The following is a 144179-nucleotide window of genomic DNA, read 5'->3' on the forward strand; positions in this document are numbered from 1 at the left end:
ACACGTGCTTCTCCTGGTATGGTATGTAGTCCACACCCTTCACTTGCCATATCTTGTGGCTGCACTGCATTCTGGTTTCTTAAGGCTAATGTTATTGGAAAAGTAGACCTTTCTCACGCCACCCTTCACCAGCAAGGAAAGCACAGGTGTAACAATTAAACCTTAATGAGGGACTACTTTGTCAGGAGGCCATGCCATTATTAGTCTAATTAGCTACACCTGCGTTTGCCAAGCTAAGCCGTCCGCTGTGAGAAAGGTATACTTGTACTCTACTTCCACGAAGGATGCTGGAATACAACTGGAAGCTGATGAAAAATGGTGAGTGCTGAAATGTTCAGAAAGGCTCTGACATTTAGCTACAATGCTAGAGATTGTATGAACCTGTACATGTAAAAGCCTATGTACATCCTAAGAGTGATTTGCTTTGATTTTTGTGATGATAACACAAATCCTGCGGTAGCAAGTCATTCAATTTAGCCATCCATAGAAAAGGTGGAAAGGTAGGACATTTTAAGAGTAATCTGACATGATTTTAGTAATGATAACACCAGTGACACACCTTATCGGACATCCAAGCTGGCTCGCCAGCATAGACTCTTGCCCCAGTTCAATAGCCCTGGGGAACAGTTACATCAGGTCCTGTGTATTAATGAAAATGAAAGAGATTAGTGGCTTCTGTGCGAAATGATGAGTCACTGTGTCACAGTCTATACATACACACAGGCCCATTCAGGTACTTGCAGGGTATGGTTACGTCACCAACAATGTCTCTTGATGTCTGTTACCATTGCAAATGAAGGCTTTCTTATTGTTTTACCTTCTGCCGGCTGTTGAGACAGATTGTGTAACACTGCAGGTGTGTGTGCGTCTAATGTTTGAGGTTGTGTGAATGAATAAGTGAGGTAATATGCACCAGAAAGGCTAAAAAATTGAGATCAGAGCTGGAAGCTAAATCTACAGTAAGCCTTGTGTTGATGAGATCAGGATGAACTGCACACACTGTTATCTGTCCTGCAGCTAAATCAATCTCATCTAGGTCATTCACTGCCAGCTGACTGCCACGGAGTGTGTGTGTGGTGCGTGCAGCTTGGGCCAGTTGGGACTATGGTTGTCACTGTCCTAAAATAAGATTCTGTGGCCTTAAAACAGGTGGGACATCAATACCATTGCCATTGTCAGTTGTTCATATGTATTGTTTTTGATTTTAAAATATTTTTTTAGTTTTAATTTTGTTGGCGTTGACAGTAACAATCATTCACACCTATCCCTGCATCACATACACAATCCTCTACGTTTACTATACTGAGAGATGCAGGTGGTTAAATAGGTTTCTTGGTTTTTCTGTGAGCATCAGTTCAAATGACTCAAATTCATATAGTTGATGGGTTTTGTTCCAAAAATACCTTAAATGTATCTTGGAAAACTTTATGAGATGAAATTCATCCAACAATCGCAGATGATGATCTTCCAAAATCCCTCAGAAAGCAAAAGTCTTAAGATGAATCAGAACTCAGCAACTGTGCTTGCTTTCAATGCCAGTACTCAGGCTGTTAGCGAAAAGAGTCTGTGTTTTTTTTTTTTTTTTTTCTTCCAAATATTGATATTTCTTTTTGGAAATGAGCACGTCATTTTTAAATCTTGAGTCGTTCCTTGTGTTGATCTGTCGACTGTAGAAAATATTGATGCAGGAAATGAGGTTTGTTCTGTTGATATATACCATGAGACAATATAAACTGATCAGCTATCAGAGACATTGTCTCAACTGGACTGTTTTATGACTTTATGGCATCAATGTGCAACTCTGTCTCCCAGACAGATTATATTTAAAGGACAGATTTACAAATTCCCTCTTTGTGTTAGTCTCCCTCCTCTGTGGCTCAGCACAAAAAAAAATATACAAATATGCAAAAATAATCATGGCACTTTCAGTATGTATTTATGAGAATATTGGCAATATGGTTCTAAAATTGAAAACTTGAAATGCATAGTTGTTCTTATTATACTACGTTTTAGTCTGCATGGTGCAGACCATGTGCAGTTAGTGTCCTTGTACACAAAGCCATATACACCCTCTGATGACAAGATTTATGCGATTAGACTCAGGAAAAGATTGTGGTTTGGGTTAAAACTGGTACATCTCTAAGGCTAGAGGACTTTCATCATCATAGTTACAATAACAAACACGACTTTTATATTGTAGAATGGTCATGGATAAAAGAAACAGTGTCACACAGGGAATAAACATGGTCTCCAGTGTGAAGGTCCTACGTTTGGCAACCTATCCATCCACCCCAATGTCATACTAATGTAGATTGTTTCGCACTATATACAGTGTCACTTAACTTCTTTCTTTGCTCCTGTTATAAATACAGCGGCAGCTAGAGGTCACCTATCAATAAAACGTAACTAAGAGTCATACAAGTTGCTTGCACAGTTGACCAATAGGGTTGTTCAGTATCACTGTAGGCTATTGTCATAGAGAATTTCATCCATATCACCTACCTTTATTTGAAGGCAAAATAAATACACTTCATATTAAACCACCAGAGGCATTCACAAAAATGGATGATCTTCAGATTAGTACTTGAAGTTTTATCTTGACCCTTAGTATGGCACAGGACATTGATAGGGTAAAAAAAATATTACACTATACAGATCCTGTTTAATATTTAATGGGCAAAAACACCCATCAGCTTTGTGAACACTTGATATTTCAAAGTCACATTTTAGTCGCATTTGATAAACTCATTAAACTGTACTTTGGTAGACAATGTCAGAGCTTAGGGAGATAAGTGAGCTTTTACGGTTCAGGCTCTCAAAGTAATTTTTACCTTAAATGTCAAGGAAAAGTAAGCAAGTTAAAGATGTCCTCTCTCTCTCTCTCTCTCTCGCTCTCTCTCTCTCTCTCTCTCTCTCTCTCTCTCTCTCTCTCTCTCTCTCTCTCTCAGCGACTCTCGTGCGCTCAGAAGAAAAGGAGGAAGCGGAGTGAGAGCAGCGCAGCGGCAGCCGGTCTACTCAGCGGCAGGACAAGATCAACCCTAACAAACTACCAAAAACTTAACCATCAGCTGATCGCAACGCAACAAGTTTTCACAGCTCTACTTGGAACAACAACACGACAAACAGCTGCTGTCACCTCTTGAGCACCAACACCTGCCGTTGGTTAGTTAAAGTAAAGACAGCTGCACAGATAGTCGGAGAATGGCAGACTCGGCGGCGGCCAACAGCGACGGGGAGGACGGACCCCGTCAGCCCATGCGCGGCTTCGCGCGCCAGGGAGCCCTCCGCCAGAAGAACGTGCACGAGGTGAAGGACCACAAATTCATCGCACGCTTCTTCAAGCAGCCCACCTTCTGCAGCCACTGCACCGACTTCATCTGGTGAGGAGCGGGCACAGGGGTGGATGGAGGGCTTCACAGGGGGGCAGGTTGTTTTAAAACATGCATTTATTTCAGTTTGTGTGTTTTTATCAATGCTATTTTAGAACAAGACAAATAAATGAGAGTATATGGTATATACTGTTATAATATAAAAAAAAAATTAAAAGCCTCTCTAGACACAAGTGGGAGGGCAAAGAGATGAAGTATTAAAGGAAGAAGAAAAGGGCAGGACAAGTTTCCCTCCAGTAGTTTGGTTCATAATCTAATGAACCGCATGAATGACAAATGCAAAGTGAGAGAGAGAGAGAGAGAGAGAGATGAAAAAGACAAAATGGCTGTAGACTCCAGTGTTTAATAGTATTACATCATTATGTTAAAGCAGAAACAAAAAAAAAGTGGGAGGGCTGCACTGGTTGCACAGTTTTCTCAAAAATAAACATTGATTTCAGCCTTATTCTTGTACTTGTTGATACTATATGTGTAAGGTAGGGCAGAAGGGAAGACAAAGATATGTGGGCAGCACCGGTAGAAAAAAAAAAAAGGAATTGCCGCAGATCATTGTTTGATGGTATTAAGTAGGCAGAGGAACTGAGAAAAGCTGAAGAAAAATAATAATGTTCTCCAAAAACAATGCCATGAATTGCAGCCAGAAGGAATGACCTGAGTGGGAACAAAAAACTTTTCACCTGGGTCAAAGACCGATACAGCTGCTGACACAACTTCAGCAGTCCTCCTCCTGCTCCTTCTCCTCCTCCCTTTCTCCACCGTTTTCTCCTCTCAATCACCTGTGCTGACATGTCATCATGCAGCCCACCGGGGCTTACTAGACAGTGATACAACCCTGCATTCGGGTTATTAAATGAGTTTCCGTCTCTAGGTTGGCCTAATTTGTCCCGTTTATTATTATCTGTACTTCGCACTATTCCCAATACAACCATTCTAAGTCCTGTGATGGGCTTTTTAATTTGTGAATGGCTAAATTATTTGACCTAGAAGAGTGTGTGTGTGTGTGTGTGTGTGTGTGTGTGTGTGTGTGTGTGTGTGTGTGTGTGTGTGTGTGTGTGTTCATGGTAATCTAATGGGATGACCTATCTGTCTGTCTGTCTGTCTATCTATCAATCTATCTGTCTAGCTATCTATCTATCTATCTATCTATCTATCTATCTGGGTCAATAAGCATAACGAAAAAGAACAATGAGAGCACTAAGTGATTTCACAGCCCGAGAGATAATCTATTTGTAGCCACAATATGAAAATGAGCAGGGCTGAGTGTGTGTGTGTGCGTGCGTGCGTGCGTGTGCATGTGTGCGTGTGTGCGCGCACATCTGTAGGCATTCCAGCACTCTCCATACCTTTCACTAGGTGTGGCTGACCTTCTTGCCCTGGGGCAACTACAGCTCTGTGAGTATGAGTGTGTGAGTTTGTGGACCTAAGTTGACCTCAGTACATGCAGTGTACTGTTCATGCAAAAATCGAATGTCCTCGCTGCTTGCATACCTCAGTGGGTGTGTGTGTGTGCGCTTAATTTGTACTCTTTAGATGGAAAGTGCTAAACAAAAATGGCAGAGTATTTGACTTTAGCCTCCATTTGCATGGAGGTAAAAGTCTTGAGGCAAGGAGAGGCGGTTTCAGAATTCTCTTTTCCAATTTTTCCTCTGTATGTGTCTGTGTGTACACACATCTGTGCCTGTACAATGTTTAACCTGTTTTCTGTGTATGTTCTTTCCACAGGGGTTTTGGGAAGCAGGGATTCCAGTGTCAGGGTAGGTGGATTAAATACACACACGCACACAGGCACACACTATTTGGTGGTGCTCCATTGCCCAATGATTGGACGTTAACTTTGTTGCCCCCACTTTCTTTCATTGTTTTCTGTTTCTTTTCCACTCTATTTATTTTTCTCATTTCAGTGTTCTCATTTCCCACTTTCCATTTCTCTGATTTTGAGGTTCAGATGGCAAGATCAGTGTTATACTTCATCTCCCTAATTCAGTCTTTTTTCTCTTCTCCTCACCTTTGTCATTCACTTCCACTACCTCCTTTTCTTTCTTTATTTCTAACCCCTTTTATCTTTCTTCCTTTCATCTTCTCTACTTTTCTTCAGAGTGCTCAAGTGAATGCTGAGCCTCTGAACTGTTGCTCCTGAGTTTTTAAAAAATAAGGACACGTTATTGTTTATTCAGTGTTATCCAACTGTGCAATTCACTCAAAGCATAGCAGTTTAAAATAGTTCTCTCTACATGTTGAAGTTGTTGGGTTAAAAAAAAAAACAGCTGTGGATTTTGTGTTTCTTATAAATAGAATAACCCAGTGCAATTGTTTCAGCTTTCTTTAAGGATGAGTGGGAAACATTGTAGTGCAAGACAGGCAAGTCTAGAAGTGGAGGCAGGACTTTGGTGCTTGATTCATAAAGTGAAGTACACTGTAGGTGTAGGTTTACTTATGGGTAGTAGGAAGGTGACCAAGGCTCAGGAAGTAAATAAATATCCTATTTGTTATATCTGCACATTGTCTGTGCATTGTCTGAGCATGAAACACTCCCAGCTGTATCATAAAAAATGTAAAAAATGTATTTTTTCTAAAAATAAATCAAACAGCTAGTAAGACAGGTCTTTTCTAGACATTTTTAATTGTCATAGTAGGAAAAACACAGGTGTTACTGAAAACATAAACAATGTCTCTGTCCTGTTTAAGTGTCCCAAAAAGTCATGCAAATGTGTGATAGTAAACCAGGACTCAAACACTGAAGCAGCTAAGTGGAATTCAGCCATGATTAATGTATCACAGTATGTGATTTTCGTACTGTGACATGTTTTAGTGTCTGCTGTGAATAAGGCCTGATTTATACATAACAAGTAAGAGAAAAGTGAGCAAGAATTACTCTGTCACAAACTCAAAATTCAACTGCCTGGACACCAAAGTTAGGGGTTAAAGCTTGTCTACTTTCAATCTGTTCATCAACAACGATATTTTGTTCATTTCCTGTAACAATGAAGTGCAGTAAGACATCTGATTTTGTGGTTCTCGCTGGTGTTATCACAGAAAAACTGATGAAACTCATCAGGAGTGTAGTTTTAGAGACACCATACTTACTGAGAAAAACTTGTTCTCCCAGAAACTATGTAAAACTGTCTAAACCAAAGGCCATAACATAACCCCACAGCATTATGTGATTTTCAAAAGACTTTCTTTCAGTGTTTCTGTGTTGTATAACCTTGAGATGGCCATTTTAAATAAATTCAGAGTTAGGCTGGGAAAAGATTCAGACCCAGTTTGCTACTTTGCTTTTTTCTCTCTTCTCCCTCCATCCCTTTCTCCCTCCCCGTGCTGTATTTCGTCTGTCATCTCCATACAGTAGAGACAGATTCAGCATCTGCTTTGCAAGGGGAAGTGGCAGAAACTATCTGGGGTCTGAACATATCTAGCTGACAAAAATGGGGGGGCTTTGAGACTTTGTGCTTTACTTTTCAATTTGCTTGAAGTCTATGTTTTTTTTTCACTTGTATTAACAGCCAACTAGATGTGTCCAAGGATTTTCACGTCTCCTAGCAACAGTGAAACATTCAGATGCAACTGTCTATATGCTGAAGGATGGAAGAAAAGCTGTTCAATACAGCAGCGGGTTAGCTGGTAATTAGCCTATGTGGATATGTAATGGATCAATAGTGTCCTTTAGGGGATGCATCTGCTGCACCATAGGGACCCTGATGCCTCTGGAGAGGCAGGGGTGTGTTGCAGGTGAAGGGGGCACCTATATACTCTGATGCTGGGGCTGGAAGAGGCCACTGGGGGGAGTACAAAAAGAGAGTGTTTTTCATCTAAAATCTCAGATCTAATGCCAGCTGGTTCCCAAAATAACTTGATATGAGCCTTTTGGGCTTGTATGTCTGTGAACGAGTAACTTAGGACTTACCTTCATCCGTCAGGTGCGTGTGTGTGTGTGTGTGTGTTGATGTGCTTGTCCTGAGATGCTCTTCAACCCATTTGTCCGTCTGGAGCAGGGTATCACTTCCCTAGAGCTCAGGGAGAAAGGGAATTCCCAAACAAGGTCACACACACACACACACACACACACACACACACACACACACACACACACACACACACACACACACACACACACACACACACACACACACACACACACATACTCCTGGAGTGCAGCGAGAGATCAGTGTTTGAGTGTGCTTTGCTTCTTGGCTTTGCAAGGTTGTGTTTGTTTGACAGGATAGTTCTCACAGAACTAAATGGAGGGTGTTTGTGTGTATGCAGCAGGATTTACTCTGCTGTATGATGATTCATGGGTTTATGACAATGCAGTTTTTCTGAGTAAAGAGAGTTTAAATAATAAAAATGGGCTTTTTATTTTGCACTCTGCTGTATGAATCATCCATACACAATGTGAGAGAAATGGTGTTTCTGGTCAGCATGTTTGCATTCCATCAGTGAAAGGTCAAACCATCAGTATGACCTGGCAGGCTGTGTATCCTACACCTCTTCTGTCTTTGGTGAGTTTATCAGCATATCTGAGTGGACAAATCAGTGCCATAACTGCCATACACAGTCTCTATGGATTGACTGTACCCTCATTACTTGATGCAATGTTGCCCCCCCCCCCCTGTCATGTTCACTGGCCACACTGTTGTGATTTGATTTTTTTTTTTTTTTTTTTTTTTTACTTTCACTTCTCCTTACCTGATGCTTCTAGTATCATAGATCTATAGCTCTGACCTTTGACCTCTAAATTTTGATTGCTTAAACTGTTGATGGTCCAGAAGAGGACAATTATTTTAGCATTCTGTCACACTTCAGCTCACTAGTTATGCAAACTAAATGCCTACACTGTAAATGTATTGTACTTGAGCTATTCTGACACAAATGTTGGTGCAAGTTCCCACAAGTTGGTTGACATTGTAATGATGTCGATTTCATGACTATAGTTCCTTAAAATAATTGCTTGTTTATAGCTGCTTTTGGCCTGAACGGTTGTGTATAGGTTCAACAAAACCAAGCTTCACTTGCAGCTTTTCAGATTGTGACATTTTTCTGCTTTGTTTGCGTTCTGCCTTGTCATGAGTGAAAAAAGGAAGTTAGATGTAGCTCTGGCAATCAAATTAGATTAGCTTTTTGGAAACAAAGTGCAGAGAAATAAAAAACAAATTGAAACTTAATGTTGGTGTTGCTTTGTTTTAAACCTCAAAAACTAACATTACATTTCAGACTATATAGTTCACTTAGAGACGTTTTTCTAGATACAGCAGGTAGCAAGACGACGCTTGGAGCTGGTTTGAGAACTCAGCACCCCCGAACATCTGCCTGTAACAGGTTTCAGAGAGCAGCACAGGCAACAAGAAGGATGTGGTGTAGACAGTGTTGTCAGTGTTTCAAACATGATCAGATGTTTTTTTTTTAGTGATAGTCAGCAGATGTGATCACACCTACCATACCTTCAATGTTTTCTCACTGATGGGAAAAAGGAAGATATACTTTACATGATGAATGCAAAAGGAAGAGAAAACCATCCATTTGAATGTAGAGTCTGTTACTTCAAATGCAAACCTTGAGGCTGGCTGGGTTTTGCATATTGTGTAACTGTGTACAGTATTGCTAGTTGGACCTGCTCATTGCCTAAGTGTTGTTGCTGTAAACAATAAACTGTAATGCCTCAGTGGCATTCTGCTGTCTAGTTTTCCATACACTAGAAACAGTGTAGGGCTCTAAGGGCGGTAGCAGCTTGTATTATGTAATGTTGTGTTTCTAAGAAGTGTGTGTGTATGTGTGAGTTTTGAACATATTTCATGCATCTTTATGTGTGCACGCACGCACGCACGCACGTGATCCATGCTCCATTTAATGACCTGATGAGTGCTTATTTCCTTAATGGCTGCTTGTGCAGAACTGTGTGTGCTCTACTGCTTCCATGTGATTGGTTTTGTGTGTGTGTTTATGCACGTGTTCCTAAATGAGTGTGTTAATAATGAGTTGGGTTTCAGCGTGTAACAGGCTGTTGAGTGTCCTCCACTGTCTCCTCACAGACTTAATGGACAAATTATCCCTTTAGAGAGCTTGAAAGGGATGGAGGGCACACTGAGTGGCAGGAAGCGTAAGAAACGTCGCAAATGGAGGAATAAGGAGGGCAAGTGGGAGAATCTGTTTGGAGAAAAGATGGAAAAGAAGGATGGTGAGATGAGAGATGAGGAGGCAGAGGAAGACAGAAAAGTGGGGGTGGAATTCATTGAGGAAAGACAAAAGGGGGAGAAAGTGAGTGGGAAGGACGTAGGAAGGAGAGGAGGATTACGTGCGATTTCCTTAAAAGTTCCAATGAAAGTGGCTCATGGCAAGTACAGAGAAAAACAGAAGGATGAAAGACATGTTACATGTCTTTGGGAGCAACAACAAAAAAGTGCTGTTTACTCTGCAGTCTTGTAATGTAATATGAAACATATAGAGAACATACTGTACAGTGAGAGAGAAGAGGGAGGAGGCTCGGCTTCAAAAAGAAGAACGGGTGTGGACTGCAGAAGGGTACATTAGGGCAGAAATAGAGGAGATGCATGTTACTAGAAGTTCTCCATAATGTATTCAGCCCATCATTCTGTTCAGCATCCTAAATCTAATCCTTTTATAGTGTATATGAGCCATTGTGCTCACTGTAACATGCTGCGCTGTTGCCGATGATCCCAACAAGACAAATCAGGGTGCTTTTTTTTTTTTTTTTTTATGCGCTCTGTATGATTTAAAAGAATTTGATCATGTTGTGGATCAAGAGGATTGCACAAAAATCGAGTGGTCTGTTCAGTTACATTCTGTATATTCTGAAAACTAGAATAAATTAAACAAGGCAGATGGTTGAAAATGAGTGAGCAAGGTATGCAGGAATGACACTCCAGCAGAGAGGTGGTGGGTGAGATTTTTCTACCAGGCAGAGGAGATAATGGACAGGGAAGAAGAGGTAGAAAAGAGGCGAGAGATAGAGGGAGAGATAAAATGGTGTAGGCACGGAGTGTTGATTCCATCTAAAACAAGCCATAAAGGTGTTGTTTGCTGCAGCTATTAGCACTGTTCCAAAGGAAAAATATGTGTATTTATAAAAAGCACTATTCAATCTTCCCTTTGACTGATGGCGTCTTTTGTGTTCAGGTTTAATCGGTCTCGGTCCGTCTCTCACTTTCACCTGCAAGCATCAAGTTGCAGTTGGGCACGGTGCCCACAGTTCCTCTGGATTCATATAATACGTTTTCTGCCTTTTCATGAGAGTATTCAGGTTCAAATGAGTTAGTGAACATTTGCAAACACTGGTGTCTGTTGGCGGTGCCGAACGCAGCTCAGGTGCTTCTGCAACCCCAACCTGCGTGGGTGGGAGGTCTCCGGATCCAAAACCTGCCTCCTACACGCACAAACACACACATGCACGCATGTATGCACGCGCGCACACACACACAGATCACTCAAATGAATGCACACACAGAGTTGATGTTGAGGTGTATCATTGAGATCCTGAAGCAAAGAAAAATGGTAAAAACATTTCTGACTGTCATCCAGTCTTTTGTTTTTCCACCTCCTCTGTTCTTTGTTTCCCCGATTTCTTTTGACCTACCACTCTCTCCTTTCTATCCTACGCTCTCTTCCTTTTCTGATCTTCTCTCTCTTCCCTTGTTGTCCATCTTCCCATTCTGTCTCCTTCTCCTTACCCTTCTTCCTTCACTGTCTCCCCATATTTTGTTCAACTTTTTCTCTCCCTCCTTGTGCCTCTTGGTTCCCCCTTTCTCCTCCTTCAACCATCCTTCCAGATTCCCTCTTCTCCCACCATCTCTCTCTCTGTCTCCCCCTCTTTCTCTCTAGTGGCTGTGTGTTGGAAACTGTGGGCTTTGATGCTTTTATAAATAGCCTAAGTGTTCCACAGAGAGTACCACCAAATGGGATGGATGGATGGATAGATGGACGGGGGGGGGGGGGGGGGGGTGGAGTGGGGGATGTAAGACGAGGGAGGGCTGAGTGTGTAGGTGTGAAGGGAGAACATTGGAAAGCACCAGAAAAAAAGCAAGGATTAAAAAGTGACAGAGGTGTTTATTGAGATAACAGACAGCATTGATCGGAGAACAAAGACATGAAACTGTGGGGCTCTGTGGTCCTGTAGCTAGTATGAAATAAATGCATACTACTGCATCAGAGGTCTACCATTTGTTGTTTGATTACAGTTTGATTTCCTTCTTTTCTTTCTTTCTTTCTTTAGTCACCTTGGTCAGAAAATATATTGTTGAGAATTTTAAGGAGATTTCAATTCAGTTTCAATTCAGAAACAGTTTACTCAAGTTCATGATTTGGCATAATAGCCATCGTAAGTTGGCTAATACTCTCACATATCTCAGGTTTTCATGAGGATTTTATAGTGTGAGTTTGGGTGGCGCCCGTGTGTTATCTTATGTAATGGACCACAGTTATGTCGTCTTGTGCTAAACATTTTCATAGTGTCGTTTTCTTGTTAAATCATCAGAGATCTTTTGTCTATATCAGAGATATGGCTGGTCAGTGTAATTTACTCTGTCATAATGAAGGTTGATAAATTATGTAAAGTCATTCTATACATCCTGCAGTGAAAACCTGTCCTTAGATTGTCTGTTTCTATGTTGACCAGTGTTTGAGAAGAGTAATATATTTTTTTTCTTCTGAACAAAGGGAGGGCCTTGCTTCACACCACAAAAGATGAAAATGAATAGATATATTTTTGGATGTACTTTTCTGCATGCGAAAGAGGGAGCAGTTTGTTTCACGTCTACATCGGTTGTTGATTAAAAGAACACACCATAGGTGTGCTATGGTGGATTTAATTTTTGTCATAGTAATTTTTGCATTATTGTATTGTGCAATGTGAGACCCTGAGCTGTGTTTTAATTGTCATGCTGTTTTTGAGGCCTCTCCACAAAAAAACAAAACTGTAAATGCTAAATCTTTTCACTGTAACTTTAAACTAAATGAGTCTACAGTCATGCTAGCGGTTCCGTGAGGCTGTACTGAGGCACAGCAGCTCTTCACACTAATGTGGTCATAGCAACATGCTAATATACTGCTGCTGTGTTTTTCACCATTTTACTTTTGTATATTAGCCCCCTAATTAGCACCAATTACTAAGGCTGATTGCAATGTCATTATTTTTTTTTTCTTTTTTAGGTATTTGCTTATGAAACATACAGATACTTGACAAATTAAACTGATGGTTGAAGGGGAAAGGTCAGAGGATGAACGTTAATTTAGCAGCAAAGCCTTTGATGCTTTAAGTCAGTCTCCTGATGACTGTCAGTAAACCAAGTGGCCATGACCAAACAGCTTGTCAAAGACTTTCTTTTCAGAATTTTCATGAATTCCTCGTTATATAACACCACTGTGTAGTCTTTCATGCCAGCTACTGTGGTGCATATAACAACACTGATAGTGAGCCTCAGTCAGCTTATTGATAGATCCAAAAATATTGCAGCATTATAGTGTATTGATTTTTCCCTCAGTCCCCTGGTGCTTTTCAGACACAACAAACTTGCTTCCTAAACACCCTGTGCTCATGGCACACAACGGCATAGAATGAATCACATGTTTAAGGTGAGAAGGCTCACTGTGATTACTACTAGTGGAGAAAATGCTGCTGTGTAAGTTTTATTAAAATGAGTTTTGAATTTTGTTTTACTGCTGTACCCATGTGAAGCTCCAGATTAGAGCATTAGCTGATTTTGTACAGCATTCATGTAAATGCGATGCAAGTGCAGCAGCCCACATTTAATTCATTAGTACATTATGACGTTAAACAGTTAAAATAATCAGATAAACAAAAGAATCTAATTCATGCATTAATACAGCCATCAGGGAGGTAATGCTCAAATACAAAGGAATATGAATGCAAGATTAAACAGGTTGCTCTTTAGTTTTTATCTGATTTTCAGTTTTCGGTAAACATGCATGTAAACTGAGGCTCTCTTTTGGCTTTGTTTATAGTAATAGTTTTTTTTCTGACAGTCATTCTACAGTAACACCCAGTGTGTTTCCTCCCCCAACTGCTTCCTCTTCTCAGTTTAATGTGGAGGGTGTTAAAGAGCTGGTGTGTGTGTGTGTGTGTACATCTGTCAGTGTGTGAACATATTTGAGTGTGTCTAATATGCTCTTCTTTCTTGCATATGTGTCTATGCATTGTTTAGTGTGCTTAAACAGACAGAAAAGCAGCTGACCTGAAAGCAGGAGTTCTCACAGTTTCTCTTTATCACTATCAGTGGTGGCTATCTGATGCATCTGTTTGTTGTTCCACAGGTGTGTATGTGTATGTGTGACAAAGTCTAATTTTACTTGTCACTGAGGGCCAGCTCCTTTTGCTCTGATCTACTTTCACACATCCGAAGACTCTTCACTGTCAGTGTGTTCGTTTGTGTGTGTGTGTGTGTGTGTGTGTGTGTGTGTGTGTGTGTGTGTGTGTATGTGCGCATTCTAGTACTCACTTTCAGTTACAGATTGACAGACAATCTCCTTCAGGGCTTGGTTGTCCTCGCTGCTGACATTTGCGGCAGTAGTACACCCGTTGCCACGGTGACACATTGGAGACATATTGGGACCGATCAGACAGCCAATGTGGGTCAAGCTTGTTTGACATCACAGCCTGCACACACACACACACACCCACACACAAACAGAAGAAGATTGGACACCAGCTCCCACTAACTAAATTTAGGTTCTTCCTCCTCAGATTAACACAATAAAATTGTTTTGTTTGAAGCATAGACTATGTTACATGTCCTGTGGAAATTTGAGAACAAGACTAAGAGTCCACATTTTAGCTCAGCATGTTAGCATGCAAACATTAGCATATAGAACAAAGTACAGTTGAGGCTGGTATTAATGTCATTAGTTTTGCAGGTATTTGGTAATAAACCAAATTGTTGACTCAAGTTGAAATACTGACCTGATGATGGTGCTAGAAAAGAAAAGTCAAAGAATCACTAAAATTATTTCATTTCATCCCCATGAATGTGTGATTTAAGTTCACTCAAAACCACATATGTTGACCTCATGGTGGTGCAAGAGGAAAAGTCAGGGAATCATCGTCTGGTGGCAACAACTACCTCTCTAAAACTTTGTGTCGATCGATCTGGAAGATGTTCTTCTTCTTATTATAAGTCTTGTTAGTAGTATTACAATGTGGAATCTACACTGTACTATGTTCTCTGTCCTCTCTCACCAGTGTTGATGTGTCATATACATCAGTCTTTATTGGTTTCTCTTATTGTTTTTCGGTAAACCCCCTGACTGTAACAAGGTAGTTTTAGTTGCCTAAATTTACTGTAACTAGACCCCAATCAGAGGCAAGGCAGATTAGAAAACAGTCATCTGAGTTGTTTTTGGAACAGTCATATATAGCTCAGTTTGAAAAGCACTTGTAAAAGACCTATTTAGTCGTTTAGGTAACCAGGCTGTAACTGACTAATGACTGGAAGCGGTACTCTCCTGCTCTATAGTGCACCGCTGTTTGACAGATAAAGGTAACTCCTCTGTAGCAATGTTAAGATTATGATATTACACAATGTCAGCTCATTAAACCATAATCTTATTGGCTGTTGACATTTTTGCATCGTTGTAACACATTAATAGGTGCTAACTCATTCTGAATCTGTGCCAGTCCCAGAGAGAGCCATCGGCTTCACTTAACACTGTCAATAGCTGCTTCCCTACAGCACGGAAGGGACATGGTTCATTGCGCCTGTGGCTGGTAGATTGGTGGCCTCTACCAGCTACTCTGGCAGGTTATGAAAGTAGGCAGGTATGAAAGTTTGTGACACAGCACTGAAGCTACTATTCCATTTCTTTCTTTTGACATAAAGTATATTACCAATGTCACTGAGAGTTGTATCAGTACTCCTTTGCCACCAAGACACGTTCCTGGCTTTTATATTCCACTGGTCAAATAAAGTCATTCTTATTATAATTCATCGTCTGATCAAATCGCCTGGGCTGGCCTCAGTGTTTGACCCTGTCATGTAGCTAATGCGAAGCAAGGAGCAAAATCAGTGTTAATGATATTCAGCACTTACTATAAATTGCTTTGACCTTTTGCAGTTTTTGTGCTCAACAGACGAGTTTTAATCGAAGCTGGGTGGAAACTGGGCATCCATTTACCAAGGGTCTTTACCTAGTAAATGGATGCATATGACTGTCAAAACCAAACTATATGTACAGTGCTTTAAATTTGTTGTGAGTGCAGTGTGCATTATGTGTGTCTGCATGTGTAGATAATATACGGAACTACGGGGCAACCAGGTGTTGTAGTTTCAGTTTCTTTTTTGTGTGCCATTACCTAAGAGAAAAAGTGCTGAAGTAAAGGAACCAGATTTGTGTAAATCTAGTCTCAGTAAAGCCAAAGGTGTGTTTCTAACTTTGTTCCACCCACATTACTCTCACCGCAATAACATTATGTGCCCCCTCTACTCGTTCTTTCTTTAATTATTCACTTTCACAGCAATCGTCTCCTACATGATCACTGTCACAAGACCTTTGCACCGCTCTGTATTTGTTGTTTGTAATGAAGGGGATCTACGAATTGAACCTTATCCGTTGCACTCAGGGCAAATTGGTGTTGATGATGAGATGAGCTAAATGTCTAAAATGTGAATCATGGTGTGTAGGTGGGATGGCCCACCTGGATTACTAACTGCTGGGGCAGCGATGCTGCTGTGGGTTTGAAAGTGTTCTTTGAAAAAGGCTGCTATCGTATGATGAGTTTCGTTCCAAACCGAGTACAAAACTATGATATAATTTCTAGGGCAGGAGGTCAGTTTGTGCATGGGCAAAATTTCAGAGACTAAATATTGTGTAACAGTGGTGTTGGATCCGAAATCATTATTCCTCAAAATGGATATCTAGTCACAGTGTGGAGTTTCACACATGGTTGTTAAGGTGCTGTGCTCCCTCTTTACATGGGCATCTAGTGGATCTGCTTTTTATGAAAAAAAAACAACAAAAAAAACAAATAAAAAAAACAATGAAAAGAAACAGTCGTCGTCGTCCAGGTTTTGATAACATTCTAGAAACGTGTATGGTTGTTTATAATGTTTTTCAATCAACGACACACCTAGAAGTGAACACCATTTATTTTTGCACACTTCTACACTTAACACTTAAGAGATTAAGTTTATGGCAATAATAACTCAATCCAAATTTGGACTTTCTGTCTGTGGTGCGTTCATCTGTGTAGTGTGTGTCTGTCGCACATCTTCTTATCCCAGTGGCTAAATCTAAATCTGACTAATCATGGTTTTCAAAGTTGCTCCATTTCTGTGTATTTGTCTATAGTGTGTTTGTGTGTGTGTGTGTGTGTGTGTGTGTGTGTGTGTGTGTGTGTGTGTGTGTGTGTGTGTGTGTGTGTGTGTTGTCTGATGTAGACAAGCTAACTATGTCACTGTTGCTCCTGAGATCCTTTAACCCATTCGTCTAAAGATGGTAACCTAGCAACAGGGACACGAGCTTACAGGAGTGCAGTGATCCCAGACCTCTTTTTCTGTCTCTTCTTCCATCTTTTTGACTCTCTCTTTATTTGACTTTTCCCTTTTGTCTTGTTTCCCCTGAACATCTTTTGCTTTTTCTCATCTGTTTTTCCATCTGTCCCTTCCTTCCCTCTTTCTCTCTCTCTACCACTTTGACTCCTGCAGTCTGAGTTTCTACACAATCACTCCCCATTAGTTTCCTCTTATTTTTTCCTGTCCATCTCTTTGTCAGTTTAGAAAAAGAATATTGATATATCTGCTGTTTCACTAAAGTGCAAGAGTGTGTGGCATCAACCTATGGTATGGTTTTTACATCATTTTCTTTCATAATTTGTTCTTACTAGTTGAACATATACACTCCACATATAAAGAGGATAACAGCAGCAAGGCAACACTGGTCTGTTGCCAAGCATTGAGTGAGTTGTGGTAGACTATGTCCTGCCTCACCCTCAAGCAATCACACACATAAACATAAGCTCTTGCGGTCTTTTTGAATGTTTTTATTCCTCAAGCTGTGGCTGGAGGCATAATATTTTATGGTTCCTCATCTTTTTCTCCACACTGTCCAGTCCCAACCTGATCACCTAGTTGGCCTTCCTTAACAGCTTGTTGAGACTGCTATCCCCCAAGACTTGATGCCACCACCTTAGCACACTGCTGATGTTTTGCGCTGAAAATCAGGTTAATGATCACTGGAATCATAATTGCCAGTATAATTAGAACTTCAATTTCGCCAAAAATACACGCCTTTTGCATTTGCTGTTACCATGGCTACCATGAATTGAGACACAACACTTTGATATCACTGATGACATTGGCGTGATGGGTAATACATAGCAGCAGTAACCTGGGGGCGGGGCTTATGCAATTGATTCAGACCACTATCACGATAATTTAGACAAAATTATTTTGTTTGAAATGGCCCCACCAGAATACACTGTTTTGTCCAGGGCTGACTGGGAAAGGATCCAGTCTTTATCAAAACAGTCCGAGAACAAAATGTGCACCAGACAGGAAATGGTAGACAGAAATATTTGGCATCGGCTTTGAAAACCAAAGATCTTAACATGAAAAATCTGCTTGAAGAAAGAAAATGTCGTCTGAAGCAGAAAAAGGACATGAAAGAGGAATATCTGAATATGCTTGATGCAGAGGAGAAAGAACTGATGAAGCAGGAAAGTCAGCAAGTAGTTGACCAAACCAGCAGCAAGAGGTTTCTCCAGAATGGCTGCATCAGAAAATTCAACAGTGCAGAGAGAAGAAAGACAAACAGAGACATCAAGAGAAGGCAGAAAGAGACAGATTCAGGTACCTTGATGAACTTCACGCACAGGAGCTACAAAATCAGGCTCTCAAAGATGCTGAGTCGAAGAAAGGCTATCTGAAACGTCAACAGGAAGAAATCTTAAGTAAAAAGCTCCACAAAGAAATGGAGGCACAGAGCAAAGAGAAATTGACACCGAAAAGTTCAGAAAGTGCCACATGCACTGAATATAAGACAGTAGTTTTTAATCAAGCCCTTCAGTGTTTGGTTCAAGTCGCTCATGAAAAATAAGGTGTGTTAGAATTGGCGCCTACAATAGTCATTTTCAGCATGTCAGCATGTCATATCTATTTGATAGATATTTATTTTAATTAAATTATCAGATAGGACCCAGTAGGTTGTCTGTGCAAGCAGCTTTTTATGACCCATAGTTACAACCTCTAGTAGCCTTAGTAATTATGATTGAAGCAAAGGAAACAACACTGATTTTGCGTCCATTCTGAGCATCTTTCCAGGAGATAGAAGTCGCAGTATCAAATCAGACTTGTGGGATTGTTCCAATATTTTTCATAATGTAATGGATACTAGCATTTTTACAACTTGCATTTAGTTCATTATTTGGTATTCAAACCTGTTAGTCTCATCGGCTCTCTTGTTAATAGCTGCAGTTCTCCACTCTCACCCCTCTGTCCTCTCTCTCCCACTTTCTCTCCCTCGTCCTCTTCATACCACTTCTCTCTCTCCCTCTCTGAATTAATGAGTAAATTGGTAGATTAGATAAAACTGCATGTTGAGGATGATGACTGTACTCTTCAGCAAATTAGATACAGTGAACATTCACCTGCACATAATGTAGGCAATCAAACTTCATATTTCTTTAACGTATATATTTTTCCTACTCTCAGTTATTTTCTTGCTGTCTGGCCCAAAACAGCAGGTATTGTTTGCGGGGGAGTTAAGAGCGAGTTAGACAGAGAAAGTGGCTGTGAAGGGTGGAGGGCAGGAGAGAGGAGAAAAGCTGCTGTACAGTACAGGAGATTACAGGGTTATGTATGTGTCTGTGTGTTGGCCGGACATGTTCGACAGTTGCCTGTGCAGGTCATCTTGTGGAGGTAGATGTACTTCTACCATGAGAGGAAACTAAGAACCCTCCATACACTCTCTCTCTCTCTCTCTCTCTCTCTCTCTCTCTCTCTCTCTCTCTCTCTCTCACACAGACAGAAATATTAGAGAGGAGACAGCTGTTGTTGCTTCAAATATTCAATAAATCATTGTAAATTGAATACCTTTGTTTCTGTTATCTGTTGCTGGATGGACATCTCACCAACCCCTGGATGGTTTGCCGTGATGTGATATTTTGTACAGATATTCATGGTCCCTGGAGGATGAACCCTAATGGCTTTGGGGATTCCTTCACTTTTCTTGGCTGTGATGAGTTCAGGACAATGACCAAACAAAAGACATTCAGCCTCAGCCCTATTTTTGTGTTTTCTACTAATTATCAAACCTTTGCATGGTAACATGTTAAAAAAGTGAAAATAGTCCACATTATACCTGCTAAACATCAACATGTCAGCAATGTCACTGTGAGCAACTTAGCATCCTGATGACAGCATTTAGCTCACAACTGTGGCAAAGTGCAGCCTCACAGAGCTGCTAGCAGGGCTGTTATAGTTATATATAGTTGGTTTTTTATTAGTTTATTAGTTATCTTTACTATATCCTACTAAAGTTATCATTTGGGTATTGGCACTGTATTGATTAAATTAAATTAATCATGTTTATTTGAAGGTACCTAACCTGCACACTGCAATTGAGCAGCTCAACTGCAGATTGCATACACAGCTCCCAGGTCTGAAAGTTTTCTGCTGTATACAACAAAATTAAGCATGAGAGACAGAAAGAGACTACGATGGAGACAGAAAAGGATCTAGAGAAACAGGAAATGAAATTAAAAGTGACAGAGGAAAAAGACAGATGAATGAATCGGACAAAGAGTGGGATGGAAGGAAAAAGACAGAAAGAGAGACAGAAGGGACATGACAGACAGAAATCGAGAGAAGGAGACAGCGTGAATGAAAGACTGAGAAGGATACAGTGAATGAGAGAGGGAGATGGAGTGAATGAGAGAGAGGATAGGGATGGAGGTGTTAGCTGGACCACGTAAAATCATCTTGTGCCAGAATTTTTTCACGGTGCTGGCACAGAGCTGAAACTGAAATCAAACGAGTGTGAAGCCAGCCAGACTGTAGTGTCTCCTTAAAAGACTGAATTTTATTGTTTTTGTCACTCTGTTTTTTCTTTCTAATTGAATTTAAGATAGTACACCACTGAAAGAGATAACATACTGTGTCAGCTGTTATTCAGTAGGGATGAACACGTCTAACACTGTTAGAAAGTATCTTCTTATCACAAGTCTGCTGATATTTTAACTGTGATCAGCTGTCACCAGTCTCAGTCTCTTTAAGAGATTGTTCCTGGCTTGATGATGTTGCTTCTGTTCATGTGTCAATAAATCCTACTTTAACCTAAACACTTCTGTCAAAAGCGCATTAGGATTTGTAGTAATTGCACTGAGATCACTGTGCACTACTTTGGCAGATCTTACATTCTTTTCTATTGACCCTGTTTATTTTCTGAAAAAGTAAATCAGTTGGGGGGAAAAAAAAAATCCACTACCAACCATGAAAGAACATATTTGCATGTCAGCAGTGTCAGCTAATAGTCGAGTGCAAAAAGTACTGATGCAGTGTTGTCCAGAGAAGAGTGAAATTAAATGACTGTCTCTCTGCACTGTGCTCTGGGTGATTCTGAAATTAAAAACACAGCAAGGCCACTTAAAGAACAGATGGACTTGTTCGCAGTCACACACACACACACACACACACACACACACACACACACACACACACACACACACACACACTAAACAAACCTATGAATAGAATGGAAAAATGAAAAGAATCGTTCTATAACCTCAGGCGCTTTTCATAATAGCATGACAGATCTTTTGGAAACCTTGGCATCAAAGAACTACAATTTAAAAGGGTGCTTTTGTGAAGGTGTAATTGATTGTTTTGTTTTGTTTACACTGTTTGTTACTTGTCTTACGATCATCACCAACTGGAGGTCACAGTTAGCCTGCCAAGCGAAGTCCTCAGTGTTTATCCCGTGATAAACACACTGTAACAACAGGAAAAATGATAGATCTAGAGATGGAGGAAGAGAATAGAGAGGAAGAAAGAAAGGATGGATTGATAGAAGGGAGGAAGAGAGAAAGAGGAGGAGTGATATGGGTGTGCTGACTCACTCTGACCCTTCTCCCTGCTTCACCAGTGGCATCATGGGTATTTATACATTAGCGTAGGCTGTTCAGCCCCCTTATATAAGCCCTTACACACACACATTTTCACACACGTTTGTGCAGCTATCCTTGCACGGACATTACATTGACTTCCATTGATTGTGGACAGCCCAGCGCTAACCTTAACCAGGACCTCCAAAATTACCTTTCACTTCACTAGGGCTGGGATTTGGTCCTCATGAGGACTACTGGTCCTGACGAGGTCAGCGTTTAAACCAATAGTGTAATAGGTCCCAAAGAGGTAACAAAATGAGTGCGCACACACACATGCACACCCACGCAGAAGGGGAGGTGCTCAAGGTGAATGGTGTGTTTTGCTGAGATTATTGACTTTCTTCTTGCTTTTCTTTGTCGTTTTGCTCTTTTTGCATTCCTCCTGTTGCATCGACGTCGTCTTTGAATCGTCCACTCTGCTCATTGGGATGTTTTCTCTTCGCTCAGACAGTAGGAAGAGCAAGAAACAGAAACAGCAGCAGTAGTCTGGCCTTCCCAGACCTCTCTCCATGCTGTTGAAACACTGTGCCAGGTATGCCAGGCCATTGAAAGGGGAGATATCAGGTGGAGAAGCTTTGTAGTTATGTCAGGTAACCAAGAGCCAGTTCAACAGTCGATGTGAAAATCAGATTGTCATCTATTGCCTCAGTTAGCACACAGACAACCTATCCTGAGTGCACCATCCTGATTTTTCAACACGTTTTGTGTCCAAAGCCCATCTCATAGTGTGTTATCATTGTGGAAAAATCTAATGAGAACATAAAGAAGCCTCCAACATCATTTAGGTCCCATATTTGGAAGCTCTATGGCTTCTCATTGTGTGGTGATATTGTTCAAACCAAGCCAGATAAAGATATGAAAATAGTTGCATCAAACGTGTACATTATGCTTAATGGTGAAACATTAAAGTGCAAGTCTTTCTTCCTTCAGTAATTGCATTTCCATCCTCCTGTTTTAATGCACATTTTCATTTTGCACATTAAAATAAATATAGCGCAGTGAGGAAACATCACTTGTACCTTTCCTCAGATTAATGCATGAAAGAAACATGAATGTCGTTTTCTCATGTTTCCAACGTTGTTTTCCACCGTTTGAGGTTTGACTGATGCTATTTTAATCACGTCATGTTTTCTCCTCTTCTTCAATGGCAGCCAGCTGGAGAATTAGTTGCACCAGCTGTTTATATCAATACACACAACTCTTAAAATTCATTAGTACGAGCAGCCTCTGGTAATAACAAATGCTATGTTAATAGCTGTGAACGTGTGACTGTTTGGGATCCAATCACGGTGTTGATGCTAAAGTAAATCGCACTTGTTTTCAGATCTGGTTCGTCCAATCTTGAACAGATAAGTGTAACTCTGGTATTAGTTAGTCATTGTCCAGGCAACCACTGAGATGTGATTCAAATAGGACAGTCAGTCCGTTGGTCATTGTTTTTTTAGTTTCATGCAGACAATCCCTGGCCAGACATTTAGATTCTCACTCAGTTACAGCAGGTATTCAACCAGGGAACACTGTGTGTGTGTGTGTGTGTGTGTGTATGAAATACTATAGGTGATGTGCTGCTATGACTAACTAGAGAGCCATGTGTTGTAGCATTGAACCTTGCCGCTGAATCTGGGACAACACTTCACAGCATGTCACTGCGTCAGACACATGCACACACACATTGGCAGCTCATTAGAGGAAAAGGATGTGTACAACATCAGTGTTCTGCCAACATTTCATGAACAGAATATACTGGAACAAGGAGGAGATGAGACGAGAGGAGAGGCGAGCGGAAAATGGTGGTAGAAAAGAGTTGTAAGGAAAGGAGTTGAGGAAAGGAAAAGTAGGATTAGGAAATGAAAAGGAGGGGGCTGAACATCCTAAAGTTACACTTTGTATAGGAGTTAATTTTTATTTTAAAAAATGACATTTTGTCATTAGCAGTTCAGTGCTTTTTTTATTTTAAGGAAGCCATTTTATTTGGATAAAAGTTACATGTCCTTAGTATAAGATAAGAGACTGTTACTGTAATGTAAGAGATAGGCACTCCCACCTCCCCCACCTCTCCACACTGTATTGATATACAGTGAGCCTGATGGGAGGATGATATTGATTGACAACCAGCTGTTACATAATTAAGTCATGTGACTGTTTTGGAGAGATCAGGGCAACACAGGACACTTCAAAGAGTTACAGTTGACAAAAATAGGTTCTAATTAGTAGAATTACTGGACATTGATTTTCTAAATCACTGATTTTTGATACAGGAGCTTTAGTTTCACAGTGATACCATGTGACACTCATGATGAAATTTTATCATTACAGTATTGCAATAGCTGTTTAGATTTTCTTCTGTAATCTGGTGATTATTTTATTGATTAATGGTTTTTTTTTTATCAATAGAATTTCAGAAATTATTGAAAAATGCTCATTATAATTTCCTAGAACCTGGGAATGCTGCCCACATTCTGAGTTTTCTCAGTCCAAAACTAAAAACATTCAGTTTACTATCATGTTTTACAAAGATGTGCCAATTCCTCACATTCAAGAGGCATTTAGGTTTGAAAAAAAAAAGTGAGAAAATTATTTGATTATCTTAATAGCAGCCAGATAGCTACGAATCACATTGTATAAATGTGATTTTTGCCTTTCAGTTTCACTGTTATTGTACATATAAGGGTCTAAAATGTAAAGGAGAGACTCATGTGGACCACTGCACAATGTGCGTGTAGTGGCATGTCCTCTCCTGGGAAAAAGGCTCTTGAATAATATTGCTTTGGGGACAACATGCAGACATGTTAATGCTTGTCTAGCAGTAAAACAGCTCACAAACTTACAGAGGAATTGAAGTTTTACAGTTTGAGTGACCAGTAGAGTAGTTTTCAGCAGCAGACACACAATTCATACGAAATATGTTGTACAGGAAGGCTGATCATTGACAAATTCTTGTGTCAAACTTGTGTGTACGCTGCTGAAGGTAATAATAGTAGCTCCCTGTTGGCTGAGGAAGGATTCACAAGGTGCTAACTTCTGCCTGTAATGTAATTTAATACTCGGCTATTGTCACAGGTAGACTCCACAGGTACACTACATGGCTGCTTACCTCTGCTGTAACCTTAGCCCCAGTCACAGCTATGAAACAGGTGATGAGAGAGGGAGAGATAGAGACAAGAAAAGATAAAGATGGATGAGAAAGAAATGACAAAGAGAGAGAAAAACTGTAACAGTGCGTAGGATAGTATGTCTGTCAAACTGTTTGTGTGTGTGTGTGTGTGTTAGCCATTGATATTTAATGTATACAATAAATAATGAAGGCACATGGGCAGGGTGCCAGTTACACCAGACTCACACTGCGAGCAGTACGCAGAGGGCACCAAGAGGGCATGGGGGGTACAGAGGAGAAGGGGCAGGGCAGAGCTGGTGATGTATCCAGGCAGGGAACAATTCCCTGCCAAAGAAAGAGATAACAGAGATAACAACAAAACCAAAAGGACATCAGTTTAATGGTGATTGATGAAGAATTGGTGCATTTATCTTGGTTTCGCTCTGTGAAACAAAATGCAAAAATAATTGTTTTTTGAATATGGAATGTGTTCGTGACAGGCAGATGGTAATGGGGAGCAGGATGAAGGCTGCGGTTTGGATAAGGCTTCGGGAAAGATCTACCATGCCTTCCGGAGCTCGGCATGACCGCAGGGGAGAGAGTAAGAGAGACACAAAAAGAGGGAGGGAGGGGTGGGGCACAGAAAATGAGAAGAAACTGGCATGCAGAGCAGGAAGCGGTTTATAGACATATGACAGGAAGAGGAGTGTTTGAGGTGTGGTCCTGCTTCTCATCTTCAGCTAAATTAGCAATCATTTAAACGATGTGATGGTCAAACTTTGCCACGGTGCCACGGTGGACAGATTTCTAGGAAAAAAGCAGAAATAAACTGTAGCTTATGAAGAGAGCTGGACATTGCCTCTTCGTACATTATCGTCTACTCTTGTGCATTTAAAATGTATATGTACAACCACAACAACAGGCAGCACTACATTTCCAAAGGATCCTGTATTTGGGCTGACCCTGCCAGCTGCTGTAGCAGTAGTACATCTGTCTCTGTTTTTGGATATTTCCCTCATGTTGTTCTGACTTTGTAAGTTTAGATGTATGTCACCTGTCTTTTTGAATTGCCACCGTTGTAAATAGGTGTGCAGTGTCAGCTAAACAAATATATAAATGAAAATTGTGGTAATTATTGTGGTGGTGGGGCTCAGAGTGAATCAAAGTTGGGATTTTGGTTAAAGGGAGAAAAGGATGGCATGCTTCATTTCTGGCAAGGTATGTTTTTGTAAAAAGGTTTTGTTTGTTTTGGCCCAAAGGGTCATATCATTGGAGACTGTACAATTCTATTTTAATGACAGATCTGTGTGTGTGTGTGTGTACGCGCGTGTGTTTTGGTTAGGGATTTGGCAGTAGCAATACGCCAAAAGAGCAGCCCTGAAGCTATACGTGCACACGGCTCTCAAAATTTCTAACTCTACCTCTTTCCCTCCACCCTCACTCTGTGTATATCATTGGAATGAGTGGGTGGTCTGTGTGTGTGTGTGTGTGTGTGTGTGTGTGTGGGGTATCATCACAGTGAGTGGGTGGTGTGACCAAAGAGAGGATATTGCGTGGGAGTGAAGTACCATTGAGGTGCATGAGTTGTGTGTATGTTGGAGAGAAAGTCTGTATTAATTATAATCCCTCTGATCAGTGCTGGTTTGGCAATAGAATAGAATTAAGTAGAATATAATAGAATAGTTGGTCCACAAATATGTAGATGAGACAGTAATAGAGACCACTATTGTGGTAAAACATACTTTTTTTAATTTCTGATCTGTCACTGATCTCTGATATTAACAGTGCATCAGGCTAAAGTGCGGATTTTGATTGTGATTATGAAATTCCTTCATGTTAATGTGACCTTACTTCTTTTTCCATGAGTTAAGATATGTATTATTATGGACGATTATGGGTCGATTATTACATTTCCAAAGATCGATTTTTTTTTTCTTTTTCTTTTTTTTTTTTTTTTGTTGTTGTAATGCACTGCAGTGACTCTCCAGTTACTGGCTGTCATACACGATTTAACCGCAAGGCGGAGCTGTTGACTACCAGTCATAACTCAACACCCTGTTACAGAGTCAGCGAGCGAGCTTACTGCGCTAGCGAGGCCAGAGGCGTGTGGAATGGAGGAAGAAAAACCATGAACCGGCAGCCAGCCAATCCATCCAGCTCCATCTCGGCTAAAAGCGAGCGTGTGGATGCACTTTGGTTTTCATGGCATGAGTTCAAAACACGTCGACAGGACGTATCTTGTCAACAAACTTTGCCGCACTAAGTTAAAGCACTGTGGCAATACCAGCAACATGAGGGCTCCAGGTTCGAACCCCAGCCTGAGCTCTTCCACGCGGAGTTTGCATGTTCTCCCTGTACCTGCGTGAGTTTTCTCCGGGTACTCCGAGCTTCCTCCCACAATCCCAAAAACATGCACATTAGGTTAATTGGCTACTCTACATCGCCCCTAAGTGGGTGTGTGCGTGTATAGTTATCTGTCTTTGCGTGTCGGCCCTGCGATTGACTGGCGACCACTCCAGGATGTACCCCGCCTGTCGCCCGTAGTCAGCTGGGATAGGCTCCAGCTCCGCCGCGACCCTGACGGATCAAGCGGTATAGAAAACCGATGGATGGATGAATGGATGGATGGATGGATGGATGTGGGCTCACATGTCGCGCTTCCATCCAGAGGAGGCTGCTAAAGACAACCGCCTGAAGCCTCATTCCACCGAATCAACGCACTCTCCACAAGGTGACAACAAAATTAACCCTGGTGACAGACTACATCTAAAACGAGTTTAAAATAATAATAATAATTTGGAAGTTACATCTATACACAATACTGAAGCTTTGAGATGTTATTCAGTAATTCAGCAGCTGTTTTTTTTTAATGGTAAAATACGTTTATTTTGCTTTACTGTTGCCAAATGGAAACTCAATAATAGATTGGTGAGTCAGCAATGAATCAGGAAATTGGACTGATTAACCAAAGCAAATACTTAGTTCTCAGTAGGAAGCATCATTATTTATTAGTTAGCAGTTTAGAAGAGCCTAGATTGTACTCCCTAAACAGAATATATATATATAATATATGATCCAAAAGAAATTTGGCAACTGCAGACTGTCTGTACCGCCCCTTTGAGCCCTGTGAAGATGTCGATTACCACATATTGCTCAGCAAAAAAGAGCACAGAGTCTTTTGTACCAGTATATTTTTTCTAACCATGTTACCAAATTACATATTTTATTCTTGACAGCTGTCAGGGATCCATTTTAAAGAACTGAGACAGTGGTGGAAGAAGTAATCAGACCTTTTACTTAAGTGAAAGTAGTAGTACAGCAAATTCTCAGTCACAAGTAAAAACTCTGCATTCTTTCTAAATCAAAAGTAAAGTATCAGAAATAAAAGTTATCACGCTGTAGATTTAGCTTTAGTTTAGCTTACTATCCCATAAATTAAGTCGCCAAACAAATCAATTAAGCATTTTAGCTCTACTCTTCTTTAATGGTGTTGCAATATTGTCATGCAGGTTGTGGAGGGGTTCATTTTTTCTCTGCTTGTGTGTTACAGTAGAGCAAGATGACTCAAACATGCTTTCTTATTCTCAGCAGTCGCTCCATAACCTGTTTTGGCTGCTGCTATCGTCAAAATCGCTGCTGTTGGGTGCACTTACAGCACTTCTCTCTATCTCTCAATCAGAGATACATACTTTGTAAATATACTCAGGGGCACAGTCATAAGGACTGTGTATGTGTGTGTGAGACTGTGAGATATTTTTAGCCTCCTCTGTTCATCTTGCCTGTCAGTGGAGCTGACATTGATCAGGGTGGAGATGACAGGCTCGCTATGCATCGAAGCTTTCACATGGTTCTGCACCTCTGATTGTTACCAAACTGAAAAGTGGAGCCATGTTACGCGTTTCATCTCGTTTAGATTCTTTATTGTACAGGCTGTCTTTGATCTTTCAAGCGTGTTGCTGTGTGTATTTGTTGTTTTCAACTAATCTGTGCCGAGGGAAAAAAAACTAAGCAAAGCTGAACCTTTACTGTCATGAAAATGCTTTTTTTTTTTTTTTTTTTTTTTTTTAAATCTGTTGACAGCAAACTGTAAACATGGGAAATTCCGTTAATAATAAGTCCTTAAGTCATTTTGGTACATACTGCACCATAAATATGAGGTTACGTTTTACTTCACATTGTAGACATTTAGAAGGTGCTCTTATCCACAGTGGCTGACAATGAGTCAACGGAGCAGAAGTGACAATAAGAGTGTGTGGGTGTTAAGAGAGAAGCACAGCATCCCTCTGTACATCTACCACCCCTAAAGCTTTTCATAGGTTAAGTGCTGCGTGTAACGGCTCAGAGACGGCAAAAAAACTCAGCTCTCATCAAGCCTCAAAGTCATGTGTAATTTAGCTTGAACGTAACTTAAAAAATGTAAAATTGTACTTTTTGTGTATTTTAAAGCAAAGTCTACAAAGTCAGGTAGCAGTCCAGGGTGTACAGCAAGTCATCGTATGATGTGATCGTAGTCAATATCACTATATATAGTAATCACACTTCCACAAGCTCCAGATGTTAATTATTTTCACAATAGTCAGCTGTGGCCATGAGGAGGTTCACCTCTTATTTTGTGCAACTCATTCACCTCAGATAAAGTGCAGCTTGTCTTCATTATGATGAATACAGTCTGATTCCATTTAATAGTGTAAAAAACAAAATGACCTCTTATACATTTATACATACAGTATACTGAAAATAATCTGATTGAAAACTGAAACCAGCTGAGTCTGAGTCCTTCGCCGATGAATACCTCTGTATTTGTGTGCTCATTAAAGAAATAAATGCCTGAAATACAGTGAGTGCATGTGCTCAGAGGGCAAACACAAAGGATTAGAGATTTTCTGAGTTTCTTAGATTACCGAGCAACATGTTTTGTACACAGAGCTACTATATGTAAAGATTTTTACAAAGGCAAGTGTTGATTAAGTTGTCTCTCTCCTTTTCTCTGTCTCCACAGTGTGTTGTTTCGTGGTTCACAAACGTTGCCATGAGTTTGTCACTTTCTCCTGTCCAGGAGCTGATAAAGGACCTGCGTCAGATGTGAGTACAAATAAATAAATTATTTGAAATCCAGTGCTGTGTATGACAGTGAGAATGAATAGTGAAAGACACATGGAACCAGAGAGACACAGAAATTGCATAGACATTTCCAGCTCATGAGCCCCCATCACCTGTCACCACCAGTGATACGGCTGAGCAGCCTCCATCTTTTTCTCTCTTCTCGTTTTCCTTTCCTTGTCAAGACAGTTACACTCCACCATGACACACTCGCACGCAAGAATTTCTCAAGTATTTACATTTAATAGACTCAATACTGTAGAAGTTGCTTCACTATCATAAAACTGTTTTATTTATTTTTACAACACTGAATCACAGTGAATGTAATTCGTATATTCTTCGTTTCAAGTTCAGGTTTAATTGTGCAGTCTACAATTCTGCTTTTTACAAGCGTACCACAATAGAAGAGCAGCGACAAAGATCAATAAAATCAAAGATACAAAAAAAAGTGCCTGTAATCAGTATTTTCTGATCACGTCTACTTGAAAGAGGTCACTCGTAGATCAACCTGCAGAGAATCATCACTCGACTCTGCAGTTTCCCCACAGCTCTACAGAGCTTTGCGGCAACTTCCAGTTCATTGTTCTGGTTTACATTACTGTTTTGCTTCATTCTCACCTCTCACATCGGTGTCGTTTTCAGCCGCAGCTATTTTCAGCTGAAACTTTCTGATAAACTGATTGTACGCTACCTGCTCCTCACCAAACAGCTCAGTCTCTATAAAAAATTTAAATCAGTCTGAAACAGATTTTTTTCGGTTTCTCTTCATGAAGCAAACTATAAAATGTGACCTTGTATTGATCCACCCATTGGTCCTAAAGGAGCACTCATCTTTTTCTGACTGCTGCCCAAATTCACTCTTGCTTTTACTCTCGTTTGCTGTCTATTAGGTTTAATCCATTAGTTGACTTAAACTCTGTTCTGTTCTTATCTCCTCTTAAACAAAAACACCTGCTCGCTATGAAGACATGGGCAACATATAAACTCTGTGATTGCGTGTTCCAGTGCTTGACATAAGACATATCACAGTTTTCATCAGTGCACAGCAAATGAAACATTTCTGGATCTCCTATGCATTTATTTCTACAGATACTGTACACAGTATCGTTAAAGGTTGTGCTTGGTGGTGCCAGGTCTTATTTTATTAATTCTCTTTTAATGTTCTCTTCATCTTCGCATCTGCTCCTACAACAGGAAGTACCTTCAAGTGGTACTTTTATCGTTATCCATCCTCTCAGCGGGCTGAGAAGCAGATAGTGTATTTCCTCTGATTTATAGTCTTAAAATGTAACTCTATTCTCTAATCTATCCTTTCAAGTGGACCAAATTCTTCCTCTCAAGAGCGCTCTCAGGAGGCCACCTTCATCCCCTCAAAAACCCAGGGGTCCTTAAGTTTCCTACCTCCCTCTGGAGTGCCCTTTCACTTTGACTAGTACATTCAGTGAACCGCCTCCAGAGGAAAGGCTGATGTTTGCTGTTTGGCTTCCTGTGGTGTATTCTGTATAACTGGCAAGTCTGCAGTCTTTCCTCTCATCTTGCTAAATGTTAAAAATTCGAACTTAAATAATGTATTTAAATTTAATATTGGGCTGCAACTAGCAATTACTTTCATTATAGATCAATATACCAGTTAATTTCTCAATTAATTGATTAATTGCTTTGTTGTAATTTCCCACTGACCAATATGACGTCCTCAGATGTTAGAATAGAATTCAGATTAAAATGGTGAGGGTTTTCTGTTGATCAGCTAATTGACTGATCGTTGCAGCTCTGGTAATATTTCTTTTTTTTTGACTTTAGATAAAGACGCCATGTGCATTTTTCTTGTCGACCGTCTTAGTGTTACCTCAGGCTGAAAAATAAAGTTGCACTTGCAGATATTACAAGCTGACAACTCTCACTAGTACTTGCGGATATACCCGTGTCAGTGCCGCAGCATGATACCAGGTTCACTTTTTAAAACACTTCACACAGTCATCAGGACAGCAGTCAGAGCTCACCAAATATTGGATGTGGCCTTGATGCCTAACAAACGTGTTGAATGCATTTCCTTCTTTATTAATTATTGTATTGCACTCTTAACATTCTTGTTTGCTAGTTGTCTTCTGCCTTTGTTGACATATTGCTATGCTTTGTATATTCCTACCACCAACTGTTGATCAGCAGAACAAAGTGAAACCAGCAGCAGGAGTGTGCATGCATCACCCGCATGTTCACACGTGTGCATGGTACAAACAAAACAAGTGCCCATAAAAATCTCTAAAAATTAAAATATTGCTCCGTGGTGCCAATAGTGGTGGAAAACACCACCTTTAGTTGCTTTTAGCAGAGCAGAAGTCATCAAAGATGAATTAAGATTTGGTTGTTCCCGTCATGCTTCACAACATAATTTAGTTTCAAGGCTCTAAACTGATTTCTGTCCCTTTCCTTTCCTGCCCATTAGAAGTTTCAGAACTTTATGCTTAGTCAGAAATTGGCTGGTTTAGGCAGCTTTGTTGAGTTTTTTTTTTTTTTTTTTCCTTTTTGATTCTGGGCTTAAATAATTCCTTTCCCTACTTTAAAACGTCCTCAAAGGCCTTATGCTTGAGTTTTTGAAACTAGCGTACCAACCTGTTTCTTCATTAGTCACTTCAAATGTCATTCTATTTTCTCTGAAATCCCCCCACAAGCCCCCCTTCCTTGTCTATATTTCTATATTTGGCATACATTTAACTCTCCTCTCCCTGAATCTCTCTTCCACTGTCTCCCTCTCTACCAACCCTCCCTCTACATCTAACTCTGCTCTGTACATCCTCTATTTAAATGCCACTCCACCCAGGGGGCCCCTGCTCTTAATTACGGGGCCTCGCCACCCCCACCATGTCATTTCCTTAATGAGTTCGTGGCCTTACGACCTCGGCTCCTGCACAGCGGGAATGTAGGGTAGATCTGCTCCAAACTAGCTTCTCATTTAAATATAGGAGACAAGGAAGATAGGTGGCCTCATCTTATGATTAGAGAAGGAAGGAAGAAGGGAATGAGGCTCACAGATTTTTAACATCAAGATTTTCAGCTGGTCATATAATTCTTTGAATATTATGTAATTTGGTTAATTTATCTATGTATTCAAGATTGAATTAAAAGTATGGATTTGATCAGTTCTCAGCAGAAGTCATGAGATATCACAGATATTTACATATTTGTCTCATTGCAAGCTCAAGAAGAAATTTCTTGATTTGATCACGAGGGTGCTCAGACTTGGTCATGGAACATTATGGAACACCTGGATGAAGATAATTTTAATAACACTGTGAGATTTGTACAGCTTGACACGCTGCTCACACCCACGCACACCTGCACAGAAATGGCTTTTTGAACTTGAAACACTGGGAGCGGTACATTTTCAGCAGTTTGGTTATTTTCAGCTTGATCATGCAACATATTCAGGTGTCGTGGAAGGTTTTATCTGTCAGATAGTTTGTTCCAACAGTGAACGGTGAAGCATACCGTCATACTGTGTGAAGCTCATCTTTGCTAGGTTGCTAAAAAAATAAAAATAAAGCTGTGTTTTTCCTCTTACTTAAGATTATGGAAATCTTTCTAGTATTGTATTTTATCATGTTTCTAAGAGAAAACAACAGGAATATCCAGATTATAAAAGGCTGAGGCTTTAAATGATAGTAAGGGTAATGTTGTTGGGCTCTGGGAATTTGTGATTGGCAACTTTTATTGTTTCCTGACATTTTATAGACCAAACAGTGAATGTATTAAGACAATAACAAGCAGATTAGTTGATATTAAAAGTCATGTCAGTGCTTGAATAGGATTCATTTATGTCAGAGAAAAATGTTATTCCTTCCCTCAGTCCTTGAAACAACGACCCTGAGGAGCAGATTCTTTGTGCCTCACAAACATCAAGAAACAGCAAAGCAGAAGCTGTTTTTGAAGAGCAACAGGTAGATGAAGACGCAGTTTGCAGATCTGCAAGATTTATTCTGTATAATCAGTAAGATTGTCTCACTGTCTGTAGCAATCAGTCCACCACTCCCTTTTTACCTCCTGCCAGTTGCTCCGTCTCTCCTCCTCTTTCTGTCAGCCATGTACGTTTAAAAGGAGAAGTCAATTATAGATCTGGGTTAATAGAATGGGTTCCCTGTGGGAGAGGTCGAGGGATGAGATCCTCTAATGAAACCTACATTTCAGGCCCACAGCCCACTGATGGTATAGAATCCAGTGTGTGTCTGTGTGTATTGTGTGTTTGTGTGCATGTACAAGGATAGCAGTGCTCCAAACTAGTTTATCAAATAATGTTAAAAAAAAAAAAAACAACAACCAGGAAGACCTAGACTGATCCTGTAGTATTTATTTATATATTTTGTGCAAAGCAGTGTTGGGGGGTTTGAACAGCTTTCAGTCAGGGAAAGAAAAAGACATTTTATTACTAAAATGGAAGTGAATTATATATATATATATATATAGTAGAAATGTGATTTACTAATGAAATATCATTGAGCACCTTCAGTAGGTGCAGATTTTCTTCTGAAAAGGAAGAAATTGATGTGAGTTACACTGTAATGGATCATTTATTTGGCAAGGAAATTTCTGCATCAAAATGCATTTCATTTAGTAATCCAACTAAACTTGAAATTTATGTTTTTGGTGCAACTGGCAGAAACTGTGGGCTCACAGCAGCCTGTTAACCAATACATAACACAGATTTTTTTTTTTAAATGTGCGTAAAAATGTGCAACAGCAAACCTTTACTTTTACTGATTCAGAAATCTCACTGCATTAAGGAGTGTCTCTTTAACTGCGATAACAACAGGTGTAATAGTTCGTTTTGCTCATAAGGGCCAGAGCTATTGTTATTTCAGCAGCTTTCAGTAACAGTGTCCCAGTTGGACTGACAGAGTTGAGATATAACATAATAAAGTGTTCAGTGGACAGTCTAACACAAGGTTAACACACAAACTTACAGCTATGGACAAATCACGTTGTTCAGTTCAGTTCAGCTAAGCTGTATGTCTGTGGACTGTGAGAGGAAACTGAAGCACAGACACAGGAAGAACAGACCCAGTCAAGTTCAGTCCCAGTGACAGTGTGAACCACTGAGCCACTGCTACACCCGAGTTTGAGATATTCACCTTCTCACTTCCTCATTTTTAGGAAAATATTCTGAATGCACTTTAGTCGTTTCAGAGCTGATCTCCTTTTACACGGCAGGCAGGGATGTGACACCCCCAGCTCCTTTTCAAACTTGTTAATGGGATTTTAGGGTGGAGTTTGTATAGTCCTTTTTATTAGTATTTGGGAGCACAGCTTGGAGTGCCTGTGCCTCTAATCAACACATTTGATTCCAGTTCCTGCAGATTCAAAGAAAGTGGGAGAACATTTTAGCATCTTTTTATACCAAAGAGCTTTTTGAGTAATACGGGGCTCTGAACTTTTGAGCTCCAACCCATCAGGTGGTTATTTTCAAGCAAATGTAGTCAAAGCATTGACAGTTGAAAATTTCTTAAGTGTTTTCCCACTTTCAAAACCATCAATTTGTGATTTTTTGATACCCTAAATGATCTCATCAGAAAAGACAGATAATTGTTTTACTTGTACAAAATTTAGGACTGCAGCTGCTCCGCAATTTTCAAGATGCCATCATAAACAGATGTAATGGCTGGGCTACAGGTGTGTCACTCCATATCTTTTCTCTTATGTGGAGATCCTCTCTCTCTTTGCTGGCTGTAACGACTACAAAATGTGATTTCACACAGAACATGAATATGAGCAAGAGTCATACATCCTGATAGGATGATATATTTAACAGTATGTGTAACCAGATGGTTTAAAAAAAAAAGAAAACTGTGCCAAAACCACAAGATAACCTTTGATAGAGGAGGAGGGCTGACGAAGTGATGGAGAAATTGCGATTAGCATATGGAGGGAAGGAAGACAGAGAGGAACTACGTTCAGGGTGTGAAGATAAAGTCACCAGCCTAAGCCCTCTCTTCATTCCGCTCTTCCCTCTATTTTTATCACTCTTTCATTTTTCACTCCTCTTGTGATGCCATGACTCCTCTCTTTTTTCCAAAACGCGATTTCTTCTCCCTCAACCAACAAGAAATCCTTTAGTCTCTCACATGTAAACGCTCACACATTCCCATAGGACAAATTGCAAGCCTGAGGGGGATCAACACCACAATGGCACTGCATTTGTTGTGTTGATGTCAGGAAAAGCAGCTACTGCAGCCTCTGTTACATTACATTTGACTGTTTTTTTCTTTTTTTGTAAAAATCGAGTGTGCAGTCAGCTATCGAATCAGAGTAGGTGGAAAAACTTTTAAATATAATTTGATGTTTGCTCACTTTGGTGTCTAAGGAAATAAGGAAATAGCTTTTTTGATGAACATTAGTATGAGGAATATGACTAGTTTCAGCATCTATTATTCAGTCAGCTGAGGTGCTTTTCAGGAACACTTAAAGCTGTAGTTGTTAAAGGTTAAGTCAATGTCAGAATATACATGCTGTGTTTAAGGCTTTACAACATTCTTTAATCCTGGTAATTGTAGTGAAGGAGGACAAATACACTTAGTGTGTGGCTACTTGATTTAAGTTATTAGCCTGAAAACATTTGCCTGTGTTCAGATCAGTGCGGTTTGGATGTTTAACTTGATTTACGAGTGGCTCATTCAGATAACCATGTTTTTTGTTGTTGTTTTTTTTAGAGAGTTAGTTTTGTCAGGAAGTCAGTAAGTACACACTCAAGAATAGTGAGTGGACTGAAGACAAAATAAATAAAGGAGGAAAAAAAATTTGTTTTTGTGTCACTGACTGTGACTCAAGACCCTGCCTGTCTGCCTGTCACACGGCATCATGAATGACATGACGATATGTGTGTGGGGAGCTGACTGATGATGTTGGCAGGGAAAATAATGGACAGCAGAGTGTTAAACCAAAACAAAAGAAAAGCAGAGAGTGAGACAAAGCACAGCGTTGAGGAAACAGTCAAAACAGCGTCAGTCTTAGCACTGACTAATGGGCAGTCACTGCTCCGCCATCGAGTGTTAATGTTATGAGCAGGCTCTCGGTTTAGACACCCATTTACACAACATGTGCCATGCAATACACATTTGTCCAGGAGCACCACATCATACCATATCCTTTTAATAAGAGGGGTCTTGGTGAGTGAAGTTAAGCGAAACAAGAGGCTGAAACTGTCCCAAAAGTTGACAACATACAGGCAGCAGAAGAAAATGTCAAGTGTAAAAAAAAAACAAAAAACACCAGTGTAAATAAGAAATGTTTTGTAACAGTATGTAGCACCTTTCAGTAGCACACATCAGTTGTGCTACTCTGCTGCTAGATCACATACTGTATGTCAGAGTCAGTTTGGGTCACATGTCCCTGTTTCTATATCTTTATTGACCATTCTGTGTCAGCAGAGTGATTCATAGTCAGTGCATTGGCTTCAAAGCTGTTTTTTTGTAGATAGTTAATCTTTTATCTGGTTTGTTCTGTGTAACAACAGTTTTAGTCCTGGCAATGTCAGTCTGTTGCTTGAGCCACCACTTTGCTCCAGATGGGATGGACGGCCACGAAAATTTATGCAGACATTTCTGTCTGATGTCTTTGGTGAGCCCCTAACTTTTCCTCTAGCGCCACCATGAGGTTGACATTTTTGAATGAATTGTAATAACGTTTGTGAACCATTAACATTTAATTTAGTGGCTTTATCAGGTCAAAAATGAAATTAGTCCCCCCCATCTGTCCTGTCTTTGTTCTATAGCAGCAATATGACTTCAAGAAACAAGGTGATTTAGGTTTTTAGGGAGTTAATAAAATACTTTTAAGCAGTGATGATTAAAGGAATAAGATCTTTTTCTTTATTGTTATTATTACCTACTGGATACCTTTACTTCTTCAGGCCTTTGTAACACCTTTGCAGTATGGTAAAATTGATTTATAGATGTATTGGCATTGCACTATTTTTCTAGTTTTCTTTGATGAGCCGTCAACAGAAGACCACGTTCTGATTTCTAAAAGAGGAGGAGGCTGGAAAAGTAGTGAATTCTCTGTCCTCCTTTTTTCCTGCCTTTTTGTTTGTTTCTGATTGATCCCTCAGTTTTCAGGGTGAATGTATTTAATCATTAGTGTTTAGAAAGCTGGCGCCCTCTTTTATATCAGCCCTCACATCGCTCCTTGTCTGCTGTTGCTCATCACCGGAGCTTCAGCGGCACAATGTTCCCATGTTTTTCAGAGGAACAAAAAATAAATAAATAAGCAGGAGATGGTCTTGTCCTTGAGAAAGACGAGAACCAGCAGAGAAACAAACACACACACACAGATGCACACGCACAAATGCAAACACATACACAGTTGTGCAAAGAAACCCACACACCCATGCATAAGCAATTGCAGACGTGTGCACAATCGACCAGACTTAACAAGCACACACACACACACACACACACTTCTGAAGACACCTTGGGGAAGCTGGGTATAATTCAGGCAGTGGCAGCCTAAATTAAGCTTTATTTTCCAGGACAGGTGTGGAGCAGAGGAAGAAATCAATCAGCTCGTTTTTTCTGGCTCATGAGGTGGAACGACATGAAAACACACACACGTCGAGTATACTGTTTACACACACTTGACTGAATTGGTTTATATGAAAAATGTTTCCCTTGGCAGTGAACGCTTGTGTAGTCGATGCCATCAAAGCATCTTAGAGGAGATCCTGTAGAAATTCATTTTACAGTAAATAGCTGCACATTTGCTAACTGTGATGGATCCCCTTGGCAGAAACATTTTAACTCCTACACTGAAGTATCCCCACTTCACCACACAACCTGGATTCCTCTTAAGTGGTGTATTGGATGTTCTCACCATCCGTGGGTTCATGTTTCAGTGTGTGTGTGCGTGTGAGAGAGAGAGAGAGAGAGCGCAGTCTCTCAGTGGCCATCATTTACATGTCTACAGTTAATGTGTGTGTAAACCACAGCGCCTAGATGCAGGTGTGTATGCCCAGTGGGCCATGATTGCAGGTGTCACTCACACACACACACATGAATACATAACACAGTCACACATCAGACAGAAATAGCCAGTGTTTCTGCCCTAGTTGTCCCTTAGTTACAAATGTTTATGAAAGAGGAATTAGTGCTTGAGATTTCTTTTCTCAGTCAAAAGCACATGATGTCTAAATGAAGCAAATTTTGTTTTTTTTTAATAACTTACTTTTGCTGTAGCACATGCACGCACACGCACGCACACAGGTCACACATGTAGCTGCCATTTGTGACCTTGCTATGAACAAATAAATTCTGATGAAAATCTTTATCTGTTTATAGAGCAGATGTCCATGTATAGCCTCTCACCCGCACAGCCTTCCACGTGTTCAGTAGTATACACATAAATGAAGGCAGCACAGCACAGTAGCACTGAATTATAAATGCTTTACTGTCCTACAGAATGTGCACAGCAGTGGAATGTGGACGGTTAGAAAGAGATTGAGATGAATGTGTGGTGGTGAAAGATGAATATAAAAGAGATGGAAGCAGAGGAAAACATTTCCTATTTACATATTTTAAAAACATGAATTTATTCTCTCTCTCTCTCTCCCTTTTTTTTCGCTCTCTCTCTCGCTTCAGGACCCGAGGGCAAAGCACAAGTTTAAGATCCACACCTACTCCAGCCCGACCTTCTGTGACCACTGTGGCTCTCTGCTCTACGGCCTCATACACCAGGGCATGAGATGTGACCGTATGTTCTCTTTTGGATTAATCGTGTTGCTGTTAGCATATTGCATCATTTTATAGTCTTTTTATTGGCAAAAATATACTTTCTGTTACATCAGTATTTACAGCAACCCTCACATCAGTTGCAGCACATACACTTAGACCAATACAGAATTCTGCCAGTACTGCTTCATGTCTACAGTACAGTTTCTACTTTCAGTTAAATTAGTCATAACTGTATTACAACCGCACTAACATCCTTAAAAAGTCTTGGTATGTATACTATTTATGCCTTTATGTGTGCACCATCTTTGCTGGTGCACACTTCTATATAAAGAAATTCTCAGAGAATATACTCTGAGAATAAACAGCACCACAAACATATCTGTGTGTGTGTTTTCCAGACTGTATGATGAACATCCATAAGCGATGTGTGGCCAACGTGCCGAGCCTGTGTGGGACAGACCACACTGAGAGGAGAGGTCGCATCCAGATCTCCGCTGAGGTCAAGACTAATGTACTCACTGTTACCAGTAAGTAAAGCACAACACACACACACACACTTACACACTCATATGCACACACACCTACACGGTCATCAAATATAAATACATATGTCCACACTTTACTATAGAATACCAGTCATCTGTCTCCCTCTGCTGGTAGATCTACAGAGGTGATGCAACGTTGCAAACAGAGCTCAGGTGTGAGATGAGACTCAGGAATCATTGAGTGAAGTGAAGTTTGTATCATTACCAGGTTTGCGTTCATGCAAACTGATGTACAAAGCATTTCTACATTATTATTATCCAGGTGTGAAGAGAAAGAATGTACTTTATAGAAGCTAAATTGAAGAGATAACAAGTTAACATAAATACTGAATATGCTGCTTTGGGGCTTGGTTTATTCATATTGCAAAAAGTGTTTAATCCAGTGATGTTTACATTAAACTGAAGTCTAGTCCCAGTTTAAAACATTTGTGGTACAGACATCTTCACATGACGCTGTAAACTAATTTAACCTCAAAATCTTATGCAAAATGAAATACACATAGACTGCAAGGACCTTTTTGGCCTTTTCTTCTTTTGCATCAATTTTTGTTTCATTTTTTTCAGTGTAAGATGCATTTTTCCCTCTAAATGAGATTATTTCCATGGTTTTCTCAAGACTGAATGAGCAGGAGAGAAGAGAGGAGTCAGATTCATTTACATAGCGTGTCTCACACATTCACCCGCTGGAACATCTGTATTTTGCTGTTGGGTTGATAACTGAGAAGAGGCATCATTAGTCTCATTGTCACTAACATGCTAATCATTGTATGACTGACCTTATTTACAGTATTACCACTGTGCAGGTTTTTAGTTTTTACGAAGCAGGATTGCAGCTCAGAGTTTGTCCTCTTTTATTTGTTCAAATGAGTTTTGTTTTTACTCTAGAGCTCCACAACTTTCTGCAGACAAATTCCTCACATGCAGCTGTGATTAATTGTTGTATATTTGCAAATACCGTTTCTTAGCTGGACTTCATTCTCATGCTAGAAGCAAGCAGCAAATCGTGGATATTGTCTTCAGTTACCACCATGTTATTTTAGCTGTTGACCTCCTCCACTGAGATCTGGTGTATTGAGATACATAAGCAGTCTGTCTGCTTCTTCCATGATTTCTTCATGTTGACTGAAATGGGGAGATTTTTACTTTTATTCATAAGGACCCAACATTTACTGTTGCTGAGAGTTAGAATATGTCAGGAAACATCTTCATCTACGCTGTGGTCCTCTGCAGAAAAATGTACTATGAAACAACAAATTCACAGCTCCTCATCTGCTCCTGATGTTACAGATCTTAATGTTATAAGGTGGATTATTGTCATCAGTCCTCAGGATTGCTATGTTTGTATCTGGCAGCTTTTTAGGGCTCACAGGATTGAGGATGATTTAGCTGTATGAATATGAAGCAGGGTGTTGCTCAGACAGAGCCATATCAGTCAGAGTCCACTAGAATAACTTAATATTAACCATTAATACACCTATACTTTCACACTCCACAACTTCACACATCAAAATGTGTAACTGTGCACTTTTCTTCTTTAACTGTTCCATGTTCACATTCTCTTGTCAAAATCTGTCCTTAAATTCACACCATCACATGTAGTTAGGTTGGATAAAGTAACAATTAAGGCATTTAGCAATGTCTTTTATTTCATCATATATGAGAAAATGATTAGTAAGTTTTTTTCCAGTGAAATGAATCTGTACTGACAAAATGCCTCACCTGAGCAAGTCTCATTTCAAAGGAGATATGTTTACTCTGCCTTGACCTGCCTAATGTTTTAATAAATTGATAAATTGGGGGGGACCATTACCACCCTGTTGTACTCTTGTAGTGCCTTGTGTTACCTCCAGGTGGCAGCAGATAATTACGTTAATTTAACAATAACTTAAATTGTTGGTGCCTCTAAACTCAGCTACAGTTGCTGTAATACTCAAACTGAAAACATCCTAAAATCGTTTGGCAGAAGTCAGACATCACTGTAATCCAGTGTCATGTGGAAAAAAGCCTATTTGTGCTCTGGCACTAAATGAGATGAATTCACACATATACTTTTTGCCTTTGGTAGAATAACCTGCGGCATCTAGCACAAACTTCAACGGCTTGTTATCTAAAGTGCATACACAGTTAATCTTGTATCCCAAGTCTGACTGCATTTCGGTATGGGCGGGTGGATTTCCCAGTCTGAGCCTACATTAATCTGCTTCAGCTTCAGCTGTGCCTCAATTCATCCTTAAGTAGTAGTTGACTGGAAGATCCTGGATGGTCTGCATGATCCTTTCCAATCGCCTGTTTTTCTGCCACTCACATGCTCTAATGGGATGGCTACTTTGCTTATCCTCATTTACCTGGAATCTGACAGGTGGCAGGAAATGTTTGGTCGAATGACATTTGACTGTATCGTAAATCTAAAGATTATAAACCTGTCTGGGGAGTTTCCAAAGAGCGCAGAATCATTATACATTATACTGGTTAGTAAATTTATTTTGCTCATGGGCAAATTTAAATTTCTAAACATAACTGAATGGGAACTTTGGCTTTGACTAGATCAGTCTAGAAAGATCCAAACGATTTCTTGCTGTTAAGAAAAAAATAATAATTTCCGTACTGCTCTTAAATAAAGAAGTGTTTCATTCCTCTGGGATTGCACAGTAGACAGTAAATAGTCAGTATTACAGGGTCTGTTCATTAGTGTCTCCTCTAAATATTGCTTAAATAGTTCATAAACAAGGGATGTGAATATCATAAAAAGAGATTATATATACACCACCATGTGCCCGTGTCTACATGTTAAATTATTTTTTCTGTACAGTATTTCTTTGGGATTCATTCTCTTTTTTTTTTTTCTGTCTCTCTCCCCTGTTCTCTTTTCTCTCTTCCTGGTTCCCACGCTCGTAGACTGATCATTAGCAGGGATTTACTGTGGGAAATGATAAGAGAGCAGACTTATCACACACAACTGCTAGGACAGCAATAAGGGCTACACCTCACTGGTGCTGCACAACAGAACAAAATAAAATGCAATAGAATACATTTTAAAAAAGCTAAATTGTAGGAGCTGTCAAGAAAACCTATCAGCCTACTTATGATATACAGTACAGTTATACAGTATATAAAGTATACAGTTACTTATCTGCCTATTAGTCTTATGTGCATTAACATTATCAGCACAGAATTACATACCTATATTTGAAATAGGATCTTTTTTGTGCAGAAAATACATTGATGTTGTGTGACGCTCCTGTCCTCAGTCGCTTGTGATTAAAATCCTCCTCTCGTTTTCCTTGAGCTTGTGGTTTACAGTCAGTAAGAGGCACAGGTGGTGCGGTACTCGTTTGTGTCCACAGGGGTCAGTGTGCAGCCATCAGCCACTTCCTCCCTCGTTGCAGGGAGGAAGAAAAAAAAAAATGCACCACAGTGAACGAGTCGTAGAACCACTAGGAATTTATTGTACAGCTTAAAGTAGCAGGAGCTGGTGAAATGGCCACAACACTGAAAGATGCATTTGTGCTGTGGACCTCAGTTGTTTATTTAATCAAAGTAATTGACATGGGTGTAAAGTGACACTTTATTGATCACTTTTATGCCTGCCCTCGCCACCCTGGTGGGGAGATTAGAGCTCAGAGTCAGTGGCAAAACAGCAGCAATGGAGATAGAGGATCAGCATCAAGCTCAAGGACACCCCAGCAGGGAGAATGCAGTGGGACGTGGGATTGGGGGCTTTGAAAGGTGCCTCCCCTTCCTTTGGTACTGCATGCACTAATGCTGCATGAGTCATTTATGTAGTCAATGACTCTGGGTTTGTTGGTGCAAAAAGTTCCAAACGTATGTTGTCAAGCTTCTAAAAGAGCATTAAAGAAGAAAAAATAGCTGCATTAGTTTCAGAATCGTGGTGTCCTGTTTTGACACTTGACATATTCTGGATGGCTCCATTGGGAATTTGAACACTTACTGGTTTTCCTGTCAGCTCTGAAGACCTTTCCAGCTTTGGTTTTAGCTGTGCTTTATCACATTATCCACAGAGTTGAACAGCTTTGAGCCCAGGCTTCACATTGTTCCTCCAACCTGTTGAGATTATTGAGGCTCTTATTTACTCAAAATATCCATGTTTTATCCATGTGACAGGAAGTCCTCTCATCAGAATCACTGAAAGACTACTGAACAGGCATTAGACCTGGCCTCGGGTCATGCCAAAAGAACGAAGAGACGATGCTGCACCTGCGATTTCAAGTCAGTGTGTTAACCGAATGCAGAATGTCTCTTCAGTAGATTGGGATCACACTCAACTAGGAGTGTGATCAGCATCAATCAACAGTTCATTTTCTTTGGTGTGAACCACATAGGGGAAAGATGCTCTATTTCATTAGACAGACTTTTGACAGTTGACAACACAAACATCACATAAACATCTTACTTTTTATACTTAATAAATCTGTCATTTTTGGGGTTCAGAACAGATGTTGATGTTACAGGAGGGGATCTGGGCTTTTTTAATCGTCACCTTTTTTTAATGCAGTGTTAATTTGCATCATTCTCATCTGTCTCGATGAGCCAAACTGATATATGTATATGTGCTTGCCGTGACAGTCAATACCATTTCACCATCCCCGAGGGGAAATATCTGAAAAAGACTTCAGTAGTTTTGCAGTGCATATATGCAAGCAAGTAGAAGTTGGACAGAACATAAGAATCCTGCTTAGACTCCGAAGAGGCTGCTTCACATGGGAAAAGGTGCACCGGCAACACCCACGCCACGGTGCGCATACAGTATTCTGCTGTTACTGCACTCTTATCTCCATTCACCCTCCCTGTAGACTCAAATACATGCCTTATCTCTCTCTCTCTCTCTCTCTCTCTCTCTCTCTCTCTCTCTCTCTCTCTCTCTCTCTCTCACACACACATACACACACCTCTACACGCTGACCCATACATGCTCTTTTGAACTGAAGAATCTCCACACATGCATACACAGGCACGTGCGTCTAACACACCTGTGCATTCACATGCAGATCCATTCACTCACTGACACACAAACGTAAAAACACACACGCACACACACACACCCATTGCTATTTACTGTAATTGTCCTATGAGACCATTTGGCATTCTACCCTCTTTATGGCTCCCCTCAACCAGCATTTGATAGTCGCTTTAACAGGCATCATCTAATATTTATTGACCTGCTCCGCTGAGGGCTTAATGTTGGCCATTGGGTCTGTGCTGTGGTTGACTTCTTGGAGCTCAGTGTAGCATAGCACTTTAACCGCATGAAACCCTCGTTCCTCTGACATCTTGAAGTGTTCTTACAGTGCGAGCCCACTTGGAAGCACTCATTTCAGTCCTGGTTTGAAAGGATGTTGCATGTTCCACACAGCGCTAAGATCTGTGTGTCTTAATTGTTGTAACTGTAAAAGGGAAAAAAAGAAAAACCATTGTGGGCAGCAGAGACGGCCTGAAAAGTTTCACTCCACTTTCAGGTGCACCGTGGAGACAACACGAGACGGACCAGTTTCGGTATTGTGTCACACTTAAATGTGACATTTTTAATCTGCATAATTTGCCTCAGTCTAATCATGGCAGCCCATAATTTTGCAGTGCAGAACACGCTGTTTCCTCCCTTCTCTTCTTTTTCAAGCAGTCCTCTGTTATGTGTGAAATAAAGTCCAGTTACAGTCTCAACTAAAGCTACAATCCTACTGTTTCTTCATGTACTCTTTGCTGCCCAGACCAACACAGAAGTGTTACATCATTATTTTCATTACTTTGGCTGTTTGTTTGATTGAATAATGAGGTTGCATTTATTTCCATTTGGTTACTTTTGTGTGCAACAATAATATTTTGAAGTAAATCAACTAATGATTCTCTCTGTGCCTTCTCTTTGTGTATTACAATATGGATACCAGCAAAATGGTGTGGATTTATTGTTTCTTTTCCAAATGGACATTTTTAAATAGTGAACCATGATTTGGTTTGCTACCAGAAAGTCAGTTTGTCTCATAAAATATTCAGAATTTTTAAATGTTATTTTCACAGATTATTCTAAAAAAAAAAAAAAAAAAGGCTCTGCTGTCACACACAGAACCATTTCACATTTCAGTGTTGTTACTGATGCTTCTCCCTCTCTTTCCCTGCCTCCTCTCTTCTTTCTGTCTTCTCCATCTCCCTCCAGTCAAAGAGGCTAGGAATCTGGTTCCCATGGACCCCAACGGTCTCTCAGACCCCTACGTGAAGCTTAAACTGATTCCAGATCCTCGCAGCGAGAGTAAACAGAAGACCAAGACCATAAAGTGCTGCCTCAACCCCACCTGGAATGAGACCTTTAAATTGTAAGGCTCCATTGCACCTTGTTTGGTGGTTTCGTATTTCATTTATCTTTCTGTCTGTCTTTGCTTTTTCCCTTCTTCTCCTTCCTCCAGTCTTTCGCCATTTTATCTCCTTTTCTTCTCTTTCATCTCCCCCACTCACTCACTGCAGTGTTTTAAGAGCATCACATTATGCTCATCTTTCCAAGCATATGTAACCGCTGGCGCTCTTATAAAAACATCTGGCTCCTTATATTCATAAAACCTTGCTTTTGGGGTTGGTTTCTGCAGTTGGCTCCAATTACATTCTCAATAAGCCACATCACAGTTTGCATGGAAGAAGACAGATTTGCATTTTCAGGCATCTGGGTGCAGATGCTCAGTTTGAAAGCCATTTTTTGCACCTATCCAACAAATTGAAGTAATAAACTGCTCTAAACGTGTGATGAATGTAAGACACGGACTTGACTTCCAGACAGCTACCGCTATATTTCTTGTATTTGGGAAATGAGGTGAATCTGATTACCAGAGGAATATTACGAGGTGCCCTTCAGAGGCCACAAATTGTTATGCCAATGATAAATCCAAGACTGCTCTCTCACAGGGGCTTTAAACCTAAAAGGCGTTTATTAGGAGAAGGTTAAAGTGCTGGAAAAAAAACAAAAAAAAAAAAAAAAAACCTATGGCCATCATCCAACTGTTGATTGTCCTTGTTTTGCTCTCAGCCACCTGAAGGAGTATGATAAGGACCGCCGCCTGTCAGTGGAGGTGTGGGACTGGGACCTGACCAGCCGCAACGACTTCATGGGATCACTGTCCTTCGGCATCTCGGAGCTCCAGAAACAAGGAGTGGATGGATGGTGAGATTAAAGCAGGGGATGGAGGGATGAATGGAGGAGGGGATGGAGAGATGTGAGGCAGAGAAACAGCTCAGGTAGAGGAGGAGGGAGAGTGAAGGTGACCTTGTTCATTACTGCACTGTTGGAGAAATACTTTAGTTGGAGCTCCTCTTTTTTATTCTGGTGATACTCAGTGCCAAAGCATCTCTACCCCATCTCTTTATCTCTGCTTCTTTATCTCCCCACTACCCTCCCTCCCACTCTCTCCCTCTCTCTAGCTCAGTCTCTATCTCTCTCCATCTTCCTGTCTTCCTCTCTTTTTGCTGACGCTGCCCTGTCAGGGATTTTAATGAGATGCCAGCGTTTGAGGTGGAATGGCGGAGGTGGAGAGATGCCATTAAAAACCTGATTTTCAGAGCAGAGAGAACCTGTGCGAGTGTGTGTTTTTCCCCTGCTTCATCTACGTGCAGCTCCAAAGCCTCACACCTGCTGGCACCAGGAACCTGTGGGAGGAAACACAGCGAGAGTGACGTGAACATAAGAGCTGAGGTTTACAGCTGAAATTCTATATGTTTCTGTGGGAGGTAAAAGAGTTGAGCTTGTGACATCAGTCTCACTTTACTTTTGTCTATACGTTGCTACCTAGCTTTACAAAAAGAGGAGGGTTATTCATCTCAACATCCAGCAGACGCTGGAATTATTAGCTGAAAAAATACATTACCTGCCATCCTGGAGAGCAGTAAGTTTCCTCTCAGGAACACTCTCCACTCCTCTTTTCCTGTAATCCCAAGTGTAGAAGATGAAGTAAAGTATTCACATCTGTGATGTCTCACTGATTCAGGTTGATAAACTCCATTTCAGGTTGGTGGTTTGTCAGCAGCAGCCACATAATCCTGTTCCAAACAGCTTTTATTTCCTGACGGCACTGCCCACGTGTGTGGCGATGACATTTACACAGCGATGACCATTTAGCTCCAAATATGTAAACATGTCAAGTTGAATGAATGAGTTAGTTTTGCTGTGAGATATGAGGCTGTGGCATCAGTTGTAATAGGGCCAATATGGAAAATTACTGTCTGTTGATTTTGTGAAGTGATAAGCATCTCAGCAGGATTTTGGCCCATCTCTGTCAGGCTTTGCTAGATCACCGTGAAGGAGAGTGAATTACCAAACAATCAGCTGATCGTTCCTACAGACTTTAAATCGGATTGAACTACCTGTCGGCTGCCTCGGCTAATGGCAGCAGTCAAACTCTTAAATTTGTGTAAACTGAACTGAATATTCTCTCTTCAGGTTTAAGCTGCTCTCCCAGGAAGAAGGCGAGTACTTCAATGTCCCCGTCGCTCCGGAGGGGGAGGAGGGCAACGAGGAGCTACGGCAGAAATTTGAGGTGTGTGTGTAGTAGCTTTAGTCTGTTCGTGTTGTTTGATGCTGAAGTGTATGGAAATGTGTGCCTGCATATGTCTGAGTGTGTTGGTATGGTAGGCTTGTGAATGTGTGTGCGCACAGGGCATCTTTGTGTGTCTGAGTGAGAGCCTCTCTGGGAGAGCTGTTAGCAGTTGGCAGACACACTTAGAGTACCATCCGGTCTGGCACACTGCAGGTCCAGACGTGTGTGTGTCTCTGTGTGTGTGTATGTACGTGTGTGTGTGTGTGTGTGTGTGTGTGTGTTGTTGACCAGTAGGCCCACTCATTAACACATTTGGCAAAGGAGAGGATAACCCCGCTCTGTGGGGTTATCCTGTTTTTTTTTTCTTCTCCTTTCCTCTCCTCCTTCTGTCTTGCTGATACTAAGCCACAACTCATCAGAGACTCATTTTTCTGTGCTGATCACAGAGTTAAGTGGTAATGTTTCATGACTGTTTCACTTTTGTTTCCTCACCTGTCCCTGCTTTGGCTCCAGTTGTAGTTTAAGGACAGGTTTCAGTTTTAAATCAGTGAATCATAAACAGTTTCTTGCAAACAATCAGATAAGAACACTCATGTCTGTACTACAAAAATGGATTTAGCTTAGCTTAGCCTTAGGTCTGGAAACAGGGAGGAACATCTACCCTGGCACAAAATATGACATTTTTTTACATTCCACTTCATTTTTCACGTGGTTTAAACTTAAAATTTAATGCTAACTCATTAACTTTAGCTTCTTATTTACCATATACATGTGAGAGTGATATCAATAATAAAGACTCTCAGAAAGAAATGAAATAACCCTAGATCCCAAAATGCTTTTTATCACACATTCTGTGATTCTTAGAGAAGTGCTAGAGTATGTGATCATTTTCATTGTGGTCACATTCAGACTCTTAAGTAAACACACTTGTTTGGTTTGGACTGACTGCTGGCTTTATGGGGAGGTATTGTGGCCTTGTATCCTCAATTTCTCTCCTCTCTTCTTCCACCCTCTCCTCATTTTGCTCCCTCCTCTCTCCTTCAGTTATCTGTTTTGTCCTCTGTCACCTTCACTGCCCCCCTGTGTGTTTCTCTCTCTTTATCTCTTTTTCTTCCCCTCCATCTTCTCAAGGTCATGGTCCTCAGACGTTCACTGAGACACGTTCTCGGGGGGCTGGCTATTAAACAAACACACACACACACACACACACACACACACACACACACACACACACACACACACACACACACACACACACACACATACACACTTACACACACACACACACACACACACACACACTTACACACACACACACACACGTACACACTTACACACACTAGCAGGCGTGTAGGCAACCTCTGGGGTGAAGCTCAGAGAGAAAGAAAGACTCAGCGACAGGCAGAGAGAGATTTCACTTTGGTAACATGACCAGCATGCCTCCATGTCATCCTATCCAGAATCACACACACACATATACACACACGTACGAGACAGTCACCGTAATAAATAATGTATGTCATGGGTATACGCATGCACACACATTGGCAGTCTCACTCAAAATGTTATTCAGGGGAAGTTAACGAGCAGAAAGATAATGTCCTTCAACTGATTATTCTTACTTAGAGACAGACAGTGGTGGATTGTAACTACTATACACAAGTACTGTACTTCAATGCAGTTTTGAAGTACTTGTACTTTACTTAGTTTACACTTTTTCTTTATTTTTTCAGTCATACTTTCTTTCCCTTGATTATTTCCTCACCTTTTCTCTCAGTTACATTTTTTCACCCAGTGTTAGATATTGTAGGTGTCAGTAATTCACAATATCCCACACACATGATTAGAACTAGTCTTGCTGTGCACGTACATGGCTGCTACCTTGAAGCTGCTGGAGGCAGCTAAAGGTTTGCTAATGCAATGATTTATTAGAAAGGTGCACTTTCATCACCAGTTCAGTGTAGAAGCCACCAGTGTAAAAATCTTTTAGAGCTTTGAGAACATTTTATCAGATTTTTGATTCCATTCATCCTTTTTACAGTAATATTTTATAAAGTGCACAAAAATACTTGATTGTAGACAGAGACAGACAGAGTGAGCAGCATTAATCTCTGAAGGCTTTGAGAGTGATGCCTTCAGCACGGTCTGCTGCTCACAAATACCTCGACTGTTCCTCTGTGTGTGTGTGTGTGTGTGTGTGTGTGTGTCACAACAGATGGAGACAGATAGAGCCTTTTATCCGTAGATGAGTTGAAAACCGTATGGGTTGCATCACACGCACACAGCACACACAACACATGACAAACAGTGCAGGGAGCAGCAGAGTAGCTGGATGGCAGTGGAGAAATGACTGCAACTGCACAGAAGAAGTGCGGAGAGACTCAGTGTGGAGCAGAAGCTTAAAATCAGATGGGATAAGATAACATGCATTCATCCTGTTTATCCTGTTATCCTGTTTTTTGTTTGTTTTGTCTTTAAAACTCTTTTTTTATTGATTTTCAAAAATAACACAGCAGAGTACGTATTTCCAGCAGTATCAAAGGATAATAAGTGAGGAGGATAACGTGAGCATCATCAAACTGCAGGTTATAGCAGGTCAGAATAGGAACCTATGTTCATTTGGTTGCATATAAATCTGTGTCCTTACAGATATACATGCACATGCATATACAAGCACATACACACCGACTCATATAAAATTAATAAGAATTAAATAAATCATTTTAAAAACAAAAAATAACATAAAAGGGAACCAGAAGGGGAACTGCTGGTCATTCTCTTTCTCTGATTCTCCTGCCTCCTCTTTTTCAACCTCTCAGTAGAAATTTCTCCTTGGGAGGTAACTCTTTTAATGGCCCCACATCTTGGAGAAAAGGTCACATTTTCTCTTGAGTGCAAATCTGATCCTCTCCAGCCCCAGAGACATTAGCAGATCCCGAACCCAGTGTCTAAATGGTGGAGTGGCAGATGACTTCCAATTTACAGGAGTAACCTTTCTGGCAAGGAGTGTCGCTGGGGCCACTGCCCGTCTCTGGACACCTGTGAGGGGAAAATCAATTGGCAGAACACCCAGCAAAGTGGTGCAAGGAGAAAGTGAAATAGCGATGCCATATATATCCGAAAGACATTTCAGATCTTTCTTTTTTTTTTTTTTTTTTAATTGTCGCACAGCTTAACAAAGTGGAGAATAAGATTATATTATAAGTTTCCAGTGACAGGACAAGGTCAAGGCAGAGACAGATAAATTGAGGGAGAGTTAGAAATGAAATAGAGAGCAAATAGACGAGAGGGACGGGGAAGTGCTGATAGACACGAATAAATGGAGAGTCAGAGACACAGGCCAAAAAGGATGAAATAGAAATGAATTATTTTAGAGAAAGAGAGATGGCACCAAAAAAAAAACATACAGAGAGAGTGGGAGAGAGCGGTTGAAGGACAAAAACAAGGCGAGTGGTGACAGTTATGACTGAACAGAGTGGCAGACTGACAGGGAGGCCTTATTTGTTATGGAAAGTGTGAACTAGGGTGTGAAGTGCCTGTACAGAAGAAATGAAGGAAAATGAAAGAAAAAGCTAAAAACTTTCCCCTGTTAACATATTGGCCACTTCAACTGTTCTATAACAAAAAACTCTTCTCACATTCATTGATTTATCCATTTGTACAAACTGTTAAATGTGGCGTGCATCCTCTTTCTTATTTTGCTTCAGACTTGTGACCATGAGTGTGAAGTATATGATCCTCTGTAAAATCTCAACATTTCAGTCTAAAGTCAAGCTCCTTAAATCTGTTGGTCATCGTTAGCACTGTTGGCAGTGATCTCTGATAACCATGACCTGGTGTGAAAATTCTCCCTCCATCTTAAACGTAGCAGAAAGGCTCATTCTTTGCCTGGCGTGCTAAAGAGATAAACGTTTAACCGATTTTCCCTTCAAGGTCTTTTCCTTCGCATCTGCCAACATGCAAATCTGTGAAAGCTTGAGCTGTTTAAGTATTGAAACCACAAACTAAATTGTATCAATAGCAAATTAAATTTCCTGGCACCACATAAGTAAACTGCAGAGTTAGAGCAGTGCCTAACCATCTGTCTGTGATAATAGTCTTTATTTATGATAATTATTGTAATGTTTTCGAATTACTGAAATTTTGTATTGATATTAAAATATAGCATCTCTAAACAAAGTTGCTGGTTCCAATCCCAGAACCAATGGTACAAATATGAGTGGGTAAAGGTGGGTCAACAAATAATGTTGAAAGACTCACCAGCTGCCTCATTTTCTTTAGATGTGTTGGAGGCTTAGATGAATTAGAATTATATGCCAACTCAACCCTGTGTGCGTCCATTTACAGCCTGTAGTCTCTTTGAATGATTGAGGTTTTGTCTAATCTTGTCCCCTGCTGTCTCTTTCCTCCGTCTAGAGAGCTAAGATCGGTCCAGGCAAGAACACGGAAGGCAAGTCGGCCAATGCTGCGTCCCGCTTCGACTCCAATGGCAACCAAGATCGCATGAAGCTGTCTGACTTCAACTTTCTGATGGTGCTGGGAAAGGGCAGCTTCGGCAAGGTGAGGCCATTACGCTGATGTGTGTGTGTAGGTCTGTCTTGTCATATATGTGGGCAAGCAGCTGCGATGCTTGTGACATGTTGAATTAAAATCCATATCCACCTGGCAGCAGATAAAGGATGAATCATATCTGACTGACAGCAAAATATCTTCCATGAGAATTTAAAAGTTTGCACGTTAACGTTGGCTATACTGAGGAGGTTCTTATATAAATATTGTGAAAGCAAGTGTGTGCAACTTTACTGTAGCTGAACAGTAGCAAGTCTTTACAATTACAGGATAATGGTACATAATGAAGTGTGCTGTAACACAAGTAGAGAATAGTCCTAAAAATCAGCAAACTTGCTCAGAAATGTCAGTTAACAGCAGTGTGTATTGAAAGTAGTTGTACTGAACATAAGTGTACTGAACTGAACTAAGGTGTGTCTTGTTGCTTGTCAAGCCAACTTTTTCAGTTTTAAGTCTTTCAAAAGTGACATTGTCTCACTTTCAGATCTCAGCAGAAAAAAGCAGCAGCTGTGATGTAAATGTCCTCTGTTACTTTCTCTGCCTGACTCCACATCCTGCCCCCAACATTTATGGGTTTAGTTAATTCTAAATAAATGCAGGATGTGTAGCAGCCATGCACATGGGAGCACACAGTTCAATATCAGCGCTCTAGCTGCATGCTATGACGAATACCTCTGTGAACATTTGTGTGTGTGTTTGTTCTTTGGCTGAGCATTAGAGCTCTCTAATCTAACACACAAGGATCCACGCACACACAGAGAGAGCTTAGGGGAAAGCAAAGATGGACAGAAAGTCCTGGATAGAGACAGAAAGAATTACAGGAGGTGAGGCGCAGGTAGACAGAGATAGATGAAGGGAAAGAGACGAAGAGGATGACGTGACAAATGGAGAGAGTGATGAAAGGAGAGAGAGACAGAGATGTGAGAGGATGGTGGCAAGGTTGACATGAATGAATTGAGAGAGAGGTAAAAACGTCAGACTGAATGAAAAGCGAGAGAGGGTGAAAGGAGGGGGGGAACCTTGGCTTGGGAAGAGTGACGTGAATGAATGAAAATCAAGGCACGAAACAGAAAGAAAGAGAGAGACGTGGCAAGAGAGAGAGAACGAGGGAGGAAATTGGGTAAAGGATGGGCGGAGGGAGGGAGGGAGAGAGAGAGAGAGAGAGAGAAAGAAAGAAAGAGGAGGCAAGTGACAGAGAACGACAGAGAGAAAAAGAGAGAGACCATTGTCTGTGTACCAGACCTGTATGCCGGTTGCCTGTTTCCATGGTAACAGGCATTTAAAGCCACACTGATGCGTCAACGTGGAGAGACTGAGTCAAGGCTCGATCGTTACCGGAATACCAGACACACACACATACATGCAGATTCCTGAGACATGTTCAGATACACACGACTACATACCTCCATCAGAAACACAAAATGTAGACACACACACGTGCAGACATGTGCAGGCTCTCTTCATTTAGGCCTATACTATGTACACACACACACACGCCAGTAAATTCTGTGAATACTAGCTCAATTATAGCTGCTGTGTGTTTGAATACCAGCTGATTTAAGAAATAAAGAGACACACACACACACATAATATGTGCATAGCTGTTTGAGTATGTTTGAGACAGAGACAAACACACATGCACAAACAGGAGCTCACGTGATGTGTGTGTTATTTTAATGGGTCCTGAGTGTGCGTGGGAGTAAGGTACCTTCAGAGCTGCGCTTTCTGCCTCAGTGTCTGAGGACATCTGTATCACAAAGCTGCTGCTAACGTTCCACTGTAGACGTTCATACAGTGTGATGGTAACACGCAGACGTAAAAACACACACACACACAATGGTATCTCATGGGCAAACACAGGCAAGCACATGCTTTAGCCTGATTTGTACTGTCATGTCTCCATTCACCCATCACAAGCATGTAAGTGCTTCATGTACAGTCATCAGCACACATCTGTGCAGTTAGATTTCTGCTATAACCATACATGTCCATGTATGTAACTTTGCTCAAAGCACCACTCAGTTGTGAGTGTTACTGAGGCTACGGTTGATTTAGGAGTGGTATTAACAAAATATCAGGGGCTTACAAACCTCAGCCAGTCAAACATTGGTTCATTAAAAAAAAAACTTGTGTATGTTTTGGTTAACTTAAGCTACAGCAGCAGAAACAGTCCCACTGTGACCAACAGTGACAATCTCTGTTGGGTTGGACATGAAATACACACTGTCTCAGTGGAAATAATGGCTGCATGGGCTATATGATATATGACAGTTTAGAAGAATACTACAGAGCCCACCGTAATAAAACATAGTGCAGGATAATGCAGTGCAGCAGAGTGTGGTTTCATTTATTTTCCCTGGGTAAATTCACTGTGCAAGGTCAGCAGAGAAAACACACTGGCATCATTTACGACATATGACAGTTAATATCCTCGGGACTGCTGTTCTGTCAAATGACCCTGAACAACTTTCTTGGATAAAAGGGCCAACAGTGACACACACCACAACTCATTCTGTTGTAGAGCAGCCAGTTTATGAATGACACTGGGACCACAACGGCCTGATGCTGCCCCTTGACGAGATCATGTCGTGTAACTCTGAATGCCTAAACTTACACGCAAAACACAAAAGTAATTAATATAATAAGTAAGTAATTAATAAAACAACGTGCGCTCGTCTTCCTACATTTGTCACCATGGACAGTTGTTGCTGGTGTTATTTGCGTCTTTTGTGTGCGGAGGCGTTTTGATTTTTGATGTCTTCCCCCTCTTGTGCTCTTGGTCTTGTGCTTGCGGTTGCATAAAATGAGCTTCAGGCCAGATGGTGTCCTTCCTCTCTGTTTTAACTTTATAGAGTTTGTATTTACATAGAGTCACAGTGCCACCATATGGGGTGACTACACACACACACACACACACACACACACACACACTTTCTCACACAATTCCTTTTTTTTTTTAACTCTTTGGGACACCACCAGCATACATCCAGCTTCAATAGATATCAAAACTTTAATGGTGAATATTGCACTGCACATTCTTGAACTGTGGCTGCCCTCTGTGCAAACACACATTCACACCCTCGCACAGACACCCTCGCACAGACACCCACACACACACACACACACACACACACACACACAGGAATATAGCTTTTTGTCCATCTGTGCTGCTCTCCCTGTAGAATCCTGAACCCAATAACCCCTCTATATTAACATACCTGAATATTTATAAGAAATAAACAGCAAAGCTGCTAAGTTTCTGATCTCAGAGGGAAGGAAGTGGATATAAGGTCACTCTCACCGCTGTATTCTTGACGGGTTTGGAGAGAATAATGAGTGTGATATGTTTTCCCATTTACATCTTTTAGCCAACACTTATCTACGGCAGCTTATAACAGATAATGGTTCTGCTCGTTGCTCACAGATGCTTGACGGCAAATGTTGCAGTTTGCACACATACAGTCGTTCAGCTGACTGTGGAGATTAAGGCCTGTGGCATTTTGGTTAAACAGTGGTCTGTCTTGCTGTGCCAGAGGAATGATGCATTAAACACATCCATAAATCAATAAAACTCTACTGAACTTGGGCAGTTGAGCAGCTGCAAATTTTTTCCACTCACGAGGTTCACCCTGTGTTTTGAATGAACAAAGGAAACATAATAAAAGGCTTACATATGAAATGCGATTAGATGAAAGTTCCTTTGTTGAGGTCCCAGAACTCAATTAGCCTTGTGGAATCTACATCTACACACCATACTAGCTGTATAATGGAGAGCTCAGCTGTTTTTCCTCCACATTCTTCTTATTCATTTGCATCCTCATTTTAAGATTAAACGTTAACACTTTTATTAGTTTTAGAACGACAGGAAGAGGAAAGCTATGTGGTCAGGCGACAAGCTTCAGCAGAGCAGCCGAACATGTGGAAATGATCCTATGTCTGTGCTGATAATTCACATATGGAAATTGAAAATGAGACATCTTGCTCTATATCCGTCTGCAGCACTTTATAGAGACATTTATTAGCTGTCTGGCACTGTAACCGTTGTTCAACATGAGATGAGCTTTTTAAAATCCAAATTAAGTTGTCTAAATGTTCCCATTGTTCAGTGTTGCTTTAAAATCTATAAAGTTAACCTATTTTATTATATCTCATTGTATGCTGCCTTAGCTTCAAATGGTTTGAGTGTCATTTCTTGAGCAAACCATGCCTTTAGTTGCAAAAGTAGGTCGACATTTTTGGAAATTAGCTTATTGGTTTTCTTGCTGAAAGTTAGAAAAAGAGATTTATACTACTGTCATATCTGTACGTAGCAAAATCTCTACAGCTCACTAATGAACTGACTTTGTCTGATTTGTTTAGTCTGTCGTCACCTTGAGGTGCAACCTCCAGCATGTTACTGCTACGGGCCAAGAAATAGTTCGGCATATTTCTACAGTACACTTGGAATGGATTCAACAATGAGCTTTAGAGGTGCTGGTATGCAGGGATTGTTGCCTTTGAACATAGTCAGACTGTTTCCCCATTTCCAGTCTTTATACGAGGCTGAACTAAACATTTTCTAGCTATGGTCTTACATTGAACAGGTGTGACTGGATTTTGTTTTCTTATCCACATCAAGAAAGGAAATAATTGTATTTCCCCAAATGTTGAACTTTTGCTTTAAAGCTTTTTCATATATTTCCTTCACACACAGAGATTTCAGTCCAGAGAGTTGAACTTTTCTGACCTGGTCACAAGGCTGCTTCAACTTTCATGAGATGAGACTTGACCCACATTTAGCCTGCTATTTCCAGCAGCTGCTGGATTCTTCAGGAAAGAAGAGGAGACATGAAAGGGAAAGAAAAGTAGGGAGGAGAGAAATGTGGAAACCAAAGAGAAGAAATGGTGATGAAAAAGGAGAGGAGAACAGGATACGGTGAACAAGAGACCTGAGAGAGGAAACCGAGACAGAAACGTTTACTCCTCTGTTTGAGAGCAGCATGAGCCTGACCTTGGCTACAAGACATTTTAACGGCTGAGCGCGCACACACACACACACACACACACACACACACACATACACACACACACAAGCACAAGCCAAACTCTCATATACACAGCAATGCAGAGGCATCTTATAGTGGGTGCATTCTTGGCATCAATCAGCAGCCACAGATAACATATGAAACTACCGCCCATGCTCTGTGTTATTGTATGTTTCTAATTTTATTTTTTGGTGTATTGTGTTTGTGTGTATGTGTGTGTATTTCACAGGTGTGATTACAAGCACATATGTTCCCAGACTTTCACAATTAAATAGGATTCAAAAGGATTCTCAATGGCTGGACTGCTGCCAGTGTCTTTCTCAGTCCTTCCCTCTGTCCCTCCTCTCCTCCCGCCCTTCACTTCCTCCTTCAGTTTTTCTCCCTCTTTTCTAATCCCTCTCTCTTCACTCATCCAGCTTCCTTTATCTCCACCCTCCCCCCAACTGTGTGACCTAAAGATCCTGAAGAAGGAATGTGAAATAAACCCCTCTTGCTCCGTCTTTCTATTCTGACTTTTTCCTCATGTTAGTGAAGAGCAAAGAGAAGCCAAACAGAATAAAAATCTTACTGGGGCACAAGAAATTATTGCTCTGTCTGACTGGGTTTCTCTCCATCCACTGCCTCCCCCTCTCCTCTCTTCTTCCTCTCTAGAAAGACTAATTAAGGCCCTTATACACTGAACAATTACAGGCTGCCGGTGCTGAAATTTTGGGCTGTGTCAAAATTTTGACTGTGTCAGAAATTTAGGTCCAAATTTTCACAATACAACTGCTCCTACAATCCACATCTACAAACCAACCTTCTAAAGACACCGTAGAGCACCATTATAGAAACTGTAGGATCCAGCATTGTATGAGTCAGCATTTTTGAAGCTTGAACCATTCTTGGTACTAAATGTTAAGATGTGCTCTTATGTCACAAGGGTGCACCCGTTGCTTTGATTCTGTTTCCTTTTTTTTTATGTGTCTCTTTTGAGTCTTTTGAGAAGTCACATGTCTATTACCTTAAGAGAGATAGTCTGAGCTTTTTGTGTAAATAAAGTGACTTCTGATTGGATGGGACCCTCCTCTGTAATTATTAGTCAACATTTCTCTTTGGAGGTCCGCAACTTTGTGAATGCTAAATTGCTTCGAGAGCCCCTTTAAAAGAAAACAGTGCTTGTCTTTTGTCCTCTTATTTTTGTTGCATTTTCAAAACATGAGTGCATCACAAAGGGATGACGCAAGCTGATGACATGTCAGTTCACATTTATTTATTTACATCTCCGTGCTACGATTCACCGGGCATTCGTCTCTCAGGATTGATGCCGTGCCGTCTGACACAAAATGTGACCAAGATTTTATTAGACCTATCTCTCACAGAGTGACACGGAGTAAACTTGCTAGATAGCTGTTACCACACTATGTAAAGGAGCCTTTAATCGCCTGCCTTTTTCTTTCTGTTGCTCCTTGTTTCCCTCTCCTCAGGTGACATCTTGAAGAATGATGAATCAGTTTTTCACTGCCCCTCCCTCTTGTCCTTACTATCTTTATTTCTGCCTTGACTGTCTAACCTAAAACAGTCAGAGAAGCTTTTCTTTATCACTGTACTCCTTTATCCCTGCCCCTCGAAGTACCTCCCCTGTCTCCCCTGCTTTCCCTGCCTCCCCTATCTGTCTCCCACCCTCCCTTCCGTGCCCCCTCCCCAAGGTGATACTGGTTTAAAGTACATGAGAGAAGCTACGTGCCAAAAAGATTTTTGAATATTGATGAATTTTTCTTCCATGAATTTCCCATATATCCTCTCCCTCTCTTCCCCTCTCTCTCTCTCTCTCTCTAGGTGATGCTGGCAGAGCGTAAAGGGACAGAAGAGCTGTATGCTATAAAGATCCTGAAGAAGGACGTTGTGATCCAGGACGATGACGTGGAGTGCACCATGGTGGAGAAGAGAGTGTTAGCTCTGGCTGGAAAGCCCCCGTTCTTAACACAACTGCACTCCACCTTCCAGACCATGGTGGGTGGGCTGACATGTTCTCACAGCCTTCGTATAATATATTATCAAACATTTTCATATTTGAAAAAAAATACAGCAGTTATACTTTTTATGTACTGTAACTACTTAATTGTCTCTTGGCATTTTCTTTGTGGAGGTTTGGGTAATTTTTTTATTAAGCTGATAAAATTATTTTGGTTAAGTTATTTAGGCTTAGTAAGGTTCCACATGGCTGATTCTCATGTCCACTTAAATCAAAGGGGATTTAATGTGGCTTTTTGACATTGATCAGAACCAATGGCAAAGTGAAAACAGGTTCCAAAAAAATAATCCAACAGGTGAAAAAATTTTATAGGCACTCATGTAGGTGTCATATGAGAAAGTTATTAATTTCCTGTTAAAAATGGCTCATAGTGGGAGGAATGTGTATTTGTGTGTTTTCATGTACATAAGCACTGGCACATGTAGATTTTAGACCTGATATCACAAAATGAAGCAGGCAGAATCTACAGACAGCAACAGATCTCAGTTCAGTTTTCACTTTATTTTAGAATTTTATTAACTGTTGTTGCAGGTGACTGTGTGAACTCAACCGTGCAAAAAAACAAAAATGCACAAGCACAAACTAGAAATCTGTCAGTTTCACAATTTCTGCATTCCTTGCAAGATTACATGACCGTCTTCGTAGCCCCCCACCCACACACACACACACACTCGCTCACACACAAACACTCGCTCACATTATATTTGATCAGAAGTGAGCCACAGTGCGGTGTCCTGCTGAAGGGCACAGCGGCACTGCTGTGGAGTACCGTGGTCTTCACAGCAGCCACCCTGCCTGCTGTCACCAGCTCACAGCCAGAACACACAGACTGGATTCATATTTGATTCATGCTCATCTTCTGACATATAATCCATATGAAGATGAGTCAACAGAGGAGTAAATTTAGCTCACCAGTTTCATACACTGCGTGCGTGTCATTTACTTTCACGTTACATAAACACACGCAAACATTTTTGTTTTCATTGATCGGTAAACATTAGTTTGAGGTTGTGTTTAAAGGCTAGATAAATAAAGTTGACCTGACCTACACACACACACACACAAACTAGAAGTGAGTGTGTTAATCCTCTTCAGCACTAATTCTCTGACCAGAGGCTTTCGTTCATGTGGGACTTAGCAGGCAGCCATACACATAAAGGCAATTATAACATGCATGCATAGACACGTACTGTACATACTGTATATGATGTGTAGTGCGCACGCACAAATATATTTTATTCACGCATACAGTACAGTACACTGTAGACACACATGGAGCACATATTGCACACAAACAACTGCTCATAAGCATATCGAGCAATGTAGGCAGGCATACACTCACACACACACACAGACACACATTGAAAGTCCGTACACACACAGCTCCACAGTATTTTCTCCACACACATAAGAACACAGGGCCACAAACCAAATCCCTCCACACTCTCTCACACACTGCACCTTATTGGCAATTTCTACAGATAATGGAGAAGAACTGTCTCTTAAATTGATGTTGCTGTGTTCCCGCAGTTGAAGACTGATTGGACGCACTGATGACAACCCAATCACCTCTTTCTGACTGTCCTCTTCCTCTGTCTCTGTCTTTTACCCCCCCTCCCCACCTCCACCCCCCATTTTCACCTCCTATATCTGTTCTTTAATCTCTTCTCATTTGACCCATCACTCTCTACCTGCCTTTGAAAGATCCCTCTCTCGACAGTATCTCACACTCTTTTTCTCACTATTGTCATGTTTCTCTGTGACTTCTTGCCTGCTCATACGAACATGTGCTGTTCTGACTTTTCTTTCTCCTTCTGCCCTTCTGTCTCTCTGTAGGACCGTTTGTATTTCGTCATGGAGTACATAAACGGTGGAGATCTCATGTATCAGATCCAGCAGGTCGGCAAGTTCAAAGAGCCCCATGCTGTGTGAGTACACACACAAAGCAGCATTTGTACAAGGTGTTTCACAGTTTAGTAACTCTCTTTTTAATCATATTAAATAAGCCATCAGCAGTTTGACTGGCTCAGGTGATGGATGAACAATCTGAGTGGAGCCTGGGGACGAAATATGGTGTTTGCCCCCAATGCACGCAGGAAGTAATCCAGCAGCTCCTGAGAGTTGTGTCAGTGTATTGTAGAATAACTCCAAAACCACTGAGGTGGCCAGCGAGATCACTTATCTCAAGCCGAACCAGTGAGCTGACATATTTGACAAGTGGGCTGTTGGGAAAGTGAGAGCTGTGGGAGAGTTTGCCCTTCGTCTGCTTTTTAAGGATTTAGAGTTTCTTCCATCTGGCAGAAGGTTTAGACGGATGAAGGGCAAGTTGAACAGGGTGAGGAACTCTTTTATCTAAGGCCATTCACTTGTTCTACTGTGTTTGATTTATTTATCAGACAGTGTTCTGCTCTGTGGATGATGATGCCTTGGACAAATGTCTGAGTGTCTTTTGTATCGTGTTGTCCGGTGTATTTACGTTTTACATCTAAAGCCGTGTTGCAGCGACGCCCCTCTCCCCTCTGGACGTCATTCTGATCACAGATCAGATAAAACAAGCTCTGAACAGCCCCCGCATATTCCACACCGCTGTTCACACCTTCAGAATGCCTCTCGACATCTTTTACATGCACTCTACAAACAGAGACGGATTGTGCACGCTCATGCAAACGCACACACAGACGCAGTGGACTGCGTGGTCAATGTGTCCAGACTCCTCCTGTTGATCTTATCAGCTGCTCTCTGGCCTTGAAGAGACAGTGCTGACCTTTATGCTGACACACACACCCACATTCACACACAAATTATCCCTCTGTTTCCACCCCCTGTCCTTTCCCACAGCCTCTTTCTAATTACTCTTGTTTCTTTGTATGTGTGTGTGTGTTTGTGTTTGTATATGTGTACAGATTCTATGCTGCGGAGATAGCCATTGGTCTGTTCTTCCTACATCAAAAGGGCATCATCTACAGGTAAACTCCATTCCACACACACACACACTGAGTGTACAACACCAACACAGGTTTACACATTAAATCACATTTTTGGACAATGTGACTCACCATCAGTAACAACTGAAGATAAGCAGTCTTTGGCTGTTTATAATACCTAGTCGAGAATCCACCCCCACAAATGGTGCAGATCCCTCCAAACTAAAATCAGAATCACATCTGTCGTCAGCTTCGGTGTAACTGTCGCCCTACCACCTAAACCGAGTCAGGGAGACTGGAGAGAAGAAAACTACAGAATAAAAAAAACCTATATAGAAAACATGTTGCTGTTTTACTCCCCTGTAGAGACCTAAAGCTGGACAATGTGATGCTGGACTGTGAGGGCCACATTAAGATAGCAGACTTTGGCATGTGTAAAGAAAGTATGCATGATGGAGTCACCACCAAGACCTTCTGTGGAACACCAGACTACATAGCTCCTGAGGTAAAGTGGATCTGTGTGTGTGTGTGTGTGCCCCTGTTCATATATAATGTTCTGCTGAATCCTGCACTGACACTGTAACACAAACTGCAGTAGTGGAAAGTAACCAGATTCATTTATTCAAGTACTGTACTTAAGTACAAATTTGAGGAACTTCTACTTCTGGATTTTCTGTTTATTCTTCTCCTCCTTTCATAAGGCTTTTTTTTCTTTTACTCAGCTAAATTTATTTGACAGCTGGAGCTGCTAGTTATAAAATATGAGGCTCTGCTATTCATTAAACTACCAAAAGCATAGACAGTTAGAAACTGTTAGTCGGTTTATTGATTATTTTATTGACATAAAATGAATGACAACTATTATTATAATCAATTGTTATGTAAAAATGCCAGAAATTTTATGGTTTCAGCTTCTCGAAAGTGATGATTTGCTGCCTTTTCCTTGTAATTATTTTAATAATTGCTATTTATTATAAATAATTTAGAGGTTTCTTCGTATATTGGTAAGATTTACCTACTAAATGGATTTTGCTGACGTATTTAAGATTGTGCTTTAACAGGTGTTCCCATGCTCTGCCTTTTGCCTTCGCTCAGTGATTTAAGTGATAAGTAATGATTTTTTCTGAATTGAGTCTCTTATATTTCAGATCATAGCCTACCAACCTTACGGTAAATCTGTGGACTGGTGGGCCTTTGGAGTATTGCTGTATGAGATGCTGGCTGGACAGGTTGGTCTGTGTGTGGATGTGTGCGTGTGTGTGTGTGTGTGTGTGTGTGTGTGTGTGTGTGTGTGTGTGTGTGTGTGTGTGTGTGTGTGTGTGTGTGTGTGTGTGTGTGTGTGAGAGAGAGGGAGGGAGAGAGAGCCTATGTGGGTTTATTATCAGATAAGCTTTATAAACAATATTATTAAACTCAGATTAAAAAAGGAGATAAAACAACCTTTTGAAATGGCATGAATGTGTGAGTCAAGCTCCTCTCATCAGCATTTGTATTCATGACTGAATGTGAGGAAAAACAAACACTCATGATGGTAGCCTTTAAAATCTGACATTGTGTGTAATGAAAGGTTAGCTATTAAATTATATCCCTTAATGAGTTTTTTCTCTCTTGGCATTAATAATTGTAAAGAGTAGATGTGACATTTTCAAATCCTGGATATCTCATTTGGAGTGGATATTGTGAGTTTGTGAGTATTATGGGCCTGCAGTATTTTGATTCAAAGGAGTTCAGACAAAAAAAAAAAAAAAAAAAGCCTTTAATGATCCAGTTTAAATATCCTGTATTTGTCCTGTGCTGCCCTCTGCTTCTCCTCTCCTCCCCCCTCCTCCACTCCTCTCTAGCCTCCATTTGATGGTGAGGACGAGGATGAGTTATTTCAGTCCATCATGGAGCATCACGTCTCCTATCCCAAGTCGATGTCCAAGGAGGCCGTCGCTATCTGTAAAGGGGTGAGTGTACGCAGACACACTCAGACACACACACACACACGCTCTTCCTGTTTTGCCCCCCTTCTTCTCCTCTTCTCTCACTTACTCTCTTTCTCACACACACACACACAGAAAAGAGGGAACTGGGAGAGTATTAAATTTAAGGAAAGGAAGCAAGAATAAAGAAAAGGGAGGAGGTGAGCGGAAGAGAAGGAGGCAGAGAGGGACATCAAAATTATCTGCATAATTAAAAAGCCATTGTGAGGGAACATTTATTTGGAGTGAAACAACATTGTCCTGCTCCCTTCTCTCTGACTCTCTCTGTCATAGCGCTCTCCTCTCCTGTCCTCTCTCTGCAGTGTTCATTGTTAAGCCGCTGTTTCGCTTTTTTCCCCACTGTACATCCTCTCTATCAGACATGCACACACACACATTCTCCCTCTCTCTCTTGCTCTCTCTCAAGTGCACGTTCACACACACACACACACACACACACGCACACACTGCACTGCTCTAATAGCCTAAGCCTGTGCAATGTGCTCAGTTGGCTGTGGAAATTCCTCTTCAGAAAAAAAAAAGCGGCCAGTACCAAATGATGCCCTGACACTTCCAAACTGGGCCGGACTGGTGTGTGTGTGTGTGTGTGTGTGTGTGTGTGTGTGTGTGTGTGTGTGTGTGTGTGTGAGTGTGTGTGTGAGTGTGAGTGTGAGTGTGCTGATTACTACTATAAATGGAGAAGGATCTCTCTATCAAACCACCACCTCTCTGTCTCATCTCTTAACTCTACACTTCACTAGCCACGACAGACTATACACACACACACACACACAGGCCGAAGCATGGAAGGTTTAGATATACATTTAGTCCTTTTATACACAGCAGGTCATCTCTCTCTAGTGATTTCATCGGCATTCAGGACCTAACCGAGTTCTGCTTTAGTGCTGCGGAGTAGCACTCCTCCCCTTCACTGTATATCACACACGTACAAACGTGGAAAATACTTACAGAAACTAGACAGTTAATATGGTAGGGACAGTTTTTTTTTTTTAAGTGGGGGCGCTCTGCGTCTTTTTTTTCCCTTTTTTTCAATCATCTTTAAAGCTCCACCCTTACATAGAATTTACATTAACCTACAAACAACTTCACACACACACACACACACATAAACATATTAACATCAACATACAGTGGAAGCATGAATTAAGACGCACACATTCTCACATACATGCAGATGACTTTAGTCAGACTGTGCATCCTCGTACTAAATTTAAAGGCAAAGGCATTCATAGGCAAATTGATGACAAATATGTTCACTGTGATACACACACACACACATACACAGGCTGTGTTATGTATTAGTGATGATTACTCGGTTGTACTGCTACAACGGTGGATCTTCAGTGGAGCATGAAAGCTCGCCTTCGTCCACCCCCACAGCTCCCACTGTGCCCTGCCAGCACTGCTTGGGTTAACTCAATGCATGAATGTGTGTGTGCGTGTGTGTGTGCGTGTGTGTGTGTGTGTGTGTGTGTGTGTGTGTGTGTGTGTGTGAAGGCTACACTGAGCTTTCCTTTTTAAACACTACAAGATATTTCCATTTTGAAAAAAAAAAGACTGTGTAAAGTTAATTTTTAAGTTCTTTGCAACGAAGACAATGCAGCCTGTGAACATGGCGGCGTTGTGCCAAACTCAAGCTTAAATAGCCTGTTGTCCTTTGAAAATGATGGCGTTTGCTGTAATTCAGGTTTACAGATGTATTTTGTTGGAGTAGGTGTTTCTGTTTTAGTCAGGCTGCTGAAATAGAGACAGAGACACTGGTTCCCCTGCCCTGTTTTTTTCCAGCACGATTGTCAAATGTCACTGTAAAACTGATTTTAAACCAGAATTTAAAGTGCTTGAAAATATATATATATTTTCTGCATAATATCAAAGTAGCAAAGTAGCAAAGTAACATTACAATGAAAATAAAATAATGAGCCTTGGTGTTTGGGTCACTGAAAACTTTTTTTTCTGGCTTCAAGTTGAACTGTAGCTCCTGCAAAACTACATGATGTATATATACCTGTAATCTTTTTGCTGGTTATCTGTGTTTCAAGTTGAATATTTCCTTTAGGATGATTGGAATTAAAGAGTTTAACTCCTGTATACATGAGGTCAGAACTACAGTAGTGAGGTTCAGTGTGAGCACATGTGTGGAGAGGGAGTGATCAGAGACATTTCCACTCCCCTGCTTCCACCCTAACCAGCATCCATATTTCATAGCCAGCAATGGGACACGCACACACACACACGCACACGCACACACACACACATACACATACACAAGCTGCTACTATATTCTGTAGTGCTGTAGTGTTAGGTACAGGCCATCTTCTGCTTCACGACTCTACAGCACAGAGTAATTGTCCAGATATGTCCTCACACATGCAGTGATGTTCAGTATTGAGGTTTCATGATCATGAAACAGCCCGGCACACGTAGCTTGCCTGCACATGTGGAAACGCAGTTGCGAAAAAAAAAATCTGAAACAAGTTTTCCAGTAGAAAAACTCCACTAGACCAGTTTTGATGCACGGTGTTTGCAGCCTGCTGATACTGAGGGACTGAAACAAGTAGGCCATTCCATTTCAGTCTGGCTGCTTTGTGTTTGACTGAATGTTCGGCTTTACCTCTCTCAATGCTGCTTTGTTTTGTTAAATAAAGTGGCTTACAGGTGCTTTAAAAGTTGCTAAATCTAGAAACACTGATGGGGATGAGGAACTGTCCAGCACACTCATTTCACCAACGTGTTGTCAGTCAGTCAGAAACATTCACGCTTCTAGGCCACTCCACCCCCACAGGTCAGCAACAAGGAGGAAGACAGATGGACAGTCATCAGTGTAGACAGGAAAAGTGTGGTTAGAGACCGAGCGAGCACAAGAAATGCATACAAAGACAGAGAGAGAGATAGAGTGAGACACTATCAGAACTTCTGAGGAAACTGTTCCAAACAAACTGTTTTTATTTGACTAACTCTTAATTTTTTGTTTCTGTTAATCTAGGTATTTGTGTGTGTGTCTGTGTGTAGATGCCCATGCACTTATCTCTGAGCAGCTAGTGTGTTTGTATGTGCACATATGTGCATGTGTGTATGGGCAGTGTAAGGTTGACTGACCCGTGGAAAATGTTATTTTAGTTGTAATGTAATGAGTTATGACTGCTGCTCCTGAGGGAGGCACACCCCACCTACACACACAAACACACACACACTCACACTGACGTCAGTGGCCCTGATGCTGTTCTTAAGGTTCTGTGTGGACAGACATCATAAACGGTCCTTAATTACGCCTGTGGAAAAACTGCTGCGGTGAAAGAGAAAAAAATAACAACAGTTATTCATTTGTCTGCAGGCAGCGGCTTGGTGGCTTATATTTGGTCCCGAGGGAGAGGCATCTAACATGATAGATAGTAGAACGGATGGATGGGTAAAAGGAAGCGAAGAAAAAAAATGGAGGTGAAGCAGTAATAATAATACTAGTAATGATGTTTAGTGATAAACAGAGATAAATGAAAGGGGGAATCATGGATGGAAACGCTGAGAGAAAGAGACGGGGATAAATGAGATGAAATTTTAATGATTCCAGAGGGGAAGTATGGGGCATCGCAGCAGCACACTGTTGAGTGTAGCTCAGATACAGACCTGTCTTGTAGTTCAGGATTATTCCTACTGCTTTGTTTATGAAAATGGTACAAGTCAAGACACAACACATCATTAAAGTGTAAAATAATTAAAGGCATTTAGCCTGCTGTCAGTGAGCAAATCATTAGCATCCTGAAATATTCTTGCAAGCGAGTGAATCATGAAACCCTGTGTGTTTAATGTTGTGTTAAAATTTAGTGGAGCGGAGCTCGTACCTGGTCACGGGTCGCTACTTGTGAACATATATCCTGGATAGATGCTCATATATGTCCTTGTGGCAAAGGAGCTAAGAAAGAAATGACTAAGCAGCTCATTTTACTTTTCAGCCTCACTAGCAGCACGGCACTTGCAACAACTATTTGCATGGACAGTCACTAGGTTTTGTGCAGACGTTAATGACGGAGGTTGGAAAGAATAGGAGATGGCAAAGAAAGGAAAAAGAGAAAGAGGTTGTGATGGAAATAGAAAAAAATAGTGTTTGCAACAGCTGCATACATACATACAAACAAACATGAAGAGCAGGAAGGTTTAGTTGAGGGAAGAAATGAAGAAAGGAAATCATTTGTTCTCATCTCTCTGCTTCTCCAGCTGATGACGAAGCATCCAGCGAAACGGCTGGGCTGTGGTCCGGAGGGGGAGAGAGACATCAGGGATCACAGCTTCTTCCGCTACATGGACTGGGAGAAACTGGAGAACAAGGAGGTGCAGCCGCCATTCAAACCCAGAGCCGTAAGTCTGACCGCACTTAACCCGACCTGACCCCAAGCAAGGATGTACAGTTCACGTGTGTGGCACGAGGTAAAAACGCAAAAGTCGCCCGCCACAGCTGAGGCCAGAAATTCCTGGTGGGGACGTTGCTCAGAGCGACGTTGCGTTGTGGTTGCAGAAAACATTTACTGCCTTCTTTCATTCTAACTTCCTCTGTCTATAGTCTGTCATATTTTCACTTTCAATGTGACGCCTCTGTCTCTTTCCCGTCCTCTGAATGGAACAATGTACACAGGTAAGTCAGGAGATGATGATGATGATGGTGATGAATGTGTGGTGATGAGGTCGGGTGTGGTGACTGTAATAGTACCAGGAATGTTCATCACAGTGGTTGTGAAGGTAATAATGCTGATAAAGGTGCAGTGATGAATGTGGGGCTGGAGGAGAAAGATGCTGAAGACAGTGATAAAGACCCAGATGCTGATGATGATTTTTACTTTTTTCTTTTGTTTTTTTTTTTTTGGGACCAGTTTTGAATTTTCATTAGTCTGGTTGGTTTCAGCTGTTTCAACTAAGGCACAAAATTTTGGTGCAGTCTCATTCAGCATGAGCTGAAAGTGCTTCTGTCTTCACTGGGGTTAGACTGAGTTTAGGCCGAACCTCCGGGGAACAAACGCACGTCTATACAATGTCAGCAAAAGTAACCTCAAACAATTGTGTGTTTGTGTTTTGCTATGATAAAATTAGTTTGATCATAACTCGAATCAGAATGTCATTGCATACTAAGACTTTCTCTCTCACACACACAGACACACACACACACACACAAAAACCATAATATGTGCACACACTCACACAGCCTTAGGCCACACTGCTGTTAAAGAGTTTTTCCGAGTTGAGCTTTTTATGCAGCTGTCTTGGCCTACTGGGGTTTTGTGTGTGTGCGTGTGTGTTTGTGTATTTGTGTGCATGTGCACACTCCAAGCTGGATCTGGAATGGAGCAGTGTGTAAGCATGCCTTTGCATTTGGGTTTGTGTGTCTGTAAAAACGATGCATATTTTTGCATACGTGTGTGTGTGTGTGTGTGTGTTAGAGGTCACCATTATGATCTGGCTGTAATTTAACAGTGAGGTGTGTGTCTGCAGCGTCCTCTGATGTGACTACTAACACAGAGTATGTTGTCTGATCTCTTCTTCTGTCTTCTCTCCTTCTGTATCTCTCTTCTTTCTGTTTGATCTCATCTTTCTAACGTCTTTTGGTCTTTCACCCCTCTGCACTGTCACTTGCTATTTCTCTCTCTTCCTGTCTTTCTTCCCACTGAGGAGAACAAATAAAGGTTCAGGTTTTTTTGAAGAACCATTGTGTTTACCCTGCATAAAAGTTGAGGGTTCAGTTTGGCATCTGAAGGTGGTTCTTTGATCTCTTTTGGTGTGCTGCCATCAGACTTATTTGAGCTGTGTGCATTGTAGAGGGCCTGCTTTTTTTTCTAACTAACTTATTTTATTATTTATTTCATTTCTTCAGACTGGTACGTGATGGTGTTTTTGTATGGATAATTGCTTATGAAGGTTGTTTGATGCTTTAAAAAAGCCTTCGGTCAGAATTTTCTTTCCTAATCGCTTCTGATTAAGGTCTGTTGGTGGTTTTAAAATACAGTGAATGAAGAGTCTGTTTGATGGTTCAGCAAATGAGCTTTTGGGTGTGTGACTGACCGACTGACTGACCGGTTGGTTTATTCATTCATCCGACAGATTAAAAAAAAAAAAGGTCATTCCATCCCCTTAGATTTTCATCTAAAGTTATCACTGTGCAGCTGTCTTCATCCGTCTGTCCTTCCATCAGTCTGTCGTCAATCGATTTATCCATCCTTCTCCATTCATCTGTTCACTGTTCACTGCTGCCATGCATCAACCCATCTGTCCATCCATCCGCGCATTTTTATTTGTCCTCTCTCTGTTCACGGTTTTCTCATGTTTGTTTCTGTTTATTTGCATGCTCTGGAGCTCAGTCTCAAATGAAACCTGTCCTGGAGTGCACTGCTTCAAACAGAAACCTCACACTATAACAACATGTATTTAAAAGTATATATAGAAAGATTGGTGCCTTCTTTGCTCACAGTTTAACAACCTCTAGTTAAACTGTAAACAAAGTAAACAAATTGCTTCAAAAGCACCACTTTTTCCACTAAAGGAGCATTTCACCAAAACTAAACCCAGTTAAATCCCTGGTATTGAGTATGATTTGAGTATGATACAGGAGCTGCTTAACACATCTGCTGACACACTCTTGGCCAAGGTGTTGTGTACTGAATGGATACTTCTGAGCTCATTTCATTTCCCTCTGTGGTAAATTCTGCCCATCTTGGTCCCCAAACAGGTTAAAACAAACGCAAGTAATTAGCTGCAAATACTGTTTGACCCTGGTGTATTTCTCATTTCACATATTTCCCCAAACTCTAAACAGTCTGGCTTAATTTCATTTGGTTTTCCGAGTTACAGAGATTTAATGAGTTTGTAGTTTTCCTCTGGGTGATGTTGTCAGAGGACACTGAATCCTTGTTGTGTTAATTAAAGCTCAGCACAGTGATGGAGACGGAGAAAAAAAAGGAATAGCTTGGCCCAAAGTCCCCATGAGGCATACTGTCTGGAAAATATAGTTTTCAAGTTAATAACTTGTTTTATGTACTTAGACGGACGCACATCTCGTGGGTATATAAGCTCTTTTTGGGATCCCAGTGGTCAGAAAGAGGAAATGAAGTGGACTGAGATGAACAATGACTTCTTTTTTTTTAACAAATTTTCTTTTAAGAAAACAAATTCTACTTAATGTGAACGATACGATAGTCACCTTGTAAGCAGTTAAGAGAGCCAAGAGTTATATTGGTATCAACCTCCTTCTGTCGCTGGGCGCTCAATATCAAGAGTAGATGTCAGTATTTTGAATTAGTAGATGATATTTCAAGATGACATTTGATCCTCTTATTCAGAATATTTTGAAAGTTAATGAAACATTTTTGACAAACTGTGCAGCTTCCCGAGCAAGTATCTAAAGAGATTCTTGAGTATGTGCACTGATTGTCTGATTTGGGTTATCATATCTCAGTAGGTCTCCACAGCTGCAGCATATAATTAACCCACAATTAACCCACAATTATGCCATAATCATCTCATGGCTTTGAGCCTTTTCTTATGCGACTATTTAGAAATTCCAATTAAACCCAAGTATTACAAGCAAAAAAAAAAAAGAAAGAAACAAAGAAAGAAAAATCAAGATGAAATGCCAAGGAAAATTGTTTTTGGCTGTTTATTTACAGCCATGGTGGGATGTTTTTTGTTTAGTCTTTTTTGAGTGAAATGCTTGTCACCAGACACTAAGAGCTCCATGCATATACTAATCCAATGTAGTGCACTACCACAGGACGTTTGAGACTTCAGTGGCCTTGTTCTTTTTTTAAAATTGGAGTTGAATATGTTTCAAATATTTGAAAAAGGAACACCTGAGGCGTACTTGATTAATAATCTCCTGAGAGTGGTATTTTTGTGTCACTTTGAAGGTGATAACAAATTACCTTTCAGCGATGGCAAATGGAGAGTTGAATCAAGCACACCCCAAGTCCTGGCACTTGTTCTGATATTTGAAACCATGTTCAAGTAATGTCATCTCACACCCTGGTTCAACCGCCATTCCCCTTCTTTTGTTTTCCTCCCCTGCTCCCCCCACCGTTGCCCCAATCCATCCATTCCTCTCCATCCCTCCCCCCTCTCCTTCCCCATCCACCCCTTCCCCTTACCTGTGCTCCATCCCTCCCCGCCCTCCTCAACAGTGTGGACGGGATGCCGAGAACTTTGACCGTTTTTTCACACGCCACCCGCCAGTGCTGACCCCTCCCGATGAGGAAGTGATTCAGAACCTGGACCAGGACGAGTTCCAGGGATTCTCCTTTATCAACCCAGAGTTCCCAGGAACTGCTGCTACCACCACTGCTGCCGAGCAGGCTTGATTTCAGCTCATGCACGGACACGTGGACACACTCACACAATACACATACAAAATCATTTCTGTACCCTGGAATTTACACGTACACTTATATCAATTTAAAATATCCCAGAAATTGTTTGTGTTGTCACAGTCCCTGAGAAGCCGCAATCTAAAGAGATACACACACACGGGCTAAACTTTAAACACATACACACACGTTTGTTGTTCACACTGATGCAACCTGTGTGATCCTCTGAGGGTCTATGTGCAGTATGAAATTAGTGATTGAATGTTGTGCAGCTATGAAATTAGTCACAGACTGAGAATTTAAGATTAAGGGAATAGTTTCTATAAGTTAACAATACATGCCAGACAGTGTGCCATGAACTGCTTTGGAGAAGTTTACTGCTAAAAGCCAATGTAGTATGTGATATTGTGCATGAAACTCAGTAACATTTGAAAAGAAACAAGAAGCATGGAAATCACATTGACCACAAGTTTGTTGAATCTTTCTGGGTGATTTTCAACTTGTGTTGCTCACAGTGTGAACAAAGTGTGTGTGTTTATTTTACCAGACATAGTCAAAGTCAGGGTAAGAAATTAACAGCGACCCTTTAAAAGTTCGGAAAAGGTCAGATTTGTAGTGAGGGACAAAATATTATAATAGATAAAAAGAGTACCATGTTTTGCATTATTGAAGAGTGGTTTAACTGACACAAATGCAGTGAATTTACAACTTACATTACAGAATATTGACAAGTCATGATTCCTTCAATATATATACAAATACGCAACTGCATAATTTCTCGTGTAACATAGCTTCAGCTTGTGATTTAACTTCTTTTTCTCATTCCTTAACTATTCCAGCGCATTTTGATTTAGGCCTGTTATTCTGGTGTGCTTTTTATTCAATGTATAATGATAATGATATTGTCTGTATGTTTATCCTTATCTTAGCTAAAACTGGAATGCTAGACATACTGTGCATGAGTTTCTATATCAATAATAGCCAAGGACTTGGTCTCCCAACAACAATTTAGCATCTTAGCATGTGTTTTGTGGCTCTTTTTCATGGTTTTCAAAATAAGCATAAAAAAACACAAACATTGGAGTATTATTTTACCCACTGAGACAAACATTGTGAGATCAGCTTTGTGCCACGAAAGGCAAATATCGGATTTTCTGTGTTTGCTGCTCATGATGGTAAAATGCTGTTGGGAAGCGTCGTCTTTAAATGGGCTTTGAGTCGGTTAAATAGATAGAAAATACTTCTACTTACTCTGATTTTCTGTTATCTAGTATTTAAGCAATGAAAGAGACTAGCAGTTAGTTTCTTTGTGTTTTACAAAAGCATGATTCCGATACCTGGGCATTTGTTTACAGTGTGTTTTATGTGTGTGTGTGTGTGTGAATGAGCACTGTGTATGAAAACGCGCATTTACGTTTGCGTCGTGTGTGTGTGTGTGTCCGTGTCCGTGTCCGTACCTTCCTTCCCTGTCCTTGTGTTTACATTTGTTTGCGTGGTGAATGTCAGCACCCCTTTTTTATATCAAGCAGTATTGGTATGATCCACTTTACTTCCAACTAGCGGCTCCATAAGTGATGATAGAGGGGAAAAAAGAGGTGAAAACATAGATGTAGAGGAGAAGAAAAAGATGTTTTTCTGCATTGAAATTGAAACAGTTTGGTCCTAATGTTTCAGTACATTTCAGTAACATTAAAATAATTAGACATTTCTAGCAACAACTAGTCCTAAATCTGACGTTCAGCACTGAAACCTTCGTCCTGAGAGGTTTCCTGGAAAGCACCACCTTCGTACTAGGGGTGTTTTGCAGGTTGGACCCATGGCTTCCTGCTTTCAAAATGTAGGTTAAATACCTGAGAAAGTTTCTATGGTAGAAAAAAGGCAACTAGCTGGAACAGATCAACTGACTTTCCTGATTTAGTTTTTTTTTTTTTTTTTCAGTTACATGGGAAAGGATTTTGAGGCTCAACTCACTGTGACTGGTTTTGTTTCACGTAGCCTTCAGCATGCGCAATAAGAATTTCCATCCTAACCACAGCTGCAGTAAATGTGGACAGAGGATAAAGCTGGAAAATATGTGTGTGTTTTGTCTTTTGTTTTCCTTAGCTAGCAATAATCAGGAGGGAAATACTGTTACTGAACCATCTTTCAGAGGACTCAGGTTAGGGCTGTAATTGATTTGCATACAAAGTCTATGAGGTGATGAAGCTTATTGGTAGGCATATTCATTTCAGCCAGAGAGAGAACTGGCTGTACTTTATTTAAGTGCAGTTAACATTATCTTGAAGTACCTGAAGTCCTCCCTCATATCACACTCCTCTTCATCACTGAGGGACAACAGGAGAGTGTTTTTCTGCAAAGTGGCCACATTCAAGCTCACTGGTGTTTATCAGTAGTTGTGGTATGATGTTTTTTTACATGTATATCTGCAGTTGAAGAGGTTGATTTTGTTCATTTTTCTGATACAGAAGGAATTAGAGGTATTTGAGGTCCTACTATATTGCTGCTCTTTTTGCCTGAGGCTGCTTGTTAATCGACAGCTCATGATGCTGCTGCCAGTGTTAGTGATCTTTCTCTGTTTGGGTCGACCACGTTTTGGATATTTTAGATCCTTGGATCTGATTATATTCTGGTATATGCAGACTGGGTCTGACTGTGCTCAGGTCCCTGTTTTTTAAACATCAATTTAAGCACTCTGGGTTTGAGTAGGTTTACCACAGATCCGTCTCAGATCATTTTAGACCTGTTGACACCTCTATTAGGAATGCTATTGTATAGTTAGCTTGAACAAATGCCCGCATGGGAGTCACTGTGGCCTCCCCTAGCGTGACTACTGCACGCTAGCATGATGGGACATATCATGAAGACAGTGACTGATGTCTAAAGTGAAAAACTGAATCAAAGTATAATGATTTGAAACAGAAATCTTTGAATTTTGAAAAGTTTTTTTCATACATGCATACAACTGTCTGATAGCTAGGTAAAGAAACACCTGTGTTACAGACAGATCGTCTAAAATTTGGCTTAAAGATCAGGATGCTGTTGATTTTTGCTGCGGCCTCGTTACCGGGTGAATCGATGGAACAAGTCATAACTAACATCTGGGTACAGCTGGTCCTGTCTGTGACCTCTAGTCTTAAACTTTAAACTGCTGATCAGTTCAGCGCTGAAGAGCAGCTTTAGTGCTTTCACATGTCATTCACGGTTATGAGTGTTTTTATGACTCGACAAAATGAAGCTTATTCCATGTCCATTGTGTGTGTCGTACCGTCGTTGTCGGTATTTATTATAATCAATGTCCCCTGTATTACAATAGTAAAAAAAAAACACCTATATATACCTATACCTATACAGAAACTTATATAACTGTGTCAAATGTTGATATATACATATTATATACGCCACGTGGTCAGTATTGTTAAGGACAAGAGGAATAGAGGTCTTACTCCAGGATTTGTGTTTTTGTTCCTATGATTTCTTCCTGCTGAAGGAGAAGCAAAATGAAAAATGCATGAAAAATGCTTTTGTTTTACCTTTTTGTTAGTTAGGATTTATATACATTTAAAATATTAGGGTGGTTCATGTTTTCTGTGTCAGCAGTGCTTCAAAAGTGTGATCCGAGCTACTGTGTGAAATTCTGAAATATATCTAAAGAAAAAAAAAAGGAAAAAATGCTTCTCACAATGCTTTCCATGTGCCAAAAATTTTTTGTTTGTTTCTTTTTTTGTTTTGTTTTTTGTTTTGTTTTCCAGGAAAAACAGGCATACCTAAAATAAAGGATTTAAAGGATATTTTAGGGGATGTTTGTTTTTATGTTTATTGTTTATTTGGTGATGTTGACTGTGTGTTTTGATGTGCGTCAGGAAATGTCTGAAAAGGCAGTTTTTGTGTGTGTGTGTGTGTGTGTGTGTGTGTGTGTGTGTGTGTGTGTGTGTGTGTGTGTGTGTGTGTGTCTGTATATCTTTGTTTATTTTATCCCCTTCTTTACTTTCTCTTAAGTCATTCCCGTCTGACACAAACACACACTCTGCTGCTGTCCATGGAGAACAAACTGATTGTGATGGCTAAAGAGAATAAGGAAGGGTAAGGAAGGGATGGTGAGAGAGCATGAAGAAACGGTGGTGAGGAGAGAGATTCAAGAGAAGGAGAGTGACAGTGGGGGATTTCTGAGCAAATATGAGCGAGAAAGGAAAACAGATGAAAGAGAAGAGGAAAGCAATTCAACAATGGAGGGAGGCGAGGAGGAGAGAGAGAATGAGGTAGCAAGAGGGGGACGGTGGTGAAGAGGGAGGGAGGGGACGAGGAAGCAAAGCGAGGCTCTGTGAAGCGAGGCAGGCGGCTACGACAGGCTGTGCATATTTCATGGCTGCCACTTATCATAAGAGCCTTTCCCTGATGGGGGAGAGTAGGTCTGATGACTTCAAGGAAATAACATGCAGAACACGGCCTACATACACACAGCCCTGCTGAGCCACTCAGCCGCTTCACGCCGCCTCTAAAGCTGCTCGCAATCAACTGCAGTCGAGCCGCTGCAGACCCTGCTGCTGCTGCTGCTGCTCTGACTAGCTGCACATGTACTTTTAATAGGAGTTATTGTATCCTGCACCATTTACTACCCCTGATACAATATAATGTTGACAAGTACAACTACATGCAGTCGGTCTGAACCGTGTCTGAGCTGTGGCGCAATGTGATGAGAAAAAAAGAAAGGACACCAATTATCCGCTGGGAGTGTGAATCCAGGAATGTGAATCATAGAGCTGTTTAAGGTTCAAATCGCATGGATGTGAGGAGAAGAACCATCGCAGTGAGGTTAAACTTTAATGAAGTTAGTCAAACATGTTGAAGTGACCTTTAAGTCTTTTTACATTTTGGTAGAAACTCAAAGGCATTTGACCATGTGAGCATGTCCGATGTCTCACAAGTAATGCTGATGTAGCATCTGGCTCAGATGGTTTTCAGAAAGTTTTTAGCTTTTGTTAGAGCAAATATAAAATGTCTGACTGGTGGCTCCAGGATTATGAGGATACATTGCTGTGACTGTCCACGTCTTGCACCCTGATGCAGGCCTGATTACACTCTAATTACACAGTGAGTCAGAATAAATATATGTACACTCATCAAGAACATGCACTTTTAGAGGCATCCCACTAAAGATGTTTGAGGGACTGACTGTTGACGTGAAAGTTTGTGAGGTGGCACCAGAGTTGTGTTTTAATGGTACATAATTTACAACATGCAGTTGTAAAATTCTACAGCGCTGGCAGTTAACCTTGATTTATACAAGCACGTTTATCATATACGTGGCACTGGCATTAAAGAACCCTGGATCAGTCAGCAGTCTTTGTGAGCGTGGTTGATACATGTTTACAGCACAATCTAGCATTTTTTATTACAGTCTCACCTCTACATAAACAGGTGTAACGTGGTTTTCTGATCAAGATGCTGCACTTATTCTTATACCCAAAAAGCCAGAGAAGCCAGATAAGTGCTTTCCTTTAGGCTGTTCATGTAGCCCTAAAGGAGTAGTTCAGCATTCAAGGCTTTCTTGCAGAGGATTAGATGAGAAAATCCAGACCACTCTTATAGCAGCCAGGAGCTTGTTAGCTTAGCTTAGCATGAAGACTGGAAACGGGGAACAGGTGTGGAACTCTGAGCTACTGTATATTGTCACAGGTTGATCTGGATCTCATTTTCATTTTATTGAGCAGATAACTGTCCCTGTTAAGTACAGTATGGATGCACTTTTAGTCACAGGAAGTGTTAGCTGATTAGCCAGCTGATCAGCAGGCAAACTGAAAGAACATCCAGGATCAATATCCTGCACCGTCAGATGATAGATATCCGAAGACTCAAATCTCAGCAAACAGCTCAGGAGTCCAGTATCACCTTGACCTTGAATAAGGAACAAATTCTATTCAGTGAAATGCATTTCTTCAGTTACTGGCCACTGCTTTCAACTTCAACTTGTAGCTGCTTGATATTTTAGTGTTGAAAAATAATGGTTTCCTGTTGCTTTGTAGCCCACAACCTGAACACATCTAACCACTGATGCAGCTTTGAAGACATACGCCACTTCCCTCTATGTTTACTGTACACTGACATTGTAGTGCAGCTGTGTTTTATGCAAATTTATTATAACAGCAATTCAGACTCCTGTGTAACAGTAAGTTCCAGCACATAAGCTGCATAAAGTTTGTATTGGAGTGGATGTAATAGCCAATGTACACAGTAAGCCGCAGCAGTGCTGGAGTGTGTGTGATAATTAATTCCAAATGTTGCGGCCCCCAAATTAAAGCCAGTGGCTTCAGCACAAAGCAGCCTGCGCTTATCAGCCCAAAACAGGTCAGCGTTCGATACCGCCTTTCATTCACCCTCCTCTCCTCATCACCTCCCCTTTCCTCTGCGCCTCCCACTCTCCGCATCCTCAGCTCACATCGGCTCGTCTCCCGCTAATCCTCTCGTTACTGAAAAGAGATGGGGCGAGAGAGGGAGAGACTAAATTAAAGACTCAGAGTCATGTTTCTCTATTAAACCCACTGCCTCTGGAACACAGTGATGTGAAAAATAATTGTGTGCGTTTGCCCTGATGCTACTGTAAATTCTGAGCTTCTGATCTATACCAAGGGCCACTGATATTTATCTCACTCCCTGTCCTTTACAGCATCTCTCTTTCTCTCTCTCTTTTTTTCCTCCTCTCCATATCTCTGTCTCTCTGCCTCACAGCATTAACTGCAATTGAAGCGTGCTGAGATGGAACACATTATGAGCTGGCCTACATGGCTGGCAGCTGTGTGTGTGTTTGTGTGTGTGTCAATGACCTTATATGTGCATGTCTGGTAAATAACTGCGTGCACGGTCTTTGGCAGTGTACACAGTGGATTTCCAAAGTCTGATAAAGTGTCTTAGAGGCAAGAGTCCTCACTTTATCATAAGTTGAATGACATTCAGTTTGACAGTTAATCAATCAGCAACAAAGAGAACTGACATGAATAAAATTTCATAGAATATTCCTTTAGGATATGATCATGAAAGCCTGTGCTGGCACACTGTGCTGAATTCAAACCACACTCGCACCTGATGTACTTGATGGCTCCATATATGAATCATCATGCTACAAGACTGAAGCTAAAGCTGCATGTTCAAAAAGGTTAGCATCCTCAGCAGCTGATCATCAATGTGTAGAACTAATTAGCCTGAGTATCGTAAATATGATAAGGAAAGATCTACGAACCGATTATTTTGTCCTAATGTAATCCTGTGTGGCTGTTTGTCTTAAAGACTCGTTTGTATTTTCAAAAGGTGTGTTTCACTGTTAAAGTTATGAAAGGGAGAGGCTTTTAGGGTGAAGACTGAGCAATGTGTCTGAGGGCGTAAACTTACTCAATTACAAAGGAGTAGGACAGAGCCCTTACCGTTACACTGAAACTCTGATAGCATCCAGGATCAGTGTGGATGTTACCTGTCAGCAGTTCTGTGAACCTGTAACCCAACAAACCAATGGCAGGACTAGTAATCGTTAACAATGTGTTCCTTAGCCTCAGACGTAACTCTCAGCACCAGTTTAATCAGCCACATTAAAAACACCAGTGTGAGTGTACACAGCCTTTAAAAATAACTAGACAACAAATACAACTAGGTTTAAGGATGGAAATGTGATCTGTGGAAAGGTTCTGTGGATTTTAATGTGTTTGGCCACTCAGCAGGAATCTGCACTGACTGAAATCTAAAGTTGATAATTACACCACGTCCACACGAGTGCTGTAGCAGCCAGGAGAGCAGGCCTCTCTTGAGAGGAAGCACTCTGGTGGATGACATTCCCGGGAACGTGAGGTGGATGTGGGCCAGCTGTGGCAGGTGTGTACCTGTGGATGGAGGGAGCTCCTCTCAGGCCATGGGAGAGTTGGCAGAAGGTAGGAGATGCGACGTTTGTTTGTGGTTTCTGTGATCTTCAAAGCTCTCCTGTCCCTCGCTGTCTCTCTCGGTGGTGTTTCTGACCCCACCTCCTCCTCCTTTGCTCGTGTCAAACAGTAAAAACAGGAATTCCTGTGATGTACCAGCTTGCAATCGACTTTCTCCCTTCAGAAGTGTTGGACCAAGATTATAATCAATGTCCACTTGTGTTAAATTCTCCTTCTCTTTAATCCCGTCTCTTTTGCTCGCCATCTTTTTTCTTCCCCAGTGCTGTGAGTTGTACTGTGGCTTCAGCTGTTTGTGTTTTCCAGACTTACATGGTGTTAAGATGCTCACACTCTTGACTTTGCGAATGTATTTGGTAAATCTCTGGTTTCCCTTGCTGTCTTTTTACATAAAATATTTATGGTTGTGGATTTTCTGAGATTGCCCCTTGTGTGGATTTCTCTGTGGCCTCTGCTTGCTTAGTGATGTGAATATTTATGTGGCCAGTTTTTTTTCCTATCCACCTCTTACTGTCCGTCTCTACTACTCTCTCTTTGTCTCTTGAGTTCATATTATCTATCTACCTACTTATAGGTGAGTTTGTAATAGTTCTACTCATTTTAAATTTGGTAACCTGAGCTACTATATGTCTACCTAAGGGGTAAATATAATTCTAGATGATTTATAGATGTTACCATGCATTAAGAATTTGTTTTGGATCTTTCTGCAAGTTCGCCTGAGTTTCCAGCAAACAGGGTCCTCTCGTGACGAGCGCATCTCAAAATATGTTTCAAGATGTAGAAAGGTAAAACAAAAAAAAGGAGAAGAAAATGCAAATTGCTGCTGCTCTGAGTCCCTCAGAGTAAGAAATAAATAAATAAATGCTGAAAGGGCAGAAAGTTTGCACTGTAAATGTTACTTTTAAAATCAGTTTTTCACCTGCATGTTTAGTGAAAATCTTTTTACGCCATTTCTTTCAAAAATCTATCTTTTTATTGTCTGTTTAAAACTCGATGTGAGTAGAGAGAGCAAAGCCCAGAGAGCTGGACTTGGGTGTTTCCACTTCTGCTTGTTCTGTCACTGCCTGGACATGATGGATATGCATGCCCCTAAACACACTCTCACACAGTCATGCTTCTCCTCGCTCTCCTTCTGTGGAGAACATCCTACAGGCCATATGTGGCATACAGTTGTATATGACCGTGTGTGTGTGCATGTGTGTGTTTGACTGTGAATACCATCCTCCCCGTGGTATTTGCTCTTATGCGCAGGGCCTTATAGTGCAATGTGTATATATATCATGGGCAGCCCCAATAAGAATCAAATCCCTTCTGAGTGTGTCAGTGTCTATGTGTGTGAAGTGTGTGTATGTACGTGCGTGTGAATCAAATGGCAGCCGCTCCCTTTTACCGCATCCAACTTGCCCCTCCCCCACTAGCTAACATACAGTACACTCCTCCATCTTTAACACCCCACTCGCTCTTTTCTTTCCTCTGTCCATACACCAACTGAGCCAAGCAGTGCATTAACAATGCCCTACCCCAGAGAAACCCTCTGCTACCACACACACACACACACACACACACACAGATTTCCCTCACGTCCCACACAGTCACAGTTGTTGTTGCCTGTTCTCCAGCCTTTCCTCTCTTGATTTACAGTATGTCACTTAGCATCTTTCTTTCATCTCTTGCCGTCTTCTCTCTTCTTACTCTCCCACTCTATTGGCACTTTATTTCTTCTCTGGGAACGAGATTTCTGACTCTGTTCTGTTTCTTCATTCCTGTGAATGTTTTTTTACATCCGTCTTTCTCTTGCCTTTTTTTGCCAATTTTCTTGTAGATGTTACTCATAGCATGGTAGTATTAGCAGGCCATTATTATATGAGGTTAGAGCCCTCTACAAATAGCCTATACAAAAGAGACCATGGCAGCAAAGACAGGACAAGAAGAATGTGCAGTGTTTGTTCCTGTTATTTCGTGTGTAAAAGGAGGGAAAGGCTCATTGTTTAGCTATAAAAGTCCAGGACTGCTGAGACTCACAGCTCTGGCATTTTTTTCTTTTTTAAAAAGGCTTACACTCAGGTGAGGAGTAATTGAAGTAACACATTTTTTTCACCAGCAAAAGAAAATCCAAGAAGCCCAAAATAATGTCAGCTCTATAAAAGCCAGTCTGTGAATAGTTTTCGGAATACGTTTATTCACTTTACTGCTGACAGTCCAAAAGGAAGATCATTTTTGTTTCTATATGATGGTATACTATGAGGCGTCTGACAGTAATGATTTCTCTTCTCCTCCTTTTCCAATCCATCCCATCCTTCTCCGATCATATTTATCTTTCCTTCTTCTTTACAACTCTCCTTCCCATCACACCCTCCCTCTTCTTCATAATCTCTGAACCCCACCTGCAGAGGAACCGTCGGGACACATGCAACTTTGACAAGGAGTTCACTAAGATGCCTGTGGACTTGACACCGACAGACAAGCTGGTCATCATGAACCTCGACCAGGACGAGTTCCTCGGCTTCTCCTACACCAACCCTGAATATGTGGCTCCTGCAAATTAAGACACACACACACACTAGATCACACTGATGGACTGGTAGAGGAGGTGGTTTCAGAGCAGATAGGAAAGGCAAGCTAGCACAAAACTTAAAATCATTTTGTGTGTGTTCACTAAATGTCTGCATTCCTTTCAGGCCACATCCAGATTTGTCCAATACTTCAGCACGAGAAAGGTATCACAACACTAAACTTGCACAAACCACAGGATACCAAAGACTTTGAAGTATTGCATCAGAAATGTCTCAGTTGTCAAACATTTTTATACAGAGCAAAAGCTCGTGTGGCATGATAGATGAATGGGAAAAATATAATTGATAATTTCGATGAGGCTCTGTTTTCATGCCATTTTATTCAGTTAGCTGAATGAGTGAGTGAAGTTCTGTGATACATTCTCACAAACCTGTCGCCTTGAAATTAGTAAATACATTTTGTTGGAAACAATCACAGGCTGGAATACATTCAGACTCAGCATTTTTGTCTGTCTGTCTGTCTGTCTGTTGTCATTTCCTGGTGACGTTAATAGAAAACGTAATCTGGTCAATTATGATTCCTACAAAATCTACTTGCTGTTGTTGCAGTTTAGTTGTAATTAAATTTCTAGGGGACACTGTTGCTTCTCTGGTATTTCTCAGTTAGTTTAAATGCATTTTTTGTGACAGTTTAAACCAAACTATGTTTCATTTCTGTGACAGAAACAGAGACCTGAGTGTGCTGGCACAGCATTAGCATGTTGAATCTGTGTGTCTTGACCATTGTTGCCTGTTTCACCCAGCCTGTACGCTGTCATGAGTTTCACAGTGGACGTTCTGACAAACACTCAGACTGAGCGTCTCACACTGGACCATCACTGAGGAATATGACTAATGAGCAAACTTCACAGCCTGTCAAATCTTTTTTGTCCCTTTCTTTTTCTTCTTTTGGCTCTTGCCTTTTCCTTTCTCCCTTCCCCCCATCACGCTGTTGTCTCTTCTTTTGTTTTGGGTTTTTTATGGCTTTAATCCATACTTCTGACAAGGCCTCAGTATGACGCTGTGTCATAGGGTTGGCAATGCGGCAGTCACCAGTGGAGCATGCACACATACACTCGTGCAGATGCGCACACAGTGAATGAGGACCTGCTCTGACAGCCCCCAAGTGAGCGATTTCACAAACAGCAATAATAAGAACAGCAATGCTGCTTTTCTCGATTCTTCATTTTGCACCTCCTTCCCCTAATCCGTGTGTGTGTGTATTGCTGCTGTGTTTATGTGCATAAACATATATGCATGTACTAACAAATGTCCATATGTTAGAATATATGTATGACCGTGTGTGTGCGTGTGTGTGTGCGTGTGTGTGTGTGTGTGTGTGTGTGTGTGTGTGTGTGTGTGTGTGTGTGTGTGTGTGTGTGTGTGTGTGTGTGTGTGTGTGTGTGTGTGTGTGTGTGTGTGTGTGTGTGTGTGGTTTATAAGGCTTCATTGGATAAAGCCAATTATTTCAAATTCAGCTCAAATTCAGCAAATCTGCCTTCCAGCTTCAAACCACATTACATTGGCTATAATGCCAACTAGCTCCATGTACTGTACACACACACACATACACACTCACAGCAATACAGCCCAATCCAAGACTGAGGGTTGGAATTATTAGGTGAAGCGTAACAAGGCGGACAATGGCTGTGAAATGTTCGCTCCTGGAGGCACACAAGACATATACTGTAGGTCCATTACACAGGCCTAGATTTTTTTCCCCCCTTCTTTAATCTGCACAAACAGAACCCTCATACATACCATATGTGGTACATATGCATATATTGTACATATTTATAAATAAGCATACTCAAAAACATGGAACAGAAAAAAACTCACCTTTTGGAAATTTAACTGGATCTAACTCCTCTGCAGTCCTGTTCTTTTTTGATTAGATATTGTATAATGTAAAACTCATGTAAAATATATGAAGTATAATTTGTGTTGGCCTTTCTCAAGCACAGGGTTGTATATTGTTCGGGTCAAGGATGTAAATATCTCCTGACGTTAATCACGCCTACTCTTAACATCTGCTGTTGGGAATCGTAGGCCCTGAAGCATTTAATAGCACTCGACAGCTGTGTCCACCTGTGTGTGTGACTGAGGGAATGAATGAGTGTGCACCTGTACATGTGGTGTAATTCAGATATGTTAAGTACTGTGCCATTTAATATAAGTCGTATAAGAAATCTCTCTGTTCTGGCGCAGACAGAAGCTAGCAGCCTTTACATACACCTGACCAAACAGAGCTAACGTGAACTGAAAACTGACACCCACCAACAGTAACACACGTACAGTAAAGCTGTTGTTTTGTTTCGTTTTTATGTGAAGCTCCATTCTCTGTGTTTTAAGAACCGGTAACAAAATCATCAGCCAATATGTGGTTATGTTTGGTGTTTAAAACTCCAGATCAGGACTATAAGGAATTATACTATGCATGCATGTGATGATCTCTCTCTTTCTCTTTCATATCTTGTTCCATATGATATGGATTTATGCTATATTAAGTGTTGATTGATGGACTGGTGTGTGATAAGTACTTTAATAGAAATTAATAGGGTTTATGATAAAAGTATGTCTCATGTCATTGTTTCCTATTTATGAAATATTATACAAGGGCCATATTCTGCTTCATTTGTACAAATATAAATATTTTTCAAGTCTGTAGGGGTAAGAGTCTTCCATTTCCATAGTTGCATTTTAACACAGAGAAACTGATGTGTCTAGGGGTAAAAATTATATATATATATATACAGTATATGAGTTGCAGTAGAAAAATATCTGTGATGACTGAACCATAATGACATTTTGCATCAAAGCTACCAGTGTAACTCGCCACCATTCGTACAGTTTTATAGGTTCTGCAGGGTGGAACGTATTGGCATATGAAATGGACCGACTCTTAAATGGTGTCCTCCTTCCTTCCCTCCTTTCTCTCTGTCCGACCTTTTCTTTGATCTCGCCTTTCCATCTGTCATTTTATTTTTTCTTCTGACCTTTCCCTCTCCTTCTTCCTCTCCCACTCAGCTTCCTCATTGTCTTTTTCTTTCCTCATTTTCTTTCCTCTTGACCTTTACCCCATCTCAATAGGCTTTTTTTATTCTTCTCTTCTTTTCTTTTCTTTTCTTTTCTTTTCTTTTCTCTTCTCTTCTCTTCTCTTTGACCTGCCTTTCCCCCCGGCATTATTTTTATTTTTTCCAATTTTACTTCCTTATTAAAGATCAATTTTCCATCTAATTGTCCTTACTTCTCTCTCTTCCCTTTGTTTCAAATCCTTCCTTTCTCATACTTGACACTAAATTTGAAACTTGATGAGCTATTACTGCAGTACAATTGAAAATTAGTTGGCTGCCTTGAATTTATTTCTGCTTTGATTTCAGCCGGGCTTACGTGCGAAACAACATGTAGTTTAACAATAATCAGAAGATAATTTACGTTTTTTACGTGCAGAGAGCAGTGATCATACTGCAAAAGAAGAGTAAGAATGTGTTTTGTGAGTTAGGTTACTTATAAGAAAATGTGTATTGTGATGTTTTCGACTGTAGAATAATAAATCATGTTGAAAGATCGCACATTGCCTTTTTTCCTGTGAATTGTGCTTTTGAATTGATTAACGTGACTAGTGACTAATGACTAATGTCTTTCTTGTGCTGAATGTATTGTTCAAGAATACGTCTATACGTACTAGTACCTACCTACCCAAACAGCACTATATGTAGCTCACAGCCAGGCTAGGTTAACCAGCTCGTGTTCCATTATTTGTCATTTATTTTCAGGCCAACCTTCCTAGAAACCACACTGTTTAAATGTTCACATTGCTAGAAGTGCTAGAAAACAAAATATTATCAAAGCACAATCATTTTGGCTCTTGGAAGACATTTTTCAAGACAATTTTCCTTTAGGGCGTTGGTAGGTAGCCTGTTTATTAGAAACAGTAAATCTGCACGTGTACTACTTGCAGGAACATCGATTAATCGGGTTCCTGTTAATGATGTGTTCTGTATTAGATAAATTTTTCAGTCAATGGAGATACTTTTCAGTTGACAGGCTGCCATCACTCTTATGTTTTATATTAACACACACACCTCTATGTGTGGATCCCATACGGCCATACTTGGCTTCAAGTGCCTCTGTGATGATAATAATATAATAATAATAATATCCAGGCATCTCAGGATGACAACATCAATATTATCTTCTACCACAGACGGCGTGCGATCAGTTGAAAGGAAAGGGAGTGAGATGAAATTTAAACCCAATATGATGATGGAAAAATAAAGTGAAAGACATGACATAGAGAAGAAACAACAACAGATGAAGAACAGATAGGAACAGAGCAGGTTGCTATTTTTTATTGTATTGCTTGGTTCCTATAGTAGAAAGTAAGATAGTCAAACGTGAACAATTAATCAGATAAAGAGACTATTTAATCCATTCCTTTTTGCTCTTGAGTTTTTGGTTTTGGAACGGCTAACAAATAAATACACCACTGTCCAAAGCTTTGCAGGCCTGACGTGGCTAGTAGCAGTTGTGAAGGTATAAATGGGTGATCGCTGCTGAAGAGGTGGGGTTTGGCAAGCAGCTAGTTAGCTGTCTTATCAGTGGTTGCCATGTTAATGGGGCATCAGGCTGATTCATTGGTAAACTAGTTAGCAAAGAAGCTAGCTGCTGCTGCAGATGAAAAAAAAAGGATGAGGGGAGAGTGGGGCTGAAGTGAACGACAGCAGGGCACTGCAGCACACTGGAGAGAGAGATGAAAAAGGGGAACTGACAAAAGAAAAAGAATCTCTTATTTATTTCATTCAGTGGATCTTAAAAACGCTCAAGAGGGGAGCATGACGGAGGAGCTTATTGGATTTATTTCACACTATCTTTCTTTCTCCCTTACTTTCTCTCTCTCTTTTACTCTCTCTCTCTCTCTCTCTCTCTCTCACACACATGCAGCCCTACACACATTTTCATTAGGCAAACATATTAGACACACTTTCACACCATCAGACTTGTGCCTTCACAATTAAGATACATCTCTTTCTCTATGTCTCCCCTTCATTCACTCTCCACTTCCTCTCTCTCGTAATCAATCAATCTCACTGTCAATCAACACACACACACACACACACACACACACACACACACACACACACGAAGACCCTTATACACATTTTCATTATGCATGCATATTAGAGACACTTTCACATGCTCACTGATCTCATGTCTCCCTCTGAGTGTCCTCTCGTACACGGTACAGCCCTGCAAATACACATTATTACTTCACTGCTACTGTTTTGACTAAATACACAGATCACGTTTGCTCCCTGTCCATCTGCATTTGTTCTTCCAGCTACAGCTGCTTGTTTGGAAACACATAATAGTGTCCTGGGTATCCATGCGTGATATAGAGATAGCATGAAAGCATGAATAGAGATAATGCCATTGTTGAACGAGCGCCACCTTCAGAAGCTGAAACAGCAAAATGTTTTTTTTTTTTGTTAATCCTGACCAGAGATCATTTGTTTTCTGCTGTCAAATGAGACAACACTCATCTAACACACACTTCTTCGTGGACCATTTCCTGGGGCTGTGTCTGTGGACGTCTAAGCCATAAATCATAGTTTTGACATATTAGCATCACGCCAGAATCATGCCACATCACCATATGTCCTCTCTCTGCCCTAGAGTTATTCCCATCTGGTAAAACACACACAAACACAGAAACAAACATAAACACAGATGCACACATGTACGTACTCAAGATTGTGCACAGGCAAAGAAATATATTGTAATATGTGCATCTATTTGCCCCTCTCTGATTGTGACTGTATCCAGCTCACTCTCTTTGCAGTACATTTGTGCTGTCAGTCATCTTGCACTTCCTCCTCCTCTCTCTTCCTCCAAACAGTTTATCTTTCACTCTATAATTTCTCCGTGGTTTTCAGTTTCCTCTAACTTCTTCCTCTTGTCTTGCTTCCCCTCGTCCTCCTACTCCTCCCCTTCCACCTCCTCCCAGTCTCTGAGCACTGGCCAGAGGCATGAGAAGGTTCCAGCTCACTGAGCAGAAACCCTGCAGTCCTCCTCCTCCTCCCCTCTTCAAGAACCACCCCCATCTTCCTCTCCTCATCCTCCTGTTGTACTGCCAATAACAGAGGAAGGAGAGGAGAGGAAATAGAAATGTAGAAAAAGGAAGAAACAAAGACAGAAAGAGGAAGAGCAAACACAAGGCACTGTGAGGATTTAAAACTGAATTTCCCAAGATGCTTTTCTCCACAGGGATCATGTTTTATTTCTTTTTTAAATAATTTTTTGGTGTAGATGTGCTTGATATGCACCATCTATGACACTTCTGCCACCTGCAGGCAATGAGTGTCACATCTGAAGCATTATCTATCAAAGTTGCTCCTTGTTTGGTGTGTGTGTGTGTGTGTGTGTGTGTGTGTGTGTGTGTGTGTGTGTGTGTGTGTGTGTGTGTGTGTGTGTGTGTGTGTGTGTGTGTGTGTGTGTGTGTGTGTGTGTGTGTGTGTGTGTGTGTGTGTGTGAATACTCCCATCAGGGTAGAAATATTTCATCACAGGATAAAGGTGATCACTCAGGACAACTTTGTATTGATTTGCAGTCATATGAACATATCACTTTCTCCCTGTACACCAGTCGCTGTGGATTTTTGCACCGCTCAACTCTAAATGTGCATTAATCTTTGTAATGAGAGGTTTATGCACCTCAACACTACTAAAACTTCTCTCTCTATGTAACTGTCGCTGGACTGTTCTCGCTAACACAGTCTCATCATGTGCTGCATTGACATTGAGCTGCTCTTACGTCGCGCTGTCATCAAACGTGCTGTCGACCACAATCTCCGACTCTATTTACTGACGTCTTTGCCACAGATCTAAAGGCAGATGTCGCTTTAGTCACTGTTCCTACTGAAACATCAGCCAGTTGAACAGTCTCTGCGACTGAAGCTCCTGCCAGCCGTGCCCCAACAATGTCCCCTCTTTCAAACTCACTCAGGTCTTTTCCTCTTCCATCTTGATACATAATCACAATCAGCTGGGCCTACTCAGTATTTTTTATACATGCCACAGAGCATGATGGGATGTTAATTGCTTTATCATACCATGCAGTGCACCTGTGTGGAAGCATCTGCATTCATTATATTCTCTTACACTCATTCATTCAAGTTTTTCCTTTATTTTGTCACCTGTCTGTGTGTTCATGTACCAGTTTATGAGCAGCAAATATGTTCTGAGAGATGTGTGATTCGCTTTTTATCATCACAATGAGAAAATATTTTACTGAACTACAAGTTCCTTTCCCAGTTTTTAATACTGGTGACTGGTTTTAATGTCATGGCTGATCAGTGTATTTTCTTGGAGGCTTGCATTGCACCCATGCATCCCTGCCTTGCTTTTCCTTTCTCCCATCACTTCCTAACTCCATCCTTTCCTCTCTTCTCTCCTCCTCTCCTCTCTTTCCATCTTCTATCATCTTCACTCTGTCTTCTTCTTCCTTCTGTCCTTTTCTTATTTGGTGCCTCCATCAATATCTCTCCCCTCTGGCTTTCCCACTCCTCATCCTTCCCTTCTTTATCTACCCACTCTTCTACTCTCCCACCTACCACAGTCTCTCTCACCTTTTCCTCCCCTTCTTCTTCCTCTCCCCTCTCCTCCTGTGCTGTCACTCCCCCTACCTCCTCTCTCCAGCTTCCCTCCCTCCCTCCTGTCTCACCAGAGGTGAAATGCTGTACTTCTCTTCCTGAAGTCATTTCTATGTTAATGAGTCTCCTTGTGAGATAACGCAGGCAGCAAGGGCCTCGGACACACACACACACACATACACACTTCATACACTGGCAGAGCAAGTGAGAAAGATGATAGGACCTGTCACTGCTCTCTCTGTTGATCTGTTCATGCATTTATTTATCTGTAATCCCCCCACCCCCTCTCTCTCTCTTCACTTTTCTTTCTCTGTTTGTTTTTGATGACTTTAATTCCTCTGTTTATTTCATAGTACAACAGCCACCAGTTCCATCAGTTAAACAGTCAGTTACAACACTTTAGCTCTGAGCATTTTGATAGCAACATACAGGTAATTCTAAAATGCTGTTGTTGTCTAAATACCATCATTTATCTCTCTCTCTCTCTCTCTCTCGCTCTCTCTGTGTGTGTGTGTGTGTGTGTGTGTGTGTGTGTGTGTGTGTGTGTGTGTGTGTGTGTGTGTGTGTGTGTGTGTGTGCGCGCGCGCGCGCATTTATTCATTCACCCCAGCAGCCCTGTCAGCCTATCATTTGTATCAGTGTCCAGTGAGGAAGACAGCCTTCAGTTCATTGTTGTTTAAACAGGAAATGCAATGAGCTTTAAAACAGTCAGATCTGTTCAGCTGTGTGACACACACAGACACTAACACATGTTCATACGTGCACCCATTTGCACATAAGAGAGTCACGTGAACACAGACACAAATACCTACAAACGTATGCAGTGCATACACACACGCTCGTGCACACACACGTACACAGGCACGCACTCCAGTGTGTTAAGTGAACTGTGAAGCTCAGACCGCCTTGTGTGGAAGCCTCGCTGGAGTGGAATCATTAAAAACGGTCCGTGGCTCTTTAAGTGGCGTCTCTGCTTCTCTCCCGGGCGCGATTCTTCATGCATCGCTTGCCAATCCTCCACCACCGCCGCCAACCCCACCACCCCTCTCTTTTACTCTCTCCACTAACTAATCAGTGCGGTGCGGAGGCCACTGGAGCCGCGAACAGAGGGGACAGTAACGCTGCGCCTCGAATCAGAACCAGGGACAGCGCCTCTCCGCGCCTCGTACAATTAGCACCACGGACAGCTCTCCAAACGCACAAACTCCTGACGCTACAGCGGCGAGCGGCGCGGCACAGCACTCTGAAAACTCAAAGCTGCATTTAAGACATCACAAGCGGTTGATTTATGAAGAAATTTGACTAACATCAATGTTTTTTTTAAATAAACCTTCATGTATATGTAGTCCAGTATCTAATTGCAATGAGTTTATGAGTTTGACCGCTGCTCCACCGCATAGAAAACCTGCTTAGCGTAAAAATAAAAATAAAAATACAGTGCTTTGACAGTGCCTGACTACATAAACAAAAAGAGGTATCTCTGAAAATATTCCCGCTATGAGAAGTGGTCCTCTGTTAACTAAAACTCAAAAGACTCTCTCCTCCCTGGACTGGAGCCCCTCACGCTTTATACTGACGGCGTTGCGGCGGTGGGCGGGACATACGCTACGTGATTAGCTCTTGAAGGGTGCTGTCACCCACGAACCCAATCCGAGCCGAGCGGCGCGGCCTCAGGCGGAGTTTGAGGAGACGCGCGGTTAGTTTTAGTTTGTGTTGGTTGGACCGAGGGGAGGAGGAGGAGGAGGAAGACGACGAGGAGGGGGAGAACGAGGAGGAGGGGACGGCTGTCATTTTTTTTTTCATTTGCACCAACGGGCACGTTTCTCGGGAGCAAGCCCAGGCGGGTGTAGCTGTCCTACAGGGTCCATCAGCAGGCGTCTGAACGGCTGGTTTGTCCAGGTTGTGATTGAACGTCGGCGGTGAGAGAGAGAGAAAGACAGAGAGCGCAAAGACGGTTGTTTTTTTTTTTTTTTTTTAGAAGAAAATCTATTAATCTCGCCTTGGTCTCAAATTTTTTGGTGCCTCTTTAATTGAATTTTGCTGGCGTGTTTCCCCACTGCAGATAGTCAATGGTAAAACTGATTTTTTAAATATATATTATTATTATTATTATTATTAGTGACTGCGTGTTTGGACGAGTTTCTGTAACCTATCGTCTGGATATCGAGAGGGAAGAGAAAACATGTCAGTGAGTCAACAGCTGGAGCGGATAACACACGACAGATCTCGGTCATCGTCCACTCTCTCTTCATAGCTAACGTATGGGCTTTATTCATTCGTGTGTGCATTCAGTAATTCAACAGGAAAGAAAACAAGAAAAGGCATAAACCCACTGTAGCGCCTCATATTCTGGCGCTGCTGCAAGAGAGAGACTGTCGAAGGAGGAAAACCTTCACCGGTCAAGAAATCCAGCGGTGAGTTAAGGGCGAGCCGCCTAAACAGTGCTGTTTTAGTAGAAACACGTTACAAAATCCTCTCTCTTGTCTCTGTGTGGTTACACCAGTCAATAAAACAAACTAACACCCCCTCTCCTTTCTTTTGTTTTTTTGTTTTTGTTGTTGCTGCTAAAGATGGAGTCCCCCCACGCATACCTTGGCTGTTAATAGTTAAGAGATTAATAAAGGAGCTGGTCTGGAAGAGCAGCGGCAGAAGTTGGGAAGAGGAAGGAGAGACAGAGGGAAACCGGAGCAAAAGAAGAAGAGGAGGGAGAAGAAAAGCTCCCCGGTTACTGGTGGATAACGCGGCTCTAACGCAGCTCGCCCTGCTTCACCCTGGGACAAATAAACGGAATAAAACGGAAGGAGTGTATGAGAGGCGGAATGTGGAATCGCCGTTACCCTCCGCTCTGACTGACTGAGGGCAGCATCGGGCAGTCGGGGACAACCGGTGGTTAACCCCCACACCCACCCACCCCGGTGTGCGCGCACACGTGCGTGTGTATGAGGGTGGTGATGGTGGTGAAAACCGGTTTTTGATGCGAGAGAAAAGTGACGTGCCGCCCTCCCACCTTCCCGCCCTTTGCCACGAGCCTGTTGTCAACTCCATGGACAAGACAGCCAACTACTTCATTTTTCGCCCCATACTTATAATATCTACACCTCTTACCTATTTACCTATTTCTATTTTTTAATTATTTTTTTCCCCCTTTTTTTTAATTTCTTTTGGGTGTCTGTTGAACCCTTCACTCTGACTCTCCAAGTCTCGCGGGATATAAAGGAAATAAAAGGCTTAATCTAAAAGAGAGGAGGAGGAAAGATTAAGACAAACAGGAGCCGCCTATATGAAGATGCTGATGTGTGACCGCGGCGTCCAGATGCTCGTGACGACGGTGGGCGCGTTCGCCGCCTTCAGCCTCATGACCATCGCCGTCGGTACCGACTACTGGCTGTACTCGCGCGGGGTCTGCCGCGTGAAGAGCAGCGGCGATAACGACACGAGCCGCAAGAACGAGGAGGTGATGACGCACTCCGGCCTCTGGCGAACCTGCTGTCTGGAAGGTACGTGATCAGTCTGACCGACCGGCTGTCTGTCTCTCTCTTATAGCTGTCTCTCTGCCTCTATGAGTGCGTGCGCGCGCGAATGCACGAACATGTCTCTCTCTGAGTGTGTTTGTGTAGCTGTCTTATCCATGTGTGTGTTAGTCTTTCTCTGTCCCTGCCTTCACCACACGCAGGCACACACACACACATAACACTAACACACACACACACCCTGTCTCTCCTACTGTCTGCTTCTGTCTAAGGAGCGTTAGTGTGCCCAGTGTGTGTGCGCACATGTGTGTCTATTTGCCTCTGTGAACATGTGTTAGTGTCTTTGTGAGATGTGTGTGTGTGTGTGTGTGTGTGTGTGTGTGTGTGTGTGTGTGTGTGTGTGTGTGTGTGTGTGTGTGTGTGTGTGAGACAGCATCCCATAATCCCTGTAACTCAGTTCTTAAGAAGCTGTCCTTTCCTGAATTCACTCTCATATCCCTTCCTCTGCCACAGAATAGAATCAAATAGTGTTCTGCTCTTGTTTGGTTGTTATCACACTGCATAGCTGAAGGTACAAACAAAGCGCTAACAGGCACAAACAGAGACAGCTGGCAGTGTTATTAGCCAGGCAGCTGCACCACTAACATGTACCTGGATCTGCACGCTGTTGCTGGGACTCTTGCACAGACCATTGTTAGGAATTTGTTCCTTTGAAGCCGTCTTGTCGTCTCGTTGTTGGGAGCCAGAAAATACAAAATTGGGCAGAGTGGCTGTAACCTGGGTGGTGCTGGGATCAGGCGTCCATTTGGCAACCACCGCCGTTCAGAGAGACCCGTCAATTTATGCAAGCACTCCCAAATCACAGCCCGATTTAACTCATAATCCTCATCATAGAATGAATTCAAGATCAGCCATTGAGATGATGGAGAATAATGTGTTGTGGGAACAGGTGTTGAGGAGGTTAGGTCTTTTTTTGCCAAATTTGCTGCTGCCAATCAGAAGTATAGTAATATGTTTCTGTATTGGACTGAGTTGTGTAATCAAGTGTGAGACAATAAAAGCCCAAATAAGGTTAAATCGAACTTGTAAATGTGTTTGTGGGTGTCTCGGAGGCTTGGAGTTTGAGGTGGCTACATACTGTAGATGTGTGTTTTTCCGTGTGTGGATCGTAGATAATAGTCTGGGCTTTGACCTTGGCTGCATGCCATCCTCTGTCACTTTCCAACTTTCCTGTTGCCTTCCCTGTGGAATTTTAAATGAAGCACAGATCCCCCAACGCTGTTTTGAAATGTGGCTTTTTATGTCAGCAGGAGTTCAAATCACTTGCGTTCCAGTCAAATCCAGTGGAAACCCTAAAAAAGTTCTCCTAAAGAAGGCACTAAAGAAGGCTTTCTACCAACTGTTTGTTGATATTTGGCCATCTTTGTACTGTAAGTGTTACAAACTGCTCAGTAGCAGGATCCCATATTAGCAGCTGCTGTTACTGTGAACATGTCCACTATCTCAAAAAAAAACAAGAACTGAAAACTCACAATTGGATTTGTTCTGAAGATAATACAAAATTTGTGGTTTGCAAGGGAAACTGTGAAACGCTTACATCTTTCTGTGTGTGCATATGTGAATGTACCTTGGTACAATGTTACAATACTTATGTTTAGAAAATAAATGATTATGCTATTAACACCTTATGTATTTAACACAAGACTACTAACGAGACTTAGAGTCTACAGCCATGCTGGTGACTCTGTCAGGCCCAGCAGTGCTTTGAGGGGATCATCAGAGTTATTGCATTTCATCCTGAGGGGGAGGGACAAATGTGTGTACCAAATTTTAATGGCAATCATTATAATTGTCAGGGAGACATTTCACACAGAGCAACAAATGTCAACCTTGGGGTGCCACTGGAGGAAAAGTCAGGGGCTCACCAAAGTCATTAAGAAGCCTCACCTGGGAATCATCAACATCTGTACAAAAATTCATGGCAAGCCATTAAATAGTTGTAGAGATATTTCAGTCTGGACCAAAGTGGTGTACCAACTGATGCTGCCGTCCCAGGAGCCGTGCAGCTAGCTGGCTAAAAACACTGTGGTGACCACAGCAGCTGGACCCAGTGAGCACATGCAGCACCTGTAGCTCTGCAGAGTGCCATAGCCCTGAACAAAACCCAGGTGATTCTCAGGTGTATTTCTGGCTTGTATGTGAACGAAAAGACTTATCTTGTGAGACAATTGTGAAGCTGTTTGAAGGCATACTTTACCTCTCTGCTGAGCAGTTTTCCCCTGCTTCTGTTCTGTCTGTGCTAAGCTAGGCCAAACATGCTGCTGAACTCACCAAGATAAAACTGATATCAGTCCTCTGATCTAGCTCCTTTTAAAACAACAAACAAGCATTGTTCCAAAAATGTCTGATTATTTCCTAAAAACTGAGGACGAGTCACCTGTGTGGGGTCAAACTTCACAATAAGTGTTTTTTTTTTTTTATCCTGCTCTTCATTGACACATAATTTACAGTAAATTATTTGACTTTGATCCTGAGGAACTTCTTTGCATAGGGGCAAGTAAACTTTGTTTTTCAATTACCATTAGAAAGATATGTTGCCTCTAGTGGGAGTAGGCGTGTGTGTCTTTTGTGTATGCCTGTGCATTTGTGTGTCTGAGGCAGCCAGACATAACCATCTCGTTCTGGGGGGCATAGAAGGCTATTACAGGGCCAGATGGCGCAGGTATAAGGCTGTATTGAGCACACACTCTCATTTACATACACAATAACACACGCACACGCACACACACACACACACACACACACACACACACAGGCACACACACACACACACTAGTAATTGAATGAATAAATGGACAAATTCTAGGATATTCCCAAGCCACCAAATAAGCACAGCTGTGGGAGCAGTACGCCAAGTTAACACAATGTCAGCACAATGTCAGTGCATGCACACATGGACTCACACACACGATACAGGCTCACATGCAACAGACACAAAAACATGCAGATGCACATACACACTCTCGTGCACACACACCAACGCAAGTGAAGTGAATAAGTCATTCTTTATCGCTTCTCTTATTCTGCCCATCTTATCCCCACTTCGCTCATTCCTGAGTCCCTGGTTGTCACAGTTTTATAATTCATAAATGCCTCATAAACTGACAGGAAATGGATGTCTGACTGGTGTACATGTGGCTTGTACTCTGCCCGACCTAAGAGAGTGAGTGAATGAGGGATAGAACAAGAGAGAGGGGCAGAGAAACATCATGTATGCAGTGTTCTTATTGTAAGTGTATAGAGCAGTCATGCATACGTACTGTGCTGCATATATAGCATGCTGAATGTTTTCCAGTGGCATGGTTCATTTAAAGGGGCAGTAAGTAAAAACTGACCAACTGTCGAATTCATGCTCCAAACAAAAAAGGGGGCAGCATTATTTCCTTTGACCTGGGATGTGCTGTATCATGTTTGTTAAAGCTCTCAGTGCCCAACTTGTATTCAAAGACTTCTCTGAGTTTTTCAGCAATTTATTGCAAAGCTCCAGCGAAACTCCCCTGCACTTCCAGAGAAAGCATTCACAAGGTCTCTCTGTATAAATGCTTTGTGTCCTCCCAGGTAATGTCCAGATTGGGTCTCAACAGGACACATTAAAGCTGCAAGCCACTTTGCAATCCTGCCACACACACCCACCCCTCGACAAACTTCTCTTCTAATCAGCAGACTTATGGAAGAAAAAAAAACATTTAAAAAATTAAGCTTCAAAATGTAAAAAAAATACTAGTATCTTTACTTTACACTTAGAGTGAAGAAATGCATACCTTCACAGAGAAAAGACTGGAACAAAAAGACAACATGAACACATATTTACTCTGTAGCAACGGCAGAAAGTAAAGAGTTAGTATGTTCCCTTCAACATAAAAGTATTCAAAAAATCCATGTAGGATTTTACAGGAGTTTTTTAAAGTCCTCTTCATATTTTCGAAAGCTTACTAACACCAGGTGTAAATGCCTGTGATCAGTCATAATCAAGGTAACAAATCCATATGTATAAATAAGGTCAATTTCAAGTCCAGTGGGCTTTAATGTCTCATAGTAATTGTGTGGGCCTCTACACACTGACGGTTGGTGTGTGGTCAGGTTTGAATTTCTTGGCTGCAGTGTGTGTTTGTGTCTCTGCAGGTGTACTGAGGTGTTAAGTTCTCCCTGTGATAAATGAGCACGAGAAAGCCAGGAAATGAGGAAAGAGGCACGGAGGGGGGAGCTAGAGGATGGAGAGGAGAGTATGAATGAGGAGAGACCAGAATGTGCATGAATGAAGAGGGGCTGGGGGGAGAGGTGGAGAGCGGTGGTGGGCGGAAAGTGATGGATGAGCTGTGCATGGCCTCGGTTTCAGGTGAATCTCTTGGGAGTGTTTGACCACGCTGGGGATCTAAATGATCACCTGGTAATAGAGAGAGGGAAGAGCGTTTTAAACACAAAAGTGATCACCCTGGTGGCTGAGGGAGGAGGGAAAGAACGAAGAAAGCGGGAGGCGGCGGGAAGGAATGAAGGACAGAGAGAAAAATGAGGTCATTGCATAGGGAGATAGGAATTAATTAAAGATGTGGGGTGTTTGACCGAGTCTGGGATAAGAACAATCAGCTGACGGAGAGGGACAGAGGTAAAGATAGAGGGCACAAGAGGAAGTGTTAGGGAGAGAACAGGGAATAGATAAAGCGAGGGTTTGTCTGAGATATAGTCTGAGTATAAAAAAGAGAAGCGAGAGAGGTAAGAAAAGAGGGATGAAAGGGTGAGGGAGAGGATGTAAGTCAGGTGTGGTGCCTGTTTTTGGGTGCACAGAGAAACTAAGCAGGTGCTGTGCAACAAGCAAGACATATTTTAACTTTTATTTAATAAGTTGCTTTGCATTTCCATTTAATGATACATATTTTCTGGGCATATATTTATATTTATTCATTTCATTTTTTTTTCTACTTATGCTTCTACTTATGCTTTCAATATTTAAGGAAAAGTTAAACATTTTGGCAAGTGCGTTTATCTGCTTTCTGGCTGACAAGAAGCCTGATGCCCCGCTCATATCTGTCAATTAAGTACAAGGCTACAAGCAACGGTAGCTTAGCTTATCATAAAGACTGGAAACAGGGGCAAAGGCTAGCCCGGCTCTGTCCAATCCACCTTCTAGCACCTCTGATGCTAACTAATTAAGTAATTATATCTTTTTTGTTAAATCCATTCAAAAAACAAAGTGTGAAAATGACACCTGGACGTTTTCATTTAAGAAATCATCCAGTGCACTACCCTTTGTAAAGCAGCGAAATGTTTCTTTTACTCTTTGATCTCTGTACTAAGTACTGAACTACTCGTAATACTGTAATGATTTTAGGTTCTGCTGTTGGAATAGCATTTACAGTAACTGTGTGGGAAATGATCAAGGGAAGAGAGCAGGGGAAGACGGGAAGTGAGCAAGGGAGGAATGGAGAATTTGAAAGAGTTGATAATGGCTAACAGGAATTGCAGGTGAGAAAGGATGAGTATTAACTGTGGGTGGATATTATTTGACCACGCCTGATGAAAATGATGAAAGGAAAACACAGGTTGGAAAAGAAATACATACTCCAGGCTTCGGAAAGAGGGAGGGTGAGTCTTAGATAGAGCCAGGGGACCTTTAGCCATGTTTTAAAAAGAAAGTATCAAGGGAGCACGATGAGGATGGAAGGAGGGGTAAAGGAGGTGGTCAGGGGATATAGCAGGAGATGAAAAGTTTAATTGTGCCTTGGGAGTAAAAATGGTGAGGAGGATAATGGCAAGATGGATGAATAGAAGGAGTGAAACAAGATAAAGCAAAGGGAAAGAATGTCTGACCACACCTGACAGGGAAGGGGTTTGAAAAGAGTTGGGGCAAAATTGAATGTGGAGATTAGAAACCAGAAAACGGGAGTATTTGGTATGTAGAAAACGATGTAAAGACTGATTCATTCTGTGATCAAAGGGATGTGGACGCTTTTTCCCCAAACCTGGCTTTAACCTGGGTTTGTTTTTCATAGTTTGTGCTAAATCATTTAAGTTCCAGTTAATGGAAATTTTAATGCTATAGCATACAGTGATATTTTAGATAGTAGTATAGTATATAAACTGTTTTTTGAAGGACCCTTCCTGCTTCAGTATCAAAACCCCACCATGCACAAAGCAAAGTATATACAGAAATGATTTTCTAAATTTGGTGTGCATGAATTTGGCCTGCACAGAGTTCTGATCTCAACCACATTCGACACCTTTGGGGTGAACTGGAACGCAGGCTGAGAGCCAGGCCTTATCACCCAACATCAGCGCTTGACCTCACTGATGTTCCTGTGCTGAATGGGAGCAAATCAGTCCCTGCAGCCAGAGTCCAAAATTTCGTGGAAAGTCTTTCCAGAAGAGTGGAGCCTGTTATGGCCACATACTACCATCCATGATTTTGGAATGAGATGCTAGTATGGGTATAATGTTCATACATCCACATACTTTTGGCAAGTAGGGTAGACGGAGGCTGGAAACAAGCATGCATAAAAGTGAGAAGAGACAAGGGAGGATGGGGGGGGGGGCTTGGAAAGGGATGAATGGATGTTTTGGAAATGAGAGTAGAGAAAACGAGGGAGAGCAACAGAGGGGTGAGGAGAAAATCTGAAGCAGGAACAGAGGGATGTTTGGGAGAATGAGAGAGAAAGAAACATGGGTGGATTTGAGGAAGAACAGACTGAGAAGAGGGAGAAGGGGGAGAGAAAGAGGAGAGGTGTGCAACCAAGCAGAACCTGTCTCGTTCTCTTTCATCAGCCATCACCGTGGAAACTAGGCTCTTCCTCCCTCTCCCTCTTTCCCTCTCTCCCGTCTTCACTCTCCTTCGCCCGGAACGAGGTAATCAGAGAGAGTGAGCGAGGTAGAGACGGAGAGAGAGAGAGAGAGAGAGAGAGAGAGAGAGAGAGAGAGAGAGAGGAAGAGGCACCGTCACCCACACTGAGCTGTCAGAGGCGCTCTGAGGAAACAAGCAGTCCAATTTGCTTTGCTTTTCAACTTCCTTTCCGCTCCCTTGCTCACTCCCTCCTCTTCTGTTTTCTAGTTGACAAAACCCTTTATATTCTGAGCGCGTGTGTTTGTGTGTGCATGTGGCTGTGCTGAGACAGGCCACTCACATGCAGCTTGTGGACCACACACCATCTGATTAGGGACAGCTCGCCTGGGAACAGGGCAGGCTTCACCAGAAATACTACAGCAATGGTCATTTGTTCAGATGCCTAAAATGACCTATGTTTATGTTTTACTGACGTGGACCTCGTGTGGTCGTACAAATTACAATTGCAGTAACAATAGAAAAAGTAACCGTGACCATAAAACACTGGGAAACATTGTGAGGAGGAGGTTAGGTGCGTATTTAAGCCAGTGTTTTTTGATGAGGACCACTGTTCACATCCATTTCCAACCAGCAGTCAACACTGGTTTGTTTGTACTGTGAATATGATGCCATCTAATGACTTTGGTGATATCCTCAGCTTTTCTCTTTTCACCATGATTTTTTCGGGTTTGAGTGGAATATGGTACACACTTTCACGTTTCTCTCAGGATTAAATGTGATCATATCATCAGGTCAAGTTTTACTCTGTCCAGTTCTTTGGTTCATGACCAAATTCCTGAGAAAGATAATCTTACTGTCAGTTTCTGACATTTCTGCTCAAAGATCATCTGTCAAAGATCTGTCCATCTTGTACTACACCTGTTACAAAGACACTAACCAAGTTGTTTTTTTTTCAAGGATCCCGTATTTATGATGTTTTTGTCTTTTCCCTATAACTCAGTTTGTGTGTGTGTGTGTGTGTGTGTTTGTGTGTATGTGTGTGTCAAGGACAAACAGCTGGCATTTCATGACCAGCTCATCACAATCGTGGGGGCATCTGGACGCACAATGTTGTTTGTGTTTGTCTTCTTTTTAACCTTGACTCAGGCGTTATTTTTTTCTAGTGGAATATTTTCACTGTTTAGTATGCCCACTGCATTACTCGCCTGTAATTTCACAAGTACAACTAGACTGATGAACTAGACCTATATTTATGTGAGTTATTAAATGAAATCCAGCAGTATCTTTTCAAACTTAATATGATAACATATCTTGATGTTAGTGTCCGTTTTGTAACAAGAGAAAACACTGCAGTAAATGCAGAGAAGCAAGCTGATGAAAGTGAGAGAAAAGAGCAAAGGAGTGTGTGTGTGTGTGTGTGTGTGTGTGTGTGTGTGTGTGTGTGTGTGTGTGTGTGTGTGTGTGTGTGTGTGTGTGTGTGTGTTGTGTGTGTTGGCGCCTAATAATTTTAAAGATTCCCAGTGCAGTCTTTGTAACTAACACATCATCATGATGCACATGCTGACCTGGAGGTCCAACACACTCTTCTTAATTACTCTCCCTGTGCTTGTGTGTGTGCTCAGGTTATTTTTAGCAGCTTTATTTTCAAGACAGTAACAGAGTGATGTCATCATATACAGTAACACAGTAACACAAAAGTGAGTGTTAATGAGGGTGTCTGTGTATGTATGCAGGTATATGTGTGTTTGTATATGCATGCATGTGCATGTGTTTATACATAAGTGACAGCAGCAGCGTACTTGGATCAGTAGGAGAAGCTAGACCCCATGACACATGAGATAAAACATACAGACACACACGGGCAGGCGGTCATGCACACACTAGACTCCCATCTTCATTCGTTGCGTCCCATTATGCCTTTCTGTGGCTGTGGTTGCATCTTCCCTCGGGCCACCCTGACCTTTGTGAGGCAAATGTCTCCTGATAGATGGTCCCACTGTGTGTGTGTGTGTGTGTGTGTTAGAGAAGTAGTTTATGTGTGTTTTTGCTATCTTGTATGTTTGTTGTTTTGTTTTTCTGTGTGTGAGTGTGTTTGTTCATTAGTTTGTACTTAATTAGACAACAAAAAAAAAAGCCTAACAGCAAATTTGCAGTTGCATCTTAAACACACATGCATCCTCCACACATACATACACCCACACAGGCAGACACACACATACACACACATGAATGCCCAAAAACACACATACATGACCTTAGAGGCAAACTTTTGGTTCATCTTTATGGTTTTTAATCTGCCACCTAGTGATAGTTGGAGCAGATTCTAATGGTCTCTGTTTTGCTTGAGCTGTGCTAAAATGTGTTTTGTAACAGATGTTTAGTTATCCATATTTCAAGGCATTTAACTCTATGAGGAGACAGCTGAGACACTACCTGTATACAAGCCTATGTGTTAAGCCCATATTAAAGGGTTTTATTTTTACCTCAACACCTGAGTTGCTTTCATTTGATTTTACTGTTCTTTCCTCTGTTCTCTGCTGTTTTAGCATTAAACAAGAAAGAGCGAAAGAAATGTGAGCAAACCTGAAGTATCCTGTAGCCTGTGTTATGTTGTTGTGTAGAGGTTGTTGCGCTGGTTTCTCTGTGATGGGATCATAGGCTGGGTATGACATTTGACATTAGCCTGTGTGACAGCTTCTGACTCACTCACTGATACAGCATTTGGAGGTAGCTCACCAAAAACCTCAGCGTGGGCTGGGCAATATGTGATACATGTACACGCAGCTGCACACACATATACTCACATGTTTGGCTGCAGAAGTGGGGCAGTTGCATTTGCATTTGCGGACCAAGACCAACATCTTGAGTTTGCATTAGACTGACTCTCAGACTTTCTGTCTGAGGCTCTCAGCTCTAAGCCCATTTGTTCCTACTGAAGAGGAAAATCTTTAAAAACAGATCAATATTACCAGACACCAGACCTTTAAGCAAAGCTTGACCCACGCAGCAACCACCAAGTGAAGATATCCCTTTAGAAGCAGTTCCTCTAAGAGCTGTTGGATGCTGGATTCAAAAGTGAAATGCTGAGATTAGTTCATATGAAGAAACAGGTGAACTTCTCTTACACTGAAGAGCAGCATAGTCCTTTCTTTCCCTCAAAACCAATTTAGGGTTGTTTTGGGAGGATAATTTAACTGTCAGTCCATGGCTGAAAATACCAAAATGATAAAGATATGAGTTGGTTATTTTCCTTCTTTTCTACCACTAGTACTGCCTTTTTTCTGAATCTGGAAATTTTGGAATATGATCTGTCCAATCAATTGTGATATAGCACGGTTTCCTGTTTCTATACAATCACATATCAAGCACAGAGCCCCGGCAATATTCCTTAAACAGCCTTAAACACACAGTCACAGTGTGAGTTATCTTACCGTAAAACTGGCATTTATTCCTGCAGTTTCAGTGTAAAACCATCCACAGACTTCATTAAATCCAGAGCTCCGGCCAGATCACTGGCGCTAGCAGCCAACTCTGCGCTCTGAGCTAACAGGCAGGTTTATCTTGAGATAATGATCATGATCCACTCATTACGTTTGCGATTCGTGCAGTTTTAGGCCCCAAAAACAACTTTTCATGTTGATCTCCTCATAAGCTCTCAGTCATTTTGGGTCATTTTCTGCCCCCTGCCTGCGCACACATCTTGTTGATGACATTGCTCGAAAACCCGTCTGCTGTGCTGTTTGGCCCAGAAGGGGATTTTACTCGCAGTGGTGCAACATAATAACTATTGCCTTGGGTATAATTGTCAAAGTTTTAATGTCCTCTTTTTTTCTGCTAAATTTCAAACTTATTTTCATATGAATCCTGATTCGGCAAACAATGTGGCTCAGTACAGATTAATCAAAGGACATTTACATTGTCACATGATGGTGTGTGTGTATGTGTGTAGATGTTGGTGCCTAATAGTTTTAAAGATTCCCAGTGCAGTCTTTGTAACTAACACATCATCATGATGCAGATGCTGACCTGGAGGTCCAACACACCAGTCTTAATGACTCTCTCTGTGCTTGTGTGTGTGTGTGTGTGTATGTGTGTATGTGTGTATGTGTGTGTCCACTTTAAACTCTGTTTATATAGTTGTGATTTAGGCCACCGAGGGAGAGATAAAAGCAGCCATATATCTCTCTGTTCCTCCCACCCCATCATCTGTGTTCACGAGTGTGTGTGTGTGTGTGTGTGTGTGTGTGTGTGTGTGTGTGCACATCGTTTCACTGGTATTTCATTGCGTGAGGCCGTTTGGTGCTCTATACATCAGAATAGTTCGATACAAATCCATCCATTTAAAAGGCAGGAGGTACAATTAATTTCCAAGGCAGACCTCTGACTGATGATGCTTTACACCCTGATGTGTCCAACAGGAACAGCTAAGGTTACAGTAACCTTCTGTGACTCCACAACAACTTTTATCTTCCAATAAAACAAGGCCACATCACAGGATAGAGCAGGCAGTATTCTGTACTTATGCGTAATAAGCAAAATACAGAATGATAACAGGCTTATTATTATATCCATCCCTAATGGGTCATTTTTATTTGTTTTTATTTTTATTTTATCTGTTTCTGACTCTCGGGCAGCACGGTGGTGAAGTGGTTAGCACTGTCGCTTCTCAGCAAGAAGGTTCCAGGTTCGAATCTTCTGTGCAGAGTTTGCATGTTCTGCGGGTCCTCCGGTTTCTCCTCTAACAACCAACCAGAAAATATTTACATTTGACAAACTACAACCAGAGGACTTTTCATTAGAATAATAACTTCAATCAATTATCAACATAGCTGCTGATTAATTTACTAATTAATCAACAAATCATTGCAGCTCTAGTAGTTTTCCAACAACACTTTATGTGAGGTCTGGAAAGTCAAAATCTCACTGTTTACTCTGTATCACCACTGCAAAAGACACGTAGAGCAAGAAAAGGGAATATACACACAAGTATGTAGTATCCATATCTGAGTCATGTGTAGCTGTACAGTCACAAAATCAAATCTCCAGACTCTCTTTAATTTTCCTTTGTGAACCTGGGTGGTAGAATTTTCAACCAAAAAAGGGTTATGAGGGTTTGCATCGATAATAGTATCCACATACGTGTGTGTGTTTGTTGAATTAGTGGTATGTCCTTCAGTGTGAGAGACTTTGATTCATATGATATATTTATTAAATCCAGATATCAAAGACTATAGGCTACAAACGTCGTTTTTTGTCAGTCAGAGGTTAGTTACCATCCCTCACTGCTTGAGCTAGATGAATCAATTTATGAATGATTTTCTGAGTGTGGGTACTGGAAAGAACCTCTTCATATGCAAATAAGCAATTAGGTTGAGTCATTCATTTGTTCATTGCCAGCCTCTATCCTCCCATTTCTTCCCTAATTCCCCCGTGCCGTTTTACCACCAAACCTCTTTCAACCAGCACTTCCTCTCTCTTCATCTTCCTTCATCTTCTTTTCTCTCCTCTTCCCCTTCATCTCTCCTCAGTCCTCCCCCCAAGCCCCCATGTCCCCTGTGGTGTTGACCATGTGCGAATGGGACTGAATGATGGGTGGGAATGAAGCTACAAGCAGTATATACACACACACATACACACACACACACACACATAGACACACAGGCACACGTACAGTAGGTTCATGCTCACACAGAGAAACACACTCCCATATGCACGTGCTTGAGGGATGCTGAGGGATGTGTGTGTGTGTGTTTGAGGAGGTCTTGTACAAAGGAGGATGAGTCACTGCCTGACGACACAGCATGCTCATAGGAGACCGCATCCTAGTCAATACAACCCAAATACACACACTCACTCACACACAAACACACACACTCACACACCAACTGACATACACTGATATAAACAATTTAGATACAGAGGGATGAAGGCTTTTACTTACATGCATGATTGATGGTGTTCATGTATCACTTTAATGAATTTGGTTGGTGTGTGTGTGTGTGTGTGTATACTTGATGTCTGTATTTCAGTAGCTGTGTGTGTTTTTGTATTCAAAGTGGTGTGCACATGCATGTGTATGTGTGTGTGTGCTGGGTGTGATAAGGCTTTTCATTAGTGTTTCCCACACATTGCCTGAAGGCTACAGCCCTGCCCTGCATCATCTGTCATCTTTCTCTCTCTCTCTCTCTCTCTCTCTCTCTCTCTCTCTCTCTCTCTCTCTCTCTCCCTATCTCTCTGTGCTAGTTTCCTGCGTTTTATGTATATTCATGTCTATGTACAGGATGTGTACGTTCACTCTCTGAAAATATGATATGATGCAGTACAATCACACCCAAGAAGACGTCTGATTATTGATTGTCAAAAATCCTACTCGTGACTGGTTGGTTGTTTAATCAAAAACATAACTGAAGGTAGCTTTTGCTGTAGTTGCACCTGTACATTAATTTTGATGCACTGAGAATTTATCAAGACTTCATCTGTCTGCATTGTTTATAATAATCCAAATTAGCATGAGCTGTGGAAATCCAGTGTGTGAACTTAACTGACCTGTGTTTCTCCTCTGCAGGTACGTTCAGAGGAGTGTGTAAGAAGATTGATCACTTTCCAGAGGATGCTGACTATGAAGCAGATGCTGCTGAATACCTCCTCCGTAAGTTTAACACGAACACACAAAAACAACGCATGTACACAATTCATAGCTGGCCTCTGCCTGACAATGGAGACTAAAAGTTAAGACATCTCACATTCTGCTGCTTCAGCTGGGATAATTCTTTTTATTATTTGTATCTGTGAAATCCCCCAACTTTATGGAGGGCAAAATGAAATCTTTGACATACCCCTTTAATGATCATGTGGACCTTCCTCTAATGCCAACTACAGTGCAAACTTTAGATTTTTATTCCCCCTACTACCGTTATGAGATGAGATGGATAAAACGGAGAAGAATGAACAGATGTGTGAGAAGTCCTTTGAGTATTGTTTAGCTTTCACCTGCAGAAACAAGGAGTAGATACACGGACAGAGGGTATAATGGAGAGAACAAGAGATATAAACAGATGCCAGAGTTTTATCAGCAAATACATAAGAAAAATGAGGGAAAAAAACATTGCCATGATGAGAAAATGATAAAGTAGAAAGAAGCACCTTGTTATTTCCAGATACATCAAAAGAGTAATAGGACAGACGTAAAATGGATGCATCAACAAAGATAGAGAGAGGGTGGTTTAGTGGAAAACAGAAAGGAGGGGGCTCCCTTGTTTTTTTCTCCCACAGTAAACAGAGTAAAGATGGACGGAATGAGAAAACAGCAACAAAACAGAAAAAAAAAAAAGAAAATGGATTCAGCCTGCGCTTCTTTTTTATTGCTCCACTGAAGCAAGATCAACATCCCCAGAGGCAGCCAATTAGATCACAGGCCTCAGAGCTGGCCAGCCAATGAGGAGCAGGGACCTAGTGACCGGCATTTCATACAGCCCAGGGGTGTGGGCCACAGGGGCAGAGCCTGTACATTCAACCGCACAATGCCACTGGTCACAGCAGCTGTCAGTCACACAGGATATGTTTTTGAATGTTATAAGAGAAGGGCATAAAGAAAACAGATTTACAATTAGAAACACATTGTTTGCTGGATATATATACATACATTTACATTTAAATACACATCAGCCTCTAACCATATCTAAAAGTGCCACACAGTTCTGTTCTGCATGACAAGCTGTTTGCAAATATCCTTCAGTATGTTATCACATCATGCACACATATGTGGCTCTTGCAAATATTTCACTCCAACTGCAGCTTCGCTATCATACTTACTATGTTGCCTTACATATGTGTCAGTGTGACTCTCCATCTGTCTTGGTTTGTGTCCATCTTCTTCCTCTACATCCACCTCCCCCTCTCTTTCTCTCTTGCACAGCCTCTGAATGCTTTAACATGTTCTGGGTTCAGACTCAGTCAAGCATGTAGCATCACACTGGCTCACGTGTTTGTGTGTGTCTTTCTGTGTGTGTGTGTGTGTGTGTGTGTGTGTGCGTGTGTGTGCGTGTGTGTGTTTGTGTTTTAGCTCTGTCATTGTTTTAGCTCTGTCCTCCGGCACAGTGAATTTTGAAATGATACAATGACTGTGACATTAAAGAACTGACTTTGAGCTTCAAAAGAGTTTGGGGGTGTTCACATCTCAACTGGGACTGAATGAATTTGACCGTTTTATACAGAGTCTCTGAACTATACATACATGTGAACCATTGTATGAATGGTTGTTTTTTGTCCCTCTTTTTTTCTACAAATATTGAACATTAGATTTTTACACAGACCCGGTGCTCAGTACAATGTACCATCAACAGTTTTGAGATGTGTATTCCTCCTGAATGGCACCATAAAGCAAACCAGCAGATTTACTACAAATTCAATTCATTTGTAAAATGCAGAGCAGATGATAGCAGTATTTACAAAGATCTTGGTTTTATACTTTAATTACGGCAGAACAATGCCTCAAAATGATTCTGTCCATCACAGGCAACAGATTGATTTTAAAGAAAAGGTTGGTGATTGGCAGAGAGTTGATCTTCACATCATTTCAGGGTCACGGGAGAAGATATTTTTTACAAAATATGGCATAGAAAACTGAAACATAAATTAATACAAATAAAGAACACGTAAAAAAATTGTATGGCCCGGTCATCAATAAAATGAAACTGTCACATCTTAAGAGTTTCTTTGTTGTGACTTTATTTATTTTTTTATTTTAAAGGTCCCATTGCAAATTTGATCTTCCAGACTACCTTTTAATCTATATATATAATCTATGTCTATATCTATATATCTATATATCTATATATCTTTATATCTATATCTATATCTATATCTATCTAGAAATGTTTGTACCTTTCTGTTATAAATGTGTTTCCACTCTTTTTTTGTGTGTGTGTCCTTACAGGTGCGGTGCGTGCCTCCAGTATCTTCCCCATCATGAGTGTGGGTCTACTCTTCCTGGGGGGGCTGTGTGTGGCCGCCAGTGAGTTTTACCGGAGCCGACACAACGTCATCCTCAGTGCAGGAATCTTCTTCGTCTCTGCAGGTTAGTGTGTCCGTATGTGTGTGTCTGCTTGTAGACAGAAGTGGGTCTAAGCACAAAAGCATTTTGCTTTGCTAAAGGACAAAACTTTTACCACATATTTAGAGCATGTAAAGCCATGATCAGGTTCTCTTAAGGAAGAAACCCCTTAATCAAATTTTAACCCTATTGGGGTACTACACTGTACTGATGTTTGCTAAAGTCACTGATGAAATGTTTTGTATTTTATTTTATTTTATTTAAGTATCTTTTTTTTCTCTTTTTTCTTCCTGATTTGATTTTTTTTTTTTACAATGTTTTAATTAAATACTGCTGAAATCTCAGAGTTTTTAGGAAAAAAAGGTTATGTGCCCTGTGTAACCTTCACACTGCACAAACACACAAGAGGAAAAATCAAGCACATCATTCACAAATCTACGAGAAGGAAACAAACACACACAGAAAGTGAGGGAGGCAGGGCAGAGGCTGGGACTCCTGGAGGACGAAGATCCAGATCCAAAAGAGAGAGAGAGAGACAGAGAGAGAAAAAAAGAGGCAGACAGCCTGAACGCTCATGTGCTTAAGGGAATAAACAAGCACACAGAGAGATGCAGCGGTTATCAGAAAGTTTACAGTAATCTCGTTGGCAGGACAACATGGACTCTCCTGTATGTACTGAGACTGACCTACCGGCGGGAGAATGGTTTCTGGAACAAGGCCCGAAGTAATCAAAGAAAAAAAAAAACTAACTAGAAGTTAAAGCATAAAGATGAATTTTAAGTTTGGATTTAAATTGCTCAACAGAGTCAGACAGTCTGATGTCAGCAGGGAGGCTATTCAGAGGAAGGGAGCACGATAGGGAAAGGCCCTGCAGCCTGCTGACTTCTTTTTAACTTTTTTTGCAGAGGAAATGAGAACTGTTTTATTTGTGAGCAAAGTGTAGCAAGCTGTAATATCCAAGTGTACTGATCTCCATGACAAAGCTGTTATATACAATACAGCCGCCAGCATGAAAATGCAATCATGGCCACTGCATCTGAGATGGCAACAAGGGGCTACGTCCTGTGAATGTTTGTGAGTGTGCGTAGTTGTGTTTGCTGTGGAGCCTCTTGAAACAGAGGACATGCAGCACTCAAATATTTGTTGAAGGAGCCCGTCAGGCATCAAAAACACACCGACGAGCCTGTGCGTGAGGGGCCGCGCGGTGGAAATTGGACATGGCAGCTGATTAATCAATAAGCAAGAATACAATGATGTCGCTGTGATGCACTGCGAGGGTATGAGAGTGCAAACACACATAAAGGCACACACACATGATCTATCACATGGATGCGACACTTACAGCCGGTCATAAACACACACACACGCTTATACTCTAGCCCCTGACACACAAAAGGCTGTAATTGCTGTTCAGTGGGATGTTTAGGGTCCCATTGGGATTTGTCGTAAATTTATGAAGCCAAATTGGTAATTATTTACCACAATAGTGTGGGGCTGATTCTGGTTAATTACAGCTGGCTAATTGTCCCCATTCTGTGCGTTCCACCCCACTGCATGAACACTGTATTGTGGACTAATGATATGGAATAAGAGAGGCCAGCTGTGTGCAATGACTCTCTCCAGTGTTTCTATCCAGCTCCTCTCCCTCTCCCTCTCTCTGATGCTCTCCTCTCTTTACTTTTCATTATTTCATTTGGCTGTCTCCCCATCACTGCTTGGCTTTGACCTTTTTTCTCCATTTCACTGACTTTTGCTCTCACTGCTATACTTTGCGACTGCTTTAGTCACGCTGGCATCGTGGTTCTATGTGTGGGCAGTGTCGGTTAGCTGGTCCGCCACTTTGGTCTTGACTAAATTAGCAAATGTTGGCATGCTAATAAGGTACACTCTGATGGTGACACGATTAACATTATACTTGCTAAACATCAGCATGTTAGCATTGTCACTGTGAGAATGTTGGCATGCTGATGTTAGATTTAACTCAAAGCTCCACTGTGCAGTACAGACTCACATAGGTCACTTTCACAGTTTATTCACTATAATCTCCTATTATGTTTCTCTTTCTTTCCTCCCCTTCCAGGCCTCAGTAACATCATTGGAATTATTGTCTACATCTCAGCTAACTCGGGCGACCCCGGTCAGAGCGACAGCAAGAAGTCCTACTCCTACGGCTGGTCCTTCTACTTTGGCGCCCTCTCCTTCATCATGGCAGAAATGGTGGGCGTGCTGGCCGTGCACATGTTCATCGAGAAGCACCGCAAGCTACGGGCCAAGTCTCGCACCGAGCTCATCAAGAAATCCGCCTTCAGCCGCATCCCCTCCTATCGCTACCGCTTCCGGCGCCGCTCCAGCGTGCGTTCCTCCGAGGCCCCCAGCCGCGACGCCTCACCCCTGGGGAAAGGTGGCTACACGGGGCCTGCCGCCTCCGAGATGCCCATGTACACGCTGAACCCACGCGAGGCAGGCAACGCCGGCACCAAAGCAGGCGGCGGCATGGGCGGCCTTCTCAACTCAGAGAGGGAGTTCCTCCAGAGCAGCACGCTCACTAAAGACTACAGCAAGGACCCCAACCGCAGGACCACGCCTGTCTGAGAGGTGCCAACCGCAGATATCGTCCAATCAGAGTATCAAAGAGGATGATGATGAGAAATACAGGGGGAGTGGGAGGAAAAGCAGGGTCCAGACAGGGTTATGGGGTGGGAAAGGGGGTTTGATAAACTTCGACTGTGAACTGTGAACTTTTAGCCTTTGAACTGTGAATCCTGAGCCCTGTGAGAGATTCAGAGTGTGTAGCAGGGTTGGTTTTGATGGAGAAGTTGTTCCCAACTCCATTTTACCACATATCACTGTAGTTGTACCTGTAACTCCTTACATATGAAGGCGTATTCAATTTATGTTCATGGCTTTTATGTTCATAAATTGACTTTCTGGCTTTTAGAAGGGGAAACAAGGATTGAACTTAAAAGTTTTATCAGCATATCGTACATGGTTCGCTGTCTGGGGCAACTTCTCCTAAAAATTAAAATAATGTGAACTAAAGGAGAAGAGGGAGGAGGTGAGAGACTCAGTCTGATCTTTGACCTTCTGACCTCTGTCCTCCTGACCTTTTGGATTGCAGCAGAGATGGATCAGTGCAGGGAACAGCCTTAGAGCACTGAGCTGTCTATCTGATTCCAGTACTATTTAAAAGTGAGGAAGTTAATGCCTCAGGATGGGGATTGATTCATTTTCAGTTCAGCTGAATTCAAAACATGACTTGAAGATGAAGTTTGTCCATTTAATGGCAGCACATTTGTGGCACTAGTTATTACTTTCTATACATATTGTATATATTCTCCTTTCATATTGACTGATTTTATTTAATCATGGAAACACTTGCTTCATAATTAACTGAACTGAAACTGGATTGAGCTCATTCCTGGTAACATTTACCCCAATCTCTCTGATCCCAGGTCAGTGGTTAAACCTGCAGAGTGATTTTTCAAGAAGGGAAAATGTACACTGACTGCAGATCAGCTCTGCTTGGGGAAAAGGTGTGGCTCAACAAAACTAATTAATCTCTTTTAAATCGTAACATTAGATCATTGGTGCTTCCTTTTACTCCTGTTTTCAGCCACACGAGTCCTTTTTTTTTTCACCTAAAGCTTAAAGAGATGATCAAATATTTGTCTGTCTGTCTGCCTTCACTTATCACCTTGCACCTTCCACATTTTTCTGTGTAGCCCCATAATTCACCTCACTGCCACCCTTTGCACACCTCCACACCTCCTCTCACCTTCTCTTTCCTCTGAGGGACACTCCGCTAGATTTTAGGCCCTGTCTTCCGTTGGTGTCGCTCATAGACTAGTTTTATTCTCCGGAGGTTGTTGGTTCAGGGCACTGTGGAGAGGAGACCGCTGAGCTGTGAATACACTTTAAGGTAGAGCCAAAAAGACATTTAACAATTAAGAGATGGACTTTTTGTTTGCCCACTACCTCTTGGTGAATATCTATCAGATTAATTTAATATAAAGTTGTTTTTATTTGCCAGAAGAATTGTCAAAATTTCAGCTACAGAAATGAACACTGAGAAAATGCTCACTTCAGTCTAAAGTACACATCTCTCTTCTCCAATGGAGGATCCGTTGGCACACAATTTACAGATAGATAGATGGAAATGCATTATTCAGAGGATTTGTACTCCATTCACTCATCTGTCACTCACAGCCTCTCCTCCTTTTTATCTTCCTTACACAGAAACACACTGCACAGATACACACACACACAAGCCTAAACACGTCCTTCACATGTCTCCCAGCTGTGCACAGACAGTCATGGCCCTTTCCTATTGCACCTGTGCAGTTTTTTCTATAACAGATTCTAGAAACACATCAGTACATTTCCATTTATCTCTCTCACTCTCTCTGACATAAAGCATGGATGGGTTAAGAAGTGACAAACATCAAGCTACTGACTTAAAGCATTTTAACATACATTGGGCAGATGTGATCTTAGATTTGGTTGAGATTTTAAAAAAAAACAATAGTTCAGTTAGATGAAAGGCATGAATATGAGATTCACAAGATTTATTGGGAAAAGTCTGGATGCAGACTCGACTGCCCTTGTGATCTGAGTCCTGCGAGAAGAGCAGCACAGAAAATTTGAGGAAAGAGCTGGTTTATGATCGGGAACTGCAGCAGAAGGCTTGAATCCATGTGCTTATTTGATAAATAAGACGAAGTGAGAGATAAGAGGAGAGACGAGAGGCACAAACGAGCCGGGCTAAATCTCATTTCAGACTTCAATAAACCTCCAATTTTGCAGTAATGTTTTAGAAAACTGAGAAGTGTTGGTTGAGGGCACTGGGGTGATGTATTGGAGGTTTGGGCCACAGTGGCTGTGAGATTATTGCATTTCTAAAAATTTGCAAATCTATAGGAACAGAAATGTTAATCACCATTTATTTACCTCTGTCCAGTACAACTGTTGGCAAAGGCTTAATAGGTAAATCTCCTGTTGCAACTCATACAAAGACCCAAAAAGGCATACATGCAACAATGAAAAAACAGATAGTGTTGTCTGATTTCTGGAGATTGAATTAAACACATCACTGAGTAACACCTGATCATACACACATCAACATGTACACGCACACATGAGGGGAGGGGTTGTGACAAAGTGAGAGGGAGGCAAAACAGCCATAAAGCAGAGCGAAAGAAAACATGCAGCAGGAAGACAGAAGCATTTTTCTCAAAAACTTTTCTCCGGGGCCGTGAGTAACAAGTGAGTGTGAAACTCAAGGAGGAAAAACAAAATACATTTTTGTTTCCTTTGTTACCTCCCCAAGCCACCATTGCACTGTTTTGTATAAACTAAACATGAAACAACACCAAGCTGATACCATCACACCACAACTTTGACAGCTATTACCCTGATAATAAAAAAGATGTTTTAAACATCAGTCATAGTGTTTAATTTATGACGCTGCTGTTTTATCTCCTGTCTTTTAACGCCATAAAGGGAGCTTAAAGGGACAAACGTGCATCGCTACGGACTTGCTCTTGCTGTCCTCCACATGTAAATATTAATTTTGCAAGCTAACTACATCAGCAGTTGTCATGGGCTGTGAAAGGGAAAAAATGCTTTTCTCCAAGCAAGGGCTTTTAATTTTTAAAGGACATGAGCACACAAGGGCTTTTTATGCTCAGCGCTGCAGAGACGGCATTTTAAGGGTGTTATATGGGAGTGCGGAAAGGAATGGCAAAGTACATTTGCACAGGAACAACTGTTTTTAAACCAGCTGAATAGCTAACTAATGATATAACATGCTTCGTGCAAAAGAGACATGGGGTAGATAAAAAGCAACAACTGTACTCTTCTGGTCATCAGGCCATGTTAGCTACAAGTTAGCCTTTAGCTGCTTTTTAGGTTAGATGGATACCTTTCTGAATAACTAGACATGATGAATATTGCCTTAAGCAGAGGTAGGACATTTGAATTGATAATTGTTTGAGTTAGCTTAAGGATCAAACATATATTAGCAAAACATTGCTAATCATACTTGATGCCAAATATTACTCAAAATGTTTCCTGTGCATCATGGCCTCCAGGTTAGCTTTAGATCATAGGTTCGCTGCTCTAAATACTCTTTTCAGCATAGGATTTCCAGTAGTGCACTGACTCAGCAGTAGTAGCTATGTAGCTCAGCACATCAAGGGCCCCTCGGATCCTGAGGGTCTGTCAGGGGTCAAAGTTCAGAACTGCCATCCATGAGCCATGTCAGCATTGACCTTTCAAACCATGCATGCCATATCCATCCGCTTCCAGTGCTTACATTCGCTGTATCTCTAATCGAGTCTCAAATGGCACCCTAATCTCTATACTCCGTACAGATACATGACTGCTAAATTTAAGACGCCTTACAAGGGTGTGTGGGCCCCGCAAGCCTGTGCTGTGATTAGCGATGTTTACTCCAATAGAGCACAGGGTGCTTTTTGAGACTACACCTGTCTATCTCTTCTTACCGCCATACAGCTTTGATACTCTGATATCAACAACAAATAATTGTATTATTAGTAAAAATTATTCTATTCTAAAGGTGCCACTGTGCAGAGGATGACAAACTCTGTCACATATTATAGTAATTAATGTATTAATGGGGGATTTGATCGAAGGGTAAAGAGTTGGGAAGCAGGGGTCGTAGTCTTTGTAATATTCTATTATTCTAGTTCCATTTTCTACTTTGGTGTGGTTTTTGAGATTGTGTTGTTTTGATCACATCTGAAGCCTCTGACAGGAGGGACAAAGGAGAGGAGGAGACTGTGGAGCGCTCGGACGATCTCTCATGGACGTTAACCTCACGTCACTGGTGTCGGTGAGACACTTGACACCGCAAAGACAACACACACACATACATGCATTCAAACTAAGGTTACTATACTATTGAGGACTTATTGACCACATTAATTAACCAATAACTTGAATGCAATGCATTACGGGATAAAGTTGTTACCTGGTACAGGTTCTCTGTGGAGATAATGCGGTCAAATACAACAGTGTGAAAAAACACCCTTAAGAAGCTTAAAATATCCCTTTTTCCTTTTTTTTGGCAAAATAGTGGGTTGACAGTGTAAGGCACTCAATTACAACTCAACATAGCCTCAAAAATACCTTAGATTTGAACCAGGTTTATCTTTCAACAAAAAAATTGCAAGTTTTATACTTCACAGAAGTAGTGTTTTTTGCAGAACAACTTCATTGACAACTATATGTCCTGATTTGTCTTACAATCAAATAATACAACATAAGTGTTCCTTAGAAATATTACCAAAATATTGGTAAAATATTGGTCCTCATGAGTATAGTGACACAATAACACAACACACAGGCATAAACACACTCATTAGTGGTCACAAAATGACATTCACGCATACACAGACGTACACAGAAACACACACTCATACAGTACACACACACACACACAGCTTCAGCTTTTCCCAGTGCAATGTGGAGAGAGATGTACGTCCTGTTAAAAGAAAAAACACTGTGTCATGTTTGGAAAAATCATTATGAGTGTTTCTTTGGGAGAAAAACAACAAACTGTTACTTGTTGCTGATGTGTCGCTCCTCAAGGGAACTTCAAGTATACTGAGCCTGCTAATCCAACACTGAGGACCAGACGAACTGTTCGAGAAATGTGAATTTAATGGAATAGTTGTGAGACAAACACATGCTATAAGTACTCTACACTTTGCACTCGCTACCAACACACAAACACACATACACAACACGTACAATGGTTACTGTGTGAGGAGGGCTTTTGGGTGGAGTCACGTGCCTGCATGTTTGTGTGTGTTGATAGTCACATGTGTGTGTTTGTGTGTATGTGTGCGTGCAGTTAGCCTCTCCTCACCCATGCACCTAGTGCCTGCCTGTCCTGCCTTCAGACAGCACCCAGATCAGCCATGGGGCTTCCAATATAACCTCCTCTGTATTCCCACAACCTTTAACGGTTGCACTGGGATCAGTTTTAGAGCTAACTGCCCCGATCATTCCTCAGCAGAAGCAGCCATACAAGCTACAAGGACTGTTTTGGATTCAAAGTGTTCTGATGGAGTCATTTTTTTATTTTTATTTTTTGGGACTGTTGGCCCTTTATTTTGGCACACCTGCTGTTAAGATCTGACTTGTTTTCTGACTTTGTTGTCTCTGTCTGTGAGGCTGATTTAGGATCGGCAGAGGGGGCTTAGCAGGATAGACAATGAGTCCCTAATGACAGCTGGTCTTGAATCAGTGCAACCTGCTGGAGCCTGCTGTTCCTCATGTTCTCAAACCCAACGAGCTCAGCAAAAAAAACAAAAGGAAAACCTACGAGCTCGATCTGCACGCCTTGCTTGTAAAAGTGTTGTGTTATTTGAGGATTTGTCTATAGGAGCTTTCACATGACAGCATTTCCTCTTTCAGATGACACAAGAGGACGTCCCACTTGTACTGCCAGTTAAATTAAAACTTCTACTGTTAATGTGGGGACAATATAAAGAAAGATTCTGGACAGGTAAACTGTTGGTTTCCAGCGCAACTTCCCTGAACAGAATCTATTATTTAAAAAAAAAAAAAAAAAAGCAGTCATGATTCAAGGCATATTCTGGCCATGGTGCCTATTAAGCCCATTTTCCTGACCTGCTTTCTCTTCCTTAACAATTTCCTGTAATTTGTGCCAACCTTTTGCCCTTAAAGCTGGAGGGATTTCATACCTGTCTTGCATTTTACGTATAACATTTTGACAGGAAGTACAGAGTGATTAAAATCTGCCTTTTACGGTTTCGCCTCGAGCCCCGCATTCAGACAGTGTTGTTTACATGTAGAACACATCCGAGGCAGGCATGGCTGACTGACCATGGATGAAAGGCCCAAAATGGCAGGTTGTTTTACCAGCCTTGGAGAGTTTCGCTCTCCATCAGGTGTATTGAGGCTCCCCTCTTGCATTAACTGGTTATGAGCGGTAGCAACAGGACATGTTAAAGGTTTCTTCAAGTGAAATCATGGGTTAGTCTTACAGAAATTTCATATATATATTTCTCATCTGAGAAAGCCATGCCCCAAAGACACTAAATTACCCATCACTTTCTACTGGCATAGAGACCAGAGAAGTAATCCCTTTTCATCTAGCGCCATCATCAGGACGAAATTTCTATTTGTCCCATACTTTGGTTTATGACCAAATACCTGCAATACTAGTGAAATTCCCTGAGGCCTCAGTCACACTTTGTGCGACTGAGGCCTCAGCGGGCTGCTAGCATGGCTGAAGACTCTTTGTTTTATTAGGTAAAGTAGAAAATAAAAACAATTTAAGTGGAAAATTACAGCAACCCAACACTGTCCATTTCAAACTGACCCGAGGACTGTTAGAAAACAATTTCCAGAGCACAAACTCAGGAGAAGATACATCTATACATGATTATGTATTAGTTGGCTTATTGATTCAGGATGGCATTTATTTAATGTAAAGTAAGAGGGGGCAGTCATTTCACCAGATGGCCACATAAACACAGTAAATATTAGAAATATTATATTATTACATGGTTTTTAAATGAGTGGCAGCAGCCTGGCAAACAGCAAAATGTGTTTTTTTTTCTCCTTTCAGGGAGTGTGTTGTGCAGACTTTGTAGCAGTTTGCTTTGAGGCTATTCAGACGGAGATGTGGATAATAAATAGCAACCAGCCGTTACTCTCTGTCTAGAGGGGTGACACTGGGGATCATCAGTGTTGCCCTGCAGTGGCAATGAAAGTGAAAAACGAAACCCTAAAGACAAATGTGCAAGCTGAAACCTGAAGTAGCATTGATGAACAAAATCCCCCCAAAATGAGGGTTGTAATTCTGAAACAAAGAAAAGCACGGTGATAGGTGATGTGTTTAATGGTTGAAAAGTGATCAGCTATTTTGAACATCAGCGTCAGTGGGCAGCTTTTTACCCTGCTCCATACCTCTGAGCCCTATCATGAGATACTTAGTCGTCTACAAACACGCACACACATGCATGCAGAAACATGCTGGCACTCACATTTGTCTTTCTATAAACACAGCCACACTGACTGTATGACTCCCACAGCTCACACACACATACACAGACACACACACACACACACATAGCTGCCAGTCAGTTTCACTGTATACTTTATAATGTAAACCTCCAACTAACAGCGGTCTGACACGGACACATGCTGTGAATAAAAGCACACTTTTACTTACATGATATAAATATGATTACCTATATCTAGAGAGACAGAATATTATATACAGTATAATAATTAGAAAATAAAGAGTCACCTTTTCAAAGTGCCTGTGGTGAGTTGATTTTGTGTTTGAATGTTTTTGTGAATGTATGATGTAGAGCTCTGTGTGTTATCACACACAGAGATAACAGTTTTGGGAATCCTTTTTCTCAACAAACTGACACTATCAAATCTTTGTCAGAAACCTAACCACGCACCAATATAAACCTGAACAATGAGAAAACTTACACAAACAGTAGACACACTCCTCCCTGAACCTGTGCACACGTACAGACACAGGAGATGTGTATCAGCTGTGCTGTGTCAACTGTTCTGAATTAGCCATCCGATAGATAACACCTCTGCTTATCTCTGCAGCCACTGCACAGCTACCTGAATGACAGAGAGGAAGAGGGCGGGAGGTACATGAGAGTTAAGAACTGCAGAGAAGAGAAAAAATGTTAATGAGGAGACTGGTGTATGTGCCAGTTTATAGGTGTCTGAGCGTGATAAAAAGAGAAGCATGGAAAGGAGTATGTGTGCATGGCAGTACGTATGTGTGTGTGAGTAAATGTGTGTTTATGGTGTATGTATAATTTCTTCCTGATTATGGGTTGCTCTCATTTATGTACTTGTCTATTGTCATCAGGAGGACTCTCACTTTGGATGTGGCCCAGGTGCTCATCCAGGCACTTGTCATTTCCCATCTGAAATAGTGTAACTCCCACCTATCAGAGACCCTTCATCTGCACCTCACCAAGCCAAACAAGGCTGCCACTCTGCTTCTCCGTTAACTACACTACACTACATACTTAACAACTCGTATTCACTTCAGGACTCTGGTGGTAGTCTACATGGCAGTGAAGGAAACTGCTTCTTCTGACCTTCAGACTGTGGAAAAACCATTTGCACGTCATGCAGTGATTTGCTAAGTGTGGGGTGACGAAATGTAGGCAGTGACTGGATTTCTCTTCACACACTTACTTTTGCTGCTTTCATGTGTACTAACAGGTGCAGGTTACAAACTCATTCCCAACAGCTATTAACACTCTGTCTCCACCTTGTCAGTGTGGTCGGATGACATGACTAGTTTGTTTCAGTTATACCCTGTGCTTCAGGCTTACTTATGCCTCATTTCAAAGCAAAAAGAATCTAAGTACTTGCATGGTAGCACTGAACATGCTCTTAGTTTTATTTTAGGATGCACCATTTTTTTAACATCTAGCTCAGTAATTCATCCAAACGAGGCCACTGAGTTCCAGACGAAGTCAAGGATGGATAATCTGGAAATCCCTGAGGGGAATCACACTTCCAGAGCAAAAGGACACAAAATGAGGGAAATGGGCCCTAAAGTTATAGTATGTGTTTTGATATTCAAAGCATTTCTGAATTTGGAGTGACGGCAGTGAACTGTATTTAAATACCGCACACTTACTCTAACATGTTTCAGAGCCGATATTATATTTCATCATCAGATTATAATTTAGCAGCAGGGGCAGTGAGAGTGTGTCATGTGAGATGGAAGGATTCGGTGGAGAGCTCAGATTCACCTGATGAATATTCATAACTCTGACGTCACCGATGGAGCTCCGTGTCGTCGTCATAGAGATTAGAGTGGATGACGGGATTATGGGAGAGTCTCCGCGCCACACTGGGATTGGCTGCCACTCTCCTTTTGTTCCTCTTAACTGCGTCTAAATGTGCTGTTTTGTCACTCAGTCTCTTCTGCAGCACACAGATATTGTGACCATTGCCCACGTTTCATTTTTCCATTTTTCTTTTTCTCCTTTCCACCCTGGCTCCCTCTGATATTTTTTCTTCTTCATGATCCTCTTATCCATTTTCCCCTCTGCCACATTTTTCTGTTTTGAGACCCCACCCTCCTGTCGAGCAGTATGGTACTGTAGTAATTGCTTTCTTCAGCTCCATTGGCCCAATAAGAGAAAATTGTCCTTTATGCTAATAGCCCATAAAAGACGCTGAGCATTTCCCAGCAGGAATCCCACATCAGATTATTTTATGGTGCTGTACCAGGCAGTAATGACTTACCTCCACGGCCCTCAAAATAAAACAGAAATTTGTCAAGAAGACAATTTGTTCTGAATAGTGATGATAATTGTACTGTGTTACTAGTTTATTTGGGAGGATCTTTAACCTAAAACCTGTTCTTAACCCAAACTTTTAATGATTGACATTGTGAGGACCTGTGCCCTCAATGTCCCCCAAAAGGTAGGTTAGTCCGCACAATGTGTGTAAACTGATGTATGTTTACACAACTTGAGTAATGCACATTCTCTCTCTCTCTCTCTCTCTCTCTCTCTCTCTCTCTCTCTCTACCCCCCTCTCTCTCTCTCTCTCACACACACACACACACATCTGGCAATGTGACACACACATCACTGATATTATGCCAGACAAGCTCCTGACATTACATACAAATACAAGTGTCTATGTGTGTTTGTGTCCCAGTTGGATGTTGCTATAACAGCTGTTTTTGACTGAATGAGGCTCTGAGGGAGAGCTGCTGCCTGCTTTGATGTCCTAATTATCTGTTTATCTGTTTATCTGTCTGTCTATCTATCTATCTATCTATCTATCTATCTATCTATCTATCTATCTATCTATCTATCTATCTATCTATCTATCTATCTATCTATCTATCTATCTATCTGTCTGTCTGTCTGTCTGTCTGTCTGTCTGTCTGTCTGTCTGTCTGCCGGTCTGTCTGTCCTTCATTTCATGAGTGGGTTTTATTCTCAGTTTAGCTTGTGAGTGTGTGTACTTGTGAGTGCACCTGCTCTGCAAAGTCAGCTGGCATAGTTTTTTTCTGGGTTTGGTAGTTCCCAACCCACCAATGTGTGTGTGTGTGTGTGTGTGCATTCACCAGAGACATGCAGCACCTTGATGCACACTGATGAACGCACACGTGCATGGTACATTTCCTTCTCTTTGTGCGTGCATGTGTTTTATAACTCCTGTGTGTGTGTGGTCCAGTGTACCTGAACATGAAACACTGTGTGCAGTTCATTATCCACACTGATTGTTAGTTGAGATCAAATTTTCTACCCTCCATTTCATTCAGCAGACACATTAAATCATTTTATAAAATGTGTGTACAGACACTTTCACACTTCCACTTCACGCTGTAAATGTTTAACATGTTGGTGCCATTTTTTTAAATGTGAAAGTTGCTTGTCTGAACCAAATTAACTGAGTAAATGTGGCGGTAACTCAGTCTGGACCAACATAGTGGATCAACCAGCTGACACTGACACTCCTGGAGCCATAGGGCTAAAAATCCTTTTCTCACACTTAAATCACATGATTTCGGGCCAGTGTTGAGGACTGCCACACACTCTGAACTTGAGGACACAGAACATCAGATCAGTGACAGACTTGGTGGTCGAATCCTCTACAAGTTGAGTTTTTAAGGACAAGAGACACTTCAGCTCCCTGAGAAGGGTAAAATGAGTGAAGAGCACTCCGAACCATTTTCAATGACAAAGAGAGCAATCGTGTGTGCATGTGTGTGTGTCTGTTTAGGTTAGGCTTAGGGTAAGGGGCTAGGGAATGTATTATGTCAATGATGGGTCCCCAAGAATGTAGTTTAACAGCGATGTCTGTGTGCGTGTGCATGTGTGTGCCTTGAGTGGAGTAACTATGGCCATCTGCAGTGTGAAAAAGCCTTTGAGCTGGGAATGCTGCTCAAGCAGAGAGATGAGAAGGAGAGAGTGCAAGGTGGAGGAAGGATGAGAGAAATAAAGGGAAGAGAGAGTGTCTAAAGGGGGCTGAAGATGACAGAGGAAGGGTTATTAGGGATGTGTGATATCAGGATAAAGAATGGAAAGTCAAAGACAGAAAGAGAGAAGGAGGGATGAGGAACGAAAAGGAGTCAATCATCAGTTTGATCCTAACAACTGGTTTTCTCTCCATTTTATAGCCACACTAACAAGAAGATAAGGAAAAGAGAGATGAGCAATGAGGGGTTTGCTGAACAACAGAGCTGAAACAATTAGAAAATTAATCAACAAAATTTGGAATAAGTAATTAATTGAATAAATCGTTTTTCCAGAGGAAAATGCCAAACACTCACTGATTGGAGCTACTTATACATGAAGAATTGTTACTTCCGGCATGTGGGAATTTTCAGTTTTCAGTTTTGTTTTTTTTTCAGTTTTGGTGGGAATCTGTCCTGGTAAAACTCACATACAGTGTATTTTACAAATCATGTGAGTTATTTTACATGTAGAACCTGTATATAGTATTGGAAGACCATATCTGTAAAATGCTGAAAAATAAGGAAAGCTAAAAATAAAAATGCTTCTGGTAACTTGAGATTATAACATGGAAAGTCAAATTTGTGACATACTATCTTATCATTTTTTAGTACTAATTTAAACTTCTGACTTGTTATGTCATTACTTTGACGTCATGACTCAAAGTGGCAAAAATACGCTTCTACAGAGAAACACACAAACACTACAAATTTAAGCACATCATACACCAGTATATGAGATATAATTGTTTCCAAGCAGCTCTTTGAGAGCTGAGTCACTGAACATGTCCTGTATCACATCACGATAAGAGGAACATCAGTTTAAAGGCAGCAGCTGTTTCCCTTTCATCCTCTCTTCCTCTCCCTCTCTCCTTCTGCATCTCTCCATCCTCCCACTGCTTTCACAATGGTGTGCTAAGCCAGGGAAGATAGGGCAAATCCCTCCTCTGAGCAGAGCGGGCAGGAGAGAAAGAAACAGAGCAAAAGACTGAGGAAACAGAAGACTGAGTGCAAAGCACTTCCTCAAACACTCCTCTCTCATCTCTCTGTTCTCTCCCTCCATTTCACTGAATCCAACCAATCGGCTTGCAGTCCCCAGTAAACCAGTGTCTACTAGCCTCACTGTGATAACCATGCCTCCCCGTGTGTGTGTGTGTGTGTGTTTGTTTTAATATTTGTGGGGTCTGAAAACCTTTGTGGGGACCAGACTTCTGGACCCCACATGTTTAAATGGGTGTTTGAAGGTTAAGACTTGGTTTTAGGGTTCAGGATATAACACGGTTTAGGTTAGAGTTAGGGTAAGGGTTGGAGTTTGGCATTTAGTTGTGGTAGGCGTATTTTATTACCTTACCAAAATCCTATAACATTCCCATTCTTTGTAAATAAAACTGGTTGAATGTTTGGATGTAGTTAATGAATACTGTACAGTCAAGTAACACTGGGCTTAATTTCAGTCAAGGAGCATGTTGCAATGGCACCAAATGTGTCATAACATGAACCTTTCAGACTGGCAGTACACTGCAGCACAAGGCAACCAATACAAAACAGCATGATAAATTGTGCTTTGTCTCCCTCTGGTGGATCAGTTAGGCTGCACAGTAAAAGATCTGCAGACAGAAGTCGTTAAGTTGTAAATTCATGTAGTTGTAGTTTGGGTGCATTATTTAGCCTGAAAAAAATGTGATTAAAACTTTATGTTTCTTCTGTAGTCCTGAGTGTCAGTGAGCTTGGCAGCTTTGTAACAACTCCAGTGGGAATACAATGAAAAATAAAAGTCAACATGTCACATCTCCAACAGAAGAACTGGACAAGTAGAAGCGATTATTTAATCTATGTCGGGTGTAAATCTGGTTTTCTTTGAGCCAGCCTGTCTGATGTCCCCTGAGCCCAAACAGGTGCACAGCTCTGAGCGCGGAAGCAGTATGTTGCCTTCAAGTGTCGGGGGGAAAATGTACTTCGCCACTCAGAAGCAAAAAGAACATCGGATGTGCATCGACTCTTTAGATTGAAAAGTAAGTTGTACAGTGAGTTCTTTCCTCTGCAGCACAGTCACACTACACAGTTTCTTTTAGTCAGACACAAGGATCAAAACCTTGATAAAAACAATTGATTAATCAATGGAGAAATTAATCAGCAGATTAATTGATAATGAAAGTAACTATTAGTTGCAACTCTAGAGTAAAAGCTAATAAACTGACAGCAAATTTAATAAATAACTTTGCCAGGTAGATAAATCATTAGTTTGTTGAGGCATATCAACAAAATCACTATTTAATATGTCTGCTCTATGCATCTTAAATTTGGGGTTATTTTACATCTTTTGGTGGTCATTTTGTGTCTCTATATCTATATGAGGCCATTTTGTTTACTCTTCATCTTCCTCTTCATCTTTTTGCGGTTGTGTAGCTGTTTTTTGTGTCTCTGTGGTAATTGAATTGACTGTCAAGAAATATTGACAGTCACTTCACAACGAGGCTCTGAACCCCTGGGCCTCAGGGCCAGTCCCTGGTAGGCCCAGTCAGTGATCCATCCATGTGTTTGGTGAGAATTGGTTATTGTTTAAAACGTTATTTGGTAATGACCATTTTATTTGAAATCATTTAAAATGATTTTTTTTAAAGTAATATTTAGAGGCTCTCATATATTAGAGTTGTCATCATTTTATGTGATAGGGGTTTTCACATTGAATCTGTGGGGGAAAAAAACCTGTTACAGTGACTTCGATGCTTAGAAGTTGGAGTGTGCGGAGATCACGTGAACGCAGCATCAGATGGTGCGTGCACTGTGCTGACGAGCCGTTGCTTGTGGAAACAGCTGGTGGTTTCTGTCAGCGAACGCTTCGGATTGATTGCAGCTTTAGCAGGAATAAAAGTTCAAATTAGACTCGAAACTGACTGAGTGCGCTTTGACTCGAGTCTCCGCTGCTGTTCCACCAGACGCCGGGACATGTCACTCCGTGAACGCCACTTTATCAGTTGTTAATTAACGACCTAGCTTGTTAGCGGCAGAGCTCTGACGCTCGACGCAGCCGGCTGCTAACGCCAGCTAGCTAACTTTGTACTCTCATAGCAACTACCACGAAATAGGTTTTGTGTCCTCGCAGAGGGAACTGTCAGCTGTCGGTTCCCTGACAGTTTAGGGCGAGTTTTTTTTTTCTTGCTCAATTTCACCATGACTCATGTTCATTATAAATTCTCGTCCAAACTCAGCTACGACACGGTGGTTTTTGACGGCCCGCACATCACGCTGAGGGATCTGAAGAGGCAGATCATGGTCAGGGAGAAGCTGAGAGCCGGGGACTGCGACCTGCAGATCACAAACGCACAGACCAAACAAGGTAATTAAACATATGCGTGGACTCATGAGAGTGTGTTTATCCTGACAGTTGAACGGCAGGTTGACAGTTTGAACTTTGAAAGAAAACACGTGGTCCTGATTTGACAGCTGTCTGGTGGGGTGGGGTGGGGTGGGGATGGGGGGATACGGGTTGCGTCACCTCTTTCAGCTTGACGGGGGGTCCAGAAAAGTCAAGCCAGGACAAAAGGGTCTAATGAATGGGCCACATTCCTGCTGCATTTAGTTTGGTTAAACGGCCTGATGGTGGCGGATCAGCCATGTCTGTGCCATGCATGTAAAAGTCCCAGGAGAGATGTGGGATAAAAATAGCAAAGGTAAAGTAGGCGCACAGCCTGGTCATGACCATAAGATTAAAGTCCAGCCACACACACACACTCGCATCAGTGAAAATCATCAAAGTAGGAAACATCATTTGCTGCCAAGTAGGTAAAGTAAACACACAAAATTAAAAGAAGCCAAAAAAAAGAGTGGCATGCAGAGTAAGTATCATAATCATCATTATAGAGTGTGTCAGTATCCTGCAGATAAGCTCTGCAGCCCATGTTCTGCGTTTTCAGTTTCCACAGAAAGTCACCCAGTGTGTGTAACCCCTGCTGTGTAAGAGTGAGCAGAAATAGACACACAAAGTCCATCTCGGCTGGTGCACGCCAAACTAGACAAAAGTGTAGCATACATTATAGGAAGAGTCATACTTTCCAGGTTTCTCACATCAGATGTGAGTCAGAACAGTGCTGTGTCATGCTGCCTGTGGGTTTTTTTTTTTTTCTGTTTTGTTTTGTAGACCACACTGCAGGGCAGTATTTTCCATAACTATAGTCTGGCTCACAATTCTGTTGTTGGGGGATTCAGGGTGATTTAACAGTGTTGACACACAAATAAATCTTCATTGTTTTGTTTAAAAAAAAGTGAATCATTTTACTTGGCAGATGTACAAAGTAGAATTTGCACACACTTTATAATCGATTCATCCAGACCTAAAACAATTAGTTGATCAGTCAGTTATCATTTTTTAAGCAAAAATGGAACAAATATTTTGTGCAACAGTTAATCAGTGAGTCAAGATCAAGGCAGTGAAAGTAGACAAACTAAAGACTAATTAATCTGATGTCTCAGACTAGATTACGACTTTGACATTCTCTTATTAACTGGTTGTCAGTGAAGGGTGCATGGTTTCTTAAAAAAAAAAAAAAAAAAGACAACCCAAAAGATGAGAAATCTTCTCATGATCTTAAATATTTATCTGGGCCTCAAAAATCAAAGCTAAAATTCTTTAATGCGAGCTAATCCTCACACTTTAAACCCTCACTCTCACCATCTCTCCCTCTCAGAATACACAGACGATGAAGGTCTCATCCCCAAAGGCTCCTCTGTCATCGTCCGGAGAATCCCCATCAGTGGAGGCAAGTCCAGCTCCAACAGCAAGACCCATAACATGTAAGTGTTTCACAGTGAGCATAAGATGTGAATGTCGGATAAACCTCCATCAGCTTCTGCTTCAGGTTCAACAGTAAATCTTACTTAGTAGAAGAACGAGACTAAATATTGGTCAAAAATAACGTTACATTATAATTTTGTCAGTGCCACCTGGCTTCTGCAAAATATAGATGAAAAGATGAGCTAACAATAGATCCCAATAATAAGAAAAAGATTATAAATTGTGCATATTTGCTGTTAAAGGCCTTAATCACATGGAGACTACTTGAGAAGGAGTGTGGAGGTTAATGTACAAAATATAGGAGGGGTCCTTTTTTTGCTTACTGGGATGTTTTTGAGCAGCAGCATGTGTTTTCAGGTGGAAGACGTTTCTATTTGGAGACCACACTGGTGAAGAAAACAATGCTTGAAACATCATCGGTCCATTCAGAGGCCCCGTTTCACTTCATAGTCGGCAGTTGGTTAAACAGGGTTTTGCATAAAGTCTCCATGATAAAATATGCTCACAGGAAAAGAGTATGACTATAACTCCAGAGTGACGTACACAAGGATTACCTAGATATTAGTCGGGCTTAGACAGAAGAGCCAGCAGTGGTGTGGGTTTTATTCACTAGAAGCAGGAAAAGACCTCACTGGAACAGACCGGCAGTCATGTGATTAGCCCCGTCAGCACCATGCAGACGGGTGGAGAGGAATGAGGGCTGTAACGCTGCCCACAAGATTAAATGCAACAAATCAACTCTGCACCTGCACGAGCAGACTGACAGTGTGCTTTGCCTGTTAGCTTTACAAGTTACTGTATCTATTATTTAATGTCCACACCTACTTGACACTTGAAGTAGAAATAGACAAGGCAGATTTAAAATCATACAGGGTCTGATGTCAAAGTATTAGTGGTTACAATCTAGAGATGTGTTGCGGGTGCTCACCCTGAGGAGCTCAGGGCTTTTAAAACATTCTTAACTCCAACAATGCTGGTTTTATTATGTATGACTCACTTTTTTCAGGTTTTCTTGATGTTTGTATTTTATACTTTTATTTACTCCCTTGTGCCAACCAATAAAATGTACTCTTGGAGAAAAATTTGTGAGTGTGTTTTCAGGGATGACTCTGGGTAAACATGATTTCTTTTTGTGTTTCAGTGAGCGTTCAGATGCCCAGCTTCACCACGCCTTTGGAGCACTCAAAGCAGTACGTAACCAAACCGAATCCCACTGCACTTCATCTATATCACGGCTCAGCACACACATTGTTAGATATATTGTCATGGCTTTAAGCAAATGAGATCTTCATTAAAATCACTGAAAGCTTCTATTTCCTCGATTGCAGTTCCTGTTGCAAAAAGGAAGTTGTTTGCTACTCAGTATTTGCTTTTTAACAAGCTACTGCTCGTTTAAATCAAATTTAATAGTGACACTAAAATTAAAAAAGTTATTTAAAGGTATCTGCAGTTACACAATTTACAAATAAGACAAATATGTTGTGTGTGCTGCATGCTTTTAGGGAAAAAAAACATATATATATATTATCTCTTAATAAAAGGCTCTCAGCTGTTAATATAACAAGCTGCTGTGTCACCAGTCAGTGTTCATTGTTGAAGATCATTCGGTATCTATCTGTGGGTGGTGGGAGCTGCTCGGGCGGGTCAGACATTATCATGCAGGCCAGCTATTCACAGCTGATAAACCCAACTGTTGTTTTATGATGGTGGCTCTGCTGACAGTCTTTTAACTCACTTGTCTCTTATCCATTAGCAGCTGTAGCACTATCACACAACCACTACAGAAGTACTGTAGAGTTTTAGTGTTGATAACTGTGCAGCTTGTGCTGATATGAGTCTTTAAGTGACATATACAGGTTGTGTTTAATTAATTTATTTTTTAAAATTTGGTAAATTGGATCTCATTCAGTCCCCCAGAAAAGAGTCTTTCATCCACCAGGGAGTTGACTGTATCAGAATGAATGATTTAGAATAATCTAAATCTGTTGTGTGCTCCGGTGAGATAAACAGATGCAGAGAGAAATTATTATTGTCACCAACCAAACATTTAATATACATTTTAATTAAAAATAAAATTAAGAAAAAAATAAATAAATAAATAAATCTTGTACAGGACTCTAAAGTCAATAGAACTCTAACAGAAAAAGAATCTATAAACCTTACTTTAAAGAGAAAAGCATTGTAAAAAATGGCGTATTATTGAGGCAGGATTAACCATACAAATTAAATGGTGCCTCTCCTAAGCCCACTCTTCAGTTATTTGGTGCTGAATTCTTTAAGTGCTGTTTTATCCATGATCCTGTAAACTAACTGAAGCACATCTGAAAAGCCTTTACTCGCTGCAGTCTGAATTAGTGTATACTGACCTGACCTGATTCTCTCTCTAGTTTCTCAGTAGGAGAAGTGTCTGCCATTCTTCTTAGCACTTTGAGTCTGTTGGACTACACAAACTTTTTTTGTGCGTGTGATTGATTTTTCTATCAATAAAGTCGTTTGTATGAAGCTGCCTTATGTATTGATTATGTGTTTGACTTGACTGGAAAAAAGGGTGTCGGTACACAATCACAGTCAAAAGATGACACATTCTGGAGGCACTCGTCTCTGTCATCGTTTGACATTTCTGATCGATGGTTAAAATGGTTAAAATCTTGGTTCCAGTGTGTATAATGGTATACACACTGGAATCATGTTGGATATTAGCAAGTCCAAAGGGGTATTGCACTTTCTTACAACTAACAGATTTTAAAAACATGAACCAGCAGAGTCCAGGAATTCCTGACTTTAGTTCCTAGTTTGGGTCAAACTCCAAAAAACTCAACTTTACTAAATACAGGCAGGAAATGTCATACGGCTACTAATGACTACCATTTAGTGCAGTCACACAGTATTTCTTATTACTCCTGCTGTGTGGATTTATAATGAAACTATGACTAAGAGCTTCAGTATGAGTGTGTTTGCATCCACATCAGATCAGCAGTGTTTGGCTTCAACTCCATTATAATCAGTGCCTATTTGTTATCTCTTTTTGGTGATGCTCTGCCAGGCCATCTTCACTTCTTGCTTGTTTCAGGGGTTTTTTTTTTGGTCTGAAGTCTGGTTAAATGCGAGTGGATGTTTCATTTCAGATTTGTGGGATTGAATTCAGGTGATTAACTTGTCTAATGAAGGCAAACCAGTCTGCAACTCTGGCCATTCAAAAAGAAAAACAAAAAAAAAACGTATTTATTATCTTGTTTGTATGTTTAGGACCATTGTCCAAAAACTGTGTGACAGTGTTTAAGAAGATAAACAAATGCTACAATATTCACAGAAACAAATGTGACCTAATACTGTCTGACTGTACAAGATGTCTGTGTAAGCAGTGCAAATGACCTGAAGCAGTTTCTTACAGTGTGACTGGGGAGGGTGAACCATTGATTAGACAGGCAAATGGTTTTTCAAATCTAATTTAGTTAAGAAATCATTCACTGCATGAATGTGATCCACAGTATAGTCATGATATTCGGCCCTGTCTAGCCGACCAACTCCTGTACAATGAGAGTTAAGAGTAACATCTTAAAATATTTCATAGTTGATTCATTGAAAGGAATTAATCAGTGAAATAATTTTAAACATTGATATTTGAGAGTACTGCAACATCAGCATGCTCACATTCTAATATTTAGCAGGTATAAGCTTTGTATTTCACTGAGCACAGGTGAGACATTTGGTCATAAGCTTCTTAAAGCTCACATTTTGGCCTGATGATGGTGCTAGATGGCATCTCCACAGTCATTAGGATTCATCCTCTGGGGCCCATGAATGTTTGTACAATGTGTCATGAGAGAAAAGACATTTACATCCGACAGGTGTAAAATTCTGAGGAGGTATTATATTGTCGGCTTCTTCATTTTCAGCACAGCAAGTTTCAAGGGATGAGAAGAGAGTTGGCAGGAAGTGCCTAGGCAGAAAATCCTGTGATCACATTTATTATCCACCCTTTACTAAAATCACTGCTGGATGCTGGTGTAAATTTTATCTCTTATCTTTGAAATGCAGCAGTTGCTTTCATGTTATACAGGAAAAATCACCAAAGGTAGTGGGTCTAAAGTTTAACAGGGACAAATGGTCTTGTTTTGGAGCATTCTTCGTGTGCCTTTGCCTTAGGGTTAGGTCTTAGTTTATCTTCAAAGTGTTTCTTTCCCTATGTTAAAGCTCTCATTGCTTCGTTAGTGAAACTGGTTTTGTGTTTAATTCTAACAGATGGATGACCAGACTACTTCCAGTGCCTTGCCCTTTTTCTCCAAGGTATACTCTCTTTTCTGTTTTGTTTTGGGTTTTTTTTATTTGTTTTCTTTTTAAATTATTCAGCTTTTACATATTCATCCTGGATCATGTGAGACAGTTTCAATCAAACACTAATCCTCCTATTTGACCTTCCATCTTTGTGTCTGTTGCATACATCCATTCACATGTATACATGCAGATGGTAAACCTGGCTGATGCGGATGTGCCAGAGGAGGATAAGATCAAAGTTATGCTAAATCAGTCTACCTACGATTCCAAGAAGTGAGTCACTCCTGTAATGCTTTCATATCTACTCCTTCATACCCATTTGTCTCCTCAGTAGCTCCATGCACCAGCTTTTTTTCCCTTTTCTTAAATTGTGTATCTCCGAGTTTTGATGTGTCACTGTCTCTCCCTTAGATTTCATTACTTTGCTCCAACTTCATACCACATCCATTTCCCTCCCTTATTCTTTTCATGTGTTTCAGTCTCCATGCTTATCTGTCATTTTCTATGCTTTCATTCTCTGTCTCCCTCTCTCTCTCTCTAGTTACAACAAAAAGTTTGGTACTGTTCTTCCTGCAAACTACACTTGTTATCGCTGTGGAAATACTGGACACCACATCAGGAACTGTCCTACCAGTGGGGTAAGAGCAGAACCTGTGGTATCTCTTAGCTGAGACTGTTTCTTTTGCTGTCTTGCAGAAATCTTGCTCAGGCCATGAAGCTCGGGCCATGTTTATATACTTTTTATCCACTACTAGAGTTATTTGCTTGTTAATGTGTGTTGACTGCTTCTGTAATGCGTAGCATTAATTGTAGATGTGCTTTACAGCAGGATAAAAATTTTGAGGCCCCACTGAGAATAAAGAAGAGCACAGGCATCCCTCGTTCCTTCATGGTTGAGGTGGATGATCCCAACATAAAAGGAGCCATGCTGACCAACTGTGGACGTTATGCCATTCCTGCCATAGATGCGTGAGTCCGAATGAAAGTCTGTGTGTTTTATTTTAAAGGACTAGTTTATGTCATGTTTGTCCGTTCAGTGTAAATCTACGGCCAGCAGCCAGTTAGTGTAGCTTAGATAAACACTGAAAACAGTGGGAAACAGCTAGCATAAAGACAGAAAAGAAGTCGACCTAAAACTGAACCTTGTGGAACCCCACCTGAAGTATTTGCAGCTACAGAGAATGAGCTGAGAATGGAAACAACAATGAAGCATTCGAAATGTAAAAAACTCATGAAAGTAAAATGGTAATTTACTGTGTGTGTATTGTTTTTGGTCTGCAGAGAGGCATATGCCATTGGGAAGAAGGAGAAGCCTCCGTTTGTTCCACAAGAACAACCCAAGTCAGAAGCTGAGGAAGAGCCTGTACCTGACGAACTCGTCTGTCTAATCTGTCGTGACCTGCTGAGTGACGCTGTGGTCATACCCTGCTGTGGAAACAGCTACTGTGATGACTGTGAGTGACTGCTACACACATACACACACACACACATACACCAAGTAGTGAGGTATGTATGCACACTTTCTGTACTTGAAGGAATAACACGATTCTGATCCTAATATATAAATATTGGTGCAGGAACCAGTGAGTCTGCTTCTGTGGTACTTGGCAATTCCCAAAATTAGAACTAGTTAAACTGAAAAGTTAGCAGCCAATAATTTGTCTTAAGTTTTCAGTGCTTAAAAAAAAGTAAGATCTCTTTGTAACAATGAATGCAAACATGAAGGAAAGATCTCCTGACTGGAAACATGTAATTTATTTTAAGTACAGGCATGTATGGCATTAATGTACTAATAAATGGTGCTGTACATACTTACACACTGTACAGTCTGAGTCTGTCTTTCTCTCTTGCTCAGGTATTCGCACCACCTTGCTGGATTCAGAGGAACACGTCTGCCCCACCTGTAGCCAATCAAATGTCTCCCCTGATACCCTGATAGCCAATAAATTTCTCAGACAGGTGAATTAACAGATGTATGAATTGATGTTAGAGCTGGAGTGAAATGAATTATTTTTGTAAAACTTATTACCTCTTGATTGGATCCATAATGTGTCAGACATTGTGTCTGTAGTATAGAAATCCTCTGACAGGATTCTCCCCACACAGGCTGTCAACAATTTCAAGAAAGAGCGAGGCTACACCAAAAGCCTGACAAGGAGGTGCGGTATGTCCCAGTCCCAAAATCCAACCCTGACACCGAGCCCTGCCCCAACACCGCCCCCTCTAACCGTGCAGAGCCAGCCTCAGAAGCCTCACCAGTCAACGTCTAGCCAGCTGGTAAATCTCTTAATGATGTGTTTCATCTGTGAGGGAGAAAAAAATAGTCCTGTATCAGCGTGACTCAGGAACAAAAGAAATAATTACTGTGTTCACATTCAGATGTTTCTCATGGAAACTATTGAAATAAATGCGTTACAGAGAATTCTCTGTATTTAACCTAACAGGAAATATTCATGTACATTCCATTTAAATTGTCTTGTGTAGCTATTGTGTCTAATAGTTTATTTAAATGGTTCAGCTCAAAGTTTTTCTTAAACTTTGTTTGTTTTCTGATCTCTGCCATAATTCCCTTGTCCTCTCCCGCTTTAGGACTCTCTCGTGCACCGCCCACAGGCTGCAGACGCTCCACCACTGTCTGGAAATCCTTCGGCAGAAACAGGCTTTGCCTCTACTTGCAACACACCTAGCACTTCCCTCCAGCCTGAGCAAAGCTGCCTCGAGTTACCTGACAAGTATGAAAACGCAGACACACATTCATTCACAGACGAAAAAAAAACTTTGAACTGTGAAGTCACAGGTCACAGTAGATTGCTTGTTGGTCCATTTTCATTGCGCAAGTGCCCATGTTGTGTAAACTGCATTGTAGAAATTATGTTTTGCTTGTATGTGATCTCTCTGTTGCCTCATTTGTATGTGGAGGTAACAGGTGACTCCTTAGATTTTATGTCGTGGTGTTTGAAGACTGTTATGTTTTAAAAAGTTAGCAAACCTCTTTATTGGCGCATCAGTTTTCGGGTGCTTGGATGTTGTGATTATCCACTTCCTCCATTTTATGTCAGGGAACAGAACAACGATGGCCTAATTTACTAACAGTTGTTCCCCTCCCTCTCACTCGTCATTTCCAGTGTCTCATATCCAGAGAAGATTGGCCAGATCACAAATCTTACTGCAGTCCAACCTGGTTTTCCCAGGCTACATGCAAATAAGGGTCTGTCCTACTGAAGCTCAGAGGAAATGGATGAATCATATTAATAAAGTGCAATGATTTGCTCTCAAACATGCTGCTTTCCTACCAACACAAATCATTCACTGAACTGATGAGGGATCAAATTAATGCTACAACAGCTCAGTGCAACTTCTAAGTGGAACCGCTTTTCCTGCCGCTTTAATGAGACAGGGAGACGGACTGCTAATATCGGTGTCACTAAATTCAGCTGATGTCAGAGGGGACAGAGGATGAAATTAAGGGGGAAATGTGAAGTAATTGTGTCAGAGTTTTATGGTTTATGGCATAAAATAATCAGTTGGCAGTGTCAGTGTAAAAACATTTATAGCAGACTTTATCACAGAGAAGTAGAACATTTGGTGCAGTCTTTGATCCAATACGGCTCCATGGATTTGAGACTGAAGAACGGGTAAACAATGACACTGGTGTTGCTTTCATGTGGTACTGACTGTGATGTATCTGCTGTTTATTCAGGAAGGCTGAAGAAGAGACACACGATGACTCGGCTGCTGCTGCTGCCCCTGCTGCCCCTTCTGTACTGGTTTCAGACAAAGAGCCAACTGCTGCTCCATCACAGCTGATACCAGTGGTGAGGACAAACACACGCACACACACACACACTATGCAGAAAAGCATCTCTGCATGAAATCTGTTTGTGTCTGTTCAGATTAACAACACAACAGTGGCAGAGCAGCCCCAGACCAGAGTCAGTGTGAATCAACAGCAGTCCTCCTTTGGTGAGTGACTAAGACACTATGTCTTTCAGTTAAACTGTCCCAGCTGTTAATTACATGTTTTGTCTTTTGAATTCAATAAAACATGGGTTAATTATTATAATTAGAATTGCAGTAACATCTCAGCACGAGTAAAGAATGATATAAAACCATTTTTTCTCTGAATGCAAAGGTCCAGCATCGAGACACTCAGGGCCACCAACTTTCTGGGGCAGGTCAGTGATTTGTCTGTGTGTGTGTGCAGTCTGTATTTGACTCTATCCACTGTTTCAAGACTGATTTCCTCTTCCTGTGTGTTCCCCACAGCTCCTCATCCTTCCCAGGCTGTCCCACTGGAGGCTGGACTCAATCCCAACAGCTTAATTCCTCCTCCTCCTCCTTTTCCTCTTCCTCTTCATATACACCTACTGCTCAATCTCTCTTTCCCTCCCCCCTTCTTAACACATACCTCTCAGCTCACCGGTCTCATAGCAGTTACCCTCCTGGATACCCACCTACCACGCCCATGTGGAAATTACCATGCACCCAGGGTGCTCCCATCCCTTCCCTCTGCTCCCCTGCCTCCACCTCTTCCATCCCTTCCCTCATCCCCAAGGAGTGGGACAGGCATCAGAGAAAGAAGAAGGGAAGGTATACTGAAAAACAAGTATTGGATTTGTTGGAGAGAGAGAGAGAGAGAGAGAGAGAGAGAGAGAGAGAGAGAGAGAGAGAGAGAGAGAGACAAATCCAATATATATATAGTATTGGTCTTACAAATCAAATATTATACTTTGAACGCCACAGATATGTGGTGAGTAGTTTAATAGTAGCTGCAGAGGTCCTGTTGTCTGAGGACAATTTACTGATAATAATATGAAATCTATCCCTTGACTCAGCCGCTTCCCTCTCTTTTTGTCACTCAGGTCACCTCACAGAGGATCTACATACAGACGCTCTTCCTCTCGCTCTAATTCAAAGTCTTCCAAGTCCAAGTCTTCTCGATCCTACTCTCGCTCTTCAAGCAGGTCCCAATCCCGTTCGCGATCCAGATCCCAAGGCAGATCAAGGTATTTGGTTCCCTTTATGCTACACACCTGTGATTCTTATGTATAATTTTAATTATTCGTGTTATTGTAAGCTACATAAGTTTAGGGTTGTGAAGCCTTTGAAACACTGAGGAAAACGTCAGATATGACTTTTAGGACCAATAGATGTTAAATGCAGGCTGTTCCTGGAGGGTGCAATAAATAAATATCAGTAAATAGTTTTGACCCCACAACCAGGACTTCCTAGAGTCTCCCCTGGTTGCCTGGCTTTGTTTTGTTATACTAATTATTGAGCCTTAGAAGTACTGGTAACAGGATTTTGTTTGTCCATTTTAAAATTCCAAAATACAGCAGGTGCTGTACTTTCCACAATTTCCTTTTCTTTCATCGACAGGATGAAATTGGAAATGAGATAGAATCAAACAATAACAAGGCAAAGATGCATTACAATGTGTGTGACACATAACTGATGATTGAAAATATTTTCCGTGTTTTTTGCCTTGATTTGTTTTTTTTCCAGGCCTCGCTCACCTTACTCCCGTCACAGAGATCACCACACCCGTTCTCATGCCTCCCACTCCTATACCTATGGCTACAAACGCTCACGCTCCCCTACACCTTCCTCGTCATCTTCACCTCAAGTTGGTTACCATTCCAGGTCCAAGTCACCGTCAGATCATCGAAAAAATCGCCACCACAGCGGCCATCGCACCAAGAAGTCTGCTTCAAGCAGCTATAGCTCCAGGAGGCAAGGAGAACCCCCAGAGAGAGAAGTGGGAGGCTCTGGGGCGGGTTTAGCCAGTTCCCTGTATGGTCATGACGCAAGCAGTCTGGAGCTGGACAGAGAGCGCTACCTGCAGTGGAAGGAGGAGTACAAAGAGTGGTATGAGAAATATTTCAGCAGCTATGTCAGCCACTTCCACCAGATGCATATTCCCTTCGTCAATCTTCCTCCTCCTCCTCAGTGGGAAGGAAGCCAAAATCAATCACATGCCAACTCGGATTCTCGCCACCGATGCACTGCCCGGATGGACGGCCGCTCCCCTCCATCGCAGTCATCCAGTGACAGCCGCTCCTCTCCATCTCAGTCTTCAAGTGATAGCCGCTCCACGCCATCTCAGTCATCTAGTGACACTCGCTCCTCTTCATCTCATACATCCAACGACAGCCGTTCCCCTCCCTCTCAGTCGTGCAGCGATGGTCACTCCACACCGTCGGAAGACGGAGCTCAGCCAGGGGCATGTCAACAACAGAGGGACGGACACCTGCCAAAGAGTAGTACGGAGGTGGAACCGCAAGAAAGAAGTAAAGATGACCAGGGTATTACAAATTTGGAGGACCTCAGCACCAGAATATATGCCCAAAGGACAATGAAGGAGCATGAGGAAGGAAGACAAGAGGAGTCGTCATCCCCTGATGCTGCAGACTCAAGAAATAACAGCAGAAAGAATGAGAGGAGACATGAGACTGGACCACATACAGGCATGGATGACACCTCAATGCGGGACAAAGCAACTACCTTAAAACCTCAGTCTTTGGATAAAGACTGTGAAAGAAAAAGCAGAGAACAAAGAAACTTGAAAGGAGAGAAACGATGGAGAATAGGCAAAGATTCAGACTCCAGGCAAGATGTGGAGAGACGGCACAAAATAAAACCCAATAAAGAGGCAGACAGGGTGGATTCAGATACATACAGAAACCCTGGAGGCACCAAAGCTCCTGACTTAAGATCAGACAAGAATAGAAAAAGAACAGAAGAGAGAGTGAATCCGAGTGAATCCCCCAATCCTTTTGACAGAAAGAAGCAAAAAACAGAGAATAAAAAAGAGAAAAAAACATGGACTCTGTCAGAGGGAGACATCTGGGAGGGAGGAATAACGGTGAAGCCACAGAAGAAAATCAACATCAACATCAACCTGGATGGGAAAAAGAAGGAGGAGAAAACTGAAAAACAGTGGAGTGTTGCAGGAAAATCAAAGGAAGAAATTAGGAAGACTGGTGATGGAGAAGAGAAGTCAAACAGAGGAGAGACTGACATTAAGGAAAAGACGGAATCTAGCAGAGAAAAAGAAGGTATGTTTGAAGAAAAAATAAAACCAGACAAAGGAGAGGCAAGGCAGTCATGGGAGAGAGCCACCTTCAGAGATGACAAGAGAGAGATGTGGGAGAAAACTGGAGTTGAAGAAAACACTGGAGAAAAGAAAGAGGACAGAGAAGAGGAGGACTTTGATTTATGGCATTGTGCCCTTAGAGGAGTGAATGAGGAAAAGGAGAGTAAAAAACAGTGGGAGGAAGGACGCAGCATGAAGGCCGGCAAAGGAGAAGAGGTGACAAGAGACGAGAGGAGGAGCATGACCGGAAAAGTGGAAGAAGAAGAGCAAGGGCAAGGTGATGAGATGGGAGCGTTAGTCCAAAATTCCCAGGAGAGGGCAGAGGGAGAAAACACATGGAAGGAAAACAGAGGAAACCTGCCGGGAGAGTCGAAGCCAAAGGAGGCACTGATGGAGGGAGTGAAGAGGAGGATGGTGATAGAAGAAGACACGATGAGGTTCAAGTCACAGAGCAGCAGAGACGCGAGCCAACATAACAGACCAAACTCCAACATGGACAATGGCAGGTCAGAAAGTTACTGCTTTATTTTGAAAGATATAATCCTATAGCTTCCTCTAACAGCTCACTGTGGCTGCTCCCTCTTTATTTATATTTAAAACCGACCCACTGTCAAACAATGCAGGAAATGACAATGGATGTTGTCTTGTTTTGCCATTAAGGAAATTTTTCAGTTTGCACTATCAGTTCTTTCAAGACAGGTTCCAAATCAATTAATAATTAAAACCAGTCTGTTAACACATTCTTTTGTCTAACAACTGCGACAACTCTTGTCTAACAAGGACGACAGTGGTTAAAACTCTGGAGGACTTTGCCCCAGACAGAGCCACAGAGAGGGAGGATCAGCTCGTACCCATACAGGTGTGTCTGTGAGCCCACATCATCTTCGTATCTTGACTTGTATTATGCAAATTTCACTATAGTGTTTTGTTTGGACTTTTGTCTTGTGTGATTTACTACCAGTTTAACTGTTTTTGTTTATAAGTCAAAAGATTAAAGAACCACAGCACATGTGCATGCACAAATAAAAAATACAGATTGTCCCAGTCACATTTTATCTGTCTGTCTCAGGTCCCTCGCTCCAAATGGGAGAAGGAAGAGTCTGAGGAGGAAGAGCGGAGCGAAGGAGAAGTCAGAGTTCAAAAGCTTCCTCCTGTGGTTCTGTCTTCACCCTTGATGACACCAGCCAACAGGGAGACACAGGGAGACCATGACCAAAAGAGACAGAGGTCAGTGGACAAAGAGAGAGACAGAGCAAGGCAGATGGAAAGGGACAGGGAGAAAGAGAAAGATGTCACTCTGCCCAGTTTAGACAGAAGTGTGGCTCCCTCTAGTGGCAAAGACAGAACTGACAGCACCTGGTGTATGGACAGACAGAGGGAGAGAAGGATGGAGAAGGAGAGGTGGAGCGGCAAAGAGAGAGGGAGGGAGAGGTCAAGGGATAAACAGAAAGAGAGCAGAAGATCAAAAGAAAAGACAAAGGAGGAAGAGAGGGGGAGAGAGAGGGGCCACAGCAGCATCGCCTCGGGCCAAAAGAAGAATCTCCCTTCCTCCGGTCACTTCTCCTCTTATTCGACGTCACAGGAAATAGAGAGGAGAGACCGGCAGCGAGGGGGACACCAGGACCATGAGAAGAGTTCCAGTTCCTTATGTCTTGCAGGGAAACACACTGGCAGCGGAAGCAGGGAAAGAAGCTTGACAAGTAGAGCCGCCGAACTGCCTGATAAACATGCACACAAAACATACAGAGACATGTTACTGGACCCGAAACGTAAAGACAAGAACCCAAATCCCCATGACTACCATAATCACCGAGATCCATCAGGGAACCACAGACATCAAGACAGACCCGCAGGGACCCACTACTCCTCACCTTCCCTCCCCTACAGCCAGGGTAAGAAGAGAGACCCATACCCTTCCAGATCCTCCAGCCCCAAGCCCAGTAAGTCCAGAGGGAGTAGCCCTGGTCAGGAGTTAATGCAGAACAGAAGTAGAAACGAGAGCAAGGAGGAGACAGGGGAGTGGAAGAGAAACAAGCTGATGAAAGAAAGCAAAGGGGAGAGAGAAAGAGGTAGCGAGTGGCAAGATGAGTCTGATAAATTGGCCGGAGAGACCAAGTGGGAGGGAGGGAGAGAGGGAGAGGAGGGGGAGAGGCCCAGCAGCCGCAGCAGCGTCAGCTCATCAGCAAGCCAGGAGAACAGCAAGGACGACAGGAGGGAAGAGAGGAAGAGGAAACACAAAAAGGAGAAGAGCCACGCTGCCCCGGAGCTGCTGGAGGAAGAGGAGGTGAAGAAATACAAACACAAGAAGAAGTCAAAGAGCAACAAAGACAAGAGGGAGGAGGAGAGTGGAGGAGAGGCGGACGACAGGTGGAAAGAGGAGGAAGACCACGCTAAGCTCTGCTCATCCATGTTATTGTGATCGTCATGGAGAAAAGTGAAATTTACTTGAATGATGTTTTTCCTTTCTCTGTCCAAAAAGTGCCTGGACTCTTTTTTTGTTTTTTGGCTTGTTTTGTTTTTTGTTTTTTCCAGGATACTTTTTGTATCAGCTGAACATCTCTCATATTAAAAATGCATTTGCAATCCATTTGTAAAGGAAAAGCACTTTAAACTAAATATATATATAAAAAAAAATGAATGTGAATGAAAGCAAAAGTCGAACCTTTGACCTCTTTGTGTTTCTGAATTAAGGTTCAAGGAATTTGCACATGCTCAGGACTGCCAGCAACTACGGTTCATATTTACTGAACCTGCAATGTTACAGCTCGCATGAGGAAAATCTTACATTTGGATAAGAGGTCGGTCAGTGAGTTGATTTGCCTCACACATGGAGTGCACATAGAGGATTATTGAAAGAGTTTGTGATTCACTTAAAACAGATACTGTGAATATTTATGATTTGAACCTCTGTGTTGTATTTTGTTTTTCTTTTTAATTTTGTAAATGTTTAATTTAAAAACATCAGCTGCTGGATGGATGAATAATTTAACAGAGGAAAGTTTCGTTTTTTTCCTGTTTTAAAGGAAAATAAAAAGAGACATCCATAAAATGTTGCATTTTTTTTCTGTGTAGATGCCATTCTTTATATGGCTCATAAATAGGTCAAAACTGTTATTGTTTACGCCATGACAGTGTCAAGTGAAAGGAGGAAGCTCTAGGGACAGGATTTGCT

The 144179-nt window shown here is 41.4% G+C and overlaps 3 protein-coding genes across 7 annotated transcripts in view; all 3 read left to right on the forward strand.

Moving 5' to 3' along the window:
* Positions 1 to 2986: 2986 nt before the first annotated feature.
* Positions 2987 to 84325, forward strand: prkcbb (protein kinase C, beta b). Of its 3 annotated transcripts, XR_005896327.1 has the most exons (18): positions 2987 to 3380; positions 5112 to 5143; positions 29607 to 29689; positions 39328 to 39439; positions 39819 to 39947; positions 46132 to 46288; positions 46990 to 47124; positions 48397 to 48493; positions 52910 to 53053; positions 59905 to 60078; positions 61937 to 62028; positions 63004 to 63066; positions 63391 to 63529; positions 64173 to 64253; positions 64866 to 64973; positions 69219 to 69359; positions 73163 to 75262; positions 81930 to 81942. XR_005896327.1 is itself a non-coding variant. In XM_041062105.1 (17 exons), exons 1-17 carry the CDS (start codon positions 3202 to 3204, stop codon positions 83805 to 83807), a joined length of 2022 nt encoding a protein of 673 aa, XP_040918039.1. In that variant the 5' UTR covers positions 2987 to 3201; the 3' UTR covers positions 83808 to 84325. The 3 variants fall into 3 exon arrangements, 2 of the variants coding, with proteins under 2 accessions (XP_040918039.1, XP_040918038.1); XM_041062105.1 differs by lacking the exons at positions 73163 to 75262; positions 81930 to 81942 and adding an exon at positions 83652 to 84325; XM_041062104.1 differs by lacking the exon at positions 81930 to 81942 and having other exon boundaries at positions 73163 to 77133.
* A 10419-nt stretch (positions 84326 to 94744) lies between these two features.
* On the forward strand, positions 94745 to 113803 carry cacng3b (calcium channel, voltage-dependent, gamma subunit 3b). Its single transcript, XM_041062811.1, has 4 exons — positions 94745 to 94961; positions 108332 to 108415; positions 110702 to 110842; positions 112899 to 113803. Exons 1-4 carry the CDS (start codon positions 94745 to 94747, stop codon positions 113408 to 113410), a joined length of 954 nt encoding a protein of 317 aa, XP_040918745.1. The 3' UTR covers positions 113411 to 113803.
* A 13841-nt stretch (positions 113804 to 127644) lies between these two features.
* The window catches only part of rbbp6 (retinoblastoma binding protein 6), a 16838-nt gene continuing 303 nt past the window's right edge, over positions 127645 to 144179 (forward strand). Inside the window, exons 1-20 of one of the 3 annotated variants that reach the window (XM_041062612.1) lie at positions 127645 to 128181; positions 129530 to 129635; positions 130778 to 130826; positions 133879 to 133923; positions 134102 to 134184; positions 134453 to 134549; positions 134738 to 134880; positions 135193 to 135365; positions 135767 to 135870; positions 136018 to 136188; positions 136501 to 136643; positions 137612 to 137726; positions 137805 to 137874; positions 138044 to 138086; positions 138178 to 138501; positions 138774 to 138917; positions 139417 to 141513; positions 141788 to 141866; positions 142077 to 142234; positions 143699 to 144179. The exon at positions 143699 to 144179 is cut by the window's right edge and continues 303 nt beyond it. In XM_041062612.1, the coding sequence (XP_040918546.1) occupies positions 128016 to 128181; positions 129530 to 129635; positions 130778 to 130826; positions 133879 to 133923; positions 134102 to 134184; positions 134453 to 134549; positions 134738 to 134880; positions 135193 to 135365; positions 135767 to 135870; positions 136018 to 136188; positions 136501 to 136643; positions 137612 to 137726; positions 137805 to 137874; positions 138044 to 138086; positions 138178 to 138501; positions 138774 to 138917; positions 139417 to 141513; positions 141788 to 141866; positions 142077 to 142234; positions 143699 to 143780 (4392 nt within the window). In that variant the 5' untranslated portion in view covers positions 127645 to 128015 and the 3' untranslated portion in view covers positions 143781 to 144179. Of the gene's footprint in view, positions 128182 to 129529; positions 129636 to 130777; positions 130827 to 133878; positions 133924 to 134101; positions 134185 to 134452; positions 134550 to 134737; positions 134881 to 135192; positions 135366 to 135766; positions 135871 to 136017; positions 136189 to 136500; positions 136644 to 137611; positions 137727 to 137804; positions 137875 to 138043; positions 138087 to 138177; positions 138502 to 138773; positions 138918 to 139416; positions 141514 to 141787; positions 141867 to 142076 lie in introns of all 3 variants that reach the window. The other 2 variants (XM_041062610.1, XM_041062611.1) reach the window with 2 other exon arrangements.

The sequence above is a fragment of the Toxotes jaculatrix genome, chromosome 18, assembly GCF_017976425.1.
Source record: "Toxotes jaculatrix isolate fToxJac2 chromosome 18, fToxJac2.pri, whole genome shotgun sequence".
In the NCBI taxonomy this organism is placed as follows: Eukaryota; Metazoa; Chordata; class Actinopteri; family Toxotidae; genus Toxotes; species Toxotes jaculatrix.

Excerpts from the sequence above, each read along its gene's own strand:
- prkcbb (XM_041062104.1), top strand. The coding sequence starts at position 3,202 with ATGGCAGACTCGGCGGCGGCCAACAGCGACGGGGAGGACGGACCCCGT. Across the intron at positions 5,144-29,606 it reads GCAGGGATTCCAGTGTCAGG|TGTGTTGTTTCGTGGTTCAC; the intron begins GTAGGTGGATTA and ends CTGTCTCCACAG. Across the intron at positions 69,360-73,162 it reads CGCCATTCAAACCCAGAGCC|TGTGGACGGGATGCCGAGAA; the intron begins GTAAGTCTGACC and ends CCTCCTCAACAG.
- cacng3b (XM_041062811.1), top strand. The coding sequence starts at position 94,745 with ATGAAGATGCTGATGTGTGACCGCGGCGTCCAGATGCTCGTGACGACG. Across the intron at positions 94,962-108,331 it reads GCGAACCTGCTGTCTGGAAG|GTACGTTCAGAGGAGTGTGT; the intron begins GTACGTGATCAG and ends TCTCCTCTGCAG. Across the intron at positions 108,416-110,701 it reads TGCTGCTGAATACCTCCTCC|GTGCGGTGCGTGCCTCCAGT; the intron begins GTAAGTTTAACA and ends GTGTCCTTACAG.